The sequence below is a fragment of the Macaca thibetana genome, chromosome 8 (genome assembly GCF_024542745.1).
Source record: "Macaca thibetana thibetana isolate TM-01 chromosome 8, ASM2454274v1, whole genome shotgun sequence".
In the NCBI taxonomy this organism is placed as follows: domain Eukaryota; kingdom Metazoa; phylum Chordata; class Mammalia; order Primates; family Cercopithecidae; genus Macaca; species Macaca thibetana.
In genome coordinates this window covers 44592145-44736323 of record NC_065585.1, presented here as the reverse complement: position 1 = coordinate 44736323, position 144179 = coordinate 44592145, and the positions used below count along the sequence as shown (strand labels likewise).

Here is a 144179-nt window from a genome sequence, read left to right as displayed (position 1 = left end):
CTCCCCGACTCAAGGCCATTTTAGCTATTAAGTACCATCAAGGGCCTAACCGAGACGCTTAAGACCCCCTCCCCTAAAAAATAGTAAGGACCTCCAAAGCAGAAAAAGAACTGCAAAACTGAAATTAAAGGTTGAATTAAATGCCTACAAAAATTACATGCTGATTTTGTGAATAAATTGGGAATTCATAAAACTTCATCATGCTTAAAAAACAATAAAGCTTGCTTTTCTTTCTTTGAAAAGATTTTCTGGCTTGCATACAGATGGTTGAGAAAGCACAGCCAATCATAGACTGAATGTATTCCTGGTAGGCGAATTATTTTAAAAGTAGAATTATAAAAGCATCATTTTTTTTTATAGTCAAAATGCTAGCAAATAAAACTTGCTCACGTTGGCCAAATACTTAACACATAAGATGTGTGGGGTGTTTTTTTGTTTGTTTGTTGGTTGGTTGGTTGGGTTTTTTTTAGAGACAGGGTCTCACTCTGTTTCCCAGGCTGGAGTGCAGTGGCACAGTCATAGCTCGCTGCAGCCTCTAACTCCTGGGCTCAGGTGATCCTCCTGCCTCAGCCTCTTACCTCCGCCTCCTGAGTAGCTGAAACTACAGGCTCATACCACCATGCCTAGCTAGTGGTTTTTTTAAAAAGAAGTTTTTTTAAAGAGATGGGGGTCTTGCTTTGTTGCCCAGGCTGGTCTCAAATTCCTGGCCTCAAGCAATCCTCCAGCCTCAACCCAAAGTGCCGGGATTACAAAGTATGAACCACTGCGCCCAGCCCCAGATGCTTTTTAATATGTTTGCTGATGTGGAGTGGAGCCTTCAAACGAATTCTTGAAATCACTTGGAATCATACAAATCCACTTCACAAACACTGCGAGTTCAGTGTAGGCAAGAAACATAGCTGGGGTGTGAGAGCGGAAGGGTGGCCCTGGGTGAGGTGGGAGGTTCAAGAGGGGAAGTAGCCTCCTTAAATGAAATAGAAGTGTTTACCCAGCCAGCCTATCTCAGGGAGACTGACAGTTTGAATGTATCCAACAGATTCCAGCTGCCCTGGCTGGAAACAAGCCAAGAAAAGCCTGCTTCCCTTCGCTGTAGGGGACTGGGAAGCCTTTATTTTTACGGGGTTGGGGGGAATGAGAGGGGCTGCCATCATCCTATGTTATTTTCTTCTCTTCAGCAAGGTGGGGAATGCGCCTTTTTTTATCATTCAGCCCAAAGAACTCACTTGACTCACAGGCATTGCAAATCCACATCTAATTTCTTATCCAAGTCCTGGGCCAGAGGGAGAACCAAGCAGTTGTCTCCCCAACATCAGGGCTGGCTCAGGGAGAGAGCTCTGTGGCTCTGTGATAAAACTCACAGGCAGAAGTTAATCAGCGAGCCTCGTCTGTCCTTTGTCTCGGCTGCCTGAACCTCCTGGTAATGCAGGCAATGTGCACTGAGCTCCTGGGGTCCCAGGGCCCAGCCTCGATGTGACACTGGGAGCGCCAGGACCTGGTTTTCTCACCTGAGAGGAGGATAACCGTTCCTGACTCTTTCCTGGTTTTTCTAGAGGAAAGAAAAGTAATAACGATTCCTGTCACTTTTTCCCATCAGCTAAACTGTAGGCTAGAATAGGATATCAGGTATGAAATTGCCTCAAGAGGTTAAAACTTTGCTACTCAAAGTGTGGCCCTCAGGCCAGCAGCCTCATTTGAGAGCTTGTTCAAAAGACATACTAGACTCTCAGGCCTGCCGCAGACCTACTGAATCAGAGCCTGCATGCAAACAAGATCCCAGGGGATTTGTACCCAAATTAAGCACTGAGAAGCACTGATTTTTAAAACCCTGCAAAGCATCTTGTAAGGTGTCAGTAGGCAATGATTTATTGAATGTCTGTCTTCTTCTCTGTTAGCTCTATGAGGTCAGGCCCCAAACTGGCTTGTTACCCACTGTACCCCACTTTTTGTTTCAGTGTCTGGCATAGAGTAGGCACTCAATATTTGTTGAATTAATTAATAAGGCTTATATCCTGTGTGACTGACCCCAGAGGGTGGTAAGAATAGACAGGATTCTAAACTTATGCCCTGGTAAGAGGTGCCAAGCCACCTGCATTTGACATCTGGTCCAATGCCCTGTGTAGTGGTGCAGTGGTTCTCAAATTTGACAGTGCACCTGAAGGCCTTGTTAAAAAGCAGATGGCTGGGCCCCACCCTTAGAGTTTTGGATTCAATAGGTCTGGGATTGGCGTGAGCAGGAGCATTTCTAATAAGTTCCGGAGGATGCTGCTGCTGCTGCTTTCCAGGGCCCACACCTGGAGAACAGAGCCTGCCTGGTGCATTGATGATACCTGAATAGGTGTTTTCATATTTTAAATGCAGAGCATGAGGATTCACAATGACAAATATATCAAATTGGCAGAAAAAAGAATTTTGCAGACCAAGGAATATGGCTGTTATTTCAGGTCCTGGCATGCTTTTCAGGTGGCTGGGGCAGCCTGAGATGGGGCAAGGACAGTGGTACCAAGGGGCCAGAGGATGGGATGTGCTGGTGGCCCAAGGTGTGGCTCCAGGGTCACACCTGGCTATGTATCAGGGCCAAGTGTAAGTCCTATAGGCTACAGTTTTCCTTCCCTTGCCCAGGTTCCTGAATCGCCAGGGGTGGGACTCAGGTGGCTACACTAAGAAATCAGCCAGGCACTCTCAGGTTATTTACTGCCAAACAGCAACAGCGATCACCACCCATCTCCTATGTGCCAGGGCTTGAGCTAAGTACTTTACAGATATTATCTCATCAAATTGTCACAGTAGCCCATGAGGTAAGTATATTAGTTCTCTATTTGCTGCTGTAACAATTACAATGCAGTAGCTTAAAATAACACAAATGTATTACTACAGTTCTGAATGCTAGAAGCCTGGCACAGGTCTCACTGGGCTAAAATTAGGGTGTCAACAGGGCTGAAGACTCTCTAGGGAAGAATCCATTTTTGTGCCCTTTCCAGCTTCTGGAGGCTGGCCCTGTTCCCTGGTTCACAGTGTCCTCCTCCATCTTCTAAGCCAGCAGCATCGCATCTCTGCCTGCCTCCAGCTTCCACTCTTAAGGACTCTTTGGTTACGTTGGGCTCACCTGGATTATTCAGATTAATCTTTCTATTTTCAGATCAGATTAACATCCTTAATTCCATCTGCAATTTTAATTTCACTTTGCCTTGGTACCTAACATATTTACAAGTTCCAGGGATTAGAAAGTGAACATCTTTAGGGGGCCATTATTCTGCTTACCACAATGATAGCTCCTGTGCGTCACCATTCTGGAGATAAGAACATTTAGGTTTAGAGAAATTAGGCATTTTCCTAAAGTCACACAACTAGAAGTGGCTGTCTTAGCCTGGGTCTTAGCCCAAAGCAGAACCTAACACAAAAATGTGAAGTCGAGTCCTCTACTGGGGAGTGTGATCCAGTGAGCGGGAGAAATGGGGAGCAAAGCAGGAAAAGAGAGAGAGTTACAAAGATGCCGCATCCAACTGCTCATTGTCTGGGGACAGACGATGGGGTGAGAAAGGGGAAACCTTTAGGCCTGTGTTACCTCCAGGTTCCAGGTTGCACCTGCTGAGCACCAAGCAGGTTCCAGCTCCCTCCTTGACTGTGTCTCCGAAGCCCAGGGGAGGTGCTGTTAGATTGCATCTAGATGCCTCAGGGTTGGCCCCCACTCAGTACTGGTCACCAGGCCCCTGGAAGAGGCCGAAATAAGAAGCAGCTGGTGGCATAAGGGTGGCATGTTAAAGCCAGATAGCTCTCTCTGACCCTGGCCATCCGATTCCAGCTGGCATGTCTTAGCCCCATCACCACAACCAACACGCACCCCCCAGGGATAATGGAAGTGCCACTCAGCTGGGAACCCTGACCTTTGTAAGAGGGGCAGCTCTGCTCCTGAAGTCACTCTTGGCACTCAGGAGAATAACCCTTTTCAGGAACATTCCAGTGCCCGAAAGCTCCTCATTCAGACATGTGCACTGGAGTCTTTCCCAAACCCACTCCCCACCCCCACCCATGGATTGCCCAGCCCCCTGGGTAGTGGCTGCAGCGGGGAGGGGAGCCTCCCCTGTTTGAGTGCTCCTCTTGGTCAAACCACACCTATAGCTTCATAAATAGGCCCAACCATTTCTTTTACGTTTTTAATTTTGTGGGTACACAGTAGCTATATATATTTATGGGGTACATGAGATGTTTTGATAGAGTCATGAAATGTGTAATAATCATATTATGGAAATTAGGGTATCCATCCCCTCAAGCTTTTATCTTTTGTGTTACAAACAATCCAATTATACTCTGAGGTTTTTTTTCTTTTTTTTTGAGACGGAGTCTTGCTCTGTCACCCAGGCTGTAGTGTAGTGGCGTGATCTCGGCTCACTGCAACCTCTGCCTCCCAGGTTCATGCCATTCTCCTACCTCAGCCTCCTGAGTAGCTGGGACTACAGGCGGCTGTCACCACGTCCGGCTGATTTTTTTTTTTTTTTGTATTTCCAGTAGAGACGGGGTTTCACTGTGTTAGCCAGGATGGTCTCGATCTCCTGACCTCGTGATGCGCCCGCCTTGGCCTCCCAAAGTGCTGGGATTACAGGCGTGAGCCACGGCGCCCAGTCCTCTTTTAGTTATTTTTAAATGTATAATCAACTTATTGCTGACTATAGTCACCCTGTTGTGCTATCAAATACTAAGTCTTATTAACTTTTTTCTATCTTATTTTGTGCCCGTTAACCATCCCCACTTCTCCCCCTACAACCCCCACTATCCTTCCCAGGCTCTGGTGACCATCCTTCTACTCTCTATTGCCATGAGTTCAATTATTTTGACGTTTAGGTCCCACGGATGCGTGAAAACATGTGATGTTTGTCTTTCTGAGCTTGGGTTATTTCACTTAACATAATCTTCAGTTCCATTCATGTTGTTGCAAATGACAGGATCTCATTCTTTTTTTATGGCTGAATAGTACTCCATTGTGTGTGTGTACCACATTTTCTTTATCCATTCATCTGCTGATGGGCACTCAGGTTGCTTCCAAGTCTTGGCTATGGTAAATAGTGCTGCAACAAACCTGAGAGTGCAGATACCGCTACAATATACTGATTTCCTTTCTTTTGGGGATATACCCAGCAGTAGGATGGCTGGATGGCAGCTCTATTTTTAGTTTGGCCCAACCATTTTGAAGGGCAATGTGGCGACAATGAGCAAAAGCCATTGAAAACATTAAACCTCTTGCTTTTCTGGGCATTTGTCTTGTAGAAATAATGAAAGGATATACACGAAAACAAGGTTGTTCTTCTCAGTGTTGTTCATAACAGGGTATGTCAGGAACAACTTAAATCAAACTCCATCAGCTGGGAAACACTCTGTTGTAGGATACATACGGTCAGGGAGACACGTTTACAGTTCATTGTTTTGTGCAAACGTTCCTCTTTTTGCCTCTTATTGATGGTATGAATTTCCAACATGTTTACAATGAATGGATTTCCATTGTCACTGAGTCCTGTTGATTTTGCCTCCAGATTCCTGACTGTGACCCGCCAGGCCTGAGCCTCTGGCCCCTGCCTCCGTGCCTCTCTCCGCCCCAGCTCAGAGACTGAGACGTTCTGTCCCCACTCAGGACCCGCACACAGGGCGCTGCCTCTGCTTGAAAAGTCCTCCCTGCCTGCCCCGCTGCCTGTGAACATCCTCCCATCCTGTAGGTTGCATCTGGGCAGTCACCTCCTCAGGGAGCTCCCTCCTGGCCCTGAGTCGAAAGTCACGCCCTCTTACTCTGTGTAGTGCCCCATTCTGTTCACCACCACCTGACATTATAGAGCACAGTAGGGGAAGCGGGGTTCATGAGGCTTTAGCTCAGAGGGACGTTCCAGTTGGTTCTGTCCAGTTCTACCTGTAACCCTATAACCCCATCTCCAGAGGTGCTCAAGTCCCCTGCCCTCCGTTCAGAGGGACTTATAAGTGCCTGGGACACATGACGAGGTGGGGAGCTGTGAACATGCCGTGTCTGTGGGGTCAGGGGAGGGGCCCACACTCAAGGACAGCCTCTCCACTCCCTTCCCCGGTTCTCTCCACAGGAGGCACCCCTTCCTCCTCCCCTGCCTCCCCTGTTCTTGCTGCCACATTGTCTTCCCACTCTCTCCTGTCTTCAGGCCTGGCTGCCCTTCTCTGGTCTCTGAGAGAGGAAAATAGTCTCTACAGGCTGCATGCATTCCAGAATCTTCCTGCGACACTGAGGGGAGTCTGCTTCCTATTGGTGTATATTGACTTGGTGTACCAGTGAAAAGGAAGATAGAAACAAAAATATACAGAAAACAATCTGTTAAATTTTTTTCTTTTTTTTTTTTGAGAGGGAGTCTTGCTTTGTCAGTTGGGCTGGAGTGCAGTGGTGCAATCTTGGCTTACTGTAACCTCAGCTTCCTGGGTCCAAGCAATTCTCCTGCCTCAGCCTCCCTAGCTGGGATTACAGGCATGCACCACCATGCCTGGCTAATTTTTATATTTTTAGTAGAGATGAGGTTTCACTATGTTGGCCAGGCTGATCTCAAACTCCTGACCTCAAGTGATCTGCCCGCCTGGGCCTCCCAAATTACTGGGATTACAGGTGTGAGCCACCACATCGGCCACCTGCTTAATATTAATACTTGCCTTATAATCCTGCCTCATATCTATGTATTTGTTTATTTCCCATTTGACACCCTGTGCCAGGTTGAACAGTGTCCCTCCCTCCCCCTCAAACTCATGTTCACCTGGAAGCTCAGAATGGGACCTCTTTTGGAAATGAAGTCTTCGCAGATGTAGTAGTTAAGATGAGGTCATATTGAATTAGGGTGAGCCCTAAATCCAATACGACTGGTGTACTCAGAAGAAAAGAAAGATCTGGCCAGGCGGCGGTGGCTCACGCCTATAATCCCAGCACTTTGGGAGGCTGAGGCAGGTAGATCACTTGAGGTCAGGAGTTCGAGATCAGCCTGGCCAACATGGTGAAACCCCGTCTCTACTAAAAAACTAAAAAATTAGCCAGGCGAGGTAGCGGGCGCCTGTAATCCCAGCTACGCAGGAGGCTGAGGCAGGAGAATTGCTTGACCTAGGAGGCAGAGGTTGCAATGAGCCAAGATCACTCCGCTGTACTCCAGCTGAGTGACAGGGAGAGACTCTGTCTCAAAAAAAAAAAAAAAGAAGAAGAAGAAGAGGAGGAGGAAGAAAAAGAGAAAGACTGGACATAGAAACTTAGACACACGGGCAGAAGCCATGTGAAGACAGAGGCAAAGACTGGGATGAGGCATCGATCAGCCAAGGAAGGCCAAGGTTGACAGCAGCCGCCAGCAGCAGCAAGGCCAGGAAGGACCCCCGACCAGAGCCTTCATGGGAGCATGGCCCTGCTGACACCAAACTGCAGACTTCTGGCCTCCAACACAGTGAGAAAAAGAATTTGTGGTGTTTGAAGCCACCCAGTTTGTGGTAGTTAGTTATGGCAGCCACATCATGAACACACGCCCAGTAAGACCTTAAAGACCTGGAGGGCGGGACCCAGGTCTGTTGTGTTCACTGTTAAATCCCCAGTGCCTGGCGCATAAATGGTCCTCAACAAGCCTTTGTTGAAGGGAGGTGTCTAATCCTGAGCAGGGTGACTGAAGCAACAGAGAAGAGCACAGACTAAAGTTGATCTGCTTAGTCCCATGGAGAAAAGCAGCAGCAGAAGAGGAAGAAACGGAACTTGGTTCTTCCTTCCCGATTTCACTCGCAGATGCTGAAATGACTATTTTTGGTGAATGCAAATCATAGCTGTGGCCAGTGTCTTCAGTCCAAGGCCACAACTGCACGCGCTGAGCCAAGGTTACAGTCACAAGAGTTTATTTTTAAAGTAACCATGCCTGACCTTCAGGCTCAGAGGCTGCAGACTCAGACTTTCCTGGTCAGGGACACCCCAGGGTGGCCAGCCATCCTCAGCAGAGAAAAGCCACATGTTCCAAAATGGAAAAGGCGCTCAGCCTTCTTCCTCCACCGCAGCTAAGGAATACCTTCCCCTCCCATCTGTCGCCTACATGCTGACCGCTTTCTGGCGCATTTAACACCCACAAATCACAAGCTGTTGCTCTTGGCTTGGAGCTCCAGTTTCTTGAATTAAATTATAAGTATGAGCATGCTATGTAGCCTGCAGGGTGTGGCTGCTGGGAGAATGCTCTCCCACGAAGGCCGAGAGCTCCCTGACCCCTTGATCATCCCCAGAAGGGACAGGAAAGCGTTCTTCAGAACTGCTGGATTTTTTTTTTTTTTTGGTCTTAGTTGAGCCACAAGTAAGCAGCAGTAGACTGTCCATAGGTACAACATAGGTTGTCAAAGACCAGGATTCTCTCATGTCTCAGAAGTTCTCCAGGTCCCAGCTGAAGAACACCTTCAGCTGGGCGCAGTGGCTTATGCCTGTAATCCCAGCACTTTGGGAGGCTGAGGCGGGAGGATTCCTTGGGCCCAGGAGTTCGAGACGAGCCTAGGCAACATGACAAAACCCCATCTTTACAAAAAATACAAAAATTGACTGGGTGTTGTGGCGTATGCCTATAGTTCCACCTACTTGGGAGGCTGAGATGGGAAGGATCTCCTGAGCCTTGAGAGGTCAAGGCTGCAGTAAGCCATGATTGTGCCACTGCACTCCAGCCTGGGCAACAGAGCAAGACCCCATGCCAAAAAATGAACCAACCAACCAAATAAAGAATACCTTCCTCAAAGTTTCAATTAGGTTTTAAAAAAATAGAGAAAAAATGGTGTTAACCTGATAGAACTCAAGGTAACTTTTTTTTCATTTTCATAAATTGCATTTTCCTTATTTAATAGTTACACCAATAAAGAAGGACTCTGGCATCTTCTAAACAAACAAATGTACACATTACCCATTTATACCTGAGCCGGGCTTCCTTGGGGGCTGTGCACACTCACTCCACACCCACCATGAGAACTACTGCACCTGTGGCCTTATAGAAACAATGAACTGAAAACTCCATGCAGCTGATTCAGAAAACATCAAGGAATAATGTAGGTTTTTACTGAGGAGGGGTATATACTACATCACATGACACAAGGCTTTTTTTTTTTTTTTTTAAAGAAAAACAGAGTTTTGAGATCTTGCCCAGGCTGGTTTCAAACTCCTGGGCTCAAGCAATCCTCCCACCTCAGCCTTGCAAAGTGTTGAGATTACAATTGTGAGCCACCATGCCCAGATATTCTTTAAACTTGTCTTTAAACATGTCTTTTTACCCTAAAGTCTCACCCCCTGACAATGTCTGCTCCATCACTCCCCCTCATTCTCAGCTTCCCTATCCTCCTCTTCTCTCTTCAGGAACTTGTAGCCACACAGGCTCTCCTTCTAACTCCCTCTTCTTTCCAGCCTCTTCCGTTGTATAAGATTCCTTTAGCTGGTTATCTCCTTTGGCTTCTCTTGCAGAGCGTAACTCTGCCTTCTTTTAGCTTCTCTGATTCTCCTCTCTTCCCATCACCCCACACAACCCAACAGCTGAGTTTGCTGAATGAGAAGATGCTCTTCCTTCCTATAAAGCATGTGGTTCCCCATCACGAGCAGAAACCTTTGGTGGATAGAAACAACCACACCTTTTGTTGACATATAGGACACCAGAGTGGTCCAGGCTGGTCCCAGTGATGTTAGAGAGCTGGGGGTGGGGAGAGAATGGGAGATGTCCAGGACTTCAGTTCCAATCTCATAAGATCAAGGATTTATGAGAACTGATGTGAGCTCACCCCTGTGGAGATGCATCAGACACAGTCATTGCCCTCAAGGAGCTTATAATATGATTGAGGAAACAGAAATGAGGCAATTCTAGAGCAAGCAGGATGTGCCACGTGTTAAGTCCCCAAAGAGTTGATAAGAGGGCAGGTAGGTGCAGTCTGGAGAAGTCTCAGGAACCTACAAGGACAGGTTGAGAAGGATGGGCCAAATCTAACCAAGTGGAGGTCAGGGGAGCAGGCATCCCATTCAGGAGAATCTGTGTGAACAAAGACTTGGGGGTAAAAGGTGGGAAACAGAAAGGAAGGCCACCTGGTGAGTGATGGATTTCCCCAAGCACATACCTAAACTAGTCCCATTACTTTAAAGTGGGATTTGAACTACATCCCTCCTTCAAATTCTGTCCTTCCTAACTTTAGAAAGGCTATGGCCTAGTGGACAGCCAGGCAGCCAGCCCTGCATTTACTGAGGATTGAGGCTCCAAAGACTGTTATTTAGATTGGTTGATTGAATCTGGGTATGCATTTTCCCACAGAAACAAAGTTGTACGTAGTGATTAGCAAAGGCGGAGTGAGACTGAAGTACGTGTATGTTGAGGGTGGAGGTGAGGGTGAGGGTGGTGGTGTGCTGATTAGTTTAACATAGTTGTGGTAAGTAGTCCTCAAGCAAGTAAGAAGCTTCATGAAAAATTGATATTTTTCAAATGGGCTTTCTTTTTTTCTTTCTTTTTCTTTTCTTTTCTTTCTTTTTTTCTTTTTTTTTTTTTTTTTTTGAAATGGAGTTTTGCTCTTGTCACCCAGGCTGGAGTACAATGGCACAATCTTGGCTCCCTGCAACCTCCACCTCCTGGGTTCAAGGGATTCTCCTGCGTCAGCCTCCTGAGTAGCCGGAACTACAGGCGCCCACCACCACACCCAGCTAATTTTCTGTATTTTTAGTAGAGATGGGTTTTCACCATGTTGGCCACGCTGGTCTTGAATTCCTGACCTCAGGTGATCTGCCCACCTTGGCCTCCCAAAGTGCTTGGATTATAGATGTGAGTCTCTGCTCCCGGCCTCAAATGGGTCATTTTAAAAAGTCATTGCATTTCTACAATATTCCATGAAAAGTTGGTGGGATGGATCCCGTGGGGGTTACACTGAGTTAGGCTCCTAGACTATCCTAGAAGTGCTAGTGGTGACCCTGAGCTCTGCATTTCCAGGTGTCCAGAACCAGGGACGTGAGGCCTGCTGGGCTTCAGTCACACAGCAGTGGAGGGGAGACCTAAGGCTTCACTGGCTGGGGTCTGGGGTGAGTCTAACATCTTCAGAGCACAGAACTTCCTTACATTTTGGCAACCATCAAGGCCAGGTGGCTAATCCATGGGATTGGGCACAATAGTTAGAATCCAGGTGGGAGGAAATAAACGAAGGCAGGCAGGTGTCTGGGGCACAAATCAAAAAAGTTCACTCTTGCCCAGTAGGGTCTCAGGCACTGTCTAGTGGGTTTGGAAGCAGCAACTAATCCTCTAAGGAAAGGTCTGGAAGAGCTTGGTATGGTGTTGGGCTCCACAAACCTGGCTGAGATCCAGGAACAGACTCAAAGCTGTGTAGGCGAGTTGATACAGAAACCTAGAACTCTGAGCTGAGCCAGCATGGCAGGGGTCTAAATAGAATAGTATGATTTCGATGGTTCATATGTACCCAAGAACTAACTTCCTTCCTTCCTTCCTTCCTTCCTTCCTTCCTTCCTTCCTTCCTTCCTTCCTCCCTTCCTCCCTTCCTCCCTTCCTTCCCTCTTTCCTTCTCTCCCTCCCTACTACTTCCTTCCTTCCTTCTTCTGTTTCACTCATTTATTCACACCATGTGCCAAGCCAATTCCTAGGTGATAATGATACCATGATTAGTACAGTACCTACACTCATGGAAGTTGTAGTCTGAAGGGGAAATAGACATGTAACAATGGTTAAATTTATAATGGTACAACTAAAATTGTAGACAGCCCTTCAAAGACGGACAGTATTTAACAACAGTAAGGGGGAATCTAATTAGGTCTGGTGGGAAGAGGGCTCTGCAAGGCTTCCCTGATGAATGACATCAGAGCTGAGACCTAAAAGATGAGAATTTAGCCAGACAAAAGGGAAGAAGGGGCCAGGCATGGTGGCTCACGCCTGTAATCCCAGCACTTTGGGAGGCTGAGGTGGGCGGGTCACCTGAGGTCAGGAGTTGGAGACCAGCCTGGTCAACATGGTGAAACCCCGTCTCTACTAAAAATACAAAAATTAGCCAGGCATGGTGGTGGGCACCTGTGTTAGAAATACCAAAATTGCACCAATTATCTATTTCTAACAATTCTGGTATTTCTAACAACCTGCAGTCCCAGCTACTTGGGAGGCTGAGGCAAGAGAACCACTCGAACCCAGGAGGCAGAGGTTGCAGTGAGCCAAGATTGCACCACTGCACTCCAGCCTGGGTGACAGAGCGAGACTCCATCTCAAAAAAATAAAAAAATAAAAGCAAAATAAAGGGAAGAAGGGTATGAAGGCAAGAAGGAAGATGGCATGCTCTGGGAACTTGCCTGAGAGAGTGAGCAAAGGGATGGGGTATGAGACAACAGAAGTAGATCACTGGGTACAAGTCTGGGCTGCCCATGGTGGGCTGGGACTACCATTGCCTCCTAGTGGAGCTGAGTGTTTGAGCATTAATAATGTCTTTGGAAGAGAATAATAACTACTTCTTATAAGGCACTTTCTATATGCTACATGCTTTATATGTCTTATGCTATTCAATCCTCACGATCCCTCAGGGGATTAGTATGGTTGTCTTCCCATTTTACAGATGAGAAAAACAAAGGTTAGAGAAATTAAGGAACTTGTCTAGCTCCATATAGCCAATAAGTGAAGGACTTCAGACACGATGCATGGTCTATCTGATTCCAAGGTCCTGGTTCTGAAAACTTTACTGCCTTTCGGCGTCAGTGCCTCTTGCTGAGAGGGGCTGGGGAGGCTATCTCTGATGCTTTAGCTCCTCTGAGCCCTGAGAAGGGTGGGGAGGAGGACAAGGGATAGGGACCTAGTGGCTCTGGCAGTGGCAGGGAGTAGTTCGGGAGAACTTTGGTGGTGGTGGAGGCGGCGGTGGGGATGCTCAGAGCTCATTTGTATGTGTGAATCATTCGTAAGTTGAGGATTAGTCAGAGGTTAGCTGCATTATTACGGAAATAGTGGGCTGGGTGTGTACTCAACCTGAAGCTGTGAGGGCTGAATTTTTTCTCTCCCAGAGACATAGTGAACCACAGAAGGCAAGTCAGCTTTTGGGGGTGAGTTTTAAGTGGAGAAGCATCTCCTTCTCTAATGCTTGCAGGTGGCTTTGAGGGTTGTGGAAAAAAGACACAGTTTAGAGAACTTATAATGTCTTTGGCCAGATATGCCCAAAGCCAGGATGTCCCCCTAACAGAAGAAACAGAGCACTCCTTTTGCAGGCTGTTCATACCATCACTAAGGACCGCCTAGAGAAGAATTGAAATGTGTTGGGGAAAGGAATTTATCCCAAAGATAACTCAGGGACTTCTGGGAAACTTTTTATGCCTGTGATGCAGAGAACTCCCAAACCTCTTGAGTATAGTATGGTTGGAAAAAGCCTAAGATTGACTTTGGTGAGATGGTCATCAAAATAGCAAAAACAAGAATCACTGTAGAATTTAAGAAAAGCAAAATAATATCTTTTCTTGGGGCTAACACTCCTACCTTAACTATAGCCCTGGTGGTGTGTTCCCTGTAATTTTCAGGGTGTCTGACTCTGTGTATGAGAGGCTTCCCATTTCAGTTTGACTCTGATATTAGTGGTCCAGGCATAATTGCTGCTCAAACACTAACAGGCAGGACAGGGATGGAATGTTTGACGTGGGAGTGACATCCATTTATTCATGCAACCAGCATTTCTGTGAATGTATTAGTGCCAGGTATTTCCTCAGGCCTGTTATCTCTAATGGTCTTTGGACTAGTTCAACCCTCATTGTTAAGATTAGGAAGTCATGTTGCCAAAGTTGTTTCTGTGGCTGGCAGCAGTTGGGTCTCTTTCCTTCTTTGGGGGATCATCAGTGCAGCAGGGGCTGGGTATAGAAAATTGTGAAGGAGGCCTCTGAGCATAGAGGAGGCTCTGCACCAGCTTCTGTAGTTGGAGCCTCAGCTTGAGGGGGCAGTGTGGCCACCGGGGAAGAGCTCGCACAAATCCATTTCCTAGGTGTGACCTCAGACAAGGCCCTTCACTTCTCTTCGAACCTAGCTTCCCTTGACTGCACACACTAGAAGCAATTAAACCTTCCTCACTGGATTGTGGTGAGGATTACATGAAATAATAAGCAGCAAAGTTGAGGGCAAGTTTTAATGACCCTATATATAATTTTTGCTACATTACAAATTTTCCAAAGCAGTTAAGTATCATAAACACCATCCACTTTTTTTTTTATTAAAAAAAAGAAAGGAGGGAAGGCGAGGGTGGAGGAAGAATGAAATACTACCTATTGGGTACAATGGGTACTATTGGGATGATGGGCACACTCAAAGCCCAAACTTTACCACTGCACAGTATATTTATGTGGCACAACTGCAATTGTACCCACTAAATCTATCTAAAAATTTTTTTTAAGTTAAGGAAAAAAGAAAGGAGATCAGGGCATCTAAAGCTTTGATTTCTGGCACACAGCAAGCCAGCACGAACCTTAACTATTAATGAGCAGGACACCCCCCGGATGCAGGCATGTCAAAGCAAGTCTGGGGAACTGGAGAATCTAGCCTTCCATGGCTATATTTGCGTGATGGTCTGAGGCTCCTCCCAGGAGAGAATTTGTGCTAAAGGAAGATAATTAAAGTTCCCAAGTTTGATGGAAGGCAGTGGATAAAAGCTGAAGGGCACAGGTATTAATACTTCTGAGCACAGCCCTGTGTTTGTCCCCCTAATTCCTCACTCTACCCCCTCTTCTAGCCCCCATGGACTCCTGCCTGAGCTCTAGGGGAGGAGTAACAAAGCTGAAAAGCCATTTCTTAAAAGCTCTTCTATACTTTGAGGACTTTAGGCAGTCCAGCTTGTCACCTTTTAACACAGTATACATGTGGAGGGACAGAGGGTGTATCTCTTCTCTGATGCCAGGAGGTGTCTATTGGAGTCTGGAGTATGGGAATCAGAAACTCAGATGTCTCAGTATAGTAACCTGCAAGGCAGCTTTTATTGTTGGGAGAAAATACAGCAGCCACATGGTACTCAAGGGAATTTCCAAAGCACACCTGGGACATCTCTCTAGGGTTGCCAGATCTATTTAGGAAAATCTTTTTGGAGAAGTCAGAGTGTAACTGCATGGTCACCTGAGGCAGAGAAAGCCTGGGGCCTGGGCCAGGGAGGGGTGGGGTCTCCTGAGGGCCTGCTCTGTTGGCTGGTGGGTAAACAAGTGAACCTGTCTTGTTTTCCTCTATTGGATTTTCCATAATGGCCTTACTAATGGCTGAGTTAACAAGATACCTTTTAAAATACTGACAAGGGCCAGCCTATAATCCCAGCACTTTGGGAGGCAGGAAGATGGTTTGAGGCCAGGAGCTGGAGACCAGCCTGGGCAACATAGTATGAAATATAAAAAAGATTAGCCGGTCATAGTGGTGGAGGCCTCGCTGAAGCAGGAGGATTGTTTGAGCCAGGAGTTTCAGGCTGCAGTAAGCACTGATCGAGACAATGCACTTTAGCCTGGGTGATAGAGCAAGACCCGATATCATAGGAAAGGAAAGAAAGGGAGGGGAGGGGAGGGGAGGGAAAAAGAAAGGAAAGAAAAGAGAGTGGAGTGAGTTGACAAAGAAGAAAGTGCCCCAGGAAAAGTAAGAGATCCCCTTCCTTTATCCCACCTATACTTTTTTTTTAATTGTGGTAAAATATCGATAACATAAGACTTGCCATTTTAACCATTTTTTCAATGTGCAATTCATTGGCATTAATTACATTGACAATGTTGTACAACCATCACTGTTATATTTCCAAAACTTTTTCATTGCTCCAAACAGAATCTCTGTAACCATCAAAGAATAACTCCCCATTCTCCCCTCCTCTAGTTCCTGGTGATCTCAAATCTACTTTCTGCTGCTGAGAATTTACCTTTTTTGGATACTTCATATAGGTGGAATCATATAATATTTGTTCTTTTGTGTTTTATTTCATTAGCACAATGTATTCAAGGTCATCCATGTCGTAGCATGTATTAGGACTTCACTCTTTTATACAGCTGAATAATATTCCACTGTACGTATACAGCACATTTTGTTTATGGATATCCGTTCTGTTCATCCATTTATGGACACTAGTGTTGTTTCTACCTTTTGGCTTATGTGAATAATGCTGCAATGAATATTGACATACAAGTATCCGTTTTTTGAGTCCTTCCTTTCAGCTCTTTTGGGCATATACTGAGGAATGAAGTTGTTGAATCGTATGGTAATTCTATGTGTGACTTTTTGAGGAACCACTAAACGTTTTCCACACTGGCTGCACCATTTTACATTCCCACTAGCAATGTGTGAAGGTTCCAACTTCTCCATATTCTTGCCAACACTTGTTATTTTCTATTTTTAAAAAATTATAACCGTCCTAGTACATATGAAGTGGTATCTTGTTGGGGTTTTGATTTGTATTTCCTTAAGGACTACTGATGTTGAGCATCTTTTCATGTGTTTATTGGCCACTTATGTATCTTCTTTGGAAAAATGTCTATTTAATCTTTTTTCCATTTTTAAATTTTTTTTTTCTGTTGTTGCATTGTAGGAGTTCTTTATTTATTCTGTATACTAATCTCTTATCAGATATATGACATGTGGATATTTTTTCCCCTCTGTAGGCTCTTTTGATTTTCTCAACAGTGTCCTTTGTGGCACAAAAATTCTTAATTTAGATGAAGCCCAATTTATCTATTTTTTTTTATTGCCTGTTTTTGGTGTCTCATCCACAAAACCACTGCCAAATCCAATGTCACGAGGGTTTCCCCCAGTGTTTTCTCCTAAAAGTTTTATAGTTTTAGCTCTTAAGCTTAGGTCTTTGATCCATTTTGAGTTAATTTTTGTAAATGGTACGTATAAGGTAAGAGTCTAACTTTTTTGTGTGTTCATCTTGTGCCCTGCAACTTTGCTGGCTTTGTTTATTAGCTCTAGTAGATTTCTTGTGGATTCTTTGGGATTTTCTATATATAGGATCATGGCATCTACAAATAGAGATCGTTTTACATCTTCCTTTACAATTTGGATGCCTTTAATTTCTTTTCAATCTGGTAGCTAGAGCTTCCAGTACAATGTTGAATAGCAGCAGTGAAAGCAGGCATCCTTGCCTTGGTTCTAATCTTAGCGGGAGAGCTTTTAGTCTTTCACCAGTAAGTCCAATGTTATCTGTGTGTGTGTTTTTTTTCATTAATACCCTTTATTATATTGAGAAAGTTCCCCTCTGTTCCTCGTTTTCTAAGAGTTTTTTCTTATCATAAAAGGATATTAGATTTTTCCTCTATTATTGCCTTCTTTTGTGACTAATTGATTTTTTTTCATAGTGAAAGGTTTTGATTTCTTTTCATTTCCTTTTATCTATATTCTCTAAATATTTCCTTTGTGTTTATCTTGGAGATTACATTTAACATCCTAAATTTATAATAATCTAAGTTGAGTTGATACCAATTTGCCTTCAACAGTGTGTAAAACCTCTGCTCCCACATGGCTCTTTCCCCTCCTTGTATGTCATTGTTGTCAGAAATGACATTTCTTTACATATGGTATTTCTAATACTGTAGATTTATAATTACTTTTATGCATGAGTCTTCTAAATCATGTAGGAAATTAAAAATGCAGTTACAGACCAAAAATACACAAATACTGGCTTTTATACTAGCCCATGTATTTCCTGTGACCAGAGATCTTTATTTCCTCATAATGACTTCATTATGGCAACAGCCTAGTGTCCTCTTATTTCAACCTGGAGGACTCCCTTTAGCAATCTTTAGGGCTAAACAAACTCCTTCAGCTTTTATCAGCTGGAGGCGAGAGTTTAGAGTCTTCCCATGTCTTTTCTGAGCGTGCATCTTGCCCTGAGAATGTGCCTGGTTTTCTAGATTCCCCCATACACCCAGGCACTTTTAAATGTCCTATTTTACAAAGAATTTGCCCCAGCCTTTCTTCCTGAGCCTCAGACAGTCTATTGAATATCTGTACCATAAGCTCTTTCCCCAGGTTTCTGTGAATGGTCAGTTCACCTTGCTGTATTTTTGAGCGATGGCCACCACTTTTCCAGCCTCAGTTAGGTGAAACCAGTACAGGCGTCTGTGTCAGTCTTTCACATAGTCCCCAAACAGGTTATAACAGACACATGGGATAATTTGTGAGTGAGATCTTCTCTGCTTCTTCTGGAACCAGGGACCAGAATTCCTCTCTGGAAACATGGGCTGCTACCTCTTCAGGACTGTTGCCATGCTGGGGAGGAGGTGGGCAAGGACAGGAAAAAGTGCCACAAAGCTTTCCTACCATTTTCAAGTTGCTTTTTCTCGATTCAGCATTCTTATGGTTGCTGTAAACCTTTGGCTGTTTTCGAGAGTTCTGACAAAGTTGGTTCTGACAGTTTCTGCTTTTGTGTGTGTCTGTGTGTGTGTGTGTGTGTGTGTGTTCATGTGTGTTCATGTGTTTGTAGGGAGATGAGAGCTTGGAGCTACCCACTCTGCCATTTGCTGACATCATTCCCCAGCTATATTTTTAACAGTGACATTATTTTTACCTGTATACTACTGTGGCCTGGGGAACTGGATTACACACATGAATCCACTTTGATCAAATCCTTGAACCTGATGGATGATACTTGCATTCAGTGGAGTAAGTTAAAAAGGCCTTGGGAAACAGACCAGAGTCAAACAAAAGAATCAATCTCCACAGGTCACACTTTTACTTGTGCACAATTGTAAATACTGTGTAAGTGGCATCTACATTGTAGTGGAAAGGTTGCTAAAGTTAGTCTTCATTTACAATTAAGAGTAAAGGGACACTTTCTAAAATGTTTGCTTAAATGTTCAACTTTTCTAGTTGGTCCCCCAGATCTGTGCTGGCAAATGGGTTTCATCTGTGATGATGGTGGCTGCCTAATGCAATGTGTGACGGGTTATGAAGCCGTGTTCTGGTTCAGGAGATAAGAGTTCCATAACAAATGGTTATGGCACAGGAGGGTAGAGTGCCAATGTTTTTCTATTGCTCTGTAACAAATTATCCCAAAACTTAGTAGTTTAAAACAATATCTCTCGCAATTTTTATGGGTCAGGAATATGGGAGTAGTTGGATTGGGTGAGTTTGGTTCAGGGTCTCTTATGAAGTTACAGTCAAGATATTGGCTGGGGCTGGGTGCAGTGGCTCATGCCCATAATCCCAGCACTTTGGGAGGCCAAGGTGGAAGGATTGCTTGAGCCCAGGAGTTTGAGATCAGCCTGGGCAATGTAGGGAGACAGCAATTTCACTACTGGGTGTCTATCCAAAGGAAAATAAATCATTTTATCAAAAAGACATCTGCACTTGTATGCTTATTGCAGCATTATTACAATAGCATAGTCATGGAATCAACCTAACTGTCTACCTATTGTTGATTGGATAAAGAGAATGTGGTATATATACATCATGAAATGCTATGCAGCCATAAAAAGAAAAAGAATGCCATCATGTCCTTTGTAGCAATATGGGTGGAGCTGGAGGTCATTATCCTAAGTGAACAAACTCAGAAACAGAAAATCAAATGCCCCATGTTCTCACTTATAAGTGAAAGCTAAAAAATTGATTTATTAATGGCTAAACACATGAACATATTTCCAAAGATGCAAATAATAGACACTGGGGACTTCATGAAAGGGGCAGAGTGGGAGGAACGTGAGGGCTGAAAACGTACCTGTTGGGTATAATGTTGACTATTTGGATGACGGGTTCACTGGAAGCTCAAACCTCACCATTACATAATATATCCATGTAAAAAACCTGCATATGTATTGTCTGAATTTAAAATAAAATAAAATAACAAAAATAAATATAAAAAAATAAATTTCCTTAACATTAAAAAAAAATCAGCTGGACGTGGTGGCATGTACCTGTAGTCTCAGCTCCTTGGGAGGCTGAGGTGAGAGAATTGCTTGAGCCTAGGAGGAGGTTAAGGCTGCAGTAAGAAAAGAAAAAAATGAAACGAAACAAAAGATGTTGGCTGGGATTGCAATCATCTGAATTCTTGATCGGAGTGGAGGATTCACTTCTAAGAGGGTTCACTCACATGACTGGCAAGTAAATGCTAACTCCTGGTGTGAGGTGCAGCCCTTCAACACCTGGGCCTCTCCCGAGGGCTGCTCAGTGTCCCTACTGCCCAGCGGTTGGCTTCCTCCAAGACAAGCAATACAAGAGTGAACCAGGCAGGAGTTACCGTTTTTATGACTTAACCTCACATTTCTGCCACAGTCTCTTCATTTGCAATCAGTCAGTAAATCCAGCCACGCTCAGGAAGGAAGGAATTAGGTTCTGCTTCTTGAAGGAAGGCATGCCAAAGAATTTGTAGACGTATTTTAATAACACCACATAATACTGTGACAGGTGTTTACTGACCTACTTCAGAACACCCAGAGGACCTTCACACGACCTGAGCAACAAAAATTCGTCTTCTTTTATTTAAAACAAAAATACAGAGTTGGCTGCATGAAGCCTTTTTTAAAAAGTTCAGAGTCAAAGATAGAGAATATGTGTGTGTGATGGAAGACGAAGAAAGATTTTCATCTTCTGAGTCAATTCTCCTGGTTTCTTAGAGAATGACTCAAAAACAGCTTAACTCCAACAATTTAACAGCTCACTGTCTCAAGGAGTGCTCCATCTAAAATCTGTTTCCGCCAGGCGGCAGTGGCTCACACCTGTAATCCCAGCACTTTTGGAGGCCAACTTGCGTGGATCACCTGAGGTCAGGAATTCTAGACCAGCCTGACCAACATGGCGAAACCCCATCTCTACTAAAAATACAAAAATTAGGTGGGTATAGTGGTGGGTGCCTGTAGTCCCGGTTACTCAGGAAGCTGAGGCAGGAAAATCGCTTGAACCCAGAAGGTGGAGGTTGCAGTGAGCTGAGATGGCGCCACTGCACTCCTACCTGGGTGGCAGAGAGAGACTCTTTCTCAAAAAAATACTAATAATAAATAAAATAAAATCTCTCTCTTAGAATATTGGCAGAGGAAGGCGTGAAATGGCTCTGATGATACCCTCTTCACTTCTGTCTTCCACTAGAAGGCTATGCCACAGGTTTGGGATTTTAAGTCCTGGGGATGGCTCTACGTTAAAACAAGGTTATTTGAGCAGAACATCCTAGTTAGGTCAAGTCAATGTAAAGAGTTTCCTTGGTTAACAGAAATAACCTGACAAGCCAATGCCACCAGCAAACAGAATTGCAATGTGGGAAGTACATATGCAAACGTGGACACCTGCTTTCAGTATTCCACACTCAGCCCAAGAGAAAAACAACTGCTTAAGCACAAAATGGTGATCCTGTTTTCTGAACATTTGGTCCTGAGTGTCATGTGGTCTGGTCTGTGGTGTCCTAGCTTTGAAATATGTCTCCTCTTATTTTCAGGAGACGATTCCTCTTAGCAAAAGGGCACTGTGTACCCTCCACGGCTGGAAATGATAGGTTTTCGGCGAGGAGTGAAAATATTGTGCTGACAGCCCTTTGCCTGTGTAGAGCAGGGTTGTTTACTTGGGCTGGAGCACAGCTTTATTGAAGCAGAGAGTCATGGTCCCATCTTCAGGGTTGCCTAGCAACCGGTCTACGCCACACCACAGAGTTTCAGAATGGACTGGACCACAAGTACCCATTTTGGGGGATTTCCAGATGACAGTCCTACTCTCACTCCATCACATCACTTCTAAAATCTGAGTCACATAGAAAGACACAAGATTAATTGTTCAGCATCTCCCTTTCTTCTTTGAAAGTTGAAAAGAGTATTTGTTGGTTGAGTTATTGAGAATATGTAATCTTAGTTTAACTGGACCTTTTTCTCTCCAATTCCTTTAATATTTTATTTAATATGGTATTAAGAGCATAGTCTGTAACTGAATCTTATTATGACTAGCCGGTTTAACATTCAGCAAAGTAACTGAATGTATACAATGCGCATTTTATCAACAAAGATGCATGGTACCACATGCAGTTTGAAAAGATACTTTGTGGTTAAAAATGTTGCTACCAAGGAAAGAAATCCTATATATGCATAAAGACGCATTCTACTAAGCGACAGATTGAAGGAGTTGGACATGATAGAAAAACAAACAAAAAGACAAATTTATAACATCTCTTTAATAAACAAACATTTATGGACTGACCATTATATAGATGTGTCACTTACTGACATGGATACATTCTGAGAAATTTGTCATTAGACGATTTTGTTATTGTGCAACCATCACAGAGTGTACTTACATCAACCTACATGGCATAGCCTACTACACACCCAGGCAATACAGTATAGCCTGTTGCTCTTAGGCTGCAAACCTGTACAGCGTGTTACTGTGCTGAATACTGTAGGCAGATGCAATACAATGGTAAGTATTTGTGTATCTAAATATGAAAAAGTTAGGGTAAAAATATGGTATGAAAGATAAAAAAATGATACACCTGCATAGGGCACTTACCATGAATGAAGCTTGCAGGACTGGAAGTTGCTCTGAGAGAGTCAGTGAGTGGTGAGTGAATGTGAACGCCTAGGGCAGGGGTGTTCAATCTTTTGGCTTCCCTGAGCAACATTGGAAGAAGAATTGTCTTGGGCTACACATAAAATACATTGACACTAATGATAGTTGATGAAAGAAAGAGAGAGAGAGAGAGAAAGAAAGAAAGAAAGAAAGAAAGAAAGAAAGAAAGAAAGAAAGAAAGAAAGAAAGAAGAAAGAAAGAAAGAAGAGAGAGAAAGAAGAGAGAGAAAGAAAGGAGGGAAGAGGGAGGGAAGGAAGGAAAGAAGGAAGGAAGGAAATAAGGGAGAGAGAGAGAAAGAAAAAAGAAAGAAAGAAAAAAGAAAGAAAGAAAGAAAGAAAGAGAGAAGAAAGACAGAGAGGGAAGGAGGGAAAGAAGGAAGGAAGGAAAAGAAAGGAGGGAGGGAGGGGGAGAGAAAGAAAGAAAGAAAGAAAGAAAGAGAGAGAAAGAAAGAAAAAGAAAAAAAGAAAGAAGAAAGAAAGAAAGAAGGAAAGAAAGAGAAAGAAAAAGAAAAAAGAAAGAAGAAAGAAAAAGAAAGAAAGAAGAGAAAGAAAGAAAAGATATGTGCATAAATCTCATAATGTTTTAAGAAAGTTTATGAATTTACGTTGGGCTGTATTCAAAGCTTGAGCCATATTCAAAGGCATCCTTGGTCACATGCGGCCCGTGGGCCATGTGTTGTACAAGCTTGGTCTAGGGCATTACTGTACACTACTGCAGACCTTATAAACACTGTATTCATAGGCTATACTATATTTATTAATTTTTTTCTCTCTTCAGTGATAAATTAAACCTAGCTTACTGTAATTTTTATTTTATAAACTTTTAAAAAACATATTATCTTTTATAATAACACTTAGCTTAAAATACACATGGTACAACTGAACAAAAATATTTCTCTCTTTACATCCTTATGCTACTAGCTTTGTTATATTTTTAAATTACTTTATTCTTTTTTCTTTAAATTTTTTTTTTGTTGTTGTTAAAAACTAAGACAGAGGCCAGGCACGGTGGCTCATGCCTGTAATCCCAGCACCTCGGGAGGCTGAGGCAGGTGGATCACTTGAGGCCAGGAGCTCGAGACCAGCCTGGCCAACATGGTGAAACCCCATCTCTACTAAAAATACAAAAATTAGCTGGCATGGTAGCACATGCCTATAATCCCAGCTATTTGGGTGGTGAACCCCCATCTGTACTAAAAATACAAAAATTAGCTGGGCATGGTGACATGTGCCTGTAGTCCAAGCTACTTGGGAGGCTGAGGCAGGAGAATTGCTTGAACCTGGGAGGTGGAGGTTGCAGTGAGCAGAGATTGTGCCACTGCACTCCAGCCTGGTGACACAGCAAGACCCCATCTCAAAAAAATTAATAAATAAAAATAAATAATCACAAATGTTGTGGGAAAAAAGACAATGAGTTTTTGGGAACCACAGTATGCAGAGGGAGAAGTTAAGGTCAAGGAGAAAGAGTCTGAAGATGAGACTGTGCTTGAGGACATTCTCCATGCTGGACAGTGATGATGGGGTATGCAGTACACCCCTACAGGTACTCCTGAAAACAGAGCTCAACTGCAACATGCCTCCTTTCCTACCACTAGAAGATAAGCAGGTGATGGTATTTTTGTGGGGTACAGGGGTGGACCTGTGTATCTTTGTGGGGCAATTGCTACTGATATTGGCCCTGTTTTACAATATTTATGATTTATAAAAGCAGTATTGATTTTATTATAAAGAAACTATTTTTCCTCGGAGGATTTGCTAATTTATGTTTGTTTCAGTTAAAGTCTCAAAGTAGCCACTACTGATTTTTGTCACTTAATCTTTCTATCTAATGTTTTTATTAACGACTGTACATTTTATGTGTTCAGGAACTCAATGGCAAGTAGATTTATGGTCAGATCAGATTGAAGGCTTGGGTTAAAAAATAAGTGTAATTTTTTCTATGTCAGTCTTTAGACATTCTTCATGGTTAAATTAAAGATTAGCATGTTAATATTAATTTATGCCAGCTTGGGTCTTTACAAGAATATATACAAAGTAGATCATTGATCTTTAAATATTGCCTGTATTACCTCTTTAAGGGCATAATCTCAATCTTTCCAGCTACTTTTTTGTTTTTTGTTTGTTTTGTTTTGTTTTGTTTTTTGAGACAGAGTTTCGCTCTTCCCAGGCTGGAGTACAATAGGCAAGATCTTGGCTCACTGGAACCTCCACCTCCTGGGTTCAAGCAATTCTCCTGCCTCAGCCTCCTGAGTAGCTAGGACTACAAACACATGCCACCACACCCAGCTAATTTTTTGTATTTTTAGTAGAGACGGGGTTTCACCATGTTAGCCAGGCTGGTCTCGAACTCCTGACTTCAGGTAATCCACCCACCTTGGCCTCCCAAAGTGCTGGGATTACAGGCGTGAGCCACCATGCCCGGCCCCAACTTACTTTTTATAGTAACTTTGACAAAACCATGTATAAGAGACATTGGACATATACTTTTTGTAATGAGAATGACATATTCATTGTTGCTGATTACAGAACTATGGCTAACATTAACTAGTTATTCAAACACCAGCAACATTTGCTGGGGATTTCTAACATTTTAGAGGAAGCCAGCAGTTCATGTTTATCTGGAAAGTTTGGAATATTCAGTTCAAGAATAGTTTCAAATCATAGTTGCTCATTTTATTTCCTGTTAAGATTATCAGTCTCATATGTAGCTAGTGTGCTTGGAGTGGCAAGGGCGGAGCGGAAAGGACTGGCAACATAGATATTATGTTTGAGTGACACAGTTGGATTACTGATAAGCTATTTTGAATAAATTACAATGAATAGGAATCTCAAAAGAGGTAAGGAACATTGAGGACTTAGACCAGATAATCTTGAGATAATCCAGACTATCAACAAAATTATATAATTTTATATTTAAAGTAGGAGAAAAATAAACATTGATGTTTCTTACCTGCTCAGTGTAGCTTTTGTTTCTGTTTTTGTGTAAGGTTCAAGTTTCACAGTACAAAGTGTATTCTTGAGATCTGGGATTCTCTCCAAAATGGATAATCATTATTGGTTTTCTAATGCAATGCCAAGACCATCAATAATGTAAGTTTAATTATTTATTGTTTTGCTTTTTCTTTAGCTTGGTCTTAAAAATGCTTCTCAATTGCGAAACTGATTATCACACAGAAATAGCATATGCCATGCATCTCCTTCAAAATTTCAATAATATCAGGCATTATGTCTCTTTCAAAGATATTTCATTCATTCTCATCAATGTATATGTGCTAAGTGTTAGTAAAGGTTTTTTTTTTTTTGGAGACAGAGTCTTGCTCTGGCTGGAGTACAGTGGCACAATCTCAGCTCGATGCAACCTCTGCCTCCTGGGTTCAAGCAATTCTCCTGCCTCAGCCTCCCTAGTAGCTGGGATTACAGGCGTGCACCACTACAGCCAGCTAATTTTTCTGTATTTTAGTAGAGACAGGGTTTCACCATGTTGCCCAGGCTGATCTTGAACTCCTGAGCTCAGGCAATCCACCTGCCTCAGTCTCCCAAAATGCTAGGATTACAGGAAGTTGTTTTGGTTAGTTCACCAGGAAGGGAAATGGTTGTAGAATTCTTTAAAACTTGAATCCCTTTGCAGTTGGACAGGCCTGGGCTCACTTTATGTTATATGCACTTCACTTCCCACCCTGTGCTTCATCATGTGTAACCTCGGGCAAGGCAGTTAACCTCAAGCCTTCATCACCAATGTGTAAAACGAGAAGAACGATGATGCCCACCATATGGGACTATTTTTAAGGGTTAAATTCAAGTTGAGCATTCACTACAGTTTTAAACACTTCATAGGCTTTTGGGAAAGGTTGGCTCTTCTCGTCACTCACACTTGGCAGAGGCTGAATTGTGTCACCCTCAAAATTCATATGCTGAAGTCCTATCTCCCAGTACCTCAGAACGTGACTGCATTTGGAGATGGACTCTTAAAGAGATAATTAAAGTAAAATGCAGTCCCAGCGGTAGACCCTAATCCCATGTGACTGGCATCCTCATAAGATGAGGGGATAAGGACGCAGGTACACACAGAGGAAAGACCACATGAAGATGCAGGGAGAGGCCAGCCATCCACAAGCCATGGACAGAGGCTTCAAAAGACACCAACCCTGCTGCCACCTTGATCTTGGAATTCTAGCCTCTAGCATTGTGAAAAACAAATTTCTGTTGGTGAAGCTACCTGCTGTGTGGTACTCTGTTACGGCAACCCTAAAAAATGGATACTGATGAAGAGTCTATTTCTAAATTACATGTTAAACAGTGTGAGATAAGGATGTTTCTGAAAGTTCCTGTATTTGTTCTGTTTGTATAATTTTCTTGCATGGGGAAATAAAACCAACTGCATGTTCTGTTCTCTGGCCCTAAGCTGCCATCTGTGGGGTTCGGCCAGCCTGAGTTAGGCTGTAGATGGAATACAGACACAAAGATCAGGCCGCCGTCGTATTACCCCCACCCCCCCCCCCCCCCCCCCCCCCCCCCCCCCCCCCCCCCCCCCCCCCCCCCCCCCCCCCCCCCCCCCCCCCCCCCCCCCCCCCCAAATAGGTAACCAAGATGCTCCAGGGCATGAAATCAACAGTGTAATGAGTTAGCATTTGTTATGTCAATACCATGCTGGTTAGAGTAGCTAGCCTGGGATAAGCACATCAGAGGTAAATCAGAGTGAGCTCATATTTAAACACTACTCGGTTAGAACCATTTCTGCTTTTCTCCAAGCAGAGCTAAAGATGTTGTTTGTTCATTTAGCGTTATTATGGGAACAAAATCATTAAACTCTATAGATTTTATTTTATTTTCCTTAAACCAGATGGAATCCTGATTTCACTAGAATCGAGGATAATAATGTCCACATGAATCATTGATTGCTGTTGGTGAATAACTCCCCTAACTCCACGTGACTCTTTCCTTCTCCCTGGTAATTTGCATTCTTTCTCTTTCCTGCTTCCAAGCCTATCCTTGGGGCTGCTCATCTGCCCTTTGTGCTGCTTGCTTTCCCATCTAGGCAAGGTGTGGACACAAGGACAACCCTGACAGCCTCGGAATCCAGGCCACTTGAATCCTTTTGTCCTGCTTTCATTCATCCTGGGTTCACCAACGCTAGGGACGGGGAACAAGGACTTCCCCATCCTCACTACCTTCGGACCTTTCTGCAGCCATACTGAAGCCCTGACAGCTCTCTTGCTGATGAAAAGCAACTTGTCCATTGTCACAGGAGGGAAAAAAGAGACCTAAATCATTAAAACATCGATCCCTGAAGTTTGGGGAGGTTGGCTTTCTGTAAGTGACACCAGGGTCCGGGTTCTTAAATTGGAGATGGCAAAAGGACAGAGTTTAGCACTTCCACTGCAGGGTCCACACTGAGAGTCAGTGCCTCCTGACATGCTGCGTCCCAGGTGCCCTGCTTGCTTGCCTCTGCTTGTCCTGCGACGTGCCCTGCGACTATTCCCCGCTGTTGGCAATCATAACAAGGAGCAGCTGGCAGGGGGAGCATGGTTTGCAGAGTCCCAGCTCCAGCATCCCAGAGCAGAGGCGGATTAGTGCTGAGAAACAATAGCTTAACAGCCAGCATAGTCACATAGGCTCTGTCACTTAGTTTGAACCTCATGACAATCCCGAGAAGTAGAGCAGGTACTGTCATCCCCATGACTCAGCTCAGAGACTTGCTGAGGTCTTGGGAGGAGATCTGGAGCTGGGCTTCGAGTCTTCTGAGTGTCCTGATGTTTCATCACCCCTCAGATCACGCCAAGGAGGCAGCTGCCCACTCAGCTGATCCACAGCCTGGTCTGATCCCCTCCCTCTGTCAAGAATATTGTGGGGCTGTGCCATGCTTTTAGCAAACCCAGCCTACACAGTCTTACCCAACCCCTGGTTGCATCTTTTTCTTGTATCCTACAACATCAATTTCATTTACGGATAACTTTTCTTATTGCTGGATACCTGAGGGCTGCCTGAAATGTCCTGAGCACTTTATTTTCCAGAGTAGGGATTAGCAGGAAGTCTTTTATTTCTGCCAGCAAGAGCCTCCTGAATCTCTCCGACACAATGACTCCCATGATCTGTTTCCTGCTGTATCTTGCATCCAGAAAAAGAAATGCAAAGAGTACAGGTTGGAAGTACAAATCCCAAGCCTGGATTTTTCCCAGCTGAGAAGGTCCAAACCTGGAAGTCATGCCCAGCGCCCTGGTGGCCACTATAACTTTGCCTGCCTTTGCTTTGTAGAAGTAGTTTGACCTGACAGAAGCTGCAAATTAAAACCATAAAAATTGAGCCAGGTGCGGTGTCTCACACCTGTCATCCCAGCATTTTTGGAGGCCGAGGCAGGTGGATCACTGGAAGCCCGGAGTTCGAGACCAGCCTGGCCAACATGGTGAAACCCCGTCTCTACTAAAAATACAAAAATTAGCCAGGTGTGGTGCCTAATCCCAGCTACTCGGGAGGCTGAGGCAGGAGAATTGCTTGAACCTGGGAGGCAGAGGTTGCAGTGAGCCGAGATCACGCCACAGCACTCCAGCCTGGGCGATGGAGCAAGACTTTGTTAAAAGAAACAAAAACAAAAACATAAAAATTGACCTAGGGCCTGTTAGGTGATAATACATTGATTTTGTACTTTGTGCCAAAACCTGTCAGATCTTGGCCTGCCTGTCTCCAGCTTACACAATTGGGCACATTCCTCAGTACTAGGGGTTGGCTGGGGCAACAGTGTTGGGGAAAGAAAATGAAGAAAAGCAAGGCGTTTTGTGCTGAGCCTCTCAATCTGTGTGCCAGCGTTCTTGAGCAACTGTTAGAGAAGCCAAGTCCAGGCGGCAGGCGGTTTATGGGGCTCGGAATTCCCCTACAGGTTCCCATGGAGACTCCCCGGAGAGAGCTGCTCCCAGCAGCCCCAGGCGTGGAAGGAACAGGCAGAGCTTGGTAAAGGAGGAGAGAAGGTCTTAGGGATGGCAGCATGGGAGCCTGGGCAGGTGACCCCCGTGCCTGCCTTGCTGGGGACTGACCTCAAGAAAAAGTGTTACTCCTGCTGAAAGGGGTGTTTCTGTGATACCCTCTCTCCAGACATCCTGTCAGTTTCCCCGGGACGGCCTGGGGGATCCTGAGAGGGGTAGGGTGTGCTCTGAAAGTGTGATTTCCCCTGCCGGTCCCAGCTGCTTCTGCTCCAGCCACACCCTTCAGGACTGCCAGGGTCTGGGCTGAAAGTGGCTGTGAAGTGGCAAGGTAGGCGCAGCTCTGCCACAGGTTCTCCTTCAGGCCCTGACTAGCTATTGGTAGTCTAGCTCTTGGTACCCATTGGCCACCTGGCTGCCATCCCAGCCACAAGCTCCACAGACCCAAGGCGACACCCTTACCCTGATCCATTCACATTTGGAGTGGGAAGGAAGTACCAGGTCGGCTTTTGTAGTAGGACTTAACTGTTGTGAGAATGGAAACACGCAGATTAGAGGCAGGAATATTGGTGCCCAGATACCCTTTGAGCCTATTTGTTCATTCATTCATTTGAGTAGAGCTGCTGAGGCCTACTATGTGTCAGGTTGGATGCCAGGCCCTGGAGACAGAAAGGTAAGTAAGCCAAAGTTACTGCTGAGCCCACCGTGAAGAGACAAAGTGAGTTTAAGCAATGACAGTCCAGTGTGGTAGGCGCTGAGACGAGAGCCTGGCCCACATGCTGTGGGATACATTGGAGAATGGGCTCCCAACTCAGTCACACAAGACAGGGAAGAATTCCTGGAAGAAGCAACAGTGAAGCTGAGGCCTCGGGCTTGGTTTAAACCCTGGACTCTCACTTGGTCTGTCTGTATAGCCCATTTCTTGTCCTTCTATCCATATGTGTTCCTCTGCCTCTTTCCTCGCTGATTTCCATCCCTGTCCACACCCCATATCAAGCCTCTTTTACTTCTAAATCTTTGTTGAGTGTTGACTCTGTGCACTGAGCTAGAAGCAACCATTGCCTCCTAGCAGCCCTATAAGATAATGATGTCAGACCACCTGGCTTCAAACCCCAGCTCAGCCACTGCAAGCCATGAGATCTGGGGCAAGTTAGTGAACCTCTCTGTGTCTGTTTCCCTAACTGTACACTGAGCCTAATGACAGCACACACTCCACAGTGTTGGTGTGAGGTCTAAATGAGTTAATATATATAAAATGCACAGAGAGATATCAGGGATATATTCAGAGCTGCACACGTGTTAGCTAATGTTGTGGTAGCCTCCACTTTATAGATGAGGAAGTCGAATTCAGAGATGTTAACCATTTGTCCAAAGCCACACAACTGGTAACGGGTCAGAGGCAGGATTTTAAGTCAGGGTTTCTGACTTCATGTCCAAAGTTCCCTTTTCCATGACACCACAGCTGTCTACTCTACAGCTGCCTCTGGTACCATCTCCGGTTCAGAGTCCCACCTGCCCCTGCGGCCAAGGTTGTGACCTCCTGCCGTGCTATCTCAGCTCTGTCCCACCAACCTATTGCGGCAGCTGAGCCTGGTGCTGTCCGCCACAGCCCACATCTGGGCACTGGAACACACAAGAGTTTGGGCCCCCAAGACCACTCTCAGCCTGAGCCCTGCCCATTCAAACTGGCTGTTCTTGTGCAGAGAGGGAAGAGGGTCACCTGAGTGGCAGGAAGGGGGCATCAAGAAGGCAACTGAGAACGCTGCAGTGTTGAAATGAGAGAAGTGTCAAGGTGTCATAGTGGAGGCATGGAGTGGAGTCAGGCAGGTGGAATGAGGCTGATAGGTACACAAGGATTTCAAATAAAGGCAAACTTTCCTCTTTTGGAGGCGGTTTTTTGTTGTTGTTGTTTGTTTTGGAGACAGGGTTTTGCTCTGTGGCCCAAGCTGGAGTGCAGTGGTATGATCACAGCTCACTGTCGCCTCAACCTCCTGGGCTCAAACGACCCTTTGGAGGCTTTTTAATGTGACTTTCTAATGCGAACTAAGGCACTGAGCACTAATTTCAAATGGAAATTCCTACAATTATCCTAAACGTTCTCATAACAACCCACTAGATCCCTATAAGTCTATCCTGTGTCCTTTGATAGAAATTGACCAGGGGGTCAGAAATTGGAAATCAGAGTCTCCAAGTTCTGTGCTCGCCCCGTGACCTTGGAGAGATGTTTGTCTTTTTAAGAGTCTGTTTCCTCATCTGGAAACCAAGGGAAATTTTACGGTTTTCCTCTGAGGGGTATTTTCGCGGGTAGTTGTAGACCATCCTCCAAGTACAAAGCCTCAGATATGCAGAAAGAGAGCTGGCATTTCAGAAAATGTGGAGCTCAAGTGTTTTCAAATCCATTATTATTTCCATCTAGGAGCGCTTTTTTTAAAAAAAGGCCACGCTAGTTCCAATGGATTCAATACTGTGTTCATCCACTCCTGAAAAACAATAATCAAAGTTCTTTATTTGAGTTTCATTTGAGACATTTCAGCCCATTATCCTTCAGCTGAGCCACTGAACCTACATTCAGAAATGAGAACCAGCTGACTAAATAAATAGTTGCGTATGGAAAAGAAGCAGGAAACGCCTTTCCAAAACTAATAATATTAACAAACTTCCAAGAGACACACAATCCATAATTAATGACTATTTGGGGGGAAAAAAAAGACATAAACCTTGGAATTTGAAATATGATTCTGAGAACAGCCTGGTGTGTTTTTTCTTGCTCAGAATCTGTCCACCCTTTTTTTGGCCCCTTTCCCTTCTGACAGCCACATTAATTCAAATTCTTTCTCTACATGTCTGTAGTCTGCAAATTTAGATACTGGGATTCAGTACTTCTTGCCTGAACTCTCAGAGTCGCCAGTCAACAAAGGCTTATTAAAAACCTCAGTATGTCATGTGACCAGAGAGAACTGATTCTAACTCAGGCCACAGGAAGGATGGCCTTGCTCTCAGAAACCAAATCTCTGGCAAGGCTGCCTTTGGGTTCAGATTCAGTGACATTGGACTGTATGCCAGGGCAGACATACAGTCTGGGGCAGACATACAGATAGGGGCAGAGCCAATCAGTGTGCCTAGGCCAAGATTCAGCAGGCCACAGATGCCTGGGGAATGAGCTTGACCCCCCAGAGTCACTCCTTAAGAGAAGCAGCGAGCCTACATCCCTGGGTTGTCCCACTTCTAACACAGCCCAAATAATGCTGAAATTCATGTGCCATTTACTAACCTCTGCCAGATCATCATATCACCCTCCCCTCTCTCAAGTGTGATAGATAGGGCTAGCTGACCCCTGAAAAGTCATGATCTCCTTGACTCCTTGATCTGCATAGTATGAACTTGCTGTTGAGAAGTAGGTGACTAACCAGGGACTCCATTTCCCAGCCTCTCAACCCATCCCATGTCCTTCATTCTGGCCGGTGAAATAAGAGCCTGAGAGATGTGTCACTTTCTGGCTGAGGTGGTTAAGTGTCCAGTGTGGCTTTCCTCACTCTCTTTCCCAGCCTGTATCACTAAGGGACAGAGGCCTGGAGCCCTGAGTCACTGGGTGGAGGAAGAGCCCAGGACTGCTGCCTGACCAGGAATGTCTGATTAGAGTTTGTGCGAGTCGGAAATACACTTTTGTGTTCAGCTGTTAATATCGTGGGTTTTTTCTTGCAGCGGTTTGCTGTGTTGACTAAGATAATGCCCATGCAGCATTTCCTAAGCAGCGCATCTCGTAACAGTGGGATTTCCCCCTGCTCCTATCTTTGTGCAGAGAGCACCAGTGCCGCCCACGTGCCCTGTGGCCTTGTTTGAGTCTCTGTATACCTCTCTCTGCACCCTCCCGAATGGAACTTTGCTTTGTGAGAAGGCAGTAGAGTGTGGGCAGAAGTTACAAGCATGGTTTCTGATCAGATTGCTTAGGTTCAAATCCTGACTCCACCACTTACGGACATGTGAGGCCTTGAGCAAATGACTTAACTTCTCTTAGCTTTAAATTCTCTCCCTAACAGAGGGAGAGTACCTTGCAGAGTTGTCATGCAGAATAAACAAAAGAGTGTAAAGTACCTGGCACATAATCAACACAGTAAATATTAGTATTGTTATAGCTCTTAACTACTGAGCCAGCTTCAGCATAATAGATATGCAGATTGACTGCCACCAATCAGCATCATCGCCACTCTTCTCTCCTCCTTTCTTCTGTTCATGTCAGTAACTCCCACCTGTAACGCACAACAGTTTTCTCTCACGGGTACTGATGTTTCTTCTAGCTCTGTCCCATGGTCACCACTGACCTTCTATTCTGAGGTGCCACAACAAATTTGAAACGTATAAGTATTTTTTTTCAGAATGAGAAAGTAGGGTGGATCCCAAGGAAGTGGCCCCAAGCATGTGCTGGATGAACGCTTACCTGCTTTGGTAAATATCTGGTCCTGCTCAGGAACAGCTGTCCTGATGGGTCAGCGCTGCCCTCCCTGCCTCCCATCAGGGTTCTGTGTTTCCAGCTCAGATCTTGGGAGCTTTGGTAATGCAGAAAGTCAAGTGAGTAGAAGGATAAGAAGCACCCAGACTAGTATTAGAGAGGGTTTCCCCAAGATTTAAGAGGCAAGAGAAGCTAGGGCATTTGTGGGTTAAGAAGGAAGCAGATGAAAAGAGAAGGAGGGCTGAGAACTGTATTGCCTGACATCCATCTTCTTTAGGATGGCCGAGAAGTACAAATAAAGGCCTTATGTGATTTCTAATCGCTTTTTGGTGGCTAGACTGTCTTTCATGTATCATGGTCTTACTCTGAGACTGGACTGTGAAGCCACAGCTTCAATAGGGTCATAACACTTTTTGCACAGATTGATATTCATCCATCCTATATGCAGATGATAAACCTTATTTGAGAAATTAAATGAACACCACAGCATTTGTTCAGCTGAGTGACAGGATTGAGGGGTTCCATCGGGGGCAACAAGTGTGGCAGAGCAGTGAGAAAAGCTGGCACGTTCCCAGAGGAGGCGGCAGCCCCAACCTTGCTTCTAGCTCTCTGAATATTGAACAGGCAAAGGCCAGCACAGACAGCATGAGACAGACATCCCTGATCCCACAGAGTCTCGGGCATTCACCTCCTAACGCCATGAGTAAACCAGCACTGCCATCAGAATGTCTTGGCTATTGGCACCAGAGCCGTGACTGTCATCCCATTTCAGGTTCTAGTTAGAAGGCAGATAAGTTCACAGTTTACAGGCATTGAAACCCTAACTGAACCTTTCTCCAGGACCTGTGTGCAAGAGCCACTTGCAAACAGGTCCTGGAGAAAGGTTCTCCTCTACTGGGATTCTCATGAATTTGGGCCCAGAAGGACTTTAAAGGTCATATAGCCCAACTCCTTCATTTGAGAGAGGAGGGCACTTGAATTCCTGTGGATTCTCCTCTAACACATGCTTTGCTAACTGAGATGGTAACAGAAGCTGAACTTGACCAGCAAGACCAAGGGGCTAGCATTTCCCTGGGTGTTAGGAGTGAAAGAGAAACATGCTCACTGGGGCCTGGGGTGCTGAGACTTCACAGCCGTGAGCTGGGATGGCCTGGAAAACGGGCTCCCTTCCTCTAGGCTGATGGTCTGAATTGCCTGTGAGTGGAGGGCACCAAGGGTCCATTGGGTGCTGGTGTCACAGGGCTGCATTTCTGTTCACTCTATCATGACCTGCCGGTGGCTTCCTAGAAAAGGCTGAGCTGATCCTCAGCAATCCTTAGCATGAGGGCTCAAAGGTGACTGATGTTTCACAACAGGAGACTCAGTCCTTTGGCTTCAGTCTACATCCTCTATTAAAATGCAAATATCCCTGAACAAGAGGTGCTATAGTGGGAGAGTAGAGAACTAGATGCTAGTGCCAATTCTGCTGTCGGCTCCTGGGTAACTGTGGACAGCATTCTCACACTTGGAGCCTCAGCCTGTGGGTCACAGGACACTACCTCTGGGGGACCTGACAGTGCTGCTAGGATTCTAACATAACCAGAGAAGAATGAATGACCACTCACACTTGATTGTGGTCCTTTTCTGGAGAGCAGCTTAGGGGAAAAGGGATGTGGAGAGTAATTGGGAAGCTGGCTCAGGGCTGCACAACACAGGAAAGGCAATGCTCACAGCTCAGAGCCCACCAGTGCTGCTGGTCTGGACAGCGACATCTTGAGCCCTTATGAGGGGGCAGCTCCGTTCCCAGATGTGTGTCACCCAGAGTCCAAAGCGTCTGTCACTTCAGAGGAAGCTGGAGAGATGATTCTGGAATAGCTCCTCTCTCCTGCGTGAGGCAAGGAATAAGTGAGCTCTTAAAAGGAAAGGTGCCCAGCTAGGTGCGGTGACTCACACCTGTAATCCCAGCACTTTGGGAAGCCGAGGCGGGTGGGTCACTTGAGGTCAGGAGTTTGAGACCAGCCTAGCCAACATGGTGAAACCCCATCTCTATGAAAAATACAAAAGTTAGCCAGGCATGATGCTGCGCACCTATAATCTCAACTACTTGGTAGACTGAGACACAAGTATCTCTCGAACCCGGGAGGTGGAGGTTGCAGTGAGCCGAGATCGTGCCACGGTACTCCAGCCTGGGCGAGAGAAACTCTGTCTCCAACAAATAAATAAATAAATGAATAAATAAATAAATAAATAAATAAAAACAAAAGGAGAGGTCCCCATCGGTTTTTGTTTGTTTAAGACAGGGCCTCTGTCGCCCAGGCTGGAGTGCAGTGGTACAAGCATAGCTCATGGCAGCCTTGAACTTCTGGGCTCAAGCGATCCTCCTGCCTTCCAAGTAGCCTGTAGTCTCGGCTGGGATGGGACATGCACCACCAAGCTGAGCTAATTTTTTAATTTTTTGTAGAGGCGGGGGTCTCCCTATGTTACCTAGGCTGGTTTGAACTCCTGGGCACCAGTGATCCTTCCACCTTGGCCTCCCAAAACGTTGGGATTACAGATGTGAGCCACCACGCCTGGCCCCATTGGGTTCTTGATAATTCTTTAACCAAGCAATCGCTCCCCAAAAGTTTTATACAATAAATACTCTTGCTAGTTTTCTCCAATAAAAGATGAGATGGCTTCTCTTTTGTTTGTTTGACTTTGGAGGGCCCATTACTGTTTGAATTTGAGTTTGAACTACCCCCACTTCAGGCAGAAGAGGAGTCTTTTTAGCCTGCATGAGGGAGAGCTGAACTGTGTTAGGCAGGAGAATTTTGTTGTAGTTGATGTGCTTAACATTGGTGGATGGTGGATGTTGGCCTTGGGGCCCATTAAGCAATTGAATGAAACAGACACCTGCCATGTTTCCTGGCTGTCCAGCAACTTTTAAAACTCACCTTTGCTCTACTTGGGAAATGTCCTGCTTTGTAAGTCCTACTTTCACCTGGAACAACTCAGAAAATTCAGTTTACAAACTCCTCTGCCATTAGAGCACAAGTAAGATGAGCTGGGTTCTCCCAATCAAGTTACCTGTTGGGGGACCTGGACTTGGAAGTGAGGACCTTACAGAACCCACTTTGCTGGCAAGGCAGGTAACAGAGGTTTCTTTGCGAAGAAATGTGGTTAAGATGGCATCACTGGAGTTACCTCGATGGGAGCCCTTGCCCTGGTGGCAGCAGCTTCCTCACCAGGACAGGGCTGTAGCATGGATTTGGACATCGTTCTGTGAAATTGCTTCTCCAGGCTCCCGCTAAGTCTGTGCGTTAGCCAATTCCCTTTCCATAAACTTCTTTATTTTTTATTACCAGAGCTGGCCTTTGTGGCTTACTGTTGAAGCACCAAATACAAATCTCAAAAGAGACAAAGAAGGCCATTACATAATGGTAAAGGGATCAATTCAATAAGAAGAGCTAACTATCCTAAATATATATGCACCCAATACAGGAGCACCCAGATTCATAAAGTAAGTCCTTAGAGACTTAAAAAGAGACTTAGACTCCCACCACAATAATAATGGGAGACTTTACCACTCCACTGTCAACATTAGACAGATCAATGAGACAGAAAGTTAACAAGGATATCCAGGCCTTGAACTCAGCTCTGCACCAAGTGGGCCTAATAGACATCTACAGAACTCTTCACCCCAAATCAATAGAATATACATTCTTCTCAGCACCACATCACACTTATTCCAAAATTGACCACACAGTTGGAAGTAAAGCACTCCTCAGCAAATGTAAAAGAACAGAAATTATAACAAACTGTCTCTCAGACCACAGTGCAATCAAACTAGAACTCAGGATTAAGAAATTCAATCAAAACCGCTCAACTACATGGAAACTGAACAACCTGCTCCTGAATAACCACTGTGTACATAACGAAATGAAGGCAGAAATAAAGATGTTCTTTGAAACCAGTGAGAACAAAGACACAACATACCAGAATATCTGGGACACATTTAAAGCAGTGTGTAGAGGGAAATTTATAGCACTAAATCATGCCCACGAGAGAAAGCAGGAAAGATCTAAAATTGACACCCTAACATCACAATTAAAAGAACTAGAGAAGCAAGAGCAAACACATTCAAAAGCTAGTAGAAGGCAAGAAATAACTGAGATCAGAGCAGAACTGAAGGAGATAGACACAAAAAACCCTTCAAAAAATCAATGAATCCAGGAGCTGGTTTTTTTTTTTTTTTTTAAGATCAACAAAATTGATAAACTGCTAGCAAGACTAATAAAGAAGAGAGAAGAATCAAATAGATGCAATAAAAAATGATAAAGGGGATATCACCACCGACCCCACAGAAATACAAACTACTATCAGAGAATACTATAAACGCCTCTACGCAAATAAACTAGAAAACCTAGAAGAAATGGATAAATTCCTGGACACACACACTCTCCCAAGACTAAACCAGGAAGAAGTTGAATCCCTGAATAGACCAAAAACAGGCTCTGAAATTGAGGCAATAATTAATAGCCTACCAACCACAAAAAGTCCAGGACCAGACGGATTCACAGCCGAATTCTACCAGAGGTATAAGGAGGAGCTGGTACCATTCTTTCTGAAACTATTCCAATCAATAGAAAAAGAGGGAATCCTCCTTAACTCATTTTATGAGGCCAACATCATCCTGATACCAAAGCCTGGCAGAAACACAACAAAAAAAGAGAATTTTAGACCAATATCCCTGATGAACATCGATGCAAAAATCCTCAACAAAATACTGGCAAACCGAATCCAGCAGCACATCAAAAAGCTTATCCACCATGATCAAGTGAGAACTTCATCCCTGGGATGCAAGGCTGGTTCAACATATGCAAATCAATAAACATAATCCAGCATGTAAACAGAACCAAAGACAAAAACCACATGATTATCTCAATAGATGCAGAAAAGGCCTTTGACAAAATTCAACAGCCTTTCATGCTAAAAACTCCCAATAAATTCGGTATTGATGGAACGTATCTCAAAATCATAAGAGCTATTTATGACAAACCCACAGCCCATATCATACTGAATGGGCAAAAACTGGAAGCATTCCCTTTGAAAACCAGCACAAGACAGGGATGCCCTCTCTCACCACTCCTATTCAACATAGTGTTGGAAGTTCTGGCTAGTGCAATCAGGCGGGAGAAAGAAATAAAGGGTATTCAATTAGGAAAAGAGGAAGTCAAATTGTCCCTCTTTGCAGAAGACATGATTGCATATTTAGAAAACCCCATCGTCTCAGCCCAAAATCTCCTTAAGCTGATAAGCAACTTTAGCAAAGTCTCAGGATACAAAATCAATGTGCAAAAATCACATTCTTATATACCAATAACAGATAAACAGGTGTATAAGCATTCTTATACACCAATAACAGATAAACAGAGAGCCAAATCATGAGTGAACTCCCATTCACAATTGCTTCAAATAGAATAAAATACCTAGGAATCCAAATTACAAGGAATGTGAAGGACCTCTTCAAAGAGAACTACAAACCACTGCTCAATGAAAGAAAAGAGGACACAAACAAATGGAAGAACATTCCCTGCTCATGGATAGGAAGAATCAACATCGTGAAAATGGCCATACTGCCCAAGGTAATTTATAGATTCAATGCCATCCCCATTAAACTACCAATGACTTTCTTCACAGAATTGGAAAAAACAACTTTAAAATTCAAATGGAACTAAAAAAAGAGCCTGGATTGCCAAGTCAATCCTAAGCCAAAAGAACAAAGCTGGAGGAATCACGCTACCTGACTTCAAACTATACTACAAGGCCACAGTAACCAAAACAGCATGGTACTGGTACCAAAACAGATATATAGACCAATGGAACAGAACAGAGCCCTCAGAAATAATACCACACATCTACAACCATCTGATATTTGACAAACCTGACCAAAAAAAGAAATGGGAAAAGGGTTCCCTATTTAATAAATGGTTCTAGGAAAAGTGGCTAGCCATATGTAGAAAGTTGAAACTGGATCCCTTCTTTACACCTTATACAAAAATAAATTCAAGATGGATTAGAGACTTAAATGTTAGACCTAAAACCATAAAAACCCTAGAAGAAAACCTAGGCAATACCATTCAGGAGATAGGCATGGGCAAGGACTTCATGTCTAAAACACCAAAAGCAATGGCAACAAAAGCCAAAATTGACAAATGGTATCTAATTAAACTAAAGAGCTTCTGCACAGCAAAAGAAACTACCATCAGAGTAGAACAGGCAATCTACAGAATGGGAGAACATTTTTGCAATCTACTCATCTAACAAAGGGCTAATATCCAGAACCTACAAAGAAGTCAAACAAATTTACAAGAAAAAAACAAACAACCCCATCAAAAAGTGGGCAAAGGATATGAACAGACACTTCTCAAAAGAAGACATTTTTTTGAGACACATGAAAAAGTGCTCATCATCACTAGCCATCAGAGAAATGCAAATTAAAATAACAATGAGATACCATCTCACACCAGTTAGAATGGTGATCATTAAAAAGTCAGGAAACAACAGGTGCTGGAGAGGATGTGGAGAAACAAGAACACTTTTACACTGTTGGTGGGACTGTAAACTAGTTCAACCATTGTGGAAGACAGTGTGGTGATTCCTCAAGGATCTAGAACTAGAAATACCATTTGACCCAGCCATCCCATTACTGGGCATATACCCAAAGGATTATAAATCATGCTGCCATAAAGACACATGCACACATATGTTTATTACAGCACTGTTCACAATAGCAAAGACTTGGCACACCTAAATGTCCATCAGTGACAGACTGGATTAAGAAAATGTGGCACATATACCCATGGAGTACTATGCAGCCATAAAAAGGATGAGTTCATGTCCTTTGTAGGTACATCGCTGAAGCTGGAAACCATCATTCTCAGCAAACTGTCGCAAGAACAGAAAACCAAACACCTCATGTTCTCACTCATAGGTGGGAACTGAACAATGAGAACACTTGGACACAGGAAGGGGAACATCACACACCGGGGCTTGTTGTGGGGTGGGGGGAGGGGGGAAGGATAGCATTAGGAGATATACCTAATGTAAATGACCAGTTAATGGGTGCAGCACACCAACATGGCACATGTATACATATGTAACAAAACTGCACATTGTGCACATATACCCTAGAACTTAAAGTATAATAAGAAATAAATAAAAAAATAAAAATAAGACAAAAGAAGAAGAGTTGGTTCATGAGCTGCTCTGCCATTTCGATGTAACAAGATACTTTCTGGAGGAATACAAAATAATAGAAATAACTAGCACTTGACTGGTAGTTCATTGTAAACCAAGCACTCCCATCTGAATGATCTCACTTAATCCTGGCAGCAGCCCTGCCAGGTACTAGGTACTAAGATATCAGTCTTAGACACGTGAAGTCTGAAGTTCAAAGAAGTTGGCAGCTTGTACTGGGCAAGTCCTGAGCTTGAATCCATTTATTCATATTCCAAATCCTGTAATAAAATTGTATTAGCACCACTGAAAAAAAATTTATTGGCATTTGACACATTTTTATTCTAGAAAGCCCTGCAAAATCTCTACTATTTGCAAAGTACCTTGTCGTCGTCTTCTCCTTCTCCTTCTTCTTTTAAAAAAAAGGGGCAACATGGCCGAGCGCAGTGGCTCAAGCCTGTAATCCCAGCACTTTGGGAGGCTGAGACGGGCGGATCACAAGGTCAGGAGATCGAGACCATCCTGGCTAACCCGGTGAAACCCTGTCTCTACTAAAAAATATAAAAAACTAGCCGGGCGTGGTGGCAGGCACCTGTAGTCCCAGCTACTCGGGAGGCTGAGGCAGGAGAATGGCGTGAACCTGGGAGGCGGAGCTTGCAGTGAGCTGAGATCCGGCCACTGCACTCCAGCCTGGGCGACAGAGCGAGACTCCGCCTCAAAAAAAGGGGGGCAACAGTGTATATTGACATTTTTAGTTTTAAGCCTGCTTGAAACTGGTCTTTAATGTCTATATAAATTTAATACAAGCTTCCTGATGACATCACCCTCCTGCTGTGGCCTTTGGGAGATAGTGGAGAGTCTCACATCAAATGCATTTTTAGTCTGTGGTTGACAAGCATGTTGAAGCTTTTGCATGCATCACCTCGGTTATCCTTCAAGGACCTTGAAAGATACAAGTCATATAATAATTTCCATTTGACAGATAAAGAAAGTGGTACATAGAGAGGTTGAATTACTTACTAGTGAATGGTGGAGCCAAGATTCCAATCCAGTTCAGCTGACACCAGAGCCTGCCTCAGGAGGATTGCTTGAGCCTAGGAGTTTGAGACCAGCCTGAGCAACATAGTGAGACCCTGTCTGTACAAAAAAATAAAAATTATCTGCGGTGGGTGGCACGAATCTGTGGTCTCAGCTACTCAGGAGGTGGAGGTAGGAGGATTGACCATTGAGTGTTCTGAAACTGGTAGACCAGAAGGCTTCTGGGGCCCCTCTAGTGTCTATGTACACTAGAAAATGCTCAAAGATGATTGTCATCCCCATATATTCAGCTCCTACTGTAAATCTCACAACATCTACTAGAGGCATGATGATAACTTAGCCCAGGCAATAGTCATTGCTTCTAGGATGTTATTCTCTAGTCTTATACTCTAGCATGCCCCATCCACACAAATGCAACTTTTTAAAACCAATACCTCACAGCTGGGTGTGGTGGCTCACACCTGTAATCCTAGCTGCTTGGAAGGCTGAGGCGGGAGGATCACTGGAGCCCAGGAGTTTGAGACTAGCCTGGACAACATAGTGAGACCATGTCTCAAAAACTAAAATCAAATCAAGTATGTCTAGAAAATTCTCTGTGTGCTCACTCAACAGAATACAAAGGCCCAATTTCCCATCTTAGTTTTTAGCTCAAATGTTCTATGTCTTCTAACCTTGCTCTAAGCACATTGAATCCACTTTCAGAATTTCTTTGATGCCAGAGTTGCTCTGAATTGCCAAGTGACCTCAGTGGTAAAGGTTTGACAGCAACATTATTTGCTTTAAATTGTCAGCAGGAAATACTTTATCACCAGTTACTCCAATATTTCAAATTGATCTTCAATTTGCTTAAGAAAGTTTGCCTCGTCTGGGCACGGTGGCTCATTCCCATAATCCCAGCACTTTGGGAGGCTGAGGCAGGAGGATTGCTTGAGCCTAGGAGTTTGAGACCAGCCTGAGCAACATAGTGAGACCCTGTCTGTACAAAAAAATAAAAATTATTTGCGGTGGGTGGCACGAATCTGTGGTCTCAGCTACTCAGGAGGTGGAGGCAGGAGGATCACTTGAGCCTAGGAGGTTGAGGTTGCAGTGAGCTGTGATTGCACCACTGCACTCCAGCCTGGGTGACAGAGCAAAATCCTGCCTCAAACAGAAAAGAAAAAAAAGTGTGCATGAGTAGTTTAAACGTTCATAGGAAATGGAGTGGTGTGGGGGATGAAGTGTGTTTCTTCCTCTATTTTCCAATTCCTTCACCTCTTATCCATCAAAGTAAGGATATGATATGATTTGGCTCTGCATCCCCACCCAAATCTCATCTTGTAACTCCCATCATTCCCACGTGTTGTAGGAGGGACCTGGTGGAAGATGACTGAGTCATGGGGGCAGGTCTTTCCATACTGTTCTGGTGATAGTGAACAGGTCTCACAAGATCTGATGGTTTTAAAAATGGGAGTTTCTTTGCACAAGCTCTCTTTTTGCCTGCTGCCATCCACGTAAGATGTGACTTGCTCCTCCTTGCCCTTCTGCCATGATGGTGAGGCTTCCCCAGCCACACAGAGTCTTTCCTTTGTAAATTGCCCATTCTCTGCTATGTCTTTATTAGCAGCGTGAAAACGGACAAATACAGGATGTAATTTTCAGACTATTTTAAAGATAACAGCATCTCAGTCATAGAGCTCTTTTAAAATTAACTGTGAATACAAATAATTTTTCAGATGCTACAGACATATTAGTATGTTTGTGGAGAAGTTTGTTGTCATTGTCTAAGGCCCAGGTATAAGCGGGGCTTTGTTGAGATTAAGTCAGCTGATGAAGGCTCTTATTTTTACTTCCATCTTTTTTCACAAGAATGACACTTAGGGACAGTTTCCTTCTTAGGATGCTACGCTGAGAGCGTCTCCCAGGAGGGGAGCAAATGTTGTCCCTAGCTGATTCTGTATGGAAGTTCTTGACTTGGTCTGCTTGTGTTCCATTCTGCTACCCAAAGTCAAACCTAAAAATACAAATCTGAAATTATAGCCAGCACCAGGATATAAAAAAAAAAAACCAAGAACCAATAAAACCATTTCCACTTCTTTGCTAGAAGAGAAAGTCATCCCCAAAGAGAGGATATGGATGCTTAGGTTTCAAAGAAAGGCCAAGAAAGGGTAACCCAGCACAGCAGGGGGAAGGTTTTTTTTTGGGTGGGGGGGTCGGGGGGGGTGGAGTGCTGACTTCTCACACTTCTAAGAGGTTGCTAAGCAGGGCATCTTATGAAATGCCCGGCAATGGAAATCAGCCAAGTGTTCCCAGGGAGGGGGCCCTCTCCCTGTCCCGGACTCCCCTGGGAAAATAGATCTTAACAAAGCTCTTGATTATTTTGCCATGTCCATGATGTAGCATTTTTCCTGGAGTTGGAAAACAGCTGAGAACATTGAGCAAGTCCTTTTTGCTCCCAGATAATTCCTTTAGTTTGGTTACCACTTTTTTGAAACTAGGGACTGGCTCCAGCCTGTTCCTTACACGGATGGCACCTCTAATTTGGTTTCAGTTTGATTCATGCCAGGATCTAACTCACTATGGAGCTCAACTAAGAATTTTACAAACACTTTTTGATGCTAAGGATATGTGTCTCACAACCTAGACATCTGGACATAATGTCAAACAAATATTACCCAACACAAAAACCAGTTGGATCTGTTTGTGGTTACTTCAGCCCTGAGCAGTTCCTTCTTTAAAGGTTCTGACCTGATAAAGTAGTTTTGGGCCCCATCAGGCTGCTGACTAGGTGAGATAAAGCGATCCCTGAACCATTTGCTCTTTTTTTTTCAGACCTACACTCTGAAGCTGGATGGCCCAGCCCCTCCCCAGCACAAAAACTTTGCGTGATCCTGTCTGTTGAGATGCTTTTCTGTGGGCCAGATTCTCCACAAAAGCAATGCGGGATTCGGATATGACGCTCGTTTGCTTGGAGATCCAGGTGGTATTTGGAAGCAGCTTGCACAATCGCATCCCTATAGGAACTTACCTCCCATGTGCTTTTGGGAAAGTTTCCCACTCAACTTCATCCACCCTGAATATAAGATAGAGGTCACAGTGGTTGATTCACCAGCATTTTCTAACCAAAGTTTCTTTACATGGTTTTTATATTACCCACAATCCTATTACGTCAATTACACTCACTATGCATACAAAGAATCATTAAACCTTTTTCATGCAAGATCTCATTTCCTTCTCATAACTGCCCTGTGAGCTGGGTATCACTGTTATTTTAGTGGGAATGGGTAGGGAAACTGAGGAAGAGTATGGTGTGTTAGCTTCCTCAAGAGCACACAGTTTATAAATAACAGAGCCACCACTAACCCAGGTCTGTCTGATCCCCAAATTCATGTTCTTAATTATGGCCCTAGGGTGCCTGTCAAGTCAGGGTTAATGATAGAGAAAACAAACCCAAGTTTTATATAACTGATATGAGTCATGTGACATGAGAGGCTCACATGAATAGTTCTTATTCATCCCGAGATCCCTCTCTTGGGGTCATCTTTCTCCCTTTCCCAGGATGCTGGAGGGCACAGGACTCCAGCTGGAGGAGGTAACAGAGTGAAGGTGTAGCTTAAAGATGCAGAGCAGTGAGAAGGGAAGGGGAATGTAGAGGGTAGAAGGGTGATTCTTGGGGAAATTCAGGGAGTGAAGGCCTCTGAACTGCATAAAAAGGGTCAAAGACCATCAGCTGAGGGATCATCTTGGAGCAAAGCTGTTGGTGCTGCCAATATGACCAGTGCTTTGACTGTGAGTTCCAGGATGTCCAGCCACCAGCACCCAGACACCTGAGGGGGTTGTGATAGCAGAGTGGCCTGGTGGGCTTCATGGAGGGGGTTTCTCCGTCCTATATTGCCCTGGCCTTAGCAGTCTCGGAGAGGTTTATGCTTTTTGAGGGTAGATTAGACTCCCTAGCTCTGTTTCCACCCCTACCCTTCCAACAGAAACTCACAGAAACCTCTCCCACCCTTTCTGCTTTGACCACACAGCAAAGGACTCCCCAGAAACAGCCCGAGCTTGTTGCCAGTGAGGCTGAAGAGCAGAGCGCAGCAGGGTCTCAGATTACCCAGACTTCTTTCCCTCTCATCCTCATTCTGCCGGACATTTTTAGTGGCTTATAAGTTTTAGCATAAATAGTTAAAACTAGGTTAGCCTTGTCAGAGATGAACAGATGCAGCGTGAGCTATCATTCAGCCTTGGAGGGCATGTGGGTTTTGTGTTTCTTGCTGATTCATAAACGTTGGTGATGCACAGGCCCCCATTCCAAGGGTCACATTCCTGTATCTGTTGCACAGGACTGTGAATTTTATCCCCTTTAACCAAGCAGCTACCTGGACCCGAGGCAAGCTGCCACTGCCAGTGTGCCCTGGGGCAGCTGTGAGCTGTAAACCCATGGGTCTGGGTTAATGTTTGCTGATGTTTTTACCTTACCTGATAGGTGGATGGAATTTGCCTAATGATTGTGTTTCCTTGAAAAGTTAATCAATGTCTAAGTGAGCCAGTCACAGACCACCTCAGAAGTACAGTGAGGTTGGACTCCCAGCACTTTCCCCCCAAGGTCATGTCCCTGGGGTCAGAGTGACAGGAAAGTTGCAGTGAGCAACAGATATGACCAGAGGGACCTGGGGGCTCTCTTAGTGGTGGGCTGCTGCACTCCTTGTGCAAAGCTCTGGAGTCCAGATGTAAGGGGCACACCCACAAGGCATAATGTGGCCTGGTCCACCAGCACTCCCAGCCATAGCCCTGCTTTCTTCGGGGCCCGTTATCACTTTAAATAGGGGACCTCTGTGCCCACGTCATCAGGCCTTTTCATCCTGGGGTTGTCAGCCAAAAGGGACCCCTTCCTTCCTGCAAACACATCTCAAGCATGTATGCTGTGCCGGATCTTTACGATACTGAGAGGAAGAAAGCGGATGAGATCCAGCCCTCAAGCTGATAATAGTTGCGAGAAGAGAGGCGAAAAGGCAGTTGCAATCCAGGGCACTTCAGGGAGCTTCAGCAGGGATCTGGGGGCTGTGGAGAGCAAAGGTGCAGCCCCGAACACAACCTTGGGGATCGGGGAGGCCACTCAGAGGAGAATGATGAAGTCTGAGCAGAACCTGGAAGGCAGATAAGGAGTTACCAGCTTGGTGAGTGTGGTAATCTCCAAAACATCTGCATCCTAATCACTGGAACCTATCAATGTCACCATATGCGGCATACAGAACATTGCAGATGTGACTGAATTAAGGATTTTGAGGTAAGAGTTTGTCCTGGATTATCTGGGCAGCCCTGCATGTATCACCGGGGTCCTTAGAAGAGGGAGGCAGAGGAAGATTTGACCACAGAGGTAGAGAAGGCCTTGTGACCTCACTGCCCCAACACTGTGTCAAGCTAACTCCCCACCACTGTGTAGTTTCCCCAGGCTGAGGTCCCTCTCCACTCCTCCCCACCTCTCCCAAACCTTCACACTCTTCAAGGGCTCCCTTTTCATTAAGAATCCCCCAACTCCCACTGGGCAGAAGCTTATTGAATTGACAACCAGCACAATGCCTAGTCTGAATAATTCCTTTTAAAAAACATATAAATTGGCCAGGTGCAGTGGCTCACACCTGTAATTCTAGCACTTTGGGAAGCCGAGGCAGATGGATAGCTTAAGGCCAGGAGTTCAAGATCAGCTGGCCAACGTGGTGAAACCCCATCTCTACTAAAAATACAAAAAAATTAGCCAGGTGTGGTGGCATACACCTGTAATCTCAGCTACTTGGGAGGCTGAGACATGAGAATTGCTTGAATCCGAGAGGAAGAGGTTGCAGTGAACCGAGACTGTACTACTGCACTCCAGTCTGGGCAACAGAGTGAGACTCTGTCTCAAAAAAAAAAAAACAACTAACTAATTGCTATTCTTTCACATTCATACTTCCTGTTCCTGTGCAAGATATGGGAGGTGTGGTGAACATTTGTGATTGATTTTGGCTGCCCTGCATCTGAACCCCTTCCTATGTTTGTGAAATTCTGTGCCTCATGCATGGGTGCCCACCTCCCCCTAAAAACCAGAAACTTCCAGATACTCTATTTCCAGCTTCCCTTGCAGCTAGGATGTGGGCATGTGGCTCAGGACTCTGGTCCCAGACTTAGAGTTGACAACTAATGATTAAAAAGACAGGGATTGTAGAGAATCTGCTCAAGTTTCAGTGGCAGCCAGGGCAGAGGCTGCGGCTGTGGTGTGCAGAGTACAGTGCCAGGGTGTGGGTGGTGCAAACCCTGGAGTCCTGGATCTTGCTGTGATGACAATGGAGTTATTCCTTATTCCTGTACTTATTCCTGCAGTGTTACCCAGTGGTGCTTCCTGCTGTACAGCCTCTCATAGTTTCTGCCTTTTTCTGAGCTTAGTTCCTCAACCTTTCAGTTACATATTTACTACTAAATTTCTTTTCATTTCAAGTCAGGTAAAGTTGCTTGCAACTGAGTACTCTATGACAAGTAGATTTCAACTATAGAAGTATGGAAGATACTAAAAAATTGAATATTTAGGATTCAAAGTAAGGCTCAGAATCTGAGCCTTTGAGGCCAGCGGCTGTTCTGCATAGCTTTTGTAGGCCAGCAGAGAGGCTGGCCTGTAGTGAATGCTTGGTAAATGCTTGTTGATTGATTGAGACATGAATGAAGGTGATTTGCTTTTCATGAGCATGAATGAGCATGATCCTCATGGGCCAATCATTTGCACTTCTTCCCATGCTTGTGTTATGTGCATTTCCCAGATCCAGCAAGAGACCCTTCATTTTTGGTTGTTAGAGCGTTGTCCGAGGGCTATTTCAGCCTTTCCTGATTTCCTTTTGGACTTTGACTTATGAGAAAATTGTATCCAGATGATTTAAGTTTTCTCCAGGCCACATTCAAATACCTACTCTTCTTTTAAACTGAGTGATCCCAGGCCCCAGTCAGACCCTGCAAGAGGCTCAAAAATCCAGGAGTCCAGAGAAGCAAGGTCAGCTCATTTCCAGCAAGTTCCTTGGTTAGGCACCTCCCCCTCACCTTGAGTAAGTGAGAGAGGCCATCCCAGTCACTGACTCCCACATCATTCTGCTGGAAACTGGGAGGACTTGAGGGACAGCTGTAGACAGAAGCCATACATGATACCTCCAAGCAGGCCCACAGGGCATTGCCAAACAGGCTGTTTGTTGAGTAAGACCTGGCCATGACCTTTGCCATGGGATAGCCTCTCCCCGTGACATTTATGAGGACCAGAGTCCTTGTGGGAGTTTACCAGCCACAAGGACGTATACCAAGTGGACGTATACCAAAGAAGTATACCAAGGACAGCTGATATAACTAATGCTAGAGAACAATAGCCAAAACTGCCCACAGAAGTTCTGTCTGGCCATGTCATTATGAAAGGCCCTCAAGGTTGACTTCATTCGCTTACTAGTGTAGGCTCTTTCTCAGAAAACTCATCTGTGCTGATGTCTGCCTTTCCTGAGTCATGCCAAGGGTGTCCCTGCCTAGCCGAGAATCTATGAACAGTGAACATGAATGAAACAGCTTCTTCTGCCTCCAGAAACCACTGGAGGAGCCATGTGGCTGGGTGATAACTAAAGTGTCTGTCTCCTCTTCTCTTTACTTTTGTTGATACAGCCTGGACCCACGCCTTCATCAATCTACTGTCAGGAATAGATTGCGCACTTTCTGTGTCCCAGTGGGTGGCCCCCCAAAATAGAGCAGACAATGCCTGGCCTGCAAGGGTACTGGTTTAGTTCAACAAATATCCATAGAATGCCCACTTAGGCAAAATGGCATAGGGTACATTGCCAAAATCAGGGTTGACTCAGCCTGGAGCCATGAAGTGGGTCCAACAGGTCTCTGAACTGAGGCGGGAGGCCCCAGGACCCCAAGGTATGCTGCAAGGCCCTTGATGACAGCATCTTGTGCCTAACACCTGACCACATCTGAGCCACTAGAGACAGTACCTGATAAGGATGCAGATGCCTGGGCCCTGCCTTCCAAAGTTCTTGTTCAGTAGGTCTGGGGAAGGCCAGCAATCTTCATTTTAACAAGCACCACTGATGGTTCTGATGCAGGTGGTCCAAGGACCACACCTGGAGAAACTTCCGCCTCTAGGGGCAGCTAGGGTAAAAATTTCACCCAAACCTCCTAAGGTCACAATATATTCCCCCCAACAAAGGAAGCAGTAACTTTTGGCCACAGCCCCTAGAGATGGGATTCGCCTGGGGTTTCTACACTGTCTTCTGTCCAAAGACAAAGTGTGCCTTACCCCACAACTGCTTTGTGGTTAAAAGCTTCTATTGAGGGATGGTTTATTTACTTCTAGCCCTGTGAAGCAATATAGTGGAGTTTTTGTTCCCTTTGAATCCCAGAGTGGAGGACTCTGCTTAAGTACTACCCACCTGGGTCTGGTAAAAGCTACCCCAAACCAATGGTCCTGAACAAGTAATATGGTTTGACTGTTCCCCTCCCTACCTCCAAATCTCATCATGAATTGTAGTTCCTATAATCCCCACGTGTTGCAAGAGGGACTTGGTGGGAGGTAATTGAATCATAGGGGTGGTTACCCTCATGTTGTTCTCATGATAGTGAGTGAGTTCTCACAAGATCTGACGGTTTTATAAGGGCTTTTCCCCCTTTTGCTTGGCACTTCTTGCTGTCACCATGTAAAGAAGGACATGTTTTCTTCCCCTTGTGCCATGATTGTAAGTTTCCTGAGGCCTCCCAAGCCATGCAGAACTGAGAGTCAATTAAACCTCTTTCCTTTAGAAATTACCCAGTCTCAGATGTCTCTTTATTAGCAGTGTGAGAATGGGTTAACACAATGAGATAGAACTTAAATCCCCTGCAGGCTTATCAGAGGAGGCTCCATGGAAGACCATGGACCTTGAACAATGTGCAGGTAAGCCTAGACAAAATGCAATGGATCAGGGATTTCAGGCAGGGAAACCAGTGGGAAGGAAGGGGGGCAGGTGGAAGTGGCCCTCAGTTCCTGTGTGGGCTCTGGCAACAGGAAGCACACAGAAGTCTTCCCTGCTGGTAGGGAGAGAAAGGAGCAGTAGAAGGGGTCCTGAGCTGGAAGGACCAGCAGCCACTGCAGACTGCTGATGGAGGCAGTGCCAGGGAGAAAAAGGGCAGTGCCTAATGGTGTCCAGGCCTTGGCATGCAGGATGCAGTCCAGGCACTGGTACCTGGGAGAGTTAAAACTGGGAGAAGGGGAGACAGCAGGGGGTTCTCACAAGGAATTTGGAGCAGAGGCCCAGGCAGGGGGCCATCAAGGTGGAGAGGACTGAACCTGGAAATGGAAGCTTTCCAAGTCACACATTGAAGAGTATCAGCAAGATCTTAAGCCCTGGAACAGTGATGGATGGCATCAGGACAAACTGAGGTCAGTGAGTGTGTTAGCAGCAGAATACCCAGCTCCAAATGGCACAAACTCCATCTGGGATGGAGAATCTAGCAGAAGACCTAGGAAGAATTTGAAGAGGACTCAGAGGTGAATTAGGGATGCTTGTAGCTTTTGTGTGGGCAGTGCATTACCGGGGTGTAGTAGTCCCCATTGAAGGCCCAAGATTCTGCCTCTAAGGCTGTAACTCTGCTGAATCCAGCTCCTGAGAGGCTATCCAGAGCAGGCAGGAGGTCAGCCGTCAGTCTGTGGGCCTGGTTTTAGAGTCAAAGTGAATTTCCAGTGGGGAAGACCAAAGCTAAAGTCCATCCCCCAGAGGATGAGAGAAAAGAAGCCTGCAGCTCAGGCAGCTCAGGGAGTCTGTGGCAGCAAATGAACTCTGGACCTTGAAGTGGGGAGAGCGAGTCCTATTACCTCACCACAGTGCTCAGATCAGCTCAGAAACCAGGTGGGCACACAGCTGTGACAGGTGGGAGATGATTCCATTGGTACCTGGGATACCAGATTCATGCTGGGAAGTAGGATGGATGTGGCGGTTTGCAAAAGGCTTTGTCTTCTAAATTGAGGACACTGGATCACACCCCAAGAGAAAGGGGAGCTCCAATGGAAAAGCCATCTGCACCATGATGCTGCCTGTTACTTGACTGAGCGTTCCTGCTGCCCAGAAGCTCCTGTTGTCCTCCCAACTGATGGATGCTCTTGGACAGTGATGCCAGCTGGAATTAAGATTGGGTTTCCAAGGCCACTGTGACCAGCATGATTAATGTGAGTATCAGCAGGTCTTCTCCTCCCTATAGGCCCTGTCAACATGGTTGTCCCCATAGCCCTGAGCCCAGCTTTTCCTGGTTTTCTGCCTCCTTTAGCAATCCCTACTGCTAGGGCTCCAATATGCCTCAGCCAGAAAGCTGTCATCTCTTTCCTGGGAACATTCCTTAAGAAAGAACCATCATGGGGTTGGATGGAACTAAACTTGCAAAGAAGGTGATGTGTAGCCAGGTTGGAGTGTGGAGTGTGGGGTCAAAGATGATGGCATTCTGTGTGGGGATGCAGTGGTAGGAATGGAAGTGAGGAGGAAGAAATGAATTCAGGGGGCAGCGTGACAGAAAACACAGACTTTGGTGACTACGTGTGAGCAGCTGTAAACTGATAAGAAGAAAAGATGTCTCCAGCATGTTTGGGTTAGTGTCATCAACCCATGGGTCCTGCCCACAGCAAGACTTGGCCCAGCCACAACCCCCTGTCTAGCAATGTGGAGATAGATGCCTTCAACAGAAAGGGCTGGAAATCCCACGTGACAGCTGAGCTCTGTTCTGCCTTTGACAGAGTCTGATGCGACATGGAACATCTCAGGGAAGTGCCTTGCTGGCTTCGCCCACCTGGAGCCTCAGGTGAAGTCTCAGGTGGGAGATGTTGATTTGAGAGGCCTGGGTATAAAAGTAATCCCAAGAAATCACACGATAGAATAATTTCTCTGAGGCACAAAGAGGGAGAAAAACAAGAACAGAGCCCCTTAGCAGGGCACTCAAAATAAGAAGAATTAGGAAAAGAAAAGGGAACCTGTGGTGACACAAAACTGGGGGAGTCTGTTATCACAAGGTAGACGGCTACCTCCAGTTGGACAAATTTCCATGGACCACCATGCAATTTCTGGAGATGCCACCTTTGATCCCCTCTTCTCCCTTTGCTCCTCCCCCATCTCCACACCCAAAGTGCACATTTTTCAGATGTCTATCTGCCCCTAAATCAACTTGACTTCTGTTGTTCCTTGGCAGATTTGAGGACCAGCCTTCATTGGAGTTGGGGTGGAAGCTACACACTTGTATCAAAGGTTGTAATCCCAAGTCTGGTCCTGTTTTCTGCGAACAATATAATTGTAAACACATTGAATGTGCCTGAATGGGATTCACATAACCTATTCAAAGGTTAATATCACAAGACTGATAGTGAGCTGGAAGCTCTGAAATGTATTTGTGCTCAGGGAAGATATTTGCTAATGTTTGGCTTTTATTTCCCCTGGAACTTGTACACGTCAGTGAGGCCTGGAGATAATGAATAACAGCATGGACAATAAATTTTAAAACAAACAAAATAAAAACTCAAAGAACATTAATGTAGACCAGTGCTAGGATATGATGTGTGTTACAAGAGAGCAATGATTACTCCTTGGTGAGCAGATTCTATTATCTGCTTCTTAGGAGCAGTAGGTGGCTGCCTCTTGATTGTATTAGTCCTGGAGTTATAAAAACCTCAATCCTTTGCGTTGCAAGAGTGACACATGGGGCGAGTAGGCAGGTAAGAGAAGGAGCAATTGGAGGAAGAGTAATGGGATCTGTGGCAGGGACTGTTGGCTTTCCACTAAAACCCATTCTCTCCTTTTTGCCGGGCAAGAGCTAGGCAGTATTTACCAGCCCCTCTTGCATTTGGGGTGGCCACAAACTGAATTCTGGCCAGTGGAGTGAGGGGCTTCTGAGACAGCAGGCTGCCCCTTCCACACTCCTGTTCCCCTTGCAGTAGCTCAAAGTCCCTGGATGTTGATGGAATCATAGCTGGAAAAAGCCTGGGTCCCTGAGTCACCACACAGCACAGAGCCAGCTGCTGCCCTGGAGCCTCTACGCAAGAAGGTGGTCTAGAAATACACTTCCATATTTCAGCCAGCATGCCTTGGGATCCTTTTTTAATGGTGGTTCAGCCTACCCTAACTAAAGCAGGGCCCACTCAGCACGCCCCACTCAGCGATTCTGGAATGGGAGCAGGGTCCACCGAAACTCCGCTTTTCAGAGAGCTCACCCCCTAGGGGAGAAAAGGTGAGGACACCGGAGCTGCCAGTCAAGACCCAGGATGCCAAAATTAGGGCCCCTAAACACAGCAGGGAGGGTGAGTTATCCTCTTGTGAGGTGGGAGGAAGGTCCCCGTGAGCAGGGCTCTTCTTGAGCCACACCTGGGTCATGAGGAGGAGAGATGCTGAGTGTGACATGTCATTCAAAATGGTGTCTGGAAACTTGAGTTTGTTTCTTCAGTGGAGGGCAGCACAGGTTAATCAGACAAACCAGCCATCAACAGGCTTCCTTTGAGGAGCTTGGTAAGAATGGAAAACCCGGGGCTGACGGGCTTACAGCGCTTACAGAGCAGCACAGTATCAGGGGCCCAAGGCACCAGGAGCTCCTCTGGAAAGTGGCAGGAACTGCTGGGGCAAAGCTGAGGTGACGGTACCCCTGGTGATGGGACGGCAGAGACCCTCCATGGTATAGGGAGTGGCGAGACCCCAAGGGACAGTGTGCAAGGACTCTGATGGCAGCAACAGACTCCTCTAGGAGCTGACGAGAAAGGCCTGGAAACCCAAGACTCGCCCCTGAGGTTCAACTCCTACCCTGATCATCTCCTCCAAGATTCTGTGACCTGGGGAAGTCAATAGTACATTTCAACACATGTGAAGTCAGCATGTGAATGACATTCCAATGCTGCTCGTGGGGTCACCCCTGCAAAGATGAACTCAGTGGAAAGACCTTGCCAAACCGGAAGGAAAACAAGATACTTTTCTCCAAAATACTCGTTCAATAAATATTTACTTAGGCTTTACAAAGACAAATAAGACTTGCCCCGCCTGTTAGAGGTATGCATGTCGAGAAAAGGAAGGGGCGATTCAGTAAGAAAAACGCATTCAGGGAAGAGAAAGAAGGAAAACATATAAAAATTCAGGTCATATTAGAATAATGTGTATTACAATGAGTTTGACTATATTTCAGAAATTTCCCAAAATATTCCTTTCAAATTTGATTGACATTCTAAACTATTTAGCTTGATATAAATGAGATCTTTGTGCACCCTCAGCAGGAACTGCATCTTAGCTGGTTTTAAATCTCAACAATCACTTTCCTGCCTTGGAAAAGGTATGAACTGGCCACTTATGTAGAATCCAGGTGGGTTTGAGAGCAGCTTCAGCTGAATGGAGAATGACAGGGAGGCTGAGGAACGGAGGGAGGGGACCCTGGGCTGTCACACCCCGAGGACTTAGGAAGGCTCTTGCTCTTGCTGGAAGGGTTGCAAATCCCTAAACCAAGTAATCCCGTTAAAACATGAAACATCCAGAGTAAAATTAAGTTTAAAATACTATTTGCAAAGTCAAACATGGTCTTACCATAGGATCCAGGCATCACACTCTTTGGTATTTACCGAAATGTGTTGGAAACTTCCATATAAAAACCTGCACACAGGCCGGGCACGGTGGCTCACACGTGTAATCCCAGCACTTTGGGAGGCTGAGGTGGGCTGATCACCTGAGGTCGGGAGTTCGAGACCAGCCTGACCAACATGGAGAAACCCTATCTCTGCTAAAAATACAAAATTAACTGGGCGTGGTGGCACATGCCTGTAATACCAGCTACTTGGGAGGCTGAAGCAGGAGAATCACTTGAACCCAGGAGACAGAGGTTGCAGTGAGCTGAGATTGTGCCATTGCACTCCAGCCTGGGCAACAAGAGTGAAACTCTGTCTCATAAAATAAATAAATAAATAAATAAATAAATAAAAATAAACCTGCACACAGGCCAGGCAGGGTGGCTTACCCTGTAATCCCAGCACTTTGGGAGGTCGAGGCGGGTGGGGTGGATCACGAGGTCGAGAGATCAAGACCATCTTGGCCAAGATGGTGAAACCCCATCTCTACTAAAAATACAAAATTTGCTGGGCGTGGTGGCACGCACCTGTAATCCCAGCTACTCAGGAGGCTGAGACAGGAGAATTGCTTGAACCAGGGAGTCGGAGGTTGTGGTGAGCCGAGATCGCACCACCGCACTCCAGCCTGGCGACAGAGTGAGACTCCGTCTCAACAACAACAAAAAACCTGCACACGAATGTTCATGGTAGCTTTATTCATCCTTGCCAAAACCTGGAAGCAACCAAGATGTGCTTCAATAGGTGAACGGGTAAACTGTGGTACATTCATACAATGCAATATTATTTGGTGATTAAAAAAAAGAAATGAGTTAAAATCTTGAATTTCTTTTTTTTTCTAATGAGCTATGAAGCCACAGAAAGACTTTAAATACATATTGTTAAGTGAAAGAAGCCCACCTGCAAAGCTACAGCTATACATGACTGTATGATATTCTAGAAAAAGCAAAACTATAGAAACAGTGAAAACATCAGTGATTGCCAGGGGTTAAGAGGGAAGGATGAAAAGGTAGAGGACAGAGGATTTTAAGGCCGGTGAAACAATTCCATATCATACCAGAATGGTGGATATGTGAGCTGGGGTTCAGAAAACAGTACCCCCAAATGAACGCCTCAGAAGCAAAAGTTTCCCCTGCCTTCCCATCCCTGACCTCATTCTCCCCCGAGGTCAGCCATAGAAATCAGAAGTCCTTTTTCCCAAGGTGGGTCATAGAAACTTTCAAACCCCTTTTCCCCAAAGCCAGTCATAAAACCTAAAAATGTTACTCTAACTTCCACCCCCCGACCACCCTTCCGTGTGCAAATGTGTCATAAGGAAGTCATCTGACCCGCCTTGTTTGGTGGTAGGTCATGAGACCCCCATTCCAGAGAGGGCTCTGCCCCGTACCCAGCAGGAAGCAGTGCTGCCCAGAGAGGCCACGAGGAATCTAGACAGGGCTTGTGGGGGGCCCTACTCCCTCTATGGGGGTTAGATCATTCCCTTTTTTGTCCAATCACATTTCTACATATTTTATTGTGCCTAAGCATAGAAGTGGGCAGTGTCCCCTGCATCTCTGGGTCTTCATTCCGAAGGCTCCCCTGTCATGTAAAACTATGACCAAATAGATGTGTGTGCCTTTTCTCCTATTCGTCTGCCTTTTGTCAGTTAATTTTCAGTGAAACTTCAAAGGGTGAAGGGGAAGTTTTCCTTGGCCCCTACATACGTCATTACAAGCCCATAGAGTGTACAATACCAAGAGTGAACCTTAGTGCAAGCCAGGGACATTAGTCAGTAATAATGTTCCATGCTGACGCACAAATGAAAGTTATTTTATTTGTGTGAATAGGAGAGCTGACATGGTCTGTATTGATGCCTCCTGGGCAGGGAGGTGGTGGGCACGGCCCAAGAATTCTGACCTGCCAGCAGCCAGGCAGGTCTGCGTCCTGGAGCTTGACCAATTCAGCTACCCAAGTTCTGGCCATGGGTCTGCAGCCCCCTGGCCTTTGCCTGCATAAGCAGGAGGTGAATGAGAGAGAAGCAGGACTCACACAGGAGGCAGGAGGAAGCCACCGGGAAGCTCACTGGCTCCAGGGGCAACAGATCTGGGATGGGGTCCCAGTTCTCTCCTTCCTCATCCTTGAAATGGGCAACAATAGTACTTACTTCATTAGAGGTTCTTGGAGCACAGTCCCTGGCACACTGAAAAAGTTTAATAAATGTTACCAATTCATTGTTCTTAATATATAATGTCTTCCTCATGGGTTTTTGGGAAGGGATAAATCATAGGTGAGAAAATATATACAAAAACCTGACCGAGGGAAAACCTAGCTTACACGCAAGAAGCAGCAGCCTGGTGAGCACACTGCTATGTTGTATTGTGCACAGTCATGACATAGCCAAGGACTGATATAGGCTCTCCCGTAACCCATGTATGGATTCCTGTTAGGCTGTGTTCACGAAGGTTGCGATTCTAATTTTTTAAAATCTGTGGATAAAACAGCTACCAGAAAATCCCGTTTAGTTTTGCATGCTGTTCTTTGGCTTTGGTGGGCAGCAATCATGTCAGTTGCATTTCCCAAGCTAGAGCTCTGAGGCTGAGTCATCCCCCTCCCTGGCTGGCTTCCATGCTGTCTGCAGTGGGAGCATCTTTTATGAGATGACTGGAGGGGACTTCATAGCTGTGCCGCCTGGGCTGCTGGTACTGCTGGGACTGCAGGAGAGGGATGGTTGCTATTAATCCTCATAACAGGAGGGCCCAGTGGGCTGTCACAGCCCAGGCGGGGAATCACAGGCCTCCCTGGGTGACCAGCTGTCCTGGCTGCTACCAGATTCGGACTCCAGCCGGCTTTCCCTGGGGGCAGAGATGATCTTGATCTCTGGGCAGCTAGGCTTGGTTTCCTTGATATTTGTGGCTCTGCATTGTTGGGGCACAGGATGCAGAGCTGGGGATAGCTGAGCTTAAACTCCTGCTGCTATGGAGGGCTGCCTCCTTGCCCTGAAAGCCCTGGGAGCCCATTTAAAAACACAGGTCCAAGGAGTGATAACATGAGGGGCAGCACCTCTGGCCCCTGATAGGGAAACCTGTCCAGCGGTACGTGCACAAGCAACATCTCCAGGCATTCCTTCCAGACAAGGCAAGAGGCCCCCAGGTGAGATATGTTAGCTACACCCTGGTTTGGTCTGTACTGCAAATATGTACCCAGTGATGGGGCCATTAGATATTTGGCTCCTATGTTGCTGTGATGAAATGTACAAAGAATATTCATGGGGAAAACAGCTCCCATCCATGGGCAGCAAGGAATGTTGTCCAAGATTTACTTGGACAGGTAAGACTAAGGTCTCATCCCATCCCCAGCAGTTCTGTGACTTTTTACTGAACATAGGGAGGCAAGAAGGGAAATAAGCCTTAGTTAGCCTTGGGGAGAACCAAGCCAGGTCTGTTTAGGGTCACCACCCTCACTGAACTGCCCTCCACTGGAGGCTGTGCTAGGAACTGCAGGACATGAGCTCAACATCAAAATAGTAAAAATAGTGGCAAATGTTTAGGAGTGTTCGCAACATATTAGGTGCCACAGCAACCTCTGCAGGAGAGGTGAGCAGGGCTAATATTTAGCAGGTGCACCCTTGTACTGGCTGCCTGCCATTTAATAGGTTAGTGCCTCAGCTGGTTATTGAATATTTTCACCATCGGCCTTGGGTCCTAGGATTGGTTCCCATTTTACTGATTAGGAAATCGAGGTTAAGAGAGGGTAGCCGACTTGCCTGAGATCACACAGTCTCGTGTGTGGCAGAGCCTTGGATTCCAAGCCAGGCTGTCTGATCCCAGATCTTCACAGCTGGCCTGCACCTCCACGGCACCCCGGACTTCCCCCTGGAGCACTGGCCAGTGAAACAAACATGCCCTGGAGAAATGCCTGAGTGAGTGTGCTGTCTTCCTTGCACAGAGACGGGCCTCTTGCAACCCCTACTTTCCTACTGTGGCTGGGGTGAGGTGGCGGGTAGAAGGGCATGGGTTGTAGCTCACTGTCTTCTTCAGGAGTCCCACAGTGGGTAGGAGCACCAGCTCTTCAACAAGGGAAGACCACTAGGCTTCAGGAGGGAGAGGGAGTTTTTCTGGGAAGGAGAGGACCAAGAGAAATGAGGCACAAGCGAGATCGGCCCTAAGGCTTGTCCTGAAAAAAGAACATCATCTTCTTCTAAGGTCCTGAGGGTGGGATTTATCTGACACATTCTTCCACATGCTTATTGCAAGATGAGCATTGTGTTAAGTGCTTTGCATGCATTATCTCATTTAAACCAAAAGCAACCCGGTGTGACTGAGTGACTATATGATGTCCATGTTACAGATGAGGAAAGGGAGGCTGAGAGAACTTCAAGGACACACCACTTGTGAGTGGCAGAGCTAGGGTGCAAACCAGACCTGACTGCTGTTAAAGCTTGTGATGTCTGTCGTCATTCTTCTATACTGTCCCCTCATAGGAAGTTCAAAAACAGAGAGGGTGGGATTTGGTGTTTGGCTTTTGTTTAAATTTATGTTTTTATAGATATATTTCCTTGGCACATGCTATGAACCAGGAGCATCCATTTGTTATTTAACTGATTTATTAAGCCTTTTTAGGGGCCAGCCCAGGTTCTGGGCACACACTGGGGAAGGAGAGCTGCTGCGGTCCCTAACTCATGCCTCTTGCGGCAGTGAGTGGGTGGGAAGAAGGAGGAGGGGAGGAGGTGGTGAGAAGTCTGCTTCATATTATTCAGAGTTTCCTGTGAGCCAGGCACTGCGCTTGGTGCTAAGTGATTATATCATTTAGCCCTCCCAATAGACTCTCAGGTAGACACTCTTATTTCCACTTTTTTCCATTTATAGATGGGGAAATTAAGACTTAAGAAACTTAGGTAATCTACCCGAAGTCTTATAGCCAATACATGGTAAAGCTGAGATTTGAACTCAAGTATCTGACTCCAAAGCCTGAGTTTTTTCACTTTCTCTCTCTTGCGCTCTTTTTTTTTTTTTTTTTTTTTGAGACAGGGTCTCACTCTGTCACCCAGGCTGGAGTGCAGTGGTGTGGTCATAACTCACTGTAACCTCAAACTCCTGGGCTCAAGTGATCCTCCTTCCTCAGCCTCATGAGTATCTGGGACTACAGGTACACACTACTATGCCTGGATAATTTTGTAATTTTTTGTAGACAGGGTCTTACTGTGTTGCCCAGGCTGGTCTGGAACTCCTAGGCTCAAATGATCCTCCTGCCTTAGCCTCCCAAATTGCTGGGATTACAGGTGTGAGCCACTGTGCCCGGCCAAAGCCCGTGCTTTGATTTGCTACCTAATCTTCCTCCCTTTTGTGTGTAATGTTAACCCCAAACCTGCAGGGTAGCCATTATCAGCCTCATTTAACTGACAGGGAAGCCCAGTCTCAGTGGGGAGGCTGCGTGCCCAAGGTCTTGCTGGGTAGAATGGGATTCTGGGCTCAGGCATTCCAGGGCCAAGTCCAGGGTGTGCCTGTTACTCTGCAATCCCTCTCTGTGACAAGAGTCTCGCCGGGAACTCGGGGGTAAGGGCTCCCCCAAGCCTCGTGGCTGGACCCCATTCCAAGCGTTAGTGTAACAGAGGTTGTGTGCGGGAGTCTGTTGTGCTCCTGGTGTGTGGCTGGGATTTTCAGAGGTGTCTTGAAGCGCTCTAGGAAGACAGCAGGGGGGCCATGGCCGCAGGAGTGAGTGCAAGGGTGGGGAATACAGGGAGTCCCTTGACCAGAGGAGACTTCGGAGGCACTTGTGCTGTTCGCCTGAACTCCCCGTCCGTGGCCTACCCTGTGATTGTCATCATTTCTATGTGAGAAAAAAGCGGCTACTGATTCACAGTGAAAGGAAACGGACTAGGTTCTGAAACTTCCTGTTTGTCTGGTATCTGCAAAGATATCTGTGTTATGCAAATACCCTGACTCCCCAAAACTGCAGGTGTGTACAAACACACACACACACACACACACACACACACACGTCCCCTCTGCTTGGCCCCATGCGGTGGGTCTCCTCTGTACCCAGTAAACTGAAACATGACTCTACTAACATAGTAGCCAGGACATTGGGGACTCTGCTGTCGGAATCCCTGATCATAGGGGCAGCAGCCTTGGCCTTTGGCTCAAAGAACTTCACAGATGCCCCTTGTAGGCAAGTCCTGGCTCCGGCTCCGGGCCCACTGCAGAGCCTGGGAGTGAGGCAGGCAGAGAGGCGAGGGGGGCTTGCCCAGGCCCAGGAACTCCATTTTCTCTCAGCTGCCTTCCTCCCTTTCCAGGCTTCCTGACCGTGCTGAACGCAGCTCCCAAGCAGGGGGAGAGTCCAGATAATGACAGATGTTGATTGTTTCCTATTGGTTCACTGTGTCCTTTTGGCAGGCCTTTCTTTCTTTCAAAATATATTCAGGTTTGAGCCCAGCACTGCAGCTTGCTGATTGGGTCTATGTTTCCATAGAGCAGTGTGACTTGGGGCACAGGCCTGAGACCCAGCCTGCCTGCGGGCTGCTAGCTGGCAGCTACCCCTGCACTGGGAAGCTTTTTAAACAGCTGAATGTAAGCTTCAGCGTTAATAGGTGAAAGTGAAAATGACATGTGACTTCTAGACAGTTCTCATAGATTCAAAATAATTGTTCTCTGTAATGAGTAAAATAACACTCTTGCAACAGCTGAATGCTTTTCCCACATTCTGAGTTGCCTGAATTAGGGGAAATGGGTATAAATGGCTGCAAAAGGCAGTTTTGTCAGCTGGACACCTTTTTACAATTCTATTTCATCCTTTAGTCTCTTCCTGCCCCACCCTAAGACCCTCACCTGGAAAGTGGGAGGATGGCTTGGAAGGCGATGAAGCTGAGGTTGCAGGAAAAGGAGCGATCGCCTGGCTCAGAGCTGGGCCCTAAAAGTCTAGGCCAGCGCCTGCCTCTTGTGAAAGGGAGCGGAAGGAGCAGGGGCTGAGACGGGTCAAACTGGGTGGAAAGCTGGGCTCTGCTGTTTAGAAGCTGTATGATCTTGAGCAACTTGCTTAACCCTTGCTAAGCCTCAGTTTCCCTTCCTGCAGAAAGGGATTACCGTGGGGACGAAAGGGGATCCAGAACCGGGAGCGGAGGATGGGGTGGGTAAGTGGAAGGTGTCATGGCCACCCTTTCCGAGGGCGCCTCAGTCACTGCAGCCGGTCACATGGTGCCTGAAACTCGTTTTTCGGAGTTGTGCTGGTTTGTGGAATGAAAAGGGAAGCCAGGCTTCCTTCTTACTAGCTCTGACTGCCTTGTTTTAAGGATCCTTCACCTTCCCTAAGGATGGGATAAAGCCTTCCTGTAGAGCAGACCGATCCTCTTTATCCCTACAGTTCTCCCAATGTGGCCATGGCCTTAGGGGCTGTTTTGACTCTTACATTTATATATCACTCCTACTTTCCCAGCCAGCAGGATAGAAAACCTGAGAAGGGAATTCTGCCATATAAACATTTCTTACAGACAGTGCAGACAGGTTGTTTCTCTTTTACCAAGGAAGCTTAGGGCAGTTCTGGTTGCAGGAATGTTAAGCACTGATAAAGAAGAGAAGATAAAACCTTCACCCTCCAGGGCCTGGCATTTCCCCATTCCTGAGCCCTGGCTTCCCTGTCTGAGATAGAGACTGTCAGTCACCTACCAATTCCCAATTTCTCTTTCTGCTTTACCAAAAGTACTTGATTTGGGATGGGGGTGGGGGTGGCAGGCAGCAATACATCCAAGTAAAAGACTATACTTCCCAAATCTCTTGAAACTAGGGACAGCCAATGAGGTATAAATGAAAATTATTGGGGCTGGGGTCCTAAAAGCTTCTCTTTTTTTTGAGACAGAGTCTCACTTTGTCATCCAGGCTGGAGTGCAGCGGCAGCATCACGGCTGTAAAATCAAAAGTGTCAAAGACAGGTCTCAATCAATTTAGAAAGCTTATTTGCTAAGGGCACACCCTTAACCTCAGGTGATCCTGACAGCATGTACCCAAGGTGGTTGGTGCCCAACTTGGTTTTATACATTTTAGGGAGCTTAAGGCATCAATCAACATGTATAAGATGTACATTGGTTTGGTCTGGAAAGGTGGGACAACTGAAAACTGGGACTTCCAAGTCTTAGGTGGATTCGAAGATTTTCTGATTGGCAATTGGTTGAAAGAGTTATTATCCATAGAAAAGAATGTCGGGGTTATGATGAGGGGTTTTGAAGGGAGGAGGGTAGAATGAGGCATGTCTGACTCCCCCTTCCCATCATGGCCTGAACTAGTTTTTCAGGTTAACTTTGGAATGCCCTTGACTAAGAGGAAGGGTCCATTCAGATGGTTGAGGGGACTTAGAATTTTATTTTTGGCTTACGTGGCTCAGTGCAGCCTTCACCTCCTGGGCTCAAGTGATCCTCCCATCTCAGCCTCTTGAGTAGTTGTGACCACAGGTGCGTGCCACCATGCCTGGCTTTTTTTTTTTTTTTTTGTAGATATGGGGTCTTGCCATGTTGCCCAGGCTGGTTTTGAATTCCTAGGCTCAAGTTATGCTCCTGTTACAGGAAAGGGGTCCTGATCCAGATCCCGAGGGTTTTAGCTGGCTTCTTTACAGCAGCCTGTTTTATCAGCAAGGTCTTTGTGACCTGCATCTTGTGCTGACCTCCTATCTCATCCCATGACTTAGAATGCCTAACCTTCTGGGAATGCTGCCTAATGGGTCTCAGCCTTATTTTACCCAGCCCCTACTCAAGATGGAGTCCCTCTGGTTCAAATGCCTCTGACACTCCCACCTCAGCCTCCCAAAGTGTTGGGGTTACAGGCTGGAGCCACTGCACCGGGCCTTAAAAGCTTCTTAAAGGGATCTAAGAAATGCGCTGTTCACTCTCCCCATCCTCTTTCTTAACCGTAAAACACTAATGTAATGGCTGGAATTCTAGCAACCATACTGGGCCATGAGGCAACCTTGAAAAAGGAAGCCACAAACTAAAACATTGACTCTCAACCTTTAATGCTGAGAAAAGAAAAGGTATCCCCTGACATCCGGGAAATGGCCTGACACTTTGAGCTAGGGCTTAATATTATTAAAAGCTTGCCTGGCTATTTTCACAAACACTGTTGTCAGTTGCCACTCTGCAACTATGATGAAGAGGTCAAAAGAGACCCCTTCAGAACCTTGTCTAAGCACAAACAAAAGACCCCAGAAAATACTAAACACACGCCCTCCTGGCTCATTAAGTGACAAGGGCCTCCTTATCAACTACAACTATAGGCTTGATCTTGTCTGCTGTCCTTAAAGATAAGATTTACTAACATACCCAGCCACAGAATTGTCCCACTTCCAGACAGCAGACAATGCAGAGCAAGCCCTCCCCTCCTAGACCCTCCCCAAATTCACCTAACCAAAGCCCAAAGCCTATAAGTCCTTTCGAACACCTTTTTACTGAAATGGTTCCCCCATGGTGTCTTCCTTGTTGCAACCAGTAATAAGGCCAACTTGTTCAACTACCAGTTCGCAAATAAATCACTTGGGGATTTGTTAAAAGGCAGACCATGGTTCAGTAGGTCTGGAGTAGAGTTCATTCTGTGTTTCTAACAAGCACCCAGTGAGGTACTTGCTGCTGGACCATGGTCCCACTTTTGGTAGCAAGAGAGTTAAGGGTGGTGGATTAGAATGCTGGACATACTTAACCTTGACCATGGGACCACTGTATGCATCCTGTTCTGTTTCCCAGGGGAAAATGCCTATATTTCATGTAAGCCACCGCTATATACGTTTGCTATTAGCAACTTAACCAATACATTGTCCTTGTCCTTAGAAAAACGTGTGGTTACAGGCAGGTGTGTGCAGGCCTAGACCAGGCTTGGGGATTTATTGACAAAATGTGGTGCCTTTGAGGTGAAACCACAAGTAATCAGAGAAGCCGAGTCACTCCACTTAGCGGACTGGTGGAAAATTCTCAAATGGTCCAAAGCTGGCCCCATGTTGGGCTGAGGACTAGAAACCTCAGAGGCTCCACCGGCCCATCCAATTGCAGGTGTCTGGGCCTGGTCCCACCTCGCCTTCCCACTCCATTGCTCACTATTCCACACCCAAGGGCACCATGATGTTTTGTATCTCCTTGCTTTGCCTTTGCTCTTCCCTTTGCCAGGGATGCCCTTCCCACCTTCCTCCATGTGGCTAACCCTCCCTCAGCTCTGCTTCCAGGGTGTCTCCCCAGGTCCCCAAGGGCTGGCTAGGTGCCTCTTCTTTGCTCCCAGGGCATGCTGTGCCTTTCTCTGCCCCAGCTATTTCCCAGTTGTGTAGCAGTTATTTGTTTTGTGGTCATCTTCTCATTGGTCGTCAGCTCTTAGAGGGCAGGGATCACGTTTTGGGTTATTCATCACCGCATCCCTGGCATAGTCCACAACACTCGAGAACTATGAAACTGCACCAAAGGCTCCAGCTCCCCTACAGCCTGCCCTTAACCTTGACCCATTTGAAGGGTGATTATGAGACAATAGTGAAAGAAACGCTTTTCTAATGTTTTCCCCATTTAGGTTATGTGAAGTTGGCAGTTCCCAAGGGCTTTAGGCATGAAGCTGTGGGTCATACCCTTTGGAAACTTGGTCCCCAAGAGAAATGTATGCTTCTGAAAACCACAGGTGCATGAATCAGTGTTTAGTAAATGACTACTAAACTGAAATCAGGACTTATCTATATCTTGGCTTCTCAAACTTGAATATGCTTATCATCTAGATAGCAAAAGCATTCCTACACATTGAGGCCTGCCAGTGTGGGTGCCACCCAGGAGCCACTCGCAAAGGTTCATCGGAAACCACCCTGGACCGACTGAGGCAGAATCTCTGGAGGCGGGACCCAGGCCTCAGAATAAAAACTCCAGGTGACGGAACAGCTCCCACCTAACAGGTGTGTTGACATTGTTGTAGGTGACTGACGTAGTTTCCCATCTCACAACTCTACCTCCACTAAGAAAAGTCATGGAAAATTGAGACGTTGGGCTGAGTGTGGCTCATCCCTGTAATCATTAGTGCTTTGGGAGGCTGAGGTGGGAGGATTGCTTGAGGCCAGGAATTTGAAGTCAGCCTGAGCAACATAGTGTCTCTTCAAAAAACTAAGTTTATTCTTTCCTCTTTTTTAGTTTTTATTTTTATTTTACACAGCTCACCGCGGCCTTGACCTCCCATGCTCAAGCAATCCTCCTATCTCAACTTCTCAAGTATCTGGGAGCACAGGCATGCACCACCACACCTGGCTAATTTTTTTCTTCTTTGTTTTAAAGAGGCAGAGTGTCACCATGTTGCCCAGGCCCTGTTGACCAGGGGAAAAAAAAAGTTTGTTTGTTTGTTTTTTTAAGAAAAAGAAAGAAAAGAGACTGAGAAACCACAGAAAGAAAGAAGTGCTGATGACAATGCCTGCTTGCTGATGGTTCTGATGATCATAGCAGCGTACATTTTGTATGCGTGGAGCCTGTGGCTATATAAACATGTAGGGAAATATTTGTAAGGAAATAAGCAATTAATAAAATAAGCTAAAATCACAGTTGCTGGACTATGACTGATTTTTCCCCTTTCTGTCATTTAAAATTAAATATTTGTATGACTTGTATAATAGAAAAATACATGTATTCAATCTTAAAAAGATATTCTTGTTTTACACTTTACGGGACAAAAGAAGTTGTGGGTTGGGACGGTTCAGTCTCCTTGTGACAACTCAAAAACGGAGACCTTAAGCCTTTCTCAACCAATGTTGGAGGACAGACAGGCATGTGAGGTGACAATGCCATTAGGGTATTTTTTGGAAAAATTTTAGTGCAAGACACAAAAGCCAAATTCAAACTGACCTGAGCCAAAATAAGTAGGAAAGAGAGAAGTGGGGACGGGGGGAAGAAAGAAAAAGAAAAGGAAAGAAAAAGGGAGAAATGTCAAAAGGCAAAATTACAACAAATTTAGTTAAATGATTGAATTAGTTTTTATTTGTAATTCATGAATTGAGGCAACATCTCCTCTAAAACTTTAGGAAAAGTGTTCTGATGAGCTGAACAGAGAAGCTTGGCTTTTTAGGCAGAAAAGGGTGAAGAAAGCAGACACAGGGAACAAAATGCAGATTGGTAAGCTCAGGTTACTTCAGGTTACTTTCCTTAGGAAGATTAAAGTAGAGGGGACTTCCTTATCCTGCTGGTTACAACTGGCCTGTGTGGGGATTTGCATATTATCTCTCTCTGTCTTGAGTTCTGGGAAGGTCTGATGGCTTAGTTTCAGTTTGGTGATATTGAATTTAGCATGAGTGACTCCATCTTGGTTTGGTCCACTGAGGCCTCCTGCAGGAGTTCAGCCCAAATCAGTGACCTCCTATAAATTTCATTCAATAGAAAAGGAAGGAAGGAAGGAAGGAAGGAAGGAAGGAAGGAAGGAAGGAAGGAAGGAAGGAAGGAAGGAAGAAAGGGAGGGAGGGAGGGAAGGAAGGAGGGAGGGAGGAAGGGAAGAAGGAAGGAAAGAAAGAAAGTTGCTTATAAATTGCTTATAACTAAAAAGACCAGCTGGACCCAGGAGCTCTGAGGTTGCTTTCAGGCCTCTGTCCATCTCTTAATTTTCCATCCTCAGACAGGCTCTGCCCTGCATTACAGTCTAGCAGTGTTGGCCAAAGGTGACTGGCTGGCCCAGCTTGGGCTATATGTCCTTCGCTGTGGCCAGAGAGATGTACCTCTGTGATGGCCAGGCTTGGGTCACATACTCCCTCCCCTACCAGAATCACATGAAAAGAGGGAAGAAGAGCCGCTTTCCCCCAAAGGAAAACTGAAGTGCTATTGTCAGAGGGGTTGCTGGGCAGACCAAAAAGATGACAATATCTACTCCAGTCGCTCGGGTTGTTGGTGCTTGGCAGATTTGCCCCTACGTCACTTTTCAGATGTGGATAAGACTGAGAGTGACCACAGGCTTCCGAGAGGAAAGCTGCCATCAGGCGTGTGAGGGGAGGGGGAATTCTTACTCACCAAGGTTAACACTGTGCACACTGTTCTCCGAGGAAGTGGGAATTTCCACATGGTGAGTTCCTTTCCCTGTACAATGAATTACTATCTTGATGAGAAACCCGTGGGCAGCTGGTTGAGAAAAGTATTCTCTGAATGAGAGGGAATTTACCACCTTCCTTTCAATGGTGACAGGTTTTTCTGGTGTCACCGCAGGGTGTGGATTGATTCATATACAAATATACACATCTATATAGATGCCATTCTGCTAGCCTCTGCAAAATACATGCCTGGAGACCATTTCTGCTGCCCAGGAGATGTCACCTTTGTCACCACCACTCTCTCTTCACCACTTCCACACCCTGCAAGGGCCAGGTGTGTGGGTGGGGAGCTCCCAAGCTGGAGGCCAGATTAGAGGTCTCTGTGTGGTGGGGATGGGGACGGTGGGGTGGGAATGGGGTGGTAAGCCACTGGTAGTGGTCCAAGTTCCATCCAGGATCTGTCCTAGGCCTCTCCCCGGGCTGTCACTTCCACCATTGAATTTCTAACCTGGGTCTCTAACGTTATGAATATCTCATTCCTGCATCCTGGGGTGCTCAGACCTGTCTCTCCTGAGCCCCCAGCTGGGCTTGTGGCTGTGACCATTGTCCTCAGAGTTCCATCCTCCCAACAAAGGGACAGAAGAAACACAGGACCCATTTTTCTGGATTCTGAGTTGGAGCCAAGAAATTCGATCTGCTGCTTCCTTTCCGTTGAATTATCCCCCACGGACCCTTAGCCCCTCCAGTCTCCTCCAGAGGCCTGTAGCTGTCCCAGCTCCCCATTATGGATACCTGGCTCTTTCCTACCCAGAGGAAAACGCAGGCCCTTCCCCAGCCCTGCACTGAACTCCTGTGAGTGGCTGAGGAGATGAGGAGGTGTGAAGAGTGAGTGCTGGGGAGAGAGGCGACCCCTGCCACCAGGTACCAAGGACTTCTGCCAGATCACCAGAACTGACACCTGGTTCCACCAGCCAGCTGTGAAGTGTCTGCCCTGACATTAACAGCAGACCTCCTACAGGGCCTAAGGAAACGGAATTGTGGGTAAAAGAAAATTTTTATTTATTTTATTTTTATAAATTTTTGGGAAGACAGTTTTGCCATGTTGCCAAGGCTGGGCTTGATCTCCTGACCTTAAGTGATCCTCCCGCCTTGGCCTCCTGTGCTGAGATTACAGGTGTGAACCACCATGCCTGGCCAAGAAGTGCATTTGTAAAAGACATGAGGAAAGGCCTGGTGGAAAGCTAACAGTGAAAAAAATTTTCAACACTTGCTGTAGAAACTAAAGAAACTCACAATAATTTGCTCTCTATTGGATCATTTCCATCAACACACAAATAAATACCTCTTATTTTTTCCATCTTTAAAAAATGCCTTCATTATAAGTGATTCAACAAATAAATAAATGAGAAGGGAAAAATCTTCTCTATAGAGGAATTCCAAACAGCATATGTAGATACTCTCCCCTCCAGGAAGCCGAGCTTAAATCCACTCTCTTTGAGAGTGGACTGGATTTAGTGACTCACTTCCAAAGAGTAGAGTATGGAAAGGGAAAAAGTAACTTTAGAGGCAAGAAACCCAGCACATACCTTGTTAACCAAATGATGGTTAACATCACCACTGATAAGTCATGTTACTATCATGCACCTGCTGATACGATCTCATGAGAAGGGCACTTCCCAACTGTGGTATTCTTCAAATCTATTGAGTAATAAGAAAACATGAGATAAACCCAAATTGAGGAACATTCTCCAGAATACATGACCAGTATTCTTCAAAGCCCTTAAGGTCATGATAAACAAGGGAAGACTAAGAAATGATCACAGATAGGGATGACTGAGACATGATGACAAAATGCAGAGTGGTATCCTGGAACAGAAAAAAGACATCAGTGAGAAAATTGAAAAAAATCTGATCAGAGTTTATAGTTGGGCTATTAGTATTATACCAATGTGAATTTCTCAGTTTTGACAAATATACATAAGGGAAAGCTAGGTGAAGGGCATACGGGAACTCTCTACCCTGTACTGTCTTTTCACCTTTTCTATGAATCTAAAGCTATTCCAAAGATAAGTCTATTAAAAAACAAACAACAAAAACTTCCTCTAAAATTTAAAGACGGACAATATCAGGTATTGATAAACCTGTGGAGTAACTGGAGCTCATACCTTGCTGGCGAGAATGTGAAATTATATAGTCATTTTGGAAAACAGTTTGGTAGTTCTTATAAAATTAAAGATACATCACTAAATGACCCAACAATTCTACTCCTTGATATCTACCCAGTAGAAAGGAAATGGATGTCCACACAAAGACTTGTATACAAATATTCATCCCATTTTTCATCATAATGGGCAAAAACTAGAAACAACTCAAATGTCCATCAACAAGTAATGGGTAATCAAATTGTGGTATATGTATACAATGAAATATAACTCAACAGGAAAACTACTCATAGTTAAGCAACATGGATATTTCTCAAATATATGCTGAGCAAAAAAAGCCAGACACAGGAGCGCATCCTATATGATTCAGTTTATACGACATTTTAGAAAATGCAAAACTAATCTCAGAGGCAGAAAGCAGGTCTGTGGCTGCCTGGAGCTGGGGATTGGGGAGGTGATGATGGGAGACATTGACAAAAGGGGCACAAGGAGCCTTTTGGGATGATGTTAGTGATATATATCTTGATGTGGTGGTTACATGGATGCACACATTTGTCAAAAATCATTAAATTGTATACTTCAAATTTATTGCATGTAAATTATGCCTTAATAAGGTTGATTTTCTGAAAAGCTTTGTTTGATCCCACTTACCCTGCCAGCTCCCCTTTTGCAAGACTCCTGAAAGAGCTGTTGATACTCACTGTCTCCACTTCTACCCCATACATTCTTTCTGAAGCCCACCCCAGCCAGCCTTCTATTCTCATTGTGCCGTGGAAACCATTTTCATCAAGGCGGCAGTGACCTCCATGTTGCTAAATCCAGTGGTTAGTTCCCATTTCCCATTCACATTTTATTTGACCTGTCAGGAGCATTCCATACTGTTGACTCCTTTTTCTTCCTTTGGCTTCCAAGACACAGTAGTCTGTCGGTTTTCCGCCTACCTCTGATTACTCCTCTTCTATCTTCTGTGCTGATTCTCCTTACCTCTCCAGAATTCCTTCATGTTGGCTGCCTCAGGATTCCCCTTTCTGTGCTCCCTCCTCAGATGATTTCACCAAGTCCCAGGGCTATAAATTCCACCTATATGCTGAGAATTTCCAATACGATTGAGAAATTCTATCTCTAGCCAGGCCCTTCTCCTAAATTTTGACTCATAATTCCAATGGCCTACTTGGCATTTCTCTTTGGATGTTGAATAGACATCTCCAACCCAACATGTCCCAAACAGAACTGATCTTCTCCCTTAAACCTGTCCCTGCTGTAGCCTTTCCTGGGCTGGCATCTTGCAGTTTGCTCAAATTAAAAATCTAGGAGTCATCCTTGACTACCGTTTCTCATGCCCCACTAGCTTTACCTTCAAAATACATACACAATCCATTGATCCTTCAGCATCTTCACTGCTACTACACTCAAAATCACATAGCAATTCTTCATTTCTCCCAAAATTAAAGCCAGTGCCCTGGCAATGGCCTGCAAGGTCCTAAGTGATCTGCTCTCTCCTTCCTGATACCTTACCTCTGTGATTTCAGCTCCCAACACTCTCGTCCTTGCCCAGTCTTCTCCAGACATTCAGGTCTTTTTGTAGTTTCTCGATCATGTCGGGTGTGCTCCTGCCCACCTGACAGCCTCTGCTCTAGCTGTTCTCTCTGTTTGGAATACGCTCCTGACCATCTTGCTCACTTCCTTCAACCCTGTGCATTCAAACTTCTCAAATCTCACCTTCTCCCTGAGGCCAGCTCTGATCACAGAATTTAATGTAACCTGCCCTACTCCCAGCACTTCTTATTTCCTTACCTTGCTTTATTTTTCCTTTGTTTTCACAACACTCACTACTTTACAGTACATTATTCAATCTGCTTATTTATTTTGTTTACTTTTCATTGTCTATCTACTCAAGGGCAGGCAACTGTTTTGTTCACGGCTGTATCCCAAGTCCTAGAGCAGAGCCTGGTCCGTAGTAGCTGCCCAGTAGGTACTTGTTGAATGAAGTAATAAAGTTTCACCAGCAGGAGCACCCTTCCTACCTCTGGCCTATCAGCCCAGGTCTGAGCAGACTGAGATGATAGAGAAAAGGTGGATCTGGAGGGATCCTGCCCTGTCCCAGGACTGGGAGAATTGAGAGAGGCTCTGGACTCTTCCTGCATTGTCTTTGGTTGTGCCTCGTGACCTCAGACAGACCTGGGCCTCTGGTTCGCTAGGTTGCAGCTGTGTGTTCAGAGCCACTGCCCACTGCTTGGCGTCATAGTTCTCAGGGACCTTCCAGGAATACTCAGACGACATATGTCTATGACTGCACTGTCCACTGTAGCAGCCACTGGCCATGTGGCTACTGAGTACTTATTTGGCCAGTCCCAACTGAGATGTGTTGAAAGGGTAAAATTTCAAAGATTTAGTACAAAAAGGAATGTAAAATATCTCATTAATAATTTTAAATATTGATTACATGTCAATACTATTTTGGGTATATTGGGTTAAATAAAATACATGATTAAAATTAAGTTCACTTCTTTCTTTCTTCTTTCTTATTTTCTTTCTTTCTTTTTTCTTTCTCTCTCTCTTTCTTTTCTTTCTTTCCTTCTTTCTTTCTTTTTTTTTTCTTTCTTTTCTTTCTTTCTTTCTTTCTTTCTTTTTTTGATACAGGGTCTCACTCTGTCACCCAGGCCAGAGTGTGGTGGTGGGATTGTGGCTCACTGAAGCCTCGACCTCCTGGGCTTAAGCAATCCTCCCACTTCAACCTCCGAGTAGCTGGGACCACAGGTGTATGCCAACACACCTGGCCAAATTTTTGATATTTTGTAGAGATTGAGGGGGCGGGGAGGTTTCAATATGTTGCCCAGGCTGGTCTCGAATTCCTAGGCTCAAACATTTCTCCCTCCTAGGCCTCCCAAAGTGCTGGGATTACAGACATGAGTCACCATGCCCAGCCGCTTGTATCTTATTACTCTTTTAATGTGACTACTAGAAAATTTAAAATGATATCAGTGGCTTGCATTATATTTCTACAGAATGGTTCTGGTGTATGAGGAAAAACAACTCACATCTAGAAATCAAATCCCAAGACCCTGAAAATCCACATTTCCTAAACCCAAACTGATGGCTCCTTTACTTCAAATAATACTGAGATACAGTGAAATTCCATTAAGATAAAAGCCACTTCAGAACATGACTAACTCAGTTAATGAGGCTTTCTTTAAAAGCTTTGGCTTTGTATCCTTATATCATTTTGTGATGCTTTGCCTGAGGAAGCCCTCACAAAACATTCAGAGTCTCCTCCATTTGTTCCTCAGACATTTATTGAACTCCTACAGTATGCCAGGAGCTGGGTGAGGAGTTGGGGATTCAATGAGCCTGGCTCCAGCCTCCCTTCCCTAAGCTTCCCTCCTAACATGGCACACGTGGTGGGTCGCCCACTGAAGCTCACACGGGCAGCCATGGAACTGGGGGCTGGGTGCCTGATCATACCTGGGCCAGTGTCAGTACAGGCCTGGAAGAGGAGCAAAGCTTGGGCCCTGAGCTCAGCCTGTGGACAGGCTGCTGGTGGCTGGCAGGGTATTCTAGAGGAAAGACTTGCAGGTTGAAGAGGTCTGCAGTATGCCACAGGACCATGTGGAGTATTTTGAGCTGGACATTTGAAAATCAACAGCTGCAGGAAGAGGCTCTTCCTGAACTCCCCTTATCTTCCTAAATGCAAAGCCTCCCCAAAGAATTCAACTATAATAAATCCCTTTCCCAGGAATTTCACAAGAAGAGAAGATTGACTCTTATCACTGAAGATAAGTCAACACAAGGTAACACCTGGATAAGAAATTGCCTGAACAGATATTGTCACAAAACTATCCCCGCAGTCCATGGAGACAATACATACTTCCCGTGGAGTGACCTAAGAATCTATTTATTTTTCCTAAGTTGTTTGGTCACGTAGAAGTTCCCCTCTGCATCTGCCCACTCCCTATTAAGATGGCATATGAGCCCCAGATTCTAACCTCCTCAGCTTTTGTGTGTGTGTGAACTCTCATGTACATACAAATTTGAACAATAGTATGTTTTCTTTTTTTCTTTTTTTTTTTGGAGGCAGGGTCTCACTGTCACCCAGGCTAAAGTGCGGTGGCATGATCAGGGCTCACTGCAGCCTTGAATTCCTGGGCTTAAGTGATCCTCCTGCCTCAGCCTCCAGAGTCACTGCGATTACAGGCATGAGCCACACCATGCCTGGCTTTTTCTTTTGCTAATCTGTCTTTTGTCATTTTAATGTACAGGCCCCTAAACACTGAATGTAAGAGCATAGAAGAAAAGTTTTCCTCCCCAGCAATGGTCAGGCACTGACACTGCACATGCTGCTCAGAGATCTGTGTGCTTTGTAGGCGAAGGGAGGGAGGCTTTGTGTTCTGAGGACTAAACGCAAGGGACCCATTGACTCTGGGAACTGTTTTGGGGATGGCTATAAGAGGCTGTGGGAGAGTTTCAGGAAAGATGAGTCTGAGAGCCTGGGGAATGCCGTGGAGCTGCAACTTCCTGGAGGCCAGGCCCAGGGGAGAAGGGTGCCCTAACAAAGCTAGGAGTCACAGGGGAGCAGGGAAGACAGAGAGGAGCTCAGTGGCCAACAGGACGTGGCACCAGGAAGACAAGTAATGAAAGGAGGGGTGGTCTAGAGAGACTTTCTCCTGTCTTCCAAGATTTTGTTATTTTGCCATATTGTTTTTATGGGATTAAAAAAATAAAGTGGGAGAATCCAGGGAGCAACATCTCTAGAAAAGTTGCCCCCTGGATCTAAGCTTTCTGGCCCTGGTCTTTCCCAGCAGGGACGATTCCTTCCTGACTTAGGGCTGAAGATCTGGACTGGGAATTATACGCTAAGTTTCTCATGAAAAGAGCAATAACATTGACCCTCTGTTTCTGCCTCTTTCTCACCGTGCCAAGTGTAAAGAAAAAAGAAAAGAGTAAGAAAGGCAAAAAGGATTCACTAGAGATTGCAAGGCTAGAGAGCGAATAAGAAATGAAAACAACAAAATGTTATTTTAAATTTGCTTTAACAGCAACTCAGAGATGCAGGTCAACCATTTACGAGAGGGAAGTGCCCGATACTTGAGGGATGGACTCTGGGCAGGAGACAATTTAGGATGAGAACCAGGGAAAACACATCCCCTGCCAACTTGCCACTGGGTCATGGAGTGTCTCCTTGGGGAAGGGGATTGCTTGAGATCTTGCCAGAACCATGCACACGTCTATCTGCTGGCAGAAGCGGGCTGCCAGTGGCGATGGGTGGGAGTGAAGGGGCTCAGCCTTGGGGGTGGGAAGTCTTTTCTTCCACCCAAATCCATTGTCTGAGTGTGAAAGTGCTTTCCTCCGCTGCAAGCTGTATTTATGGCTTCTCGGAATTTTCCGAATGAAGTAACTTTTTTCCCCAGACCGTTTTCTTCACAACTGAAATTGGATCCACACAGTCCATGGAGACAAACAAAACAGCATGACATCACCCGCCTGGGGGTTGTCATTTCAGACACCACGGCAGCCTTTTGTTCAAGATCAAATGGATGTGATTTGCCTTGCGGAGGTGGCATCCTGCCCGGGCGGAGGAAGGGATAGTTCCTGGAGCTCCGTCTTGAGGATCTGGGAGGCCAGAAAGACAGCAGGTGCCCGGGATGCCTGCAGGGCAGGACTGGAGAGGAGGGGACAGGTGGTAGCAGGTCGCTCTGCCTCCTAACTGCAGAGCTTTGTGATGATGCTCCATGACACAAGTCGTGACGGAGACAGCCCCACCCATCAGGGACGCTGACGTCTGTGTCCCTTCTTTCTTGCCTTCTGAGGCTCAGGAGCCCAGGACACTGACCTGGAGGTTAGACGGCCTGGACTCAGCTTCTGTCTTGCCTTGCAAAGCGTCCAAGCCTCAGTGTCCTTCTCTGTAAATGTGGGGAAGGTTTTAAAAAAAAAAAAATCCCAGTTCTGTTATTGCAGAGATGTGCCAGGACCAGATACAATCATAAATATATAGAACCAGAAAGCATGGGCTTGCTTCTCCCCTGCCCATCTCAGTTCTCAACGCTCACAGGAAGGGTCCTGCCCCTCCACAACTGTCCCTGGCTTCCGATAGGGAAGGCTGGGAAGATTGGCAGGGACTGTGTTCAATGTCCTCTTGAGCTAATAATTAAGGTATTATTTAATGGAAGCTCAAAGAAGAGCTGAAGCCATCTGGGAACCCAATTACCCAGTGCCTGCAGACCTAACCAATTACACAGGAATAGAGGTTGGCCTGTCTTTCAGCAAATAAATGCTTCCAAATGCAGCACAAGGCAGAGCTCTAGATTGTGCTTGGCCTAGAGGAAGTAATCATATAATTACATTGATTATTGAGAGCTGCTGTGCACCAACACCAGCGCTGAGCGGCTTACACATTGCAGCTGATCCCCTGGTTAGCGTTACTATTCACATGTAACAGATGATGAGCTGAGTCAGGAAGGAATATACCCATTGAACAGATGGTGCACCTGAGGCTAGGGGAGCGGGGGTAGGTAACCTGCCCAAGGCCACTCCATCATAATATAGGCTGGGGATCCAAACCCAGGTCTGTCTGATTGCAAGACCCCTGTGTTCACCACCACATTCTTCTGCCTCGCAGTCACCAAAGAGTGAGTATCTGTGACAAGGAGTGCCTTGTTTATTTTCTTATGCATCTGGTAAATGGTGAGGTTATCACCAAGTTTTGTGTGTGTGTGTGTGTGTGTGTGTGTGTGTGTCCTGTGGGGTGCTGGCTGAGGGTAGGCATGGCATCTCATCTTTTCACATCTATTCTTGTAACTCAGAAGCACTGTGTTTCCCGTTACTACTTATTTTATCCAAATTAAATGACAAAAAACATCATATACATGTACCTATTTTAAAAGGTTGACATTGAAATAAGTTGACTGTCTGTATTTACTCCATGGCTGGGAATGTTATTTGAACAGTTGTAAACCGATAAACCAAAGTTAGGCTGTTGGCTGAGTCATTAGGATTCCGTTAAAGACAATGAAGAATTTCAGCTGGGCATGGTGGCTCACGCCTATAATCTCAGCACTTTGGGAGGTCAATGCGGGTGGATCACTTGAGGTCAGGAGTTCGAGACCATCCTGGCCAACAATGGTGAAACCCCATCTTTACTAAAAATACAAAAATTAGCTGGGTGGGCTGGTGCATGCCTATAACCCCAGCTACTCAGGAGGCTGAGTCAGAAGAATCACTTGAACCCAGAAGGCGGAGGCTGCAGTGAGCTGAGACTACGCCTCTGCACTTCAGCCTGGGTTACAGAGTAAGATTCTATCTTAAACAAACAAAAAGACAATAAAGAATTTCAATCAGTAGGAGAAAGGGGGTAAGGAGGCTCTGCCACATAACTCTGGAATTGGAATAACTTCTTTATAGTGAGAATGAATGAGCCTGTTTATTTAACAGAAACTGCATTCTGAGCAAGGTCAGGTGTTTGGTCTGTAGAACAGCATCATCTCGAGGGTGGGGAGCTCCAGGACCCTGGTATTTATAGCATTCTCTGAGCCAGGTGCAGGGAGCAAGGCGGCTGCTTACCTTCAAGCCTCTCTTCCACCTGCAGCTCAAGGTTAGGGCAGGGCAGGCCTTGAAAAGGTGTAGAATTTGTCAAGGAGAAACAGGATAGAGCTCTCTCCACTGGGGACTGGGACTGGCACTTCCCAGAATGAGAATTCCAGAATGATGACCAGACAATAGCTGAAGGTGTTCATTGAGGATGTAGTGCATTCCTGTTTCTTGTGACCAACACATACTTTTTGAAGATTATAAGAAGTTGAGTGGATTTCTGAGCTCAGCCATTAGAACTCTTTTGTAATTAGGCAAGATGATGTCACCACAGTTCTAGGGTCTTATAGTGTCAAAAATCGTGAGAGAACAGTTTCATGCTTCCTAAACAGAAAAAAAAATCTCAACCAGAAAGAAAATATAAGCTTCCATAATTCTCACTGACGCTTAGCTCTGACAGCAGTTCTATTAGAGGAATACCTTTTGAATTTTGCAATGGTGACTACCAATATTTGGATTTTTGCTCATGGAACTCAATCAAAATCATCCTCTTGAGTGTCACAGGATGTGCATTGGGCATTGGAAAATTTCATGATTGGTTAAAAAGTATACTCTTCCCTGTTCAATGTAAACCTGAGATTGGCCAGTTCGGGGGTTAGAAGCCTGGGCATTTTCCTTCTCCCATCACTAGAAAGGTCTCTGGGCTCTATTGAGGCTTTCTTGAGAAGAGACTGCTAGAGTTCCCGAGAGGATGCCTGGAAGGTTCCATGGGCTCTTATAAGGCCATTGCTATGAAAAACCATGAACAGGATTTGTAACTGATAATGTGGTTATTAATACTTCTTTAGCATATCAGAAATATTGAGATAGTATGTAGATGAGTTGACCATAAGAAGTTGGAGTTTAGTCAATAAAACACACATAACAGACATCGAGTCCCTACAGAGTACCAGGTCCTTTCAGATGTGGGTCTTCCTTCAAAGAAGCACCATGGATGGCATAATAGTTGAGCACAAAATCACTGGAGTGAGTTAGGCAGAATCTGGTTTCAAAACTGACTCTACCCCCTGACTTTAGGATACGTACTTAACTTCTGAAGCCTCACTTTCTTTATGGGGATAATAACTATAAATGCTGGTAAGGCCTAGTACACATGCAGCACTTAAAAAACATAATTATTATTTTTATTAATCATGATAGGTCTGTGAGGTTGCTATTATTTGTTTTAAACATGAAAACAGATTCAGAAAATGTATTTGACCAAGGTCAGTTCATATTAAGTCAGGATTTGTTGGCTCCAAGTCTACGTGTGTTCTTGTATAACCACAGCCTCCACTGTCTGATCCAAAATTGGAACTTACCTAAAATAACAAATAAATGTGGATTGTTCAATAAGGTGAAATATAGAACTGTTAGCTGGTTAAATATGCCTACCTTTACCCTAAATCAGGGGATCTACAAAGAGAATTACCCGAACTAAAGTTCTAGTGTAAGAATGCAAAAGCACTTTTGGGGTTAGGGTAACATTTAAGGATCTCTAAATTTTCTTTTCTCCTAAACTTGAATCACAATCTAAAAGAACAGACTGTGCTGGTGGAATTGTACTAACTAGGACTATCCAAAGTAAGTTACAGATTTTTGCCAGCTTTCTGTGCCAGTGACCTAGAAACTACTTCAAAATCTATTTTTATTTCTTATGGGCTGAAATTTCGGTGAAACGGTCCAGACAACTGTGACCCGGAGTCTTCAAATTTAGAAATTAATCCCCAAAGAAAAGGAGCAACTTTTATTGTGGCAGAGAATAATCTCATAGCCCAATCATAGGGAGAAATAACTAACTCTTCAATGCCACATTTCCTATTTGCAATTTATGATATAAAGATGCAAGAGAATTAGGCTAGCAATTATTCTTGAACCTCCAAAAAGTAATTTGGCCTAGGGACACATAAAAACACAAAAGCATTCTGTAAAGCTGATGTTGCATACCATAAAATTGTAAATGTACATAAAGGGATACTGTGAAAAAGAAGAAAACCATTGAAATTTGCCAAGATGTATCTATCCATAAAATAATATACGCAAACATTAATTTGTAATGATTCCAGCAAATATTTATCTATTTTTTTAATTTAGAAGATTTACTATTGTGCATTTTAAGTAGAAATTTCCCTAGGTCAGAGCTTATGTTTAAATTGATTCTTAAACTAATTCAGACATGAAAAAATAATCCAAATTAAAAACAACAAAACAATAATAAATCTCTATGGAAAAAAGGGAGGAGAATCTATTCAATATCCTGAAAAAAGTGATTCCTAAGCAGAAACAATGATACTTTTATCCTAAGTGTTTTTCCTCTTCCTCTTCCTTTTTTTTTTTGAGACAGAGTCTCACTCTGTCGCCCAGGCTGGAGTGCAGTGCTGCAATCTCGGCTCACTGCAAGCTCCACCTCTGGGGCTCAAGTCATTCCTGGGGCTCACTCAAGTGATTCTCGTGTCTCAACCTCCTGAGTAGCTGGGACTACAGACGCGTGCCACGACACCCGGCTAATTTTTGTATTTTTAGTAGAGATGGGGTTTCACCATTGGCCAGGCTGGTCTTGAACTCCTGACCTCAAGTGATCCAACCACCTTGGCCTCCCAAAGTACTGGGATTACAGGTGTAAGCCACCATGCCAAGCCCTATTCCCCCATCTTCACACATATTTCATTGCTTTTTCAGAGATGCTTCTAAAGATGTGGCAAAGGATACAGAGGAAAACATTGAAGAGCTTAATTAATACCTTGAAGACATCTCTGGCAGACTGGAGAAACAGGCAGTAAATTTTTTCTTTAATGCCATCAAAAAAGGCATTTTATAATCCCAGGGCTTAAGTTGACAAACGTTCCTGCAACCATTGATCTTCTAACATGAATCAAAAGTATGCAGCAGACAATGAGCTTGAATAAATAATTGCTTTCCTATTAAGAAAAGTTTCGTGACTAGCCAGTGCAAAATGTGGTAACATCATGTCTGCTCTTGAAACCCTGGGGCCTGTTGCTCAGCTTGCTCACAGTATTTCCATGGTTCAAGGTGCCTTACAGAGAAAGTGCATTAATTGAAATGGATTTTTTTTTTTTTTGAGAAGTGGCAGAGTTTCTCAAAAGAAAATTTTTCATCAAGAGAAGGTAAGTTTAGAGTGAGTCTCCTGTTAACACAAAAATAGAAACTAGGTTACAGAAATCCACATCCTCAGCTATGACTATCAGTTTGATGAAAAGATCAAGATCAGTCCGTATTTGGCCTATGAAAGTACACAGAACACACCAGACTATTATAATTTTAATATTTAGAATGGCACACTGAGGTGGGGGGCCGGTGATGGCAGCATGTGAGGGAGGGGCAGTATGGAAGAGGGAAGAGCAACGACTGTGTCTGGATTCAAATAATGGTTCTGCTCCTTTCCTAAGAATGGGGCCACAGTGATTCAGTTCCCCTTGGTCGCCCCATCCCTCTCTACTCCAGATAACTTCTAATGCCCCAGCTCTAAAATTCTATGATTCCAGTAACTTGTTAATGTGCATTTTTCAGGCTTCATTCAAATGATTCATCAGAATGCTAGAATAGAACTCAGATCATTTGATTTCCATAGTTTAGAATAAGATCTGTTTATTCAGCTGAACATAAATACTTTTTTGGAACACAGAAAGACACAAATAAGGTAAACTGACATTTCCAGGTACGCTAGAAACCATAACTACATTTTGATTATGAGGCAACAAAGTATTGTTTCAAATTGCAAAAGGTCAATACATTTGCTGCTGTTATGTTCCAGAAATCAACAAGTAATTTTATGGTAGTCATATCAACTCATACTAATAGCTGTCTAACTATCCACCACCCCCCATCATAATCTAAAAATAACTTAAGTAGGCTAAAGTGAACATTTAGAATGAGAAAATAAAACTAAAGATGAGGATTTAAAATACATAGGAATGAGGTTCTAGTAAATCATCATAATGACGTATATTACAGTTGCTTGTGGTGAAACCCAAATTTAGCATTAAGCTTTTCGGCATCCAGTGTGAAAGACAAATTCTACCTGATCCATTACGCAACTCCTAGAGAACATAAAATGAAAGTAAGGTAACTGCTCAGCAGAAATGCAGTTGTGTGCAGTAAGAAACAAAAGTTCCCTGTCAGGGGTCTTCATAAAGAATGGTGCCAACAGTATCCTCAGTAGCTTTCCTTTATAGATCCAATGGTCCAATCCACAGGGTAGAATGCAATTTTCACTTTAAGACAATCGCATCACAACTAAGTAGACAGGCATAACAGCATGATGGTGACAAGAGACCCCAGTTCCATATTGCTGAGTTCAAATCCCAGCTCTGCCGCTTACTGGTCATGTTGCCTTGGGCATGCTATTCAAACCTGCCTCATGTGCCTTAGTTTCTCTAATGGTGAGGTGCAGATAAGAACAGCATTTGTGGAGATTGAGTTAGTAAGTATAGCATTACCACTTATTAATGAAAAGTTCAGTAAAAGCATTTGGGCTGGGCACTACCATTAGCACAGTTCAAGTACCCAGCTCTCCACTGACCTGACTTGAACTCAAGGCAGTTTCTATAACAGTGTGGTCCCAGAGAACTTTCTGTAAAAATGGAATCTTCTTTACCTGTGCTGCCCAAAAGTACTAGAAATGTGGCTAATATAATGAAGAAAGGAATTTCTAATGTAATTTAAACAGCCACAGGTGGCAAGCGGCTACTGCATTGGACAGCATATAGAAAATTTTCAACGTTGCCAAGTTTGATTGGACGGTGTTGCTCTAAAACATCCTCCAAGCAATACTCTCTAAATACTGTTATCAGCTAAGCTTTTAAGGAGTGTTAGGTAATGAGGAACTCCAGATTGTAGTCCTTGACATCTAAGGAGTGTGGCCAAATCTCTGTCCCCAGGTGAATGCAGACACCTATGCCTCTGGCTGTGGAGCAGTCTGGTTGTGCTGTGAAAAGTCAAGATAGGGCAACAGAACAGAATGCCAGCCTATGTGTGCTTCGAGGGGAGCCAAGGCCAAGATCCCCCCCTAGAAAATAGTTTTCAATCTACTTGGAGCACAAAGGAATGAACCTCATCCCAAAGTTCTACTTTAGCACAGCTGGAATTGCTTCGTCCTGAACAATTTTAAAGGTGGTTTAATCAGACACTGGCCTCATTTTCCCAAAATGTTCTATTAACTTTGGGAAAAGCTACTTCCTGGTGTTGACTAAATAAGGCTGAACGCAGTGGCTCACGTCTGTAATCCCAGCACTTTGGGAGGCCAAGGTGGGCAGATCACTTGAGGTCAGAAGTTCAAGACCAGCCTGGCCAACATGACGAAACCCCATCTCTACTAAAAATACAAAAAGTAGCCAGGCATGGTGATGCACACCTGTAATCCCAGCTACTAGGCAGGCTGAGGCAGGAGAGTAGCTTGAACCCAGAAGGCGGAGGTTGTAGTGAGCCTAGGTCATACCACTGCACTCCAGCCTGGGTGAAAAAGTGAGACTCTGTCTTAAAAAAGATTAAATAAGTTAAGCTATACGATGGGTCTCAGATAAGTAGGAGTTAACAATTGTCAAAATCAATAAAATGATTTCACATAAATTATGTAATAGAAACACAAAATAAAGGGAAAGAAATTTATAATAAAATGTATATTTCAATATGTAAATGCTCAGGCCCAACTACATTAGAAGAAACAACAAAATCATTAATATCTGTAGTAGAATTATGTTGATGACTTAAGTATAAGTAGCACTGCTGTCAATAACAAGATTTTTAAAAAGCGGTGCAATTCTTGATAAAGTTTTGAACAAAATGAAGTCGAATCTTCCCTTAATTATCTTGTGGCTGTATTCTTGGAAAATTTATGATACATTAACACTATACCAAATAATATCTTGTTTTAAAATGTGAAATGGCTGGGTTTTAGGTTCAGATATCTAAAATTGTTTTCTAAACACATGAATGTTCAGCAGAACATTCAAGAATCACGTGGGATGTAGAACAATCCTTTGTTAGGCTGAACTGTCCCATGTACTGTGGGATGTAAAACAACTATGGTCCCTGCCCACTGATTGCCAGGAGTGGCCCCAATCACTTCTAAAACCATTAGTCCAAGCCTAACATATGAATTCTACCAACCCCACCCCTGCCAATGACTGGTTCATCAATCCAGGCCTAAGTCAACCTGTGGAGGGTATTGGTTGGTGTGAGAATGGGGTATGTGATATAATGTCAGCCAATGAAACAGCTTAAGTTTGCATCAAAGTCCCCTAAGAGGGAGTCACAGGAAAGACGGTCTCTTCCCTATGTGGTTGTAAATGGATGTGATGTCTAAAAATTCTGTACTCATCACAGAACCAGTCGGAGGAAGCAGTCAACAAAGAGGGCAAGGCAAGAGCACAAGGGAACTGGGCTAAAGATTCTGGATGATGTCACCCTTGGGGTCTACCCTACCTTTTTATGTAAATGGGCTTTATGTGACTGGACTTCCAGTTACATAAACAAATACATTTCCTATGGGGTAAGCTGTTTTGAATTTGGATTTTGGTTCTTGCAGCTGAAAGCACTTTGATACATGCATAAACAATTTCACAAGTCAAAGACTGAGGCCTGGTTTTGAAATAAAAACATCGAAACCAAAACAGCAGCAGTGGCAGGTGAACATTGTTCCTGGGCTTCTATACCAAGCGGTAAACTTATGGCAGGTGCCGCTGATCAGAAGCCTGTATGCTCCACAGGTGTGGGGTCTCCACACTGCCAGCCTGTATAGTTAGTTCATCAAGCTACAGACGCGCTGTGGAAGGAGGACCAAACACAGCTCACACCTACAGCTTGTTGCGGGGGATGCATAAAAGGCAAAGAGCTATTAAACCTGAAAAGAAAAAATATAGCTACAGGTATTGAAGTAATGTTATTAGTATTTGTGTACAAAGAGCTCTACAGGATGCTCTGTGGACAGATGAGGTTATAAAAATAGACCAAGTCCCTGCTCTCATGAAGCTTACAATTAAACCAGTTAGAAAGAAAATCATGTTTACAGAGAAACGGATGAAGGAATGCAAAATACAAGTAATAAACCTGGGTGTGGTAAGTGGTGGGGAAGGGAGGGGTTGGGAAGGAGGCAGTCAGGTACGGTTAACTATGGAAGACTTTCTGACAAGCCAGGGTTGGACTTTGAGTATTAAAGTTTCTATCGTTGGGAAGATGTGTAAAAAAGGAAAAAAAGTAAGTATATAGGACCACGAGTGGAAAATTTAGTAATGTCCTGCTGAAATGGTATCAGGCGAGGTTCTGAATAAACATGGTTCCATTTCCAGATTCATGAAAGACAGTGGGACAGGAGGAAAGAGCAAGCATAATTGGGGCTGGAGCCTTAATCTAGAATCCCTCTTCTACCAAGACCTACCTGTTTGACCTTGGACAAGTTACTTAGCCTTCCCTGTGTCCATTTTCTCATCTTATAAACTGGGGACATGTAGTGCTCAAGGGAGCGTAGGGTAAAATGAGGTGAGGCACGCTAAAAACTTGCATAATTGGGAGGGGCTTAATTGTGGTAGTTATTATCATCACCCTTAAATCTACAAGCAATTCACTCAAACTAGTTTGAGTATTTATAAGGCAAACATAAATGAAACTCAATATACCTATTACATTAGGTTTGAAAAAAAGCTGTGTTTTAAAAAGCAGCTAATTGCAATCCGTTACAAAATCCCCAGATTACAAGAAAAACTATAATACACTTAAAAAAAAAAGAAACAAAAAGACAAATCATGATTAAGGGATATATAAATACATTTATTGGTAGTATTCCTGAATGATGAATGCAGAGAACAGAATACAAAGAAATCAGCACATACAAGGAACCATTAATCTTCAAAAATGCTATATACTTACATTTTGACCAATTTTGCATATTTGTTTAGATTTACAAACAAATGTAAAGCAAAGTTTTCTTCTGAATATACTTCAAATTTGAATTGTAGTGTTCTCCATTCTAAAGCCAGCTGTTTTTTGCTGTATTTACACCAACTATGATTTACTTTGTATCTAACCTAAAAGCAAGACTCTGCAAGCTGATCCTGAAGCAGCCAGTTACTCAGGAATTTTACAACAGCTATTAGAGAGAGGATAAAGCCACATGAAAGAGCGAGCCTCAATACTAGATATACAGATACAAGAGAAAACACCAAGAAGCAAAAAGAATCACAGAAATACCAATTCTATTCTAAAGCATAATTTCTAATTCTAGCAGCAATTCAATTAGCAATAGCTTAGGTGCCTGTATTCCAAAAAACAAAACCATTAGTTCTTTCACTACAATTTCCTGACTTTACCCAATGAATAATTATCAAGCCTTCATATTCTTTTTTAATAACTCAAGAACATAATTCATACATTACAGGATCATTAACAAAAGAGGCCTTCAAACATATTGCTGAAAGCTGCAATATAGTTTGAGGGCCAGATTTCAATTTACATAATATTACCATTCATAAAGAGTTTATGACACCCAGTACAATACTGTTCAGCACGTTAACTCAGAAATGCTCCATCCATTCTTGCCATCAGAGAATTACAGATATGGATGGGATTGTTAAAAGTCTAACAGGGCCTCTAAATAGAACTGCACATGAAATAATTATGAACTATGATAAAACTGTGACAACACAGCTAGCTTATAGAACTGAATTTTTCACTATAATAGCACTACAGATTTATGACAGTTAAATATCAGAATTATTTTTCCCTGCTAACTCTTCAATAGAAAAAGGATTTTCTGACTGTAATTCTGAATGGTTATCTCTGATGAATAGGGTACTAGGGAAAATCGGAAAGTGAACAAAATGAACTCGTTTATTTTTCACAGATATTAACGAGCAAAGCAGTTTACAAAAAATCAAAAATTAACCTAAAAACAAATAAATACAAGATCAAATCAATCACCTTTGAACAAAATATAGCTCATTTTCAAAAGTTTTGTTTGGTTTGTGACTAGACTTAAAAATATTAAAATAAGCCGAATAGATTCTAACAATACTAATTTGCTGCACAAGATTTGAAAAAAGTACTTCAAGTTTTAAATTATCTCTTGTCCCTAGAGACAGTAAATAAAAAGTGGCTCTTGCAAAAATAAATGAAAACAAAACCACCAACAAAAACTAATCATATAAGACACTGTTTTTCTTTTTGAATACTTCAATTGGTCCTATATTAGGATAAGGTTTTGACAGCAAGGACTTCCTAGCCTCTTCCTTTATCTTCCATTCTCTAGTCATTTGTGTTTTTACCAAACAAGGCTATGTGCAGGTTTTCCTACAAAGTCAGGTTGAGCCAGAGGTAGCGTTAGGATGCAATATACTTGATCATAATATGTAGTTAGTTCAAATGAACACATCGTTATCTAAAAGGATTACAATAATTAAAAATGCAAAAAGAAACATGTACCGCCCTCACTGCTTTGCACTAAGAAAAATTCTGAGAAACTGAGAACAAACATTGGAAGCCAGGAAATAGGCAATTCATTGCCTCATCTTCCATGAGCTCCTTTAATGCACCAGTTCAGGCTGGTTTTCCACAAAGGGCAGCACCCCGCTCACATAATAGGCAATGCCAAGAGACAGCAAAGCAATGACGAAGATCAAAAGCAACACTCTCCAGAAGCCCAGATCCTCCACAAACTCCTGCCACGTGGTTCGGAAGCTGGAAAGGACCCCTTCACCTTGCTGCAGGTTGGGATTGAGGAGTGAATGGCTTTCCATAGCACTGTGGAAGAAGAAAGAGCAAAAAGGGCATTAAAAAACACAGCAATTCCAAAAACATAAAACTATAGGACTATTATTTAGAAAAGACCAAATACACACACACACATACATATATACACTCTTACATGCTTATGTATCTGAACAATATATCCTAAACTGTAAATTGCTAAATGGTAATGAGTATGTTTCTCTTGGTTTAGAATTTAGTAAAGTCAAGTTAACAATTCTGTTAAAAAGGTCCTGGTTGGGCATGGCGGCTCATGCCGGTAATCCTGGCACTTTTGGAGGCCAAGGAGGGAGGATCACTTGAGCCCAGGAGTTCGGGACCAGCCTGGGTAACATAGCGAGACCCCATCTCTATTTTTTTTAAGGTGTCCTGAGCAGAAGTCTTGAAATAGGTTAAATGAGTTGTTTCCATCAAGATATTAAACCACAATACATTATTGTTATGTTAAATTTAGAAGATTCAAAGGGTAGACTCATAATTTAAGAACGTATTAATATGAATAATCAGACACGCAGGTGATGACACCTGAAGAGGACAGTCATCTACAAGTCAAGCAGGGAGGCCTTAGAAGAAACCAACTTTGTGACACCTTGATCTCAGACTTCTAGGCCCTAGAACTGAGAAAACAAACGTCTGTTTGAGGGGGCAGTGGTGGGAAAGATGAGTAAATCTAAAAAGTCACTTATATAGTGTGTGTGAATCTTAAAGTTAAAAGGGAATTTTTATTAATTTAGTTCAATAATCTGACCAATGAAGGAATTCCTTCTTTAAGTGTAATTCTCTAATAATGGAAGCTTACTCTTCAGCCTGTTGTCCATGTGGACTCATCTAGTTATCAGAATTTTTTTTTTTTTTTTTTTTTTTGGAGACAGAATCTCACTCTGCCGCCCAGGCTGGAATGCAGTGATGTGATCTCGGCTCACTGCAACCTCCACCTCCCCGGCTCAAGCAATCCTCCTGCCTTAGCCCCCCAAGTAGCTGGGACTACAGGTGCACACCACCATGGCTGGCTAATTTTTGTATTTTCAGTAGAGACAGGGTTTCGTCATGTTGCCCAGGTTGGTCTTGAACTCCTGAGCTTAGGTGATCCACCTGCCTTGATCTCCCAAAGTGCTAGGATTACAGGAATGAGCCACCACAGCTGGCCTAGTCATTAGGAATTCTTAATAGTTTCTTCCTACTGGTTTTAGTTCTATCTTGTACAATAAGACAGAATATGTTCATTTCTCTTCTGCATAAAGGCTAGTCTAATTGAAAATAAGGTAGTGCAAATACCATAAAAACACTGATTCTGGTTTTCAGAACTTTATCAATGAGAAATATGACTACCACAAAGAGAAACTGCATCTGACTTTGGTACTTGGAAGCACTAAGGGAAGAGCACCCATGGTTATGTCACAACATACAGGCCCAATAAGAGGGTATCATTTAGATTAAAGCCACAATGACCATGATCATAGGAACCAACTATCTACTGGTTATCAAAGTTCATTACTATCCTTCCTAACTCCCATAAAACAATCTCTTAGAGTCTCATTCACTATGAACTATGAGTAAACATGCAAAACTGGCATTTTTTTAACCTACAACTTTATTTTACTTCTTGATACCATCAAACAAAAGTCTTTCAGCCTTTACCATCATTAGAGGTCTTCTCTGATCATGGGAAACTGACTTCCTAATGGGCCAGTCTACTTAACACCCAAACTTTTTTTTAAATAATTAAAACATGTTTATTCTCTGAATAAGAGATGATGTTTTCAGTGGGAATCTACAGCAATACAGTAATTTCGGACAACTTGAGAGCAAGTTTAAAAATAAGATTAGAATTTTGAGAAGGCCTAAAAGAGTAAAACCACAAATGGATACCAAAGTTCTGGAGAGGCTTAGTTTGGCCTATGTAAAATTTACTGATTATGAGTTGACATGCCCTTATACTCAAACATGTTAGGTATAAAATGAAAATTCAATGAGCATTCTCTCATTGCTCTTCAGAGCTCATGAAGCGCTGCCAATCAGGATCTTCTATAAAGACTTTATCCAATGAAATGCTTTCTACTGTCCAGGGAATATCTGATTCTAACATAATGGGGTGTGTGTGTAATCCTTTTTTAAAAACGTGGTATCTACACTGTCTTTGGGGGTTGTGTTTGTGTGTACCTTTTTAAAAAAATGTGACAGCTAAACTGTTTTTGTTATCCCACACCTACAAAGTAAAAAGGAATTAAACTTAAGAGTTTATATGGAGGAGTGGGGAAATATTTTTCATTAACTTGATTTATAGTCCCTTCTAAGGCCTGTAGAAGTTGTTCTGTCTCGGGGGACTCCTAAGAGAAATGAAAAATATTATAGTAAACACATTTAAAACCCTGCTTTATCTTCTGCTCTAGAAAAAGCTGTTACACAATTATGCCATAATGCCATGTGCTAGCTAATCTCTTTAAACCTTTTCCTCTACTTTTTATTGAGATATAATTCACATCCCATAATATTTACCTTTTGAAACTGCACAATTCAGTGGCTTTTCATATATTCCCAAAATTATACAACCATCTCTTCTAATTCCAGCACACTTTCAGCACCTCTATCAGAAACTCTGTACTATTAGCAGTCACTCCTCCATTGCCGCTTCTCCCAGCTCCTAGTCTACTTTCTGTCTCTATGGATTTGCTTATTCTGGATATTTCACATAAACAGAATCATATAATATGTGGCCTTTTGTGCCTGGCTTCTCCCATGTAGCATGTTTTCAAAATTTATCCATGCTGTAGCATGTATCAGTACAAAATAATCATATTAACAATATTCCACTGGATGAACAGATGATGTGTATTCCTTCGTCAGCTGATGGATGTTTGGGTGGTGTCCACGTTTTGGCTATTATGAATAATGATGCTATGAACATTCATATATAAGCTTTTGTGTGGACATATGTTTCAGTTTTCTTTGGTATATTCCTAAAAGTGGCACTGCTGGTCAGACGGTAACTCTATGTGTAGCTTTTTGAAGGACTGCCAGACTTTTCCAAAGAAGCTGTTCTACTTTCCATTCCCATCAGCAGTGTATGAGGGTTCCAATTTCTCCACATCCTCCAGAGCACTTGTTATTATCTTTTTAATTGCAGCTATCCTAGTGGGTGTGAAGTGGCATTTCACTGTAGTCCTCATCTGCATTTTCCTAACGACATTACCTTTCAACTTTCTGATTTAAACTTCAACCACTGAATTTCTACCATGAAACTGAGGGGCAGAAGTAAGATAGGAAAACTAGGCAATAAAAGTGTTAATAACTCAATTTTTGAGAAACGAGCTTTACACAGTGTTACAATTAATACAAACGCTCATGCTGCAGTGAAATGGCAGGTATGTGAAGGAAGCAGGAGTACTTCAACTGCTCATCCAATGGAATATTTTTTTGTACTAATCACTTCTTAGTAAGTAATCACAACTGAGGCAAACTAAGGCCAAAAGTATATTTCTGCTAAAGAGGTGCCAAGAAACTGGCTATTAACAAAATAAAGGCCCTAAAAATATTCCAAACAAAAACACATTCTTGGCTGTTTTTCATGGTAAAGAAGCTTAAAGTACTTAATGTTATTTTATAAAAAGATAAAAATAAATTTCAAGTTATTTTGGAGGAACAAATCTGTAACAAATAATAGTTAACTCAATGTTGTTAAAGTGCTTATGCCATTCTGTCAATCCAAAGTACACAGGAGAGAAAAAAAAGGGCTTGTAAATACATCTCTGACTTCTTGTTTATCTGTCAGCTTTCAGTGATCATTCATGAGGAGTATGCACTGTTCCAGAAGTAAAGCTCCTGGATTTCCTCAGGACTGTACTAAGTGCTTGAAAGTATCTAAACAAAACAGACCTAAGCTTCAGAGCGGAATTAATGGTCCCCAAAGAGCACATCAACTGGCACAGAGAGGAGGAAAGCAAAAACAGGTACAAAGGAATCAAATGAACGGTGAGCTATGGAAAACAGAGAGGATTTCATCTAGAACTCACAGAAACAAGGATCCCAATGGTCTAAGTGGACTATGTGATTCTAAATCCAAGTCCTAGTCCATCAGCTACTAGGTAAACAGCTGATGTGGGCCCTTGTTTATTCTACTTACAACCTACCGAGAATGTTAGGAAGAGACTATGGAAGCTCAGCATCCTTTTTCCTTCACGTGTATAAACTGCATGGTGGTCAATCAGACTATATGCTACTGGAACTAAGTCTGGCCTATTAACTTTACGTATTGAGCCCAGTGATGTCAGGAGAAAAGATGGTTTGCCACCTTTTTGGAGCTTCCTGAACTGTGTTCTCCATTGCTTCTAGATGAGACATGATGAGCTATTCAAGACCCGGTCAGTCACCACATCTTAGCTTCAATTACTTACAGGAGTCCAAATTTCATTAGCTCCAACTCATATGATCATCACTTTCACTTTCACATTACTGAACTGTGCATGTGTTAAATACTATCCTGCTTTCCCTCTCCTGTTTTCTTGTTTCTCAGCAGTCCACTTCCCTATCCATGAAACTACCTTTTGGTCTTTTCTAAAATTGCCCAAGTTCTTGGCTTTACTTATACTTCTCTTTTTTTTTGAAATTCCATTCTTTTTGTGACCTGTACTTAAACCAAAGCTCCAGTTTCCTTCCCTTAGATTCAGTTGTTACTATTTCTTCTTTGTACTGTCAATACAGCAGGTGGCTAACAGAACATTATGTGCACATGACATGTAGTACTTTCTGTTAATAGCTTCTCAATTGTAATCTGCAGCCATAAGGTCCTATATAAAGTTCAAGTTGCACTTAAAAGCAAATGAATATTAAAGTTCACAAAGTTACCACAAATCCAGGTACTTAAAGTGACTTTCCCCTTAAAAAATCATATTATCTTGCTGGGCGTGGCTGCATGTGCCTATAGTCCCAGCTAGTCAGGAGGCTGAGGCAGGAGGAATGCCCAGGAGTTCAAGTCCAGCATGAATAATACAGTGAGAGAAAAAAAAAATTTCCAGTACCTTTCACTCTCAGCTGTCTGCATGGTCTCCAGTTTCGAGTGGGTTCCTCTGTTAAATCCTTTTACCTCCTGTTCTTCCAAAGATTCCAGCAATCGGATGACATCTTTATTTACTCCTCTGCGCTTTGCCAGAACTAAAGGGGTAGCACCTTGATGATTGCTAAAAAAAGTTCATAAAAATAAAGAAGCCATCACAGCAGTTACACTACATTGTCAGTTCCATTTTTAGTACCCATTTGTATAGATCTCAGTGAAGAAAGAATGGGCCCAATTAGGACCTACCCTAGGGCCGTGGGGAACCAAAGGAGTATGTGGCTCACTGCAACTTTTCTACCATAAGCCTTGACCAGCAGGCTGCAATCAGACCTTGCCTGATGGGATTTCTGCACAGTTCATCACAGAGGCCATTATCCTCTTACCCAAACACGTCCCCCACCTCCAGCCCCATCCTCACACTGAATGTCTCCTCAACAGCAGATTGTGGTGGACGTTATAGCTGTGTGCCTCCATTTTTTTTCTGAATTGTACTACAGAAAGTGTTTATGAAGAATAAACAAATCACCGGGGGGGGGGAAAGATGGGTCCAATTAACTCAAAAGTAAAACCCAGAGCTGAGCCAAACATCCAGTGGAGCTGAATTTTGAATTAACCCTTGTTTTTCTTTCTTTCTTTTTTTTTTTTAGTTCCAGGGAAAAGGAAAAAGAGAACATATAGTCAAAAAAAAAAGTGGATAAATCTAGTTCTAAACTCATTCTTATTTGATATTTACATTTTATGAGACGAGTACTTTTTTTTAACATCTAAGAAAAAAATGTCAAATAAGCTGCCATGGTTCACACAGCTATTTAACGCTAATAATAGGAGAGAACCACATTAAATCCTGCAGTCAATTCCTACCCCATTGTGTCCTGCAGAAACAGAAGCATTTACTGTCTTATTCAGATTTAGGGGCGTTATGGCATCAATAAATTAGGGCAGTGTGTAACTGTAATTTAAAGGTCAAGCTCAGTTTTACAGGTGACTTGACATCGTTCCCACTGAAAAAGCAGAGTATCACTAAAACAAACAAAAAGCCCCATGACTTCCTCAAATTGTTCAGTATAAAAGGATCTTGGACTCCAGGGAGATTACGAAGCTCACATGGTGCATTACATGACAGAAGGCACACAAGCGTTAGAGTCAGTGGAACTAGGCTCAAATTCCAGCCCTGTCCCTTATAAACTGTGACCTTTTCAAATCCTCTATAAACTGTGTGAACTTTGTCCAATCCTTTTTTGTCTTAACTATCAAATCTGTACAATGAAGAAAACACCTATCGTGAGAGCTCTTCATTCTGAGGACTAAATGAGCTAACAAGTAAACAGGGTCCAGCTCATAGATTTTCAACAAATGTTCTTTTCTTCTTCTTCCCTTGTTGTAACACTACACAATTAATTAGTAGCAGAAACTACCCACTATTTTCATAGAAAAAAATATGCTGCTTCAGCAAAAACCTAGAGGTCAGCCCCTCATTCCCTTACTTGCCTAACAGGATTACACTGTCTTCAATGCCTTTCTGAACTTATTTCAACTGATTAACGAGAAAACAAAATCCAAAGACCCGAGATAAGACTATCAGCTGAGAGACTAATGGGAAGAAATGACTAGACTTCTAAAACCATAGAGAACTTACCAAATATCAATTTTGAGTCCATTGGAAACCAAAAACTGGATAGTATCCACATGGCCACAGAGGTGAAGAGCTGTGTTTCCTTGATAATCGGTGGCCAGAAGGTCAGCACCGAATTTATGCAGTAGCTGGCAGATGTCCACATTCCCTCGAGCTGCTGCAAGGTGAAGGCCTGTTCTGCCCCTGCTGTCACGAATATTTGGGTCAAAGCCACTTTCCAAAAGCCGCTTGGAATAATTAAAGTCCCCATCAATACAGGCTTGTAGCAAGGGCACGTTAGTCTGAGAAGAATCATTTACAAAAACATACGACATTGTTCTGATGTGGTGGATGGAACACGCCTGTAATGAAACAGGTGAGTGAGATACCATGAAGACAAATGAAATCAAGGCAAAGGAGTCATTTAGAAAAGCACTATTTCTCATCCTTTTTGGCCTCCTGCCTCTAATAAATTACTTTACCAAACAGAAACAACAACAAAGTTATCAATTATATTTTATTTTCCATTAAAACATTTTATTTTCTTCATATCTGCTGGATTAAAATTTTAATTACTGTAAAGCTCTATTTTGCTTTTCATCATGTAAAAAGATTAAGAGATATTTTTAAAGTTAAGCAAGATATAATAGCTTAGATTTAAGTATTACGTTGTCAGAACACATAGATAACATGATGTTTAAACATCAAAGAACTACCCATATATAAATGCTACTGCTGGTAGACATTCATATTTAAACAAACTGATTATCTTTGATATATTTGCTTCTTCTTGTATTTGAGATATTCTACATGGTAACTAAAACTACTTGCATGAAAAGAAGTTATACTCAACAAAGACCTGTAGAATGTTATGTTTATAGCACAATTTTTTTTTTTTTTGAGACGGTATCTCACTCTGTTGCCCAGGCTGGAGTGCAGTGGCGTGGTCTCAGTTCACTACAACCTCCACCTCCTGGGTTCAAGCGATTCTCCCACCTCAGCCTCCCAAGTAGCTGGAATTACAGGCGCTTGCCACCATGCCTGGCTAATTTTTTGTATTTTTAGTAGAGATAGGGTTTCACCATGTTGGCCAGGCTGGTCTTGAACTCCTAACCTCATGACCTGCCCGCCTCAGCCTAGAAAAAGTGCTGGGACTACAGGCGTGAGCCACCGTGCCTGGCCTATAGCACAAATTTTAAGAGAAAGGCTAAGGAAAGTAACAAACTGAATTTAAAAATCAGAGCATGAAATCAATTCAGATTATGCTTCTTTTTACAGTATTGATTTTATTCTGCTGTGCTCTGTGGTTATCTCAATATGTGACTGTGCCAAATTCCCACTGTCCAAAGACTGAGAGGTGAGAAAAAAACAAGTAGGGCTGTCTGGGAATACCAAGTCAGGACAAAGCAGCAATCTCAACCAGGTCTGATGTGAATTTCATCTCTAGGACTCATCCAGCTCACCAGTTTGCCCACATCTCTTTCACGGATGTTTCCCGGCCCCACTGGTGCACCTGAACTCAGGCGAGAGTTCAGCACCTGCCTGCTGCACCTGAACTCTCAGGACATTCTGCTCTACCAAAGTGCATACAACTAGGTCTCTCTCTCTTCCCCTAGGTTCATTTAAGAAAGACTTAAAGCCTGTCAAAAGAAACTTCGCTACAAAATTGACAAGAAAACAGAAACGCAGACACCAATGCTTTTCTAGAGATGGCTTTTTAGTTCTTAGGTTACAAAACCTTAGTCACAGATGGACTTGGCTTATACAGCTGATCAGGTAAAGTCTCTTTCTGAAACACTGATGGAACTGGATGCTAGACCCATCTATTCTTGTGCCTAACCTCAAGGGGATTCAGGGAAGCCTGGTTGCTGAGTTTGGTGAGATTGCTGCCCCTATTCCTTTCAACTTGGCTTCTCAGCAGAGCCATTGTCCCAAAATCTGGGGCTGCCTTACACAAGGGCTCTGCTGCTACCATGGGCTCTCTGTGGGAAGAGTGGGCATTAACATATATTGAGACTCGTTCTGAGCCAGGTGCCAACTAGGAGGTTTTAATGAATTTAATTTAATCTTCCTAATAACTCCACAGTAAGGTTTTTTTAATACCTGAATTTCAGTGAGGAGCCACTGAAGGATTTTTTGTTTTAAATTGAGACAGGTTCTCACTCTGCCACCCAGGCTGGAGTGCAGTGGTACAATCATGGCTCACTGCAGCCTCAAACTCCTCGGTTCAAGCAATCCTCCCACATCAGCCTCCTAAATAGCTGGGACTACTATTTCAATGAGTCCAGCCCATTGAAGGATTTTAAGTCAAAGAAATGGCACGGTCTTATTAGTCTTTCAGAAAGATTACTTGGATGGCAATATGGAGGGTTTGGATTGCAGAGAAAAAGACTGGAGGCAGGGAGATCAATCATTAGGTCACTGCAGCCATATAGGCAAGAAATGAAAACCTGACCTAAGGCAGTGGCAGGCAGAAGGGGACACGCTGGAGAGGAATAGAGAAGACAGAATTAGCACAACTTAATGACTCACTGGATATGAAATGAAGAGTGAAAAGGGGCTAAGAATAATTTCAAATAAGAAAAAAATATATGTTTATGATTTAAAAATACAGAGATTAAAATAAACTTCAGATTATGATACATATGATGACTTTTTTAAAAATCTGGCTGGGCACAGTGGCTCACACCTGTAATCCCAGCACTTTGGAGGGCCAAGACAGGAGGATAGCTTGAAGCCCAGGAGTTTGAAACTAGCCTGGGTAACATAGCGAGAGACCCTGTCTCTATAAAATATTTAAAAATTAGCCAGGCATGGTGGCACACGCCTTTTGTCCCACCTGTTCGGGACGTTGAGGTGAGAGGATCACTTGAGCCTGGGAGATTGAGGTTACGATGAGCTGAGATTGAGCCACGGCACTCCAGCCTGGGCATCAGAGTGAGACCCTATCTCAAAAAACCAAACCAAACCAAACCAAACCAAACCAAACCAACACACAGAAAAACTCAATGAGAAGAATTTACTCAATAAAATAGTCAGGAATTCTTTTGTGAGGGTAATCTAAATATTTTCCCTTACAGCAAGGGTGTCAACATTTTGGCTTCCCTGGGTCACACTGGAAGAAAAATTGTCTTGGGCTACACATAAAATACATAATGATAGCTGATAAGCTTTAAAAAATTGCAAAAAAAAAAATCTCAGGGCCGGGCGCAGTGGCTCAAGCCTGTAATCCCAGCACTCTGGGAGGCCGAGACGGGCGGATCACGAGGTCAGAAGATCAAGACCATCCTGGCTAACACGGTGAAACCCCGTCTCTACTAAAAAATACAAAAAAAAAAAAAACTAGCCGGGTGAGGTGGCGGGCGCCTGTAGTCCCAGCTACTCGGGAGGCTGAGGCAGGAGAATGGCGTAAACCCAGGAGGCGGAGCTTGCAGTGAGCTGAGATCGTGCCACTGCACTCCAGCCTGGGGGACAGAGCGAGACTCCGTCTCAAAAAAAAAAAAAAAAAATCTCAGAATGTTTTTTAAAAGTTTATGAATTTGTGTTGGGCTGCATTCAAAGCTGTTCTGGCCTGCAGGTTGGACGAGCTTGCATAGTATTGAATCATAAAAATGGAAAAGCTATCATAAACCTTTTTAATAATGAAATGCCACATATGAAGTACTTTTCAAAAGGTAATGTGTTTTGGTTAAATTTTGAAGAATAATTTTTAAAATCTACTTGGCGTTTTTGATTCAAACACAGTAAGAATTCTTGTGGTTTGCAGACTAGGATTCTTCTGAATGTTGGCTCAGCAAGAAATACAAGTCTCTGTGTCTATTTTTCAGGTGAGAATAAGTGTGTATTTTGTCAGTTTCTCTGTGTCCCTGAGCTACTGCTAAACTTAATCCCACATTTAATAAGCCCAATGATAGATATTTTTCATCTTGATCACAGAACTGAATCTGCCCTAAAGAGGTTCACTGAAGGTTTCACATCTTGTGAGGAAGTCCACAGTAGTAAATACTCACGTAACTCTAAAGATTAGATCTTTCGTTCAGTGGTCACTCAGCAGTTTCTCTGAATTCTCAAGAAGGTTCAACAAAAATATTCTGTAATGTGCTGGCAAGGATCTACAGTAAATAGAAAATTCAGTTATAACAGAAGTGTGGTGAGAAACAGAACTCACTGTTCTATTAAATACAGACAGGTTACGGAGCCTGTAGAAATTCTCTAGAAAATCTGTAGGTGAGGCATCAACTTGTGAAGCCAGAAAAATACATGATGAGTAACAAAGTAGTGAAAAGGAAGCAAAGGCCACAGACTTAATAGAAGCTGCTCTGTGGCCCACAAACAAGAAAGCAAGACAGAAAGATAAAAGAATAAGAACCAAATTATGTGCCATCAGTAAAGAACAAACTGGGCTCCAAAAATTCTCTCAGTCATTACTTGGAATTCAGAATGCATATTTTTCACATTATAAATGGAGGCTACATCCCAGATTAGTTCACAAAAGCATTTTTATAAATAAAATACTACTCATAATGGGAAAAAAAATGAAAGTTAAAAAAGCCAATACTTATATTTAAACCAAACAGGATACATTTAAGAAAAAATATTTCGAATCTACCTTGAATGCTGATACTTAAATCTCTTTAAATCTGTTCCCTTCCCTGTCTTTTCATCGTGAAAGAAAACCTGGCCCAAATCTATCTGTAATCTTCTTTACATAGCCTGACCCTGCTCCCCCTTAACTGTGGTGCTGGCCCGCCCAGGCTACACCCCTCTGCACTGAGAGAGACTTCAAGGGCACCCTGTCTACCCGCTCAACTCTTCTCTGGAGGGACCGTGGAAGCAGGGCCATGGGCAGGCAGTAAGGACCACAAAAATAGCAATATTAGTTCATGAAACAAACATTCACTGTATGCCTGAAACGTGATAGATACCATGCTATCAAGTCCAAATCCCAAATTCCTGGTCAGGGTGAAATACAGGTTAACTTTTTACTGGTCATCCATGCTCATCGTTATCGAATCCCTGTGAACAAATTTATATAGGGAAATAATTAATGGTATTTTATGGAGCTCCATTTACAATATGTAAGTCAGACTGTATCATAAAGGCTATCAGTGCTAAGCTGGAACTGATGACAATGGCTGACAAACTGTACGTCAGGACCAGTCCCACATGAGGGTCAGCAAATTTCACGAAGACATGATAATACACCAAACATCTACGCTCCTCATTTCCTACTTTTTTTTGTGATACTACAGTATCAATGTAGACAAACTTCATATCATGGAGCCACTTAACTTGGTTTCCTTAAACAAATATTATGTATTCACCCAAAGCCTAATATTTTTCCTCTCTTGTTCTGACAGCTAGAGCTGGGTCTTTAACAACTAGAGCCTGTCTTTAATGTATGATTTGGTTTCAATTTTCAATGTTAATTAAAATGGTGCAAGTGGGTTATTCTGGATGTGGCAGAGCTCACATTATGGAAAAAGAATAACTTTTGTTTTTTATCTAGAGATAGAATTATAGTTCATATGGCTATGCCCGCCAATAATCCTAATGTTCTCTTAAATCCACAAGAAAGACAATGCTTCTGTAATTTTCTTTTTCTTTTTCTTTTCTTTTCTTTTTTTTTTTTTTTGAGACAGAGTCTCGCTCTGTCGCTCATGCTAGAGTGCAGTGGTGCAATCTTAACTCACCTGCAGAGGTCTCCTGCATTCAAGTGATTATCCTGCCTCAGCCTCCCCAGTAGCTGGGACTACAGGCATGTGCCCTCATGCCTGGGTAATTTTTGTATTTTTAGTAGAGATGAGGTTTTGCCATGTTGGCTAGGCGGGTCTTGAACTCCTGACCTCAGGATCCACCCATCTTGGCCTCCCAAAATGCTGGGATTACAGGTGTGAGCCACCGTACCCAGTCTGCCATTTTCTAAGGGTATTACAATGCCCCATAAGAAAATACACTTGAACAAATGACAGATTTGTGTGATTTCATATTAATATTACACAAATTCATTAGACTAAATTACTAGAAACCTGCCAAGAAAACTTCCAAGACCTCAATTAGACCTTACTCACTAGACTCTATTAATAGCTGACCTAAGAAGTCATAAAGTGAATACAAATCAGAGCACATATTTAACGACTGTCAAATGAGTGGAGTAAAGACTTTTTTAAATTAAACTTTTTGAGATAATTATAAATTCATATGCAATTGTAAGAACTAACACAGTGATCCTGTGCACCCTTTACCCAGTTTCCCCAATGGTAACATCTTCCAAAACTATAGTACAACATCACGACCAGGATACTGACATTGATATAGTCAAGATACAGAACACTTCCATCACCACAAACCATCTCTCATATGTTGCCCTTTTATAGCTATTCCTGCTTCCCTCCCATTCCAGTCTCTCCTTAACACCTAGAAACGACTACTTAGTCTTCCATTTCTTTAATTCTGTCATTTCAAGAATGTGTAAATGGAGCCATACAGCACATACAGGAACCTTTTGGGATTGGCCTTTTTCACTCAGCCTAACTCTCTGGAGATTCATCCAGGGTAGCTATGTGTATCCATAGTTTGTCCATTTTTTATTGCTGAACAGTATTCCGTGGCATGGGTGTACCACAATGTAACAGTTCATCTACTGAAGGACATCTGGTGTCTCCAGTTTTTGGCCATTGTTAAAATTTCTACAAACATTTTTTTTGTATGTGGCTGTAAATCTTCATTTCTCTAGGATAAATGGTCAGGAGAACAACTGGTGAGTTGTATGAAGGCCTAAAGATTGTGACTAAAAGACTGTTGAGCATGATGGTGTCTATTTTCCCCATTCAAGAAGAACGTAAGGTCATCTTTGGAGTCATGTGTCTCAGTGTCAGGTTATTTATGGAAGAACCTGTAGGACCAAGCATTTGCAAGGTCACAGGTGGATATACTGGCATTTACCAAAGGGAGTGTTTAATAAAAACCATTCTACAAACAGAATTAGAGGCACTAATTAAAGTGTCAATAATGAACCAGTAATCTTTCAAGATTCACTGAGGACTGAGTCTGTGCCCCTGTGAATGGATGTGAAACCTAAGTAAACACAATGAAGCCTGCTTGTAGAGGTGGGAAAAGTAGGGGGGAGAGATATGTGATAGTCTGACTCTCCTGAAAGGCACTACTCTTACAAGTGTACATAGAGAGACAATTTTCTTGTCAGATGCTGTTAAAAGAACTTGATTACTCCACCCGGAACATATATGGAGCTGGACTGCCTGGGTTTGAACCCCAGCTCAGCTACTTACTAGCTGTATGACTTAGCACTCAAAAATAAGTTATTATCCTTTTCAGGCTAGCACAGCTCTGGGGAGACCGTCCTCAGCTGTACAGAAGAAAGTTTGCGTACAGCACTGAGCCCCTGGTAATAAAGCAGCTTCTGATAATGGGGTGACATCTAGTGGGGAGTGAAGACCTTCAGGAAAGAAAAATAAAATAACTGGTTCCTGGCAGAGGAAAAACCACGTAGTCTAGTGCAAGAACAGCCAATATGGGAATAACCACGCCCCAGAAAGGACACTGGTTGCTGACCAGCGCCCTGGTTCCCAAGGAACAGTGTCCATGAGGAACAGTGTCCAACGACTGGTTCAGAGGCAGACTAGCTGGCATTGTTAAAAGCAGAACTTTGGGGGTCAGGTTTTAGAGGGCTGGTGCAGCCTGACACTTAAAACTCCTCACTCTGTGTTCTGTGGCACAGCCTGAGAGACTCGATGAAGATAGAGTCATTTATCCTTTCTTCACATGGCGCAGTCACTTAGATCTCGGCAACAAGAGCTTCTTATGTCAACCAGCGCGCTTGTCCCAACCCAAACAACAATAAAAAGATTTTGATGGAGCTTGTGATTCACTGACTTGAGGAAAAATCATGCCTAATTTTCTTTTATATCTCAAATTCTCGATCCACAATCTTAGGTCAATCTGTAAAACTTTAAGATATAATAGTATCCTTAATGGTTTACAACTAATGGAGAAAATATGTTCAGTTAATGCATACTTATGATAACTAAAAACTGTTCTATATCCAATATCAACAAGAATACATAATAGATTGATTTTTCATTTTGAAAGGCCATTTGGAAAGGCAGGACTAAGTACCACATTCTTGCTTCAAATGGACTGACTACATTATGCCTACACAAGCAATTTTGGTAAGAGATCAAAGCACCAGACATTTCAGCAAAACACAAGGAAAAAACGACACAGCTGGAAAGATATTCTATCAGATCTTATTGCCTTTGCCATTTTCTAATGTCAAAGAAAAGTACTAAAACTGAAAAAATGAATGATCCACAGTAAATGAAACCCCAAATCTAGATTCTATCACTTGGTTATTCTTATCCTTTTAGGAGGATGCAGTTGTTTCAAAATACAATCTCAGAGAACTATAAAACAAAAATTTCCAGTGAAGTCATTAAATCTGTTAAACTGCTAGTACTTTAAAATTACTGTTCTTAAAACCTGAGCTCTGCAAAAATCCAAAGATATTGGGCAAGGAAAAAAGCCATGTTGAAAAGAAATTTAGCTGTAAGCAAGTAAGAATTTTAACAATTTAAAATCCTTCCCAAAACATTAACAATATATTTCTTCAGTCTGCTTATCTTCAGCAGCTATTTAAACAGTAACTATTTCTCTAACAGAGTGATCTTAATTCCTAAGGCCCACAGGCATTGAGTCTAGGGCCATACTGCTTTAAGCGGCAGGGTGACGCTTCATATTTAGTTTATATATTTTCAATGTGCCCTGCAGCCACTGTAAGCTGTCAAGATAATCAGGAGAAAACAGTTCATGTAAAACTTTGTTGCTTGTTCACAACCGTCCTAAAATTCCTGCCAGAATATGTTTCTAGAAGCCAAGAAATGGGTCTGATTTGTCTATATATACTGGCTGATTGCAATGCCTGGTACATTAATTTTTCTTGAAGTCTAGACATAGGGAAATCCAATAATTCTTTCCTGAATGTACACTCAAGTTCATTGTCACAGGATTTTAAAGTAATATTTTTTTCTTATGACTAGTTCTGCAGTGCATTGTAAAAATTTTTAGGAAATAAATATGAAAAAAGAGAAGAAACTAAAGGCTGCACACAATCAAATCAAATTCATGATTCAACCAACCATGAATCAAAAATATTCGGGGAAAAAAATTGCATCTGTACGGAACATGTAAGTACACTTTCTTTCTTATTTCCTAAACAATACAGTGTAACAACTACTTCTGTAGCATTTACATTGTATTAGGTATTATAAGTAACCTAGAGATGATTTGAAGTATATGAAAAGATGTGCATAGGTTATATGCAAATACTGTATCATTCTGTACCAGGGATGTGAGCACCTGTGAATCTGGTAACTGCATGAGGTCCTGAAACCCATCCCCCATGGATACTAAGGGATGACTGTATTCTGGGTATGTACCATAATTTTATTGAATTCCTTGGCACATTAAAAGAGAATACACATTATGTATTCTCTGTTGGAGAAATAGTTACTGCTTAAATAGCTGCTGAAGATAAGCAGACTGAAGAAATATATTGTTAATGTTTTGGGAAGGACTTTAAATTGTTAAAATTCTTACTTGCTTACAGCTAAATTTCTTTTCAACATGGCTTTTTTCCTTGCCTATAAATTTGTCCTATATTTTTCCTATCACATAGATTCATTGACATTTTTGGCTAATCAAAATATAAACAGAATTTTGTGATGCAAATGAAAGCTGTCTAATGTATGGCTGTGGAACCAGTCTCTGACCGGTGAACAGTTTTACTGTGATGACAATCTTGATGCAATGCTTTCTTTGCTCACTGCAAAACTTCTAAGATTCTGGTTTACGGTTCATCCTAAATCTGGCTGGATTTAAGTTCCTTATTTCTCTATTTTTTAGAAAATTGTATTACAAGGGCCTAGGAAGTAAATTCTCCCTGATCATATGGCTAGGACCCCAGTTTTTAACCTTTTAGTGATCTGTCCTAAATAAAGATAAAATATGTGAATATTTATTTGGATTCTTAGGAAAAGAGTTGCTCTCTTTCTGCAGGAAGTAAATAAAAGAAGGAACTAAGAATACTATCCTTTTAGGATATCCCAGTACTATGAAGAACATTGGAAGGAAGAAGTTTATAAGCAGAATCTTCTGAATTTTATTTCCAAGGCTCAATAATAACAGAAGTTCCAATTTTGAGCAACTTTTTGGAGCAATTTTTAGGCAGATATGGATCTACCACAAACACATATTTTTATTTTATATCCAACTTTGTAGAAAACACATATTTTGTGTTATTTCCAACATTTTAGTCTAATGTGGCTGTGTCTAAAATTAACTTCGTGATGTCTTCAATACAAAGCTATTAGTAACTTCATAATTAAAACTATTAATGCAGTAAAAGTGAGGTTAATTTGAAGTATGTGAATTACAGAATGATACTTAAAGACAGGTCACTAGCCAGGTGCAGTGGCTTATACCTATAATCCCAGCACTTTGGGAGGCCAAGGTGGGAGGATTGCTTGAGCCCAGGAGTTCGAGACCAGCCTGGGCAACAATGCAAGACCCTGTCTGTACAAAAAACAAAAAAGGCCAGTGCATTGTGTTAAGTTCATATAATAATTAAAACTCGGTTAATCAGCTATTACTTAGATGTTGTTCTGGAATTAAGCTTAATGAAAAGGGAAAAAAGAATTTCTCGTTTGTTATGTCTGGTATTACTATGCAAATAATTACTTGGCAACATCTGAGATACACAGTATTCTACATTTATTAAGTTACACTGCAGGCATAGTTCTAAGTGTTTTTCCTGTAATAACTCATTTAATCCTCATAGAAGCCCTACAAGGTACTGCATACTATCATTATAACCATTTCATGAGTAAAAAAAAAAAAAAAAGTCACTAAGTTTGTTTCATAAGATTTTTTGTCTAATGAATTAGCTTAGCAAATGTCTTCATCAAACATAAGAACATTAGTCTAGCATATACATTCCATATAACTCTTTACAATCATTTCATTCAAACTGAACTTCTTTTTAAATTGTAGAAACAATACTTGGAAATGTCTTTTACTTTACAGAAAATATTCTAGCACACATAAGCCAAATTAACTCTTTTTAATCATCTTATACAAAGTAACTTTTTAAAGTATGGAAAAATAACAATAAAATATTTTTGGAAAAATCTTCTGCTTCACAGGTGACTAAATTCTTAGATTCATTATTCTCAAGTACTTCTTACTGACTGGGATAACAAGAAAACACCTAAATTTTTCTTTCTCCTTCAGGAAATCCAAAAACACCAAACAAGGATTTCTGATATATTTCTGGCAATATTTATATTGCTTAACTATTATTTGTTTGCATTATTAAAGTTTAGTTACAATTCAACTTTTAGAAAAGGTACTGGCTTAAGACAAATCAAAATTAATTGTTCACAAAAGGAATGCTGGTTATTTTGGATATTTTATTTCACATTCTAATATCTTAGTATTTTCCAAAATCTTTACTACGTAATTTTACCATGTTTAAAATTCTTAGCAAGGGACTTCCTCCTCAGGAGGCTTCCAGTTTATTGTCTATCATTACATAATAAAGTTATTTGATTCTTTAGAACTGTTTTCTCTAGTTGCAACAGCACTTTACTTATATGGCCTAAGGGTGCCACCTTGTGGCCTGCGTAGGCTTCAAGTTCAACAGCATCTAGTATGGCATAAGGTGAGAAGACTGTACCTCTCAAGTTTCACCGTTCCATTTCAAGTTATTTACCATAATTCTCACTAACTGAATTTGTGAAAATCTAAAGTTGGGATGAAGTTCAATTTTCCTTTTAAAAAAACTTTATCAAGAAAATTAATAGCAAAAATATGATTCTAGGCCTATTCAGAAATCTAAACCTCATTAAACTCACCTTAGCAGACTTTATATAAAGTGCTGCTTAAATGGCATTCTAACTTATTCATTTATTGTGTTGTTTCAAAATATAAGAATTGTAGCTTTTGCAAAATATTCCTTATTTTCTAAATAGTCTACAAAATTTAAACCAGACTTCACCCTAAATAAGTTTGAAGGTATGAGACTGTATTCTTAGAAGAAGCTTAACTGTAGTAGCCATGTGTCGCTTAATGATGGGGATATGTTCTGAGAACAGCACTGTCAGGTGCTTTCACTGTTATGTGAACATCAGAGTATCCTTAGGTTCCTACACAAGTCTAGAGGACATAGCCTACTACATGCCCATGCTATACACGACTGTATTTCCACAAAATTCTTAGAGCTGGAAGGCCATCCAACATCATTTAACTCAATCTCATTATTTTACAAATAAGGACATTGAAACCAGAAAGGCTGTAACTTTGCTACTTTACACGTTACCCCTTATCCCCACAGGTTCCAGTCCTATTCATGATTCACTGTCGAAATACAAAATGCAGTCGTGCACTGCATACTAACATTTTGGTCAACGATGGACTGCATATATGAAGGTGGTCCCGTAAGATTAGAATACAGTATTCTTACTATAACTTTTCTATGTTTAGATACAAATATTCACCAGTGTTAAAACTGCCTACAGTAGTCAGTACAGTAACATGCCGTATAGGGCTGTAGCCTAGGAACAACAGGCCATACCATATGGCCTGGGTGTGCAGTAGGCTCTTCTATCTAGGTTTGGGTAGTAAGTACACTCTGCAATGTTTACACAACAGTGAAATAATCTAATGGTGAATTTCTCAGAATGCATGTGCCTGTCATTAAGCAACGCATGACTGTACATCATCTTCAACATAATAGTTTATTTTTCACAATTCTGTTGTAATTTGTTCCTTTCCATGCTCTAGATTATGTGCTAGATGGGTACAAGCATGTACTGCATCCTTCACACAAAACACACCTAACGACAGTGGGTGGACAAGGGCCCTCCTCCCTACACTATAAAACCCTGGAGGATCTAGTGGACTTCTTTAAGGTGGGGTCTGCTGTGTGTGAAGCTATGCAAATCACTCTAGCCTACATTTACCATATTTACATCTATGGCATAGGTAAACCCTGAAAATTCAGAATTCCTTACGTATCCTTATTACACCCACATCCCACCTCACTCACTCCAACCTTCTGGGGCCCTCGTAAATAAGGATATACAACAAAAGACAACTGGACAGTGGACTAAAGAGATGGCTTAGTCAAACTGTATTTTTAAAATGGCATGTTTCTAGAACAGACGTGAAACAACTGAGGAACAGCAGAATGACTCGTATGTGTGGTATTAGATGTATTTCTTTTCTCTCCACTGGAAATGTTGATTTAATGCTGAGATCTTTGGTAGAAAAGGAATAAATAGTCTTATATCTAAGGGAGTTGAGCAGTGTCTGTGGGTTTAAAGGGAATGTGTGGCTCTTTTCCTGCTGTCCCTGCTCTGGACTGGGGGTAACCTATTTTGGGAAGGAGTCTTTTCTGCAAAGAAAGTAGGAAGTACATGCTTAGAAATGGCTCCAGATTCACAAAAGAAAAACAGAGATTCGCTGCCCCCCAGGTTTTCTAGCCTAGTTTATGAGGATAGAAATAAATAAAGGATTATAGGCAGAAGTTGTAACTTTTGGCTAGCGCCTTCTTCATGCTGCCAATTAGGAAGGGGTGGGGCAAGAAGTGGAAGACATCAATATTCTAAAGCAGAGCTCAATCACCAGTCCTGATAACTTCTTCAGTAGAGTAATAATTTCAAGCAGAAGACAATGAATTACAGCAATTCTCTTTCTGACTGAGCCCTGGCCCCTACACACAGCCTCTCCTATTAAAATGGTGAATCTGTGAGTTAGCTCAGTTTACATGTGTGTACTCAGAGCATTCTGGACAATCTTTTAGAAAAGGGAATAGAGGATGACAAGTTCCTGTATCAGTTTCCCATGGAGCTATTTTTGCAAACTGCCCAGAGACTAGAGACTTGCCCATTGTGACTAACATGGGAAAGAATGGTCAAAGACTATGGATCTTAAGTTTTAAATAGCTACATAGCTCTTCCAGATTTGCTGCTTTCTAGGAAATGTCTTTAATAAACAGGCTTTGTTTAAACACTGTCAATTAAAACTAATTCCAAAACTAATTCCTAGTGTTAGCAACTGTAATACAAACCTTATTTCCTTCTAATTCTTATTCTCAATCTCAAAACCATTTAATATTTTGCCATTCGTTCTATAACAAATACTAAGGAAACTGGAAATAATATGGTAAATTTCTTTATCTCAAAAAACAATTTTCTAAATGACTTGTAGATAGGAGCAGGACACAATATAAAGCTGTTAAGAACTCGTTTTTAAAAGTCTAAACAACTGCTACTTTAAACTTTTGTCCTTGTACTCAAGAGAACTACAGTGTTAAGCAAAGATAATTATGATTTAAAAATTGTTCTTTAAAATGCTATCAGAAGATAACGGCTTCACAGTCTTCAAACAATAAGAGAGTAAGTTTCCTGTTTTTAAATAAATAAATTACACTCTGAGGATTGACAAGCTTTGAATTTGGGGAAATTAACTATAATATAAAATGTTATATCTTAAGCTGTAGAGAAGTATAAGAAAAAACACACAAAAACAAATTAAAGGCAAACTTTCAGGTTTAAGGTAGCTATTAAATTTACCACTAATATTTTTGCATGTCTTCTTCAGTGACAACTACCAAAATAAATCTATTCCAAATACATCTAAATATTTTATTCAAATAGTGTCCTTTCATACCATGTCTCTCTGGCCCAAATTTTTGTTTTTAATTTTATTTTATTGGATGGTTTCAGCAGTGTAATCATTTAAAGATTAACCCCAGAGTTTTTAATGTCAAAGACCTTTATCTCCACATCACTTCCATCACTTAGTTGGACTTTGCACACTTAGAACTTAACTCCACCGCCCAGATCTTGACTCACAACTACCTTTTCTATTCCCTTACACTTTAGGAAATATTTCTCATTTATGTCTCTCAATCTCTCGCTTATCCTCCTTTTGGCTACCCCTAGCAGGAAGAAATCTGCCTGTACCACCATCCCTAACTCTCTTCAGCCAGCTTCAAAGCAGATCACTTCCACTTCCACCAGGAAAGAAAATCCCTTACCCATCCATGAGATCAAGACATACAGAAGCAAGGACAATGAACATAAGTATAAAGTTGGGGAGAGGCCTAGCAATTGGAGAAAAGACTATAATCAACATCTAGAAAGAACTGAGCATTGGATCAAATCTCAGTGTCAGGATTCTGCTAACCTCAAAGTACAACTTGCCTCTCACTCTAGACAAGGCTGAAGCTAGGAAAAACAACCAAGTGATCTTAAATGATAAACAGCGAAGGCAGACTTCCAGACTTGAATCAAGAGATCCATGATCTGTGAATTTATCCAGAATTATTTTTCAGGATAAGCAATAAGTACTACACACCAATCAAAAGGTTTGCATCTTAGGTCCCAACTCTGCCATTTTCTAAGGTACTCTCTTGAGTAGTCCAACTCTAAGAGTCCCAGTTTCCTCATTTGCAAAACTGGGATAATATCTGTCTTACCTACTTCACAATATTTTTGTACAGAACTTTGAAAACTATAATGAAATATACAAATATAAGATGCCATATATTTTTTTCTTAGTTTCTTAGTAAAAGTTTCCCTCAAAATAAGTTCACTTTGAGTTAAGGGTAAAATGATTTCCACATCTTGGTAACAACAAGTAAAAAGATTTCTGCCTTGAACGGGGTCAGAGCAACTTGTAGAGTTTGGTGCTCTTTACAGAGTGAACAAGCAGAGAAGCCCAAGGAGATAATAACAGTATTGTACACTGGCACAGGAGTACGAACATAGGGCAGATCAAAGTCTCAAATGGGTATTTTGCCAAAGCTTTAATACCATATCTAAAACCAGCACTCCAGAGGCTGGGTGTGCTGACTCATGCCTGTAATCCCAGCACTTTGGGAGGCAGAGGTGGGAGAATTGCTTCAGCCCAGGCATTCGAGACAAGCCTGGGCAACATAGTGAGACCCTGTCTCTTAAAAAAAAATACATATATACACATATACACACACACATATATATATGTGGGGGTGTGTATGTGTGTATTAGTTGGGTGTGGTGACACGCACCTGTAGTCCCAGCTACTCGGGAGACTGAGGTGGGAGGATGGTGATATGATTTGGCTTCGTGTCCTCACTCAAATCTCATCTTAAATTGTAGTCCCCACATGTCAAGGGAGGGACCTGGTGGGAGGTGAATGGAGCATAGGGGTGGTTTCTCCCATGCTGTTCTCATGATAGTGAGGGAGAACTAACAAGATCAGATGGTTTTAAAATTGACAGTTTCCCCCACACTCTCTCTTGCCACCATATAAGATGTTCCTTGCTTCTCCATAACCTTCCACCATGATTCCAAGTTTCTTGAAGCCTCCCCAACCATGTGGAACCACACATCAATTAAACCTTTTGTTTATAAATTACCCAGCCTCAAGTAGTGTCTTGTCTTTTTTTTTTTTTTTTTTTGAGACAGAGTCTTGCTCTGTCGCCCAGGCTGGAGTGCTGGGGCACAATCTTGGCTCACCGCAAGCTCTAGTTTGCGGGTTCACACCATTCTCCTGCCTCAGCCTCCCAAGAAGCTGGGACTACAGGTGCCCGCCACCACGCCCGGCTAATTTTTTGTATTTTTTAGTACAGACGGGGTTTCACCATGTTAGCCAGGATGATCTCAATCTCCTGACCTCGTGATCCACCCGCCTCGGCCTCCCAAAGTGCTGGGATTACAGGCGTCAGCCACCGTGCCCGGCCTCAAGTAGTATCTTTATAGCAGTGTGAAAACAGACTAATACAGAGAATTAGTACCAGGATTGGGGCGCTGCCATAAAAATAACCTGAAAAAATGGAAGTGACTTTGGAACTGGGTAACAGGCAAAGGTTGGAACAGTTTGGGGGGCTCAGAAGATATGGGAAAGCCTGGAACTTCCTAGAGACTTGCTGAATGATTTTAACCAAAATGCTGATAGTGATATGGACAACGAAATCAAGGCTGAGGTGGTCTCAGAAAGAGATGAGGAACTTATTGGGAACTGGAGTAAAGGTCACTCATGCTATGCTTTAGTAAAAAGACCGGTGGCACTTTGCCCCTACCCTAGAGATCTGTGGAACTTTGAACTTGAGAGAGATGATTTAGGGTATCTGGCAGAAGAAATTTCTAAGCAGCAAAGCATTAAAGATGGGGCCTGGATTTTTCTGAGTGTACAAATGGGTTCACAAAGAGATAATCTGCAATTGGAATTTATGCTTAAAAGGGAAGCAGAGCATAAAAGTTTGGAAATTTGCAGCCTGACTGGTAGAAAAGAAAACCCCATTTTCTGGGGAGAAACTCAAGCATGCTGCAAAAATTTGCCTAAGCAACAAGGAACAGAATGTTAATAGCCAAGAAAATGGGAAAAATTTCGCCAAGGCATGTCAGAGATCTTCATGGCAGCCCCTTCCATCACAGGCCAGAAGGCCTAGGAGGGAAAAATGGTTTTGTGGGCTGGGATCAGGCCCCTGCTGCTCTCTGCAGTCTCGGAATATGGTGTCCAGCATCCCGGCTACTCCAGCTCCAGCCATGGCTAAAAGGGGCCAGACTACAGCTCAGACCATTGCTTCTGAGGGTGCGGGCCCCAAGCCTTGGCACCTTCCATGTGGTGTTGGGCCTGCAGGTGTGCAGAAGACAAGAGTTGAGCTTTGGGAACCTCCATCTAGATTTCAGAGGACATATGGAAATGCCTGGATGTCCAGACGGAAGTCTGCTGCAGGGGCAGAACCCTTATAGAGAACCTCTGCCAGGGCAGTGTGGAAGGGAAATGTGGGGATGGAGCCCCCACACCGAGTCCCCACTGGGGCACTGCCTAGTGGAACTATGAGAAGAGGGCCACTGTCCTCCAGACCACAGAAAAGTAGATCTAATGACAGCTTGCACCGTGCGTCTGGAAAAGCAACAGGCATTCAATGCCAGCCCATGAAAGCACCACAGGGGCTGTACCCTGCAGAGCCACAGGGGCAAAGCTGCCCAAGGCCATGGGAGCACACCCCTTGCATCAGCGTACCCCGGGTGTGAGACATGGAGTTAAAGGAGATTTTGGAGTTTAAGATTTAATGACTGCGTGGCTGGGTTTCAGACTTGCATAGGGCCTGAGGCCCCTTTGTTTTGGCCAATTTCTCCCATTTGGAATGGGAGCATCTACCCAATGCCTGTGCCCCCATTGTATCTTGGAAGTAACTAACTTGCTTTTGATTTTACAGACTCATAGATGGAAGAGACTTGCCTTGTCTCAGATCAGATTTCGACTTGGACTTTAGGTTAATGTTGGAATGAGTTAAGACTCTGGGGGACTATTGGGAAGGCATGATTGGTTTGAAATGTGAAAAGGACATATTTTGGAGGGGCCAGGGGCAGAACGATATGGTTTGGCTCTATGTCCCCACCCAAATCTCATCTCAAATTGTAATCCCCATATGTCAAGGGAGGGACCTGGTGGGAGGTGACTGGATCATAGGGGCGGTTTCCCTCATGCTGTTTTCATGATACTGAGGGAGTGCCCATGAGATTTGATGGTTTTAAAAGTGGCATTTTCTCTCTCTCTCCTGTCGTCATATAAGATGTGCCTTGCTTACCTTTTACCTTCCCCAGGGATTCTAAGTTTCCCGAGGCCTCTCCAGCCATGAGGAACTGTTAGTCAATTGAACTTCTTTTGTTTATAAGCTATTTAGAGCAGTGTGAAAACAGACTAATTCAAATGGCTTAAGCCTGGGAGCTTGAGGCTGCAGTAAGCTGTGATCATGCCACAGCACTCTAGCCTGGGCAACAGAGTAAGATCTTGTCTTAAAAAATAGAACAAAATAAAATAAAACCAGTACTCCATACATATAAAAGACACTGCTCCAAAATTCTCTGCCGGTGGTAACAATACCTCCCTAGAAACCCTGTCTTCAAATCCTTGATGCTTTCTTTTCTCCTGACACTGAATCAGACACAAAGCCCTGTCAGTTCTTTCATTGTCTTGCAAATTCTTTTTCCATTTTATTGACACTGCCTTCACTCTTAATTTGTGCCCTAACAAACAATTTTATACATGAAGTTTTCCAGTATCTTCCTAACTGGTCTCTCAGTCTCATTCTCTCTTCTGTCACCCCCTAACCCCAGTCAATCGCATGAAGCTACCATGCTCATTTTTTCATCCCATGCTTTGTGAGCATCACTTCCAAGCTAAAAGTATTTTTAGTAGCTCCCATGGCCCAAGCATGGCCTTCTACTTTAGTTATTCTCCATTTCCACTTTTGCCTCTCTACAATCCGTTCTCAATACAGGAAAAAAAAAATCTTCCAAAAACACAAACCATTTCCTTACCTGAAATATGTCAATGGCAGCCCAATGCATTTAAAACAGCCAAAATCCTTAATAAAGGATAAATTATAAGGCTACAAAGCCCTGATAATTTTGTTCCTGCCTACCTCTCCAAATTCATCTTTAACCATTCCCCTTTCTTGTTTTCTATACTCTACCCGTGATTGCCTCCTTTACATTCCCTGAAGCTCCTTCCTGCCTAAGGGGTGCACTTACTTCTCTTTCTGCTAGAATGTACTTCCCCTGGATGGAGAATCATTCAGGTCTCAGCTCAAATGTCACCTACTTCTCCCCACGTTACTTCTCACATCACCCTGCTTGCTTTGTTCGTGTTTTCATTACAATCTATAATTTTCTTATTTATGTGCTTAATCATGATGTACACATCTCCCCAGTTTGAAAGTAAACTTTGAGCGCATGAGTTTGTCTTGTTCTGCACTATCCACAGTGTTTCGCATTACCTATTACACACTAAGTGCTCAACCTGTATCTTTTCTGTTAAGTGAATGTATGGTCCAAACACAAAATATGCATTCAAACAAGTCTTTCAGTGGAGTCTGGAAGTCAGTATAAATGCTTATATAATGACAATGAAAATGAAGGAATTGGCAGGGCGCGGTGGCTCACGTCTGTAATCCCAGCACTTTGGGAGGCTGAGGCGGGTGGATCACGAGGTCAGGAGATCGAGACCACCCTGGCTAACACGGTGAAACCCCGTCTCTACTAAAAATACAAAAAATTAGCCAGGTATGGTGGCAGGTGCCTGTAGTCCCAGCTACTCGGGAGGCTGAGGCAGGAGAATGGCATAAACCCAGGAGGCGGAGCTTGCAGTGAGCTGAGATCGTGCCACTGCACTCCAGCCTGGGGGACAGAGCGAGACTCCGTCTCAAAAATAAAAAAAAAGAAAGAAAATGAAGGCATTCACTGAAGGTACCCAAAAAATATAACTAAACTAAAAATGTATGACAAAAATTGGGTACCAATAAAATTGATATCACATTTAAAAAGAAATCATGTTCACATGACTACTTCTTGAACATCTTTTAATGTCCGAGAAATAGGAGTATTTAGAAATAATAAACATTTGTTGACTCTTCCCATAAGCAGGTACATATTAGATAGAAATGCAATATGATATACACCTATTTATGTATCCACAAAAATTTTTAGAAATAAGAAATTTTTTTAAATTAAAAACAAATTTTAAAGATCTACTCAGAAATGAAAAAAAAAAAGAAAGAAATGCAATAGCAATATGAAAGCAAAACAATAGTTTGGGTATTTCACACTTATTTTACATAATATGGAACACTAGCATTAATGCTGGTTTTTTTTGTTTGTTTGTTTTGTTTTTTTTTTTTTTTGAGATGGAGTCTCGCTCTGTCACCCAGGCTGGAGTGCAGTGGCCAGATCTCAGCTCACTGCAAGCTCCGCCTCCCGGGTTCCCGCCATTCTCCTGCCTCAGCCTCCCGAGTAGCTGGGACCACAGGCGCCGCCACCTCGCCCGGCTAATTTTTGTGTTTTTAGTAGAGACGGGGTTTCGCCGTGTTAGCCAGGATAGTCTCGATCTCCTGACCTAGTGATCCACCCGTCTTGGCCTCCCAAAGTGCTGGGATTACAGGCTTGAGCCACCGCGCCCGGCCTATTTTTTTTTTTTTAATTCAAATTTTTTTTTTAAACAGATGGTGTCTCACTATGCTGCCCAGGCTGGCCTCAAACTCCTGGGTTCAAGTGATCCTCCTGCCTTAACCTCCCAAAGTGCTAGGACTACAAGTGTGAGCCACTGTGCCCAGCCTGGAATGTTTTAACAAGTTAAATATTCAACACATTTGAAGTAAAAAACAACATTTCAGAACATTAAAAACCCATAAATGTATAAAAATACAAGTGTTAAACATATATTGCCATTCTAATATAAATTAGGAAAAGAATAAAGTGAAACATTTTAAAAGAAGCCATATAAAAATGGGGAAAATTTAAATAATCACCAAAAATTGAGAATAACATTCTGATTTCTTCAAAAGCACAATTCTGCAAAAAAAATTAAAAAAAAAAAACTGCATTACTAGTATCACGACTGAGCTATGAGCATATCTTTCATTATTTATCTTTTTAAAAATGGTCTTTATTTTTTAGATCAGTTTTGGGTTCACAGCAACACTGAGCAGATTTCCCATATCCCCCACCCTGCCACCACCAGAGGGTACATCTGTTATGACTGATGATCCTACACTAACACATCATTATCACCCAAAGTCCGTAGTTTACATTAGGGTTCACTCTTGGTGTTATACATTCTATGGGTTTAGACAAATGTATAATGACATGTATTCATCATTACAGTATCATGCAGATTAGGTTCACTGCCCTAAAAATCTTCGGGGCTCTGCCTATGCATCCCTCCCTTTACCCAACCCCTGATATTTTTATTGTCTCTATCATTTTGCCTTTTCCAGAATGTCATATAATGGAAATCATACAGTATGTAGCTGTTTCAGATTGGCTTCTTTCCCTTGTAATATGTATTAAGTTTCCTGTATCTTTTCACAGCTTCATAGCTTCTCTTTAGGGCTGCATAATATACCATTCTTTGTATGTATTACAGTTTATCTGTTCACCTACTGAAGGACATCTTGGTTGCTTCCATGTTCTGGCAATTATGAATAAGGCTGATGTGAACATCCACATGCAGGTTTCTGTGTGGACAGTTTTTCACTCCTTTGGCTAAATACCAAGGAATGTAATTGCTGGATGGTAAGAGCATGTTTAGTTTTTTTAAGAAACCACCAAATTGTCTCCCAAAGTGGCTGTACCATTTTGCATTCCCACTAGCAATGAATAAGAGTTCCTGTTAATCCACATTCTCACCATCATTTGGTGGTGGTGTCAGCATTCTAGATTTTAGCCATTTTAGTAAGTGTGTAGTGGGATCTCACTGTTTTAATTTGCATTTCCCTGATGACATATGACGTGGAGCATCTTTTTCATATGTTTATTTGCCATGTGTATATCTTCTGTGATGAGGTGTCCATTAAGATCTTTGGCTTATTTTTAAAATCAGGTTGTTCATTTTCTTTCTTTCTTTCTTTTTTTTTTTTTTTTTTTTTTGAGTACAGGGGACTTCATTGATGGTACACGACAAGGCAGAGCTTTGTGGGGTCTGCATGGAAATTGTGAGGAGGGGAGATTCCAAGTGTGGTGGGGGACTGAGTGTGACAGGGACTCCCCAGAAGCTGAAGGTCTCTCTCTTCCTCTTGTGCTCTCACTGGGGCTGGCTGTCAAGGAGTCTTACTCCTTGGAGGCCATATGGGCCACCACCCTGTTGCTGTAGCCAAATTCATTGTTATATGAGGAAATGATCTTGACAAAGTGGTCACTGAGGGCAAAGCCAGCCCCAGCACTGAAAGTGGAAAAGTGGGTGTCACTGTTCAAGTCAGAGGAAACAACCTGGTGTTCAGCGTAGCCCAGGATGCCCTTGAGGGGCCCTCCAACGCCTGCTTCTCCACCTTTTTGATGTCATCATATTTGGCAGGTTTCTCCAGATGGCAGGTCAGGTCCACAACCAACACACTTGCAGAAGGGAACATGGAAGGCCATGTCAGTGAGCTTCCTGTTCAGCTCGGGGATGGCCTTGCCTACAGTCTTGGCAGCACCAGTAGATACAGGGATGATGTTCTGGAGAGCCCCACAGACATCATGCCACAGTTTCCCACGGAGACCATCCACAGTCTTCTGGGTCACGAGTCCTTCCACAATGCCAGAGTTGTCATGGGTGGGCTTGGTCAGTGGGATTAAGCAGTTGGTAGTACAGGAGGCATTGCTGATGATCTTGAGGCTGTTTTCATACTTCTCATGGAGCATGCCCATTATGAACATGGGGGCATCAGCAGAGGGGGTAGAGATAATGACCCTTTTGGCTCCCCCGTTACGTAAGCCCTGGCCGAGATTCTCCATGGTCGTGAAGATGCCAGTGGACTCCATAGCGTACTCAGCGTCAGCATCACCCCATTTGATTTTGGTGGGATCTTGCTCCTGGAAGATGGTGATGGGATTTCCATTAATGACAAGCTTCCATTCTCAGCCTTGACGGTGCAGTGGGATTTGCCATGGGTAGAAATACCAGGAAGATGTTGACCATGTAGTTGAGGTCAATGAAGGGTCATTGATGGCGACAATATCCACTTTACTAGAGTTAAAAGCAGCCCTGGTGACCAGGCGCTCAATATGGCCAAATCTATTTACTCTGGCCTTCACCTTCACCATGGTGTCTTACAGACATGGCTTTGAGAAGAGGATGGTGAGCACTGAGCAACTCCAGCCAGCGCCCATACCCACCTTTCTTTTTGTTGAGTTTTAAGAGTTCTTTGTGTATTTTGCATAACAGCCTTTATCATATATGTCTTTTGAAAACATTTTGGGCTGGGTGCAGTGGCTCACACCTGTAATCCCAGCACTTTGGGAGACCGAGGTGGGCGGATCACCTGAGGTCAGGAGTTCGAGACCAGCCTGGCCAACATGGTGAAACCCCGTCTCTACTAAAAATACAAAAATCAGCCAGGCATAGTGGTGTACATCTGTAATTCCAGGAACTCAGGAGGCTGAGGCAGGAGAGGAGGTTGCAGTGAGCCAAGATCGCACCACTGCACTCCAGCCTGGGTGACAGAGTGAGACTCCGTCTAAAAAAAAAAAAAAAAAAAAAAAAGAAAAGAAAACATTTCTCCCAGTCTGTGCCTTTTATTTTTATTCTCTTAATAGCGTCTCTGCAGAGCAGAGAATTTTAATTTTAATGAAGTCCAACTATCAATTCTTTCACACTGTACAATTTCAATTAAGTGACACTCTGGGAAAGACAAAATTAAAGAGACAGTAAAAATATCCATGGTTTGGGGTTAGAAAGGAGGGAGAAAAGAACAGGCAGGGCACAGACGATTTTTAGGGCAGTGAACCTAATCTGTATGATACTATAATATGGATACATGTCATTATAAATTTGTCCAAACACACAGAAAATGTAACACCGAGTGAACCCTAATCGTGAAAGAAATCATGCCTTTGGTGTCGTATCTAAAAAGTCATCACCAAACGCAAGGTCATCTGGATTTTCTCCTATGTTATCTTCTAGGAGTTGTATAGTTCTGTGTTTTACATTTAGGTCTGCGATCCACTTTCAGTTCATTTTTACGACGGGTGTAAAGTCTGTGTCGAGATCAAATTTTTTTGCATGTAAATGTCCAGTTGTTCCAGCATCATTTATTGAAAAACTATTTTTCTCCATTGTATCCTTTGCTTTTTTGTCAAAGATCAGCTGACTATATTTATGTAGGTCTATTTCTAGGCTTTCTATTTAGTTCCATTACCATAGCTTCACAGTAAATCCTGAAGGTGGGGAGTGTCAGTCTTCCAACTTTGCTCTCTTCCAATCTTGTGTTGGTTATTCTGGGTCTTTTGCCTTTCCACATAATCTTTATAATCAGTTTGTCAATATCCACAAAACAACTTGCTGGGATTTTGACTGGGATTGATTGGGTTGGGAAAAAGTGACATCTTGACAATACTGAGTCAGTCTATACACAAGCCTGGAATATCTCTCCATTAGTTTAGTTCTTCTTTGATTTCTTTAATCAGTTTTGTAGTTTTCCTCCTATAGTCTAATGCATATTTTGTTAGATTGCTTTTGGAGGGTGCTAATGTAAACAGTATTATGTTTTTAATTACAAATTCCACTTGTTCATTGCTGTTATATAGGAAAGCAATTAATTTTTGCCTATTACCTTTGTATCCTGCATTCTTGCTATAACTGTTTATTAGTTCCAGGAGGGGTTTTGTCACTTTATTCAGATTTTCTACATAGATGATCATGTCATCTGCAAATAAAGGTAGTTTTATTTCTTTATTCCCAATCTGTATAACTTTTATTTATTTTACTTTATGTTTTGAGATGGAGTCTCATGCTGTCACCCCGGCTGGAGTTTAGTGGTGCAATCTCGGCTCACTGCAACCTCTGCTTCCTGGGCTCAAGCAATTCTCCTGCCTCAGAATCCCAAGTAGCTGGGATTACAGGCGTGAGCCACTGCGCCTGGCCTGTGTAATTTTTATTTTCTTTTCTTACGGCATTAGCTAGGACTTCCAATATGGCATTGAAAAGCAGTGGTGAAAAGGAACATCCTTGCTTTGTTCCTCATCTCAGTGAGAAACCTCCAAGTTTCTCACCATTAGGTATATTAGCTGTAGGGTTTTTGAAGATCTTTTTTTTTATTGAGTTAAGGAAGTTCTCCTTTATTTGTAGTTTACTGAGAGTTTTTTCGTAATCATAAACAGGTTTTAGATTTTATTAAATACTTTTCTTACATCTACTTATAGTATCATGCGATTTTTCTTCTTTAGCCTAATGAATGTGATGAATTACATTAACTGATTTTCAAATGTTGAAGCAGCCTGGCATATCTGGGATAAATTCCACTTGGTGAGGATGCTAAGTAATTTTGTACATTGTTAGATCTGATTTGCTAATATTTTGTTGAGGATTTTTGCATCTTTGTTCATGAGAAATATTGGTCTATAGTTTTATTTTCCTGTAATGTCTTTGGTTTTGGTATTAGGGGAATGTTGGCCTCATTGAATGAGTTAAGAAGTATTGCCTCTGCTTCTATCCTCTGAAAGAGGTTGTAGGCAGTTGGTATAACTTCTTCCTTACATGTGTGGTAGAATTCACCAGTGAACCCACCTGGGCCTGATCCTGTTTTAGGAGGTTATGCATTTTTTATTCAATTTCTCTAATGAATGAATATACGCCTATTCCGATGGTTGATTTCTTTTTGTGTGAATTTTGGTAGCTTGTGCTTTTCAAATAATTGGTGAATTTCATCTAGGTTATCAAATTTGTGGGCAGAGAGTTGTTCGTAGTATACCTTTATTATCCTTTTAATGTCCATGGGATCTCTAGTGATGTCCTCTCCCATTTCTGATATTAGTAATATATGTCCTCTCTTTTCTTAGTGTGGCTGGAGGCTTATTAATTTTACTGGTCTTTTCAAAGAACCAACTTTTAGTTTCCCTGATTTTCTCTATTGATTTCTCTTTCAGTTTTATTAATTTATGCTCTAATTCTTATTTCTTTTCTTCTGCTTACTTTGGGTTTAATTTGCTCTTCTTTTTCTAGTTTCATAAGGTGGAAGCTTTAGATGGTTGATTTTGGATGTTTCTTCTTTTCCAATATATACATTCAATGCTATAAATTTTCCTCTAAGCACTGCTTTTGCTGTATCCCACAAATGTCAGGCTATGTTTTCACTTTCATTTGGTTCAAAATATTTATTAATTTCTCTAGAGATTTCTTCATTGACTTATGTTATTTAGAAATGTGTTATTTAATTTCTAAGAATTCAGTGATTTTCCAGCTATCTTTCTGTTATCAAATTCTAATTCAATTCCTTTTGGTCTGAGATCAGATATTGGATGATTTCTATTTTGGCCAATTCCAAAACAGCTACAGCCTCACTCATTACTTTGTGCTTGTACTCTATAGAGATGGTTAACCTATTTACTATTCTGACTATACTTTGGGGCTTTTTTTTTTTTTTTTCCTCATCAGTTATTGCCAGGTGCCCAAACATGAATTTAATATATTACTTTGACTGAAAATCAACTATGTGTTTTTAATTTCCTCAGATGTCCACGGCCTACCTAGACTCCATTCCCACCTGTTCCGCTGATACTCAGCTCTACTACTCTTCACTGCTCATATGCTTTGGAGGGGTCAGTCTTCATTATCTAAAGCCATGTAACAGATCACATTCCCCCAGCTATTGTGGTTTATTTAAAAGTGAGCAAGTGACCAGTGCAATAAAAACTCTTTGCTTGGAATGCCAGAGAAATACATTCACTTTATTTTTCTAAAAATATGGTATGTAAATGAGATATCTAAAACTGCTTTTGTCATTTTGATATATATTTCATAGATAGCAAGTATACAGAGTGAGGCAGAACAGATAAACAGGGCCAAGCCTTGGGCTTTTCATATTACGGGTATCAATAAAGGATCTTTTTAAGACAGTTTAAATTAGGTTTTCTGTTACTTAGAACAAAATATCTAAATGACACAGAATCTGAAGTGGTCATTACTATTTGATTTCCACTCTTATATGTTTCTGTCATTGCTTCTTAAAAAGGGAAAAAAATATTGTTTGTAGTACATGTTTCAGCAAAAGACAAAGGTCAAAGGAAGGGTGAAGTACACTGATATTTAACTCCCTTTGAGAAGGAGTTGAATTAAGGCCTAAGAAATCTCATGTTCAGCACAGTCAGATTGAACACTGACTGAGAACTTGGTAAATTCTAGGAAATAACCAAGGAGATAACCTGAAGAACAAGCTGAAAGAATATTCTTAATAAACAAGTGAAATAAAAATAAGCCTATTGTGGGAAAACTCTTTTATAAGCAATCCACAGTTTCTGTTGTGTTTTAAAAAAAAAAATCAGCATTAACAGTCAATGGGCAAAATACAGCCAAAAGACTGAGGAGAGGGCAGAGGGGCAGATTTAAATTAAAGTAGCAGCACTGCTGGGCTAATGGAAAAAAGATGACTGATAGTAGGACTAAAACTGCCACCAAAGTTAAAATGCCTGTATAAGTTGTTTCAACAAAGTCACACTCAGAACATTTTTGTTTTTTTAATTAAACTTAGGCAGGTTGAGCTCGGTGGCTCATGCCTGTAATCCTAGCACTTTGGGAGGCCCCAGCAGATCACTTGAGGTCAGGAGTTTGAGACCAGCCTGGCCAATATAGTCCAACCCCGTCTCCACTAAAAATACAAAACTTAGCTGGGTGTGATGGCATGTGCCTGCAGTCGCAGCTACTTGGGAGGTTGAGACAGGAGAATTGCTTCAACCCAGGAGGCAGAGGCTACAGTGAGCTGAGGTTGCACCACTGCACTCCAGCCTGGGAGACAGGCAAAATTCCATCTCAAAAACAAACAAACAAACAAAAAACAAAAAAACTTAGGTGAACCAAAAAAAGGCATCATAATGTAATAAAAGAAAATACAGGTTATTTAGCTAGTTTTCATATGTTTAGTTTAAAAAATAAAATACAGTAGAGTATCGAATGTCATAAAGACCCAATATGGAAAGGTAGCTAAATAAACCATTTGTGCTCTTGCATTTGTTTCTGATTTACTTGGTACCATACCTAAATAATATTGTGCACAAATCTTTTAATTGATTGCATTCAGAAATTTATTAAAAGTACCACTTACTAGTTTACTAAATGCATGCAAGTATCTGTATATGATTTCTTTGGCATATGTGTGTTTAAGGCAACATGAGAAAGAGCTAGAGACAGGAAAGCTGTCCCTTTTAAAATCAAATTGGTGTATATCTCCTGTTTATTCAACATGTTTTGGCCTTGGAATTGTTTCTCTAATAATGTACTGGCAAGTCAGACATTAAGTTATTTAAGGTATCTAAACACTGATTTGGTGGAAGTGCTAATAATCCTTGTGAACAAAGATAAGCTTCAGAAAAACTGAACAGCACTAAAAAAAAGTATCTACTTTGGAAAATAATGATCCTTTGTAACTGATTTTGGTTTTAGATATAAAGTTTCCATTGGTAATTTCTAATGTCTGTTTACCAGTTTAATTTTTAAAAGTACTTGGCTGGGTGCAGTGACTCACACCTGTAGTCCCAGCACTTTTAGAAATCTGGAGCAAGAGGATCACTTGAGCCTAAGGATTCCAGACCAGCCTGGGCAACACAGTGTGAAACCCCATCTCTACAAAAACATTTAAAAATAAACCTTGCATGGTGGTGCGTGCCTGTTGTCCCAGGTACTCGAGGCTAAGGCAGGAGGATCACTCGAGCCCAGGAAGTGGAGGGTGCATTCAGCCATGATTGTGCCACTGCACTCCAGCCTGGGCAACAGAGCAAAGCCCTGTCTCAAAAAAAACACAAGGAAAAAAAAAAAAGTACTTAGCCAGGCACAGTGGCTCATGCCTGTAATACCAGCACTTTGAGAGGCTGAGGTGGATCACTTGAGGTCAGGAGTTAGAGACCAGCCTGGCCAACATGGTGAAATCTCATCTCTACTAAAAATACAAAAATTAGCCGGGTGTGGTGGTGTGTGCCTGTGATCCCAGCTACTCAGGAGGCTGAGGCAGAAGAATTGTTTCATGCAGTGAGCCAAGATTGTGCCACTGCATTCCAACCTGGGTGACAGAGTGAGACTCCACGTCCAAAAAAACAAAAAAAACAAAAAAAAACTTTCACAAAGATATAACCATAAACTTAAGTTTTAATAATACTGAAAGTTATTTTAAATAGAAATCTTTTACAAACATCACAATAGTGTTTTTTATAGAATGCCTAGACAAAACCCAATTCTCTATTTTCCTTATAGGAAATCTAGAGAAAATCTTCAGTAGAATGGTACTAGTATGACAAATTCAAAATTATAGTCTCAAAAGTTCTTTCATTTTTAAAGGATTAAAAAAAAAAAGAAAGAAAGTCAACATGGAGTCAGTGAAAAAATTCTACACCAGAAGCAAAGAGGTGCACTAGATCTACATGAAGAAAAGCACATCACTGAGAATTAGTTACCATAAGAAAATGAAAAAAATCCAGAAAAATACTGTGCTCTCAGGGACATACAAAAAATTAAGAACTCAGGGTGCAGGAAAAACAGTATTGGAGAATATTGGGACTTAAAAAAAAGACTAAGTTAAATAAAAACACAACAGAAATTTAAAATCCAAATTGCAAGCAGTAAGGAAATCAGTGATGGAAGGGCCTAACTTAAGAAGCTATGCAAAAGAAAAAAGTTAGAAAGGATGTGTGAGATGACAGCAATGAGAACAAGAAAGGAAAGCCAACCAATGAAAAATTCCTGGAGAAAAAAACAAGAAGAAAACAAAAGGCACCAACTTAATATTTTCCTCAGCTAAAAAGAAAAAAAGATTTCAATGTATAAAGGACCTGTCACCTTTTAGATAAAATTATTGGATTTAAAAAATCAGTAGCTATAACCCTAAACTTTGAAATATTTTAATCATTTTACATCTACAATGCAACAGATGGCTGTATTTGCTATGGAAAAGGCACATGTGTCCAGTCAGGATGGTGTAAATCTGGTATTTTACTGCATACCTTGATTATTTTGTATTTGGGTTTGGACATTAACTTGCTGAGGGCAGAAACAAGAACCTGAACTCATGTCTTAAGGTTAAAATTGCACTCTTTTTACACACTTACTACCTTTTGAAACTATGCAGTGGCTCAATCATGGCTCACTGAAGCCTCAATCTCCCAGGCCCATGAGATGCTTCCACCTCAGCCTTCCAAGCAGCTGGGACCACAGCTGTGTGCTACCACGCCCAATTAATTTTTAAATTTTTTGTAGAGATGAGCTCTCCCTATGTTGTCCAGGCTGGTCTCGAACTCCTGAGATCCTCCCATCTCAGCCTCCCAAAGTGTTGCGATTACAGGTATGAGCCACTGCGCCCAGCTCCCCCAAGCATTTTTATGGGCTCTGAAATGTACCATGTAAAAAGGACAAGCTTTACTGGTTTAGAAAGTTAAGTATACGTTATTATTATGATTAGCAGTAGGATAGCTATTTTATTTCCACCAGTCATTGATAAAACAATTCAAGTGTAGTAGGTATTACTCAGTAGCTTAAGTTAGAAATAAAAATTTATTATGGGAATGACTACAGTACTTTCAAATAACAGACACATGAAAAATTTACAGCTAACCTCTTCCAAAGAGCTGCCCGTACTGCAGTCTCCAATTCCTTTCCTCCTGTTGTCTCCTGAAACCACACCAATCAGGTTTTCTTCCTCACTATTCTCCTGAAAATGCTCTTGCAAGGTTACCAAGGACCTTCCTATTACTAAATCCAGTGGTCATCTCCTAGTCTTCATCTTACTTGTCAATCAGCAGGAGGTGACACAGTTGGCCACTTTCTCCCTGAAATACTCTTTACTTGGCCTTCAGTACTCCATACTAGGCCCCTTTCCCTCCTACCTTCAAAAGCCTCTCCTCTGTAGTCTCCTTTGTAATTATTCATCTCTCCAATATCTGAATGTGGAAAGCCCTAGGGCTCAATTCTCATTTCCTTACACTAGATCTCATAGGCTCATGGCTTTAAATACCACCCTTCCATGCAGGGGTGGCCAATCTTTTGGCTTTCCTGGGCCACAGTGGAAGAACAACTGTCTTGGGCCACACATATAACGATAGCCGATGAGCTTAAAAAGAATGCAAACAATCTCATAATGCTTTAAGAAAGTTTATAAATTTGGGTTGCACAAGCTTGCATTAGTGACTCCCAAACCTCTATTTCCAGTTGGACCTTTCTCTTCAACTCCCATCTCTATAACTCCACTTGATCAGGCATCTCAAACCTGACTGAAACTGGCTCCACTACCTTCACATTCAGTCTTCTCCATCTCAGTACACTGTAACTAAAGCCTTCCAATAGCTCAGGCCAAAGGCCACAGAGTCATGCTTCACCCTCTCATAAGCACATCCAAACCATAAGCAAATCCTATCAGCAATATTCAGAATACGACAGCTTCTTACTGCCTTTCTTACTACCCACCTGGTCTAAGCCACCATTCTCTCTGGTTTCCATTACTGCATCAACCTAACAGGTTGCCCGCTTCCATCCTTGCCCTTACAGTCAACTCTGAACACAGCAGCCAGAATGATCCTTTAAAAATCCCCTCACTCCTCTGCTCAAAACCCTCCAACCACCTCCCTTCTTACTCAAAGTAAAAGCAAAAGTCCTTACCCGGGCCCATTAGCTCTCTGACCTTGTCTCATCCTCCTTCCCTTTGGGTGCTCAAATCTACTGGCCCCCTTGCTGTTCCTCCCTTGCTGTTCCTCCAATGAGACTGACAGGTTCTGGGCTTTTGCCCTTGCTTCGTAGGCTCTTTCCCGAGACAGCTGCACGGCGGTCCCCGATGCCTTCAGTTTTGCTTGAGTCTTTTCCATGGCACCAGTCCTTATTTTAAAACTGCACCTGTTCCTGCCTTGATGCTTCCTATCCCCCTTTGCTAGTTTATTTTTCTTCTTAGTAACTGTTACCAGCTAACTGCAGATACATTAACTTTCACAAACTCTGTTTATTGTCCCCAACCCCACCTTCCCCCAGTGACATGTTAGCTCCTGGAAGACAAGGACTTCATTTGTTCACTCTCACATCCCAAGTGCTTAGAACAGAGCCTGGCCATAGAAGGCACTCAATATATGCTTGCTATATGGATGCCGAATATGCAAATTCTTAAATCTATAATAGGTAAGGCTGAGAAGTTTGGGACTATAAAGCCCAACTTCTTTCCACAATGGGAAATACAATTTCCCTTTTGACAAAGAACTGTGAGAATCCCTTGTTTTCCATAGTAACACAATTTACTCTAAATAACATGCCAAAAATTCCTTATCACTTCACAGCCTCTCTCCAATGCCTTTCCTGTATTCTGTAAAATATTAACTATCATCAAAAAATATTTGATTTCCCTCTGGTACTGCTATCATAATATTGCAAAGGCAAAGTGAACTCATTAAAAGTGGTATGGAAACATAAATAATGAAGAAATGTAATAAAGTGTGTTAACAACCAAACAAATTCATCTCGATTTCAAATCAAATTGTACTGGCACAGTGAGAACCCCAGTCCAAGTTTAACTTTATTATCACTATAGTCCTTAATGAGCTAACATTTTTCTTATTAAACTCCTTTTAAACTAAAAAGGAGTTCATATAGGACTCCTGCATATAGCCATGAAAACTAAGCCTCAGAGAAAACTGTTCAGGCTACAAATCTAATTGATAAAACTCTTAGCACTACATGTCTGGCTAGATAACAGACGCAGGGATACTGAGGTAAGGAAGATGAGACCAAATCTCGCTCAGCCTTTGCTAGCTGTCTGACCTTGGACAAGTCAGACTCTCGGTGCCTCAGTTTCCCTATCTGTATAATGGAAATGGTACCTGATAGGGTTGCTTCAAGGATTAAAGGTACTAGGTATTTAAAGCAACGGCACCGTGTCTGACATAAAATAAGCACTGAAAATAGCTATTACTAGAGCATAAAAATAATCCCCACACCACTCATATTACAGCTCTTTAAGAGGCTCCTAGGTACCACCGTCATTTTTTAAAGATTGAGAAGTGTTACTATTCAATGGCATATTTTTACTTTATTACGTTCTGTAGCCAATTCCGAATACCGTGGAACGTTTTAAAAGACAGATTTTTTTTTTTTTTTTTTTTTGAGGTACTTTTGGGAAAACCTCAGAGAGAACGATCTGCTTTTTAGCATTGCACGCCAATTCAGAAAGGAAGTTTGCGATTACCCGAGCCCTAAGTGGAAGGTGTGCAAATCCTGCCTTTTAACACGGGCACCCCGTGTTAAATGTGCCATTCTGGAGCTTGTCCCGGCGCCTGAACTGTGCGCTCCTCCAAGCACACACCGCGAAAGCACCGTCTCGCCCCGGCCGAGCAGCTGGACTTGCAGCGGGGCTTCCGCGCTCACCTCCAGATTAACCGCGAGCCAGCGCTGCCCGCGCCGCCGAGGGGTTCCCCGGACCACAGCCCTAACCCGCAAGCGCAAACAAGAACCCTCGCAGGCCTCTTCCCGGCCCTCTTGAACACACAGACCGCGAAGAAGCCATCACGGACCCGCGGTCGCTTCCTCGGCCCGGCTCCCTCCAGTCGCCGCGGAAGGTGCGGGGAGCCGGGGCACTCTCGCCCCTCAGGGCCCTGGGCCAGGCCTACTGGACCTCCAGTGCCACAGGGACGGTGCAAGAGGTATCAAGTGGCTCTCGCCCAGGCTCTGTCTGCCCATGGGCCCGGGGCCAGTTACCTGCGACTCCAACGAGCGGCCGCGACAGCAGCACCTTCCCAGCGGCGGTGACGGGCGGAGGGGAGGGTCCAGACGGGCGCAGTCGGAGTCCCAGCTGGGCCAGAGCGGTCTCGCGCTGCAGCCCCCGGCGCGCCCCCTGCAGGTGGGCTGTCCTCACGGTGGCTCGGGCTGCTCTGAGTCAGAGACTCTGGGAAAGCTTGCTCTGAATTAGGGAAAGCATCAAAACTGTGGCTTCAGAAGAGAAAGACAACCTAGAAGAGGTTTATCCGATCTGAGTCCGGAAGCATTTCGCACTTTTCACGTCCTATTCTAAATTCACATCCAATCTCCTTAGCTAAATGGGGGCTTCAAAGGCAAGGGCAGTTTCATTAGGTGCTATAAGTAAGCATCAATTAATAGTTGCTGGCCGCTAGGCAGGTCTTCTATAGACCCCAAATTGACATATCAGGAATAGCCACTAATGATTGGCTGCGCTATTTCTAAAATATAACCCTGCATTTTTATTTTTTTCAAAAGCAGTTTGAATTTTTTTTCTTTAGACGGAGTCTCACTCTGTCGCCCAGGCTGAAGTGCAGTTGCGCAACCTCGGCTCACTGCATACTCCAAACTCTGCCTTCCGAGTTCAAGCGATTCGGTTTTAATCCTTCCATCCTACTTTGTAGGGTTCCTTGGTTTATTGCAACATGTACAGTCAAGACTAACTAAAAGCACGGTGGGACATTTATATGCTGGAAACATTCTTTCATGCAAAACTAGTTTTTTCTTTTTTTCAGTTTACCAACTCCAGTCCTACAGCCAAGACACTCCCACTGCACAGAGACCGTCCGCTGATTTCTAGCACCCTCATCCAACCAAGCCATCCTCTATGGCAAACTTGTCCAACCCATGGCCCACACCTGCAGGCTGCATGCAGCCAGGACAGTTTAGAATGCAGCCCAACACAAATTCGTAAACTTTCTTAAAACATTATGAGGGTTTTTTTTTTTTTTTTTTTGCAATTTTTTTTTTAGCTCATCAACAATTGCTGGTGTTAGTGTATTTTATGTGTGGCCCAAGACAATTCTTCTTCCAATGTGGCCCAGGGAACCCAAAAGATTGGACACACCTGCTCTAGGGTATCTCATGGTTCATTCATTCAAGGACCATCTACCCCGTCCAATAATTTGTTCTTGAAAATGTCATGTAAAGGTTTAGGACTATTGTCATATTTGAGGAAATCACTATTAAATTTCTTTCACGTAAGAATTTTAAGATCTGGCCATGCACAGTGGCTCACACCTGTAATCCCAGCACTTTGGGATGCTGGGGTGGGCAGATCACTTGAGGTCAGGAGTTCGAGACTGGCCAACGTGGTGAAACCCCGGTTCTACTAAAAATACAAAAATTAGCCAGCCATGGTGTTGCACACCTGTAATCCCAGCTACTCAGGAGGCTGAGGCACAAGAATCCTTGAACCCCAAAAGGCAGAAGTCACAATGAGCCGAGATCTCACCACTGCCCTCCAACCTGGGTAACAGAACAAGACTCCATCTCAAAAAAAAAAAAAAAAAAAGTTTTAAGATCTCAGGGCATTTCACATTTTATTGTGCTATGACTAATCAGCAATATTACTTGTTAAATTGATGACATTTATTAATCAGTTCGTTATTGATGTCCTCCTTGTGGTCATGTATTGAGTTTGTAATATCTCCACTGATGCCTATAAATTATGCCAAATTAGCAAGGAAATTAAAGCTTTTCCCAATGTATTTGTAAGATTTACTCTTCATTAGTTGACTCATCCAACAATCTGAGAGCCTCTCCTTTTACTTCTATTCAAATTTATCTCTTCCTCTTCATAAATTACTGCTTTTGATTGATATGAAAAAATTTAGGGATGGTGAAGACAGCTTTTTCTCTGATGGGATTAAAGAAGTGAACTGCATGCTGCACATATTCTATGACTCCTTCATGTTACCACACCTGGGCACTTTGACACAGTGGCTGTTGGGAGCTGATATGGTTTGGCTGTGTCCCTGCCCAAAATCTCATCTTGAATTATAATAATACACATAGGTCAAGGGCAGGACCAGGTGGAGATAATTGAATCATGGAGGCAGTTTCCCCTATGCTATTCTTATGAGAGCGAGTGAGTTCTCATGAGATCTGATGGTTTTATAAGGGGCTTCTCCTTTTGCTCAGCACTCATTCTGTCTCCTACCAGCCTGTCAAGAAATGCCTTCTGCCATGATTGTAAGTTTCCTAAGGCTGCCCCAGCCATGCAGAACTGTGATTCAACTGTGAGTCAATTACATCTCTTATAAATTACTCAGTCTTAGGTATTTCTTCATAGCAGTGTGAGAATGGACTAATACAGGAGCGTTCATAGAAGCCATTGCTACACTCCAGCAATAACTTAATGCTGCATGGAAGTGACCATGAATCACATGAACATGTCCCATTAAATGCAAACCCAAGTACCCCCAACTGCATTTCTGCTTAACTGGATCCCAAAAATGCCTCTAGTCACTCCGATGTTAGCCAGTAGAAGAATACTCAGGAAGTCTGAGTGGAAAGAGAAATCTTAATCAATTGTAGGTAAAGTATTTTAATTTTGCAAGCTTTACAAAAACATATAACCATGTCAACACATTTCCAGACTGCTTCCCAGGGTCTTGGAAGGGGCCTGAACAAGGGAGGGCTGTATATTGGCTTCCTATTGTCACTGTAACAAATTATCCTAAATTTAATAATTTAAAACAAGAATTATCTTACAGCTCAAGAGGTCAGAAGTCCAAAATCAGTTTCACTGAGCTAAAATCAAAGTGCAGGAAGTGCTTTCCTTCTGGAGATTCTCTGGAGAGTTGGTTGCCATGCCTTCTCCAGCTCCTAGAAGCCACCTACATCCCCTGGCTCATGGCTCCTTTTTCCATCCTTGAAGCTAGCAGTGTAGCATCTTTTCTCCCCTCTGACTTCTGCTTCTGTCCTTGCATTTCCTCTATGATTCTCCTGCCTCCTTATAAGGACCCTTGTGATTATACTGGGCACACTTGGATAATCCAGAATAATCTCCCCATCTCAAGATCTTTCACTTAATCACACTTGCAAAGCCCTTTTTACCATGCAAAGCAACATATTCATAGATTCTGGGGATTAGGATTAGCATGTGGACATCTCTGAGCAACTGTTATCCAGCCTACCGCAAGAGCCCTGAAGCTTAAACTTCATTCTCTTCAGGTAAGTCTGCCTCTTCTTACCAAATCTGCATGGAAGTGACCACGAACCACATGAACATGTCCCATTAAATGCAAACCGAAGTACCCCCAACTGCATTTCTGCTTAGCTGGATCCCCAAAATGCCTCTAGTCACTCCAATGTTAGCCAGAATTACCAAAATCTATTTGGTCCTGAGTTTTGATTGTGAGAGTTCCAATGGCGGGGGAATGCCTAGAATTACAACCGGGATAAATGTCATGAAGGGAAAGAGAAAAGATTCCTTGAGGGCAAACAATATGAGAGTTAATTTAGATAGAAGGGGAACAATGTCTTTAAATAAGTGATATTTAATCTAAGGTGCAAAGCATGAGGAATTAATTATATAATGAACAAGGGAGGTATTCTAGACAGAGGAGATGATATGTGTGGCCTGTGAATGGTGATAGCAGAAAGCTGTCACCTTCTGCGGCAGTATCTCTACCACTGAATCCTTAGCACCACCACAGTGACTGGCACATCAGACGTGTTCAGGAATATTAGCTTAGTAGTTTTCAACCTGGCAGCACGTTACAATCATGCAGCAGCTTAAAAAATACCAGTGCCAGCCGGGCGAGGCATCTCATGCCTGTAATCCCAGCACTTTGTGAGGCCGAGGCGGGCGGATCATGAGATCAGGAGTTCAAGAGCAGCCTGGCCAAGATGGTGAAACCCCATCTCTACTAAAGATACAAACATTAGCTGGGCTAATGTTTTTTTGTTGGTGGGCTCCTGTAATCCCAGCTACTCGGGAGGCTGAGGCAGAGACTTGCTTGAACCTGGGAGCCACAGGTTGCAGTGAGCCAAGATCGCACCATTGCACTCCAGCCTAGGCAACAGGGCGAGACTCTGTCTCAAAAACAAAAACAAACAAACAAAAAAAACAGTGCCTGGACCCTAGCCAAGATCAAGTTAGAATTGTTTGGAAGTACAGCCCAGATATCTACATTTTTAAAAGCTGTTCAGGGGACTCTAATGTGCAGCTAGGATTGAGTTAAGAATCGCTGTATTAGATACAATTGAGTGAATTAATGAATAAGTGAAAGGAAATATTTGCTTTGGGTAGGGTTTTCATTTAGAAAATTTTCTTATTAGGAATAAGAAAGGTTTTGGCTATATTTGTGATATAAGTTCCTATCCAGTCTTAAAAAATGCAGACAGACTTTCAAAAATATTATACTTGAATGCTCATCAAGAGACTGAAAGTGATCTAGCAACTATCCCAATGTAACTAGTTGTCTCTGTAGAAAGGAGAAGTGGTCAGAATGGGGAGGGGTTTGAAAAAAATACAACGCACCTACGAAGTAAGGGGTTTTGAGCTCTACTTTCCTATTCCAGGGTGCATTTGGTTTCTGTAGTACTGATGAATGACCGTGAGAGGGAGACATGCTCCTGACAGGTGTTGCTTCCATGGGTTCCCCCATCTCTTAAGCCCGGCTAGCACGAATCAGGTGTTTTCCACAACACTGTGAGTTCTCAGGCATAACAATGGAATGAGTAAGCTACAGGAGAGGGGACAAGTAGCACATATTTATCTACACCAAAGTTAGGGTCATTTCAGTTCCCCAACAATTTTAAACATTTAAACAACCAGAAAAAAAAAAAAAAAGCGAAGTGTTTTGTGTGCCGGACGTATTTGCGAAACTGTTAGGGAAAACATTTGAAGCCTAGGAGAATAATATTTTCCTAGAGCAACTGGTACAACTAAAAAATATTCAAGCAAAACTTTCAGAAAGGGATCTCTTTTGTTAATTGCAGCGTAAACATCTTAGATGTTCTTGAGTTTCTGAAGTTACTAAGATAACAGTTGGACCCTTGGAAAGAAAAAAAAAAAAAAAAAGATCTCAGCTCCTGGTCATAACATCCACCTGTCATTTCTCTTTCCACTTACCTACACATGCCAGAACCACACAGATTGTCACACACATACACACACACACACACACACACACACACACACGCAGCGAGATAATGTGATGGGATGTACATTTAGGCAAGTTACCTAACATATGGTACTCAGTTTTCTCATCCACAAAATTAGTTGCAAGAGCCTATGTGTATGCTGGATTATTTTTGTTTTATGTCAGTTTGACTAAGTTGGAAACTACATTCCCCAGAATCCTCTCTCCCTGATTAATATTCCCTTCTAAAAATTAAGGAATTGATTGTAAGGAAATACCTTTTGCAAACGTTTAAGCAAATGCTGTGTAAGGCTTGTAAAGGTGGTCAGTGAAATGCTGGTATCAGTCAGGGAAGCAGAACTACTGTGTTATGGGATAACAGATTTATTCCAGGAATTCCACCTTACACAGCAGCAGCAAGGGTGCAGAAAGTGAAGGTTTGGGAGGGATTTTTCAAGGATCAGATAAAAAATCACAAACTAGTCTGATGATTCTGGGAAGCCAAGCATGGCTTGGGTCCCTACTGATGTGGAGCCACTAAGAGGAAGCTGGTGGAATGGTCTGTGGATGCTGTTGCCTCTGTGTAGCTACTGCTTCTGAGAGGCCTCCACCAAGCATCTGGTGGTGGGCCTGGGGTGCTGGTGGTCTGAAGGGCCAGCAGTCAGGAAGAGCTGAATATGGACTGGAGGGTGTCAAAAGCAAGCTGGAGACTGCCAGGCACCTCTGCCTCTGCATGTCACCCTATGTAATTGTAAAAAGACCTTCAGAGGGTATCAGCCATTCCCTTATTGTCTCCCAACTTTCATGCAAAGTCCTCTTTGGGCTAAATCTAAACTGGAACCATATAGGAGAGGGGATTCTGGAAAAATGTAGTTCCCAACTTAGCCAAACTGACAAAACACAAAAATAATCTAACACACATGTAGACTCTTACAACTAATTCTGCAGATGAGAGAACTGAGTACCATGTAAGTTAGGTAACTTGCCTAAATGTACATTGGTAACTAGAGGCAGAAGCAAGCGTAGAGTTCAGATCAGAGGGATCATCTTCCACTGCACTGTCATGCCTCCCATCTTTTGTGGAACTTAAACACTTAAGTGTTTCAAGCAGATAATCATAGAAATATTTTATGCGTCACTTCTGAGTTTCCTCCCTAGGCTAGGAGTCCATGAGTAGTTTCCGTACCATCATTATGCCTAAGTTGGACTATCTTGATTCTGTCATCTCTGGGCACCTGGGTTACAGGGGATTTCTGGTACAAAGTTATGCTTGTGGCCACCAGATCTCAAACTGAGTTGTGAGATACGAATATCAGGCATTTTAAAGTAGTACAGTAGTCCCCCCTTACCTATGGAGGATAAGTTCCAAGACCCCCAGTGGATACCTGAAGCCATAGGTAGTATCAAATACTACATGTACCATGTTTTTTCTTGTACATACATACCTATGATAAAATTTAATTTATAAATTAGGCACAGTAAAAAATTAATGAACAATTATAACAATATACTGTAATAAAAGTTATATGAGTATAATCTCTCTCTCTCTCAGAAGATCTTATTGTAGTGTATTTACCTGTTTTCAGACCACAGTTGACCATTGGTAACCAAAACCATGGAAAGTGAAACTGAAGATGACAGCAGAACACTGTATCTTACTTGGGATTTAGAATATGAGAACTTGGATTCCAAAGTTCCTAAAAATGATACCAAAGAGCACTGCTGAATATCATTGAAAAAGTCAATGAAAACTCCAAAGTGTGTAAGAAGTGATGATGCCCACGTATTTGGTCGTTTATTTTATACTTCAGAACAAGCACCAGAAATTCTGGAAGTCAATAGGCGTCTTAGTCCATTTTGTGTTTCTATAACAGAATACTCAAGACCGGGTAATTTATGAAGAAAAGATACTCTTTTTTTTTTTTAATACAATTCTGGAGGCTGGGAAGTCCAATATCAAGATGCTGGCCAGCATCTGGGGAGGACCTTCTTTCTGTGTCATCCCATGATGGAAGGCCAGAGGGTGAAAGAGAGACCAAGAGATGAACCTTGAAGACTCAAGCCCTTTTATAAGCAGCATTAATCCATCCATGAGGTGAGGGTGGAGCTCTCATGTCCTATACACCCCCTAGCCCTGCTGCTTTGAAAATTAAGTTTCCAACACATGCTTTTTGAGGAACATATTCAAATCATAGCAAATGGTTTGATAAATTTGCTTAGAAGCAGGCAAGGAAAAGTAACAGAATACTAGAAAAGCTCATGGTCCAGGCTCATCTTACCTTTCCTCCAGTTCCTTTCTGACCCCAGTTTCCTTTCTAATCTTGTAATATTTCAACTCCTTTGAGACCAGGATAGTTCATGGCTTCTTAAGTCTGGGCAAAGGTAAAGTTAAGGGATCATATGGGTCCCATAAGTCTCTGGGATACCCATTCAGTTCAGATAATGAGGAGATTTGAGGATTCCAGCAATCTGTGTTGTTAAAAGATTCACTTCAACCCTAAAATGGAACTTAGCTTACCCCAGAGACTTATACTGAACTGAAATCTTAGGCTTAGAGGGATCTTAACTCTCACATTAGCTCAAAACAAACTCCTGGCAATCATTGAAACAGAAGCAAAGCACATCTCCTTCTCAATCTTGAAACATATGCCAGGAGCTGTATTAGACTTTGCCTCAGATCTGCTCTCCTCGTCTCAAAACACTGACCCTGTGGTTTCATTTCCACCTTTACAAAATTGTGATGCCAATGTCAGGGTAAAGCCTGAGGCTATCCTACTCTGACTTTTGAGGATATAGTCATACTCTGACAACTATTTTCTGCAAATACAACTGAGCAAACATATCTTTTGAACATACACTCCTGCCTGATTCCATTTAGGCTGCCATAATAAAATACCACAGACTAGATAACTTAAAAAGAATAGAAATTGATTTCTCACAGCTCTGGAGGCTGGGAAGTCCAAGATCAAGGCACCAGCAGATTCTGTGTCTGGTGAAGGCTTCTCTCTGCTTCCAAGGTGGTGCCTTCTTGCTGTGTCCTCATGTGGCAGAAGTTGAAAGGGCAAAATGCACTAGGGTGTTCCCATCAACCTCCTTTATAAGAGCACTAATCCATTCATGAGGGAGGGCCCTCTTAACTTAGTCATTTTCCCAAAGGCCCTACCTTTTAGAACCATCACTTTGGAGTTTAAGCTCCAACATATGAAATTTGTAGGGACACATACATTGAAACTATAGCAACTTGTGACCAGCAAGAAAGGAAACTTTTGAGATTTTTATAAGAAAAACAAATAGGTAGATAAGTAATACAAATTGCTGTTAGCCTATGCATTTATTTTAAGGCAAACAGAATGAGAAAAGACTCTTAACAATGACTTCAAATTATTTTATTTTATTTTATTACTATTTTTTGAGATGGAGTCTTGCTCTGTTGCCCAGGCTGGAGTGCAGTGGTGCGATCTTGGCTCACTGCAAGCTCTACCTCCCGAGTTCAAGCCATTCTCCTGCCTCAGCCTCCCGAGTAGCTGGGACTACAGGTGCCTGCCACCACGCCCAGCTAATTTTTTCTATTTTTAGTAGAGAAGGGGTTTCACCATGTTGGTCTCAATCTCCTGACCTCGTGATCCTCCCGCCTCAGCCTCCCAAAGTGCTGGGATTACAGGCGTGAGCCACCATGCCTGGCCTGATTTTTATTTTTCAAAGACCTGAAAACTGAATTTTATATGTTTATCTGGCAGGTCACAAGAGACATTAACAAAATAAATGGAGTTAGTTGCTTTTTGTGTTTTTGTTTTGTTAGTCACCCAACAGGATTTTTTAAGTCCCAGGTAAGAGTTTGCAGTAGGGCAGTAAGGTTTTAGGATTTTTCTACAGTGAATTCACTGGCTAAGATTTCCTCATCCTATCTTCATTGTGAACCCCCAGACTGCATGCCTGTCACCTGTTTTAATTTTGACAAAGAAAAAGGGAAAACAGAGGAAGTTAAAAAAAAGAAGGGGGATTAAAAAAAAAATCTATGAATCTATGACACAAACAACCCAGAGTTAATTGCAAAAGAGTAACTAATACTTATATTACATGATTAGTAAAAATCCAGTTACCTGTAAAAATGTTAGGTTTAACCACTATGACTTATATCCAGTCAATAATTAAAAATAAGCCCTAATTTATAATCTTACTATTTTCTTCCTTAATGTGGTGCTATGCAAGTCATGGTAGTGGAATCGCTTTCTCTTTGTGCATAAGTGGGATACTTTTTGGCAATGTGCCTCTGGAGAGCATGATGTTCCACCAGCTATTGTGAGGCAACACCCAGGTATCAATTCAATAGCTGATTTTGGAACGGAATTTGCCTTCAGGTAGCTGACTTTTACAATATACCTAAGAAGTTTAATAACTGCCATTTCACTTGTTTTACTCAGCATTTTTGTTTTCTGGAAAATCAAATTCTGAACTTCCCCTGATCAGGACCCAAATACAGTAGTAGATTTCCATCTTCTCTTCCTCTGCACACTAGACACCATGACAAAGGGGATCTCCCCAGAAATTCTGCCAGGACCAGTTTCCAGTGAGGATAAGAGCATGCATGCCCACAGCAAAGCCAACTCAGGACCAGTTTCAGCCTGCTGCTCTGAGTGCCTCCGCCCAGACAACTGCTGCAACTCGGAACCCATCAAATATATATGAGCTCATGTGGACAGATGGAAAACCCATTAGGAAGGACAGCGAACTGTGTGTTCCCACATTTCTGGGAAAGAAACCACATTTGGTGCAGGAGCAGTGCAAAATCACTAAGGTCAGCACCTTTAAATCAACAGAACGTCTAACCTCTTTCAAGCTATCACACAAGTAAAGCTATCTGGTTAGCTAAAGACTTAGCCTTACAGAAAAATACATGGGCTAGGGCTAGACCAAAGACCCAAGCCCACCAAGGACATCATGTACTTTTCAGTAGCTGTCTAATTTTTCTTAAAATTGTGATACAAAGAACTTACTTCATAAGAATACAACTGTTAGCTATTATAAAGTAACTTATGAGCAAAATATAATTATACCTCAATAAAGTGGGGAGAAAGTACAATTACAAAGCTTAAAAGCCACCTTGTAAGAAATCATTGGTTAGCCATACTTTTTTAAAGTTAACTCAGCATGTCTTTTTTTGTGTAACAGAAAATCGTACTTACTTTTTTGACATTTTTCTTGGACTGTGGGTGACAGGAAGGAGACCACCCTGTGAAGGAGAGAACTCCCGTCTTCCACAGTCCTGTGTCCACACAAGCCACTCCCCTCAGCCTGCCTGATGGGCCACTGAATGTGCACTGCAGGACAAGGGACAGCTAAAACAGCAGCTGAGAAGGTAGACTTGCCTCTATTGCTCAGTTTTCTTTTGTAGTTTTCCTTTGTTTGGTATTTTAGAAACATTTTGCCACTGTTTTACCATCAAAGGTTGGCACCTACTTGTTTTTTCCACATTTAGGATCACCAAGCTCGTCTCAAATTTACTTTGAGGGTAAGCTTAAGATAATTTCTAACTGAAATATTTAATGCAAAATTTGCTTAAATGTCCATATAGGGATGTGTGCAAGCTGTATGCTGACCATATGCTGATGTAGACTGAGACCTAGTTCTGGGGAGGATGTTAGCATATATATATATATATATATGTCCCAGGGATTTTAGGAGTTAGAAGCCAGGAACCATGGATGAAAACACATATATATCATAACACCACCGGCCACTGATGGGGACAGTCCTTTAGTCCCTTCATGTTGAGTGTGAACACATATTTGTGAAGGCATGTAAGCCAGCCCTCCATACTTTTATCTCCCGATTCTAGACAACCAATGCTCTAATTAGTTGTTCTACTTCTTTATTACTAAATGATTACTCTAAACTATCAGGCCACCCCCTGGTTTTCAAACACAGATCCCTTACATCAAAAGAATATAGAGGCCAGGCATGGGGGCTCACGCCTGTCATTCCAGCACTTTGGGAGGCAGAGGTAGAAGGATCACTTCAGCCCAGGAGTTTGAGACCAGCCTAGGTAACATAGCAAGACCTTGTCTCTACAGAAAAATAATTTTTAAAAAAGGATATATAATTTAAAAGATACTGCCTTATTACTAGAATCCCATGTAGTAATTAATAATTAGTCCAGTCCATCATAGTGTATGAATGTCTCCCAGAGTAAAGTCACTCAGGTTTGCAGGTTTCCTCTCAATCTTGTCAGGTGCCAAAAACAGGAGTGGTCTTGGCAACTGTATAGCCTCACCCTTTCAGGCATCTAGAATAACCGAGCTGAGACATCATGTCATCTTTTGCTCTGAGACTCTTTTGAGGTGTTAATGTAATATTGAATTTCTTTCTATTAATCACCATTTTTTTCTTTACTCTCAGCTACTATTTCTCCTTCTCTCCATTAATACTCAAACATTTTCACCTTTGGAAGGGACATTAGAATTGCCACTGTGCTGGTTTAGATGGTGGGCAGAAATATTAGTCTAGCAAGTAGCTCCTCCTCAGTCCGCTGCCATTCAGATAGAGTAAGGTTACACAGGTGCAGAACTAGTGAGCTAGTTTTGCCACCAGAGAACATAGCGGCATTCACTCTTGATCCCAATTTCTTAGATGCGGTGAAGGCACAATCCGCCCCCCATTATCCCGTTAGGAATTCAGATACAAACTTTAAAACTGTAGTTACAGCTTCTTGCTTAGAAATCATCCTTGCTTCCAGCACTTGTAGTTGTAGCCCTGGTTCTAGGATCATTGCATCAGATAGAGGAGAGAAAAAAAAATTGAGGTTATTTGGGGAAGAAAGAGAAAATTATAGTCATTATACCAGTGTACTCCTCTCTTGGCATGAATTGCATAGTGCTATCAGCATCCTCCCCAACCCCTCTCCCCCAGATCAACCAAAAAAAATTAAAAACCAGAAAAATCTAGCGGGGACACTCCTTTAGTCCCACCCACGTTGAGTGTGAGCACCTACCTGTGAAGGCGTGTAAGCCAGCCCTGCATACTTTATCTCCCTGTTCTAGACAACCAACATTTTATACTTGTTCTACTTCTCTATTACTAAACTATTACTCTAAGGAGGTATCTCTCTGCTCATCGTTGGATATTATGGCTTATACATTGTTCCTTGGTCTGAAGAAATGACAGTTGTCTGTACAAATCCATGCATGTCTTCAGTTCTTGTTTTTTTTTTTTTTTTTTTTATGGTGCTCTGAGCATTTTCATCTTCCACTAAGGAAGCAAAGCCCAGTCCAGAGTCAGCATCTAATTCCTGTCAAGACCCATTTGTAGCCCCCCCTAGGGCTACCAGCATCAGTCTCACTTGCCAGCTCTGGTCAGGGCCTTCCCACCAGGCAATCTGCCCCACAGCCATCGGCAGTTTCTGTCTCTCTTGCTGACAAACAGGACAGTTCTTCTGTGCCTGCAAGGATGCAAAATGAACATGTTTAGATTCAGCCCATCTCTGTACTCTGCAGTACAGATAATACTCTGCAGTATTCCTATATCCACTCCCTTCAGGGACCCAGGTGGCGACCACAAGGGCAAACACAGAAATAGCTGCTTGTCTATTCCAGTCACCTTCCCAGCCTGGGGAGGAAGTTCTTCTGATGGGCATTGACTTATTCTCCTTTAGCGCACCCCTCAAATATCTATAGGGCTATATCCCATATGGACATTCCTTTAATAGACCAGATTTCCATTGTCCTCTTGCCTGAGTGTATGGCCAGGTCATTGGTCACTGCCCATGAATCAGTTAAAACCCAAACATGGGGGCTTCTACTACTGTTCAGTTCTTCCATTACTGTAAGAAAAACAGCATGGAGTTCAGCCCACTGAGCTGATCTGTTTTTACCTTCTTTGATCAAAGCAGCAGCCTTCCAAACAGGAGGATGTTGTCCATTCACTTTGGAAATGCTTTCTGTAAACAGAGCAGCTCCTTGTTGGTCAATCAAGAGCTGTTCACAGGGCACTGTCTAAATGTCTATAGAAACCAGCAGCACCTCACAGTTTGCGTCAGTCCTGGGGGTAAAGAGGCTCCCTGCTCATGAGTATCTCCTTCTTGCATTCCCCAGGTGGCATGATCCCCTAGAAACCATTTCCATGTTATTGTGGAACTCTTCTGGGCACTGCCACTCCCTGTAGCATGTTTCTCTGCTGTCAGCTCTTCAATCAAACCTGCACATGCTTCCCTCCATAGGTCCAAGGGGGCTCGGTGGGGCCTGACCACAATTTAATCACCTCTGTCCAATAGTTATTCTCATTATGGTTTGTGTGAAATTTCCAAACTCAGTTGTGTTTGCCTATGGGCAAATTGCTTATGCTAGCTATTTTAGGAGTATAAACAGCAGTAAAATCTTATATGACTGTCTAGAAGTGGAAAGAAGTGATGGTGGACATAGACATGGCAGGAGAAAATGTGACTGCCTGGGGACCATTTTTGCAGGGATATGAGAAGTGAATCTGTGGACAAAGGCTGGTAATTGGCAAAGCCATGTCACACCCCTTAGGATTAGCAGTTACTGAAGGATATCAACAGTCACCTACCTGATAAAGCCATGCACCAGCTGACAGCTTCTCCAGTGCTGGGGCAGCTGTGCCGGTGGCAGGGACTGCCGCAGGGTGAGGTCCTCACCTCCCAGAGTGATGAGGGGGTCTCACTCGCCATCTTCTCCCACTCCCTGCAGCTGGGGAGCTCACTCTGGCAGCTGAAGTTCTGACTTTTTACGCAATGATCAAGTGTTTTGATCCAGAAGTGATTTAAACTCCTAAATTCCTAGATAAAACTAGGCCCAGTAATCCCAGAAAAAGGCTAATAGCTCCTTCTTCTCTCACTTAACTAATAAGAAATGTATCATTTTACAAAATAAGTTTAGAATTTTGTTTGAATTTTTGTTTTGTTTAGCAGGTGCTACCCTAGTTCCTTTATTCTTCATATTATAATTATATGCTGTAGAATGCATGTCATCAGTTGTATTTTTCTTCTCATATTCTGACACTGATGATAATCTCAATGTTTGGAAAAAAAACTATTAAATAAAATGCTTCTGTTTTTGTCATCCTCAAAGGAAAAACTGCTTTACATATATTGTGGAGATGCTGCATTAGGATATGCATATATTTCTGATCCATCCCACTTCTTAGCTTTATCTCCTAACTACTCCCTTAACCTAAAACTGCGCTAGCACAGAGTAGGTTTACTCATTTTTTCTGCAATGTCACAAGTATTCTCCCATCTGTAACTATCCTTCCCTTTCTCGAGGGCGGGGGGGGAGGGGAGGGGGGGCGGGGGGTGACACGGGTGGGGTCACGGCCTGGGGGAGGGCGGGGGGGGGGGGGGGGTGTAGGGTGCCCCCACCTTTGCTCACATGGATCTACTCATTCTTCAAAGTCCCTCTTCCCCTTGGGGCTTTCCTGATGGCCCCGACTTCCTTTGACAGGCAGGTCCACACTATGTTGTTGTTGTTGTTGTTGTTTTTTAATAGATATTGGGTCTCATGTTACCCAGGCTGGTCTTGAACTACTGGGCTCAAGTGATCCTCCTGCCTTGGCCTCCCAAAGTGCTGAGATTACAGGAGTGAGCCACTGTGCCCGGCCCACAAACCACACTTTTAATACCAACCACATGTTGTCTGGGATTACTCACTCTCTTATATATCAAGTTGAAACATGAAATTGTCAACATAAAACTATTTTTGGCCTACAAGGACAGCAGTTATATACGGTTCAATTTATGTGTCTTCTTATCCCAAATACAATTCTTTGCATTCTTGTTTTCTCTTATAGCCTCTTCCATTGTGTAGGTGTTTGCTATTAAAAAGAGAGAGAGCTTGACTACTCTTAAATTGGCAAAATAGTAGATAAACTTCCATTTTAATCTGAAGAGGATCCTAGTCCATTAATACATTCACTTAGGATGATTTGACATGTTTGTGAGTCTCTGCAAAAACATCCTACTACAGCCTAAGATTTAAAAATAAAAACTTCCAGTACTAGGAGTTACGGCTATAGGCATATGTTTATAAATATTATAGAATTTTTAAT

General features: G+C 42.8%; 1 protein-coding gene, 2 long non-coding RNA genes and 1 pseudogene across 5 annotated transcripts; 2 read left to right on the top strand and 2 right to left on the bottom strand.

Annotated features, from left to right (window-relative positions):
* Nucleotides 1–46600: 46600 nt before the first annotated feature.
* Nucleotides 46601–52867, top strand: LOC126960916 (uncharacterized). The gene is made up of 3 exons (XR_007728146.1): nt 46601–47306; nt 52022–52220; nt 52779–52867. It is a non-coding gene; the product is annotated as an uncharacterized LOC126960916 (long non-coding RNA).
* Nucleotides 52868–59281: 6414 nt separating this feature from the next.
* LOC126960915 (uncharacterized) lies at nt 59282–67123 on the top strand. The gene is made up of 3 exons (XR_007728145.1): nt 59282–59523; nt 66327–66497; nt 66752–67123. It is a non-coding gene; the product is annotated as an uncharacterized LOC126960915 (long non-coding RNA).
* Nucleotides 67124–86080: 18957 nt separating this feature from the next.
* On the bottom strand, nt 86081–129046 carry ANKRD46 (ankyrin repeat domain 46). 3 transcript variants are annotated; one of them, XM_050800723.1, is made up of 6 exons: nt 128992–129044; nt 99663–99753; nt 98748–98849; nt 94762–95099; nt 93091–93249; nt 86081–88069 (listed from the first exon to the last, which is right to left on the bottom strand). In XM_050800723.1, exons 4-6 carry the CDS (start codon nt 95070–95072, stop codon nt 87853–87855), a joined length of 687 nt encoding a protein of 228 aa, XP_050656680.1. In that variant the 5' UTR covers nt 95073–95099; nt 98748–98849; nt 99663–99753; nt 128992–129044; the 3' UTR covers nt 86081–87852. The 3 variants fall into 3 exon arrangements, with proteins under 3 accessions (XP_050656680.1, XP_050656679.1, XP_050656681.1); XM_050800722.1 differs by lacking the exon at nt 99663–99753 and having other exon boundaries at nt 128992–129046; XM_050800724.1 differs by lacking the exon at nt 99663–99753 and having other exon boundaries at nt 98753–98849; nt 128992–129046.
* Nucleotides 117208–118368, bottom strand: LOC126960898 (glyceraldehyde-3-phosphate dehydrogenase-like; annotated as a pseudogene).
* Nucleotides 129047–144179: the final 15133 nt, after the last annotated feature.

What these genes read in the sequence shown, in the direction of transcription:
- ANKRD46 (XM_050800722.1), bottom strand. Translation starts at nt 95,072, where the DNA reads ATGTCGTATGTTTTTGTAAATGATTCTTCTCAGACTAACGTGCCCTTG. An exon ending in GGACTCAAAATTGATATTTG is followed by an intron (nt 93,250 to 94,761) that starts GTAAGTTCTCTA and finishes AACTTTTTTTAG; the next exon opens with CAATCATCAAGGTGCTACCC. An exon ending in CAGACAGCTGAGAGTGAAAG is followed by an intron (nt 88,070 to 93,090) that starts GTACTGGAAATT and finishes CTTCTTCCACAG; the next exon opens with TGCTATGGAAAGCCATTCAC.